This window comes from Odocoileus virginianus, chromosome 31 (assembly GCF_023699985.2).
Source record: "Odocoileus virginianus isolate 20LAN1187 ecotype Illinois chromosome 31, Ovbor_1.2, whole genome shotgun sequence".
NCBI classification, from domain to species: domain Eukaryota; kingdom Metazoa; phylum Chordata; class Mammalia; order Artiodactyla; family Cervidae; genus Odocoileus; species Odocoileus virginianus.
Window position 1 is genome coordinate 21009776 of NC_069704.1, and position 130100 is coordinate 21139875.

A 130100-nucleotide genomic window follows, 5' to 3' on the forward strand; every position below is an offset into this window, starting at 1 on the left:
CTTTGTCTTCAAATGGCAATGGAGACCACCCAGTTACCCCTACTTCTCAACTTGCACTATTTCAGGGTGTTCCTGGCTTTGATCTTTAATTTACAGTTGAGAGTTGGTTTTTTGCCCAGAAGACTCATGACTAATTTCATGATATCCATGTCCATTCTCCCCATTCCTATATCATATACCCCTGGGGTAGGAGGGGGGATGCAATGATCATTGCCTTTTCTGTACAAAATTTTGAATCAAGAAAATAACCCGCCATAAGCATATGGGGCCCCCATCAAACCATAGGAGTAAAGTCAGGCTCCTTTGGTATCTAACCAATTACTTTCTTTCCAGCTCCTTTTCCCTCACAGATGCTGTTACCCTGGAAAGGAAAGATGAGAGAGAGAGATTTAAGCAGATTATCACTGGAAGATGATTATTTAAGAATATAGCAGAGTAACTTGTAAATCTTAAGTGATTTAACTCTCCAGCACAGGTCTGCCTGTAATATTGCTGAATTTTTTATGTGAGAAAGATGTATTTCTGCTTCAGGCAGAAACCTTTTGGGTGCAGTCTCCCTCTGCATCTACAACCTATGGTCTGACTGAATGTTTTCTCTCTTAAAGAAAATTTACTTCTATTTCTTAACAACTGACAAGCGTATGAATGTTTCCCTCTGAAACTTCCTCCATTGCTCTGAACTACAACCAAGCACATTCCATGCCTAATTCTGCTAATTTATTTCTTCTCCTTACAGGAACTTTCCAAATAAATGTACTAATATAATTGAAAGGTACTAATATAATTAAAGTGAAAAACTCATTTCAATAGATTTTATTTTACCCTGCAACATACCTACATAACCAGTTTGAGAATTTATTCAGATAAAAGATGTAATGAGACCTTGATAATCTGTATTAGCCCATGAGATTATAAGGATAACTTGGCTGCTTTACAATATTCTGTTGTAGGCAAACTTTAGCAATTAAGTAATACCTTAACAGACGAACCGCAAGAAACTGAACCAAACCCTCGTACTGCAGTGCTCACCATAGTTCTAAACTTAAGCTAAGAACAATGCTTACTGTCTCTCTTATCTTAAAGTGAATTGTATTTCAGAGAGGTTTGGAAACCACTGTTTGAAAAGAGAATTCTTGCCCCTACAAAGATATTTAACTTATATGCAGAGTACATCATGAGAAATGCTGGGCTGGAGGAAGCACAAGCTGGAATCAAGATTGCCGGGAGAAATATCAATAACCGCAGATATGCAGATGACACCACCCTTATGGCAGAAAGTGAAGAGGAACTAAAAGCCTCTTGATGAAAGTGAAAGAAGACAGTGAAAAAGTTGGCTTAAAACTCAACACTCAGAAAACTAAGATCATGGCATCCGGTCCCATCACTTCATGGCAACTAGGTGGGGAAACAGTGGCTGACTTTATTTTTGGGGGCTTCAAAATCACTGCAGATGGTGATTGCAGCCATGAAATTAAAAGACGCTTGCTCCTTGGAAGAAAAGTCATGACCAACCTAGATAGCATATTAAAAAGCAGAGACATTACTTTGCCAACAAAGGTCCATCTAGTCAAAGCTTTGGTTTTTCTAGTGGTCATGTATGGATGTGAGCATTGGGACTATAAAGAAAGCTGAGCACTGATGAACTGATACTTTTGAACTGTGGTGTTGGAGAAGACTCTTGAGAGTCCCTTGGACTGCAAGGAAATCCAACCAGTCCATCCTAAATGAAATCAGTCCTTAATATTCATTGGAACGACTGATGCTGAAGCTGAAACGCCAATCCTTTGGCCACCTGATGCGAAGAACTGACTCATCTGAAAAGACCCTGATGCTGGGAAAAGATTGAAGGCGAGAGAAGGGAACGACAGAGGATGAGATAGTTGGATAGCATCACCGACTCAATGAACATAAGTTTGAGTAGACCCCAGGAGTTGGTGATGGACAGGGAGGCCTGGTATGCTGCAGTCCATGGGGTCGCAAAGAGTCAGACACGACTGAGTGAGTGAACTGAACTGAACTGACAAAGATATTAATAATAATAGAGTGATCAGGAGAAACTTTTTCTTGAAATGAGAACACATGAAGAGCTGTTTAGAAGAATGGCTTAACTTACATGTTAGGTAATTTCTGCACCCCTTCCTTTCTTCAATGATCTTTATCCACTGTTTCTTTCAAAGTCAAACTGCCAGAGTTTTCTCATGAAAACCCACAATTTCATTTACCTGTGCTTCATCTAAGTAAGTGTTTCTCTAGCCCTCTCCTCTGGGCTGGGATCTGTAATCTCCTACTTGCCTGGCCTCCGTGTGGTCTTTACTGAGCATCAGCCCTTCAGTTCAATGAGTCCAACATATGCCTTGGAAGCAGTAGCCACCTCCCCTGGGCTAGGTTTAACTCTGCACATTGGGCCTCAACAGCACAAACCAGGCTACAGCTTCAAAGTGGACCCTCTGTGCTGGTGTAGTGGGTTTTCTGGGCCAAAAGTCTCTCTGCCCCCCATCTCCTAACAACCTGCCCACCTGGTGAGTCAGGGTGGGGACCAAAGGCTCTCCAATCCTGCTCCCCTTGGCTGAGTACGTGAGGCTGGCCTGTGGACTTCACTGCCAGCTGATAAAACGGACCCTGCTTCTGCACACAAACCCTGCTCTCCTTACTGCCACACAGAGTATGCAGGTCCTCGGGGACACAGAAGGATCTCTCTCCTGTCTCAGGTCTAAGCCACGTTCTCCAACAGAGTTTATCAGATGCTCTACATTCGGGGGATGTATTGGCATCCACCCACCCAGCAACACGGTGACACCTTGCTCCATTTTGCTGGTGATCCTTATATGAACTTTTCCATGAGTCAGAACCTTGGAAGAGAAGAAAAATGGGTTGCATCAAAGCCCATCTTGAACCCCTAATACATTTGTGATGACATGACTCAGATCGAATGTGTCAGACACCAAGGGATGAGATATGAAACCAAAGCACACATGGTGAGATTGAGGCTTTTACTGCAAACCATGGCAGCCAAGTAGCTACATGAATCCGAGCAACTGGCCTTGACCAAGGTACCAGGTCCTAGCAGCTTTTACTTAACAATACCAAGCACAGCTTTAGCTAGAATTCTTGGGTGCCACAACAACTAAAATTAGAAAAAAGAGAAACAAACCAAAAACCACCATTCTAAGATCAAGGGTAGCTTTTCTTTGGACCACACAATGAGCAGGCAAAAATCTGGCCCTGATTAAAGATGCTGATGACAGAGAAGCTCTGACAATGGCCTCAGATCTGAAAGGCAATGTTGCTTCCCAAAGATTTTTCAGTCCTGGTGGAGAGGGCAAGCACTGGCAAGAATGACAAAAGGATCATTCCAAATCAGACCTTCTTCAAGCATGGGTGAGAGACACAATAGCTAGGCCAGGCAGACCTCCAGGGTGGGAGCTTCTGGATTATACACACAGCTCCTCTTTCTCAGGCTATGCCAGGGACGAGCAACAAAGGCTGTCAGAGCAGAGAGTAACAGGGGCACCAGGAGAGTGCCTATCTCAGAGCTCCCCAGATGGAATCAGTGTTTCCTACCTCGGGGAACAGCAGGACCACTCACCCAAGTCAAAACCCTGGCTCTAATTTGCTCCCCATCACAACCCACATCCAAGTGTTATCCCATTCAGAGCTCTGTTAATGCTTGAGGGCAGGTGCTACTCTCACCTGGAAAAATGCAAGGGTCCCAGTAATTGGTCTCTCTGCCCCTGGTGTGTTAACAGAATATCCTTCTACAAGCATCAGTCATGGCACTACCACGGCTTAAAATCTCAATGGCTTTCTATGGCCTCTGACATAAAACCCAAAACACCTTCATACCACCTCTCTAGCAGCATCTTGCCTTGAATTCTGTTATTTAGCTGAATCTCGACTGGTCTTCAAATGCCAAGTGATGCACCATTTTCTCCAGCTTTCCCTGACACGCCCTCCCCAGTCTGTGAGCTTCCTCGATGCTCCCACCATCCTTTCTTAAATCTGCGGCTCCAATCACACTGTGCAATGATGCTGGATTCCATGTCTATCTTCTTCACCAGGAAAAAACTCCTGAGGTACAGGGAGTCCATCTCTGGATTCATGATACCAAATGACTGCAGCCATGAAATTTTTAAAAAGATGCTTGTTCCTTGGGGGAAAAAATGCTATGACAAACTTCGACAGCGTATGAAAAAGCAGAGACATCACTTTGCCAACAAAAGTTCATACAGTCAAAGCTATGGTTTTTCCAGTAGTCATGTACAGATGAAGAAGTAGGACCATAAAGAAGGCTGAGCACTGGAGAACTGATGCTTTCAAACTGTGGTGTTAGAGAAGCATCTTAAAGAGTCCCTTGGACAGCAAGGAGACCAAACCGGTCAATCCTAAAGGAAATCAACCCTGAATATTCACTGGAAGGACTGATGCTGAAGCTGAAGTTCCAACACTGTGGCCACCTGATGTGAAGAGCCGAATCACTGGAAAATACCTTCATGCTGGAAAAGACTGAAGGCAGGAGGAGGGGATGACAGAGGATGAGACGGCTGGATGGCACCACTGACTCAATGGACATGCTGCTGCTGCTAAGTCGCTTCAGTTGTGTCCGACTCTGTGTGACCCCATGGACAGCAGCCCACCAGGCTCCTCCGTCCCTAGGATTCTCCAGGCAAGAATACTGAAGTGGGTTGCCATTTCCCTTTCCAACGCATGCATGCATGCTAAGTCACTTCAGTCATGTCTGACTCTCTGCGATCCCATAGACAGCAGCCCACCAGGATCCCCTGTCCATAGGATTCTCTAGGCAAGAATAGTGGAGTGGGTTGCCATTTCCTTCTCCACAATCGACATGAGTCTGAGCAAACTTAGGGAAATGGTGAAAGACAGGGGAGACTGGTGTGCTGCAGTCCTTGGGGTCGCAAAGAATTGGACACAACTTAGCAACTGAACAACAATGATGGATAGCACTTGGAAGGCTCCAGACAGGATATATGCTGTGGACCCAAAGAAGAGCAGAATAGAGCTCCTGCCCCTGAGAAGTACAGTCTAGACCAGGAGACAGTCACACAAATGAACTAAAATACAATGAGAAGTTGTATGACAGACATATCATCAAAATTCTATATCGACAGCTTCCAACTCTATAGTTTCATCGTTTTATACACAGCCCTAGTCACGTTGCTAAATTTTTGTTTGACAGTCTCCTAGAAACAGTGAGGCTGAGATAAGGGCTGAGAAGGAGGAGGGGTGGGGGAGCAGAGGGGCTAAGGACCGCGTTCTGTTCACCTTTGAATCCTCTGTGCCTCACACAGAATCTGGCAGATCAAAGGAGCTATGTATATTGGATATATGGAGTAAATAATCATGCCCTTCCTAAGGGGTGGGAGGTAACCATGGGAAGCTAAAAGTAGGACATGGATGGACATTATCACTGATCTTGAAACTCATCTCCCAGGCCGAAAGGGAAATGAACAGCATGAGCAAAGGCATCAAGTGGCAGGGCAGTCTGGGAGAGCCCTTGACGAGCAGTTAATCTGGGGAAGATGCCCAAAGTAAATTCAAAGCCTGAGGATATTCTGCCACTCTTCTGTCCTCTCGGGGATCCTCGGCCATCCTAAGAGACGCACCCAAAGAGCTAGTTAGCCTCCATCTCCTATCGACCCATGAAATTCACTGAAGGACTCGGACTTGCTAAGGACAGCTGCAAATCCTCAGAAATCACAACACTCAGAAGTGGTCACAAGAATGATACACAAAACTCAGTTGGGCTTCTTCATTTTCCTTCACTATAGACAAGATTAACTAGCATGCCCCCAATTCCAGCAGAACTCAGGAGGAGACCACAGTGGTCATTCCCCCTAGTCTTGACTCAGATAGGCCAGAGCAATTATCTGGGGATTGGAACTTATAATATTTTTAGTAGGGTTCAATAAAAGCGGTAGAAAACATGTCTCATAAGAAAAACAGCCCCAGTAATTTCATGCAAGGGGAATTACAAGTTCACAGTGATTCTGTGAAATATTTTACATAACAAGGCCTGGTCTTCAGCTAAATCGCAATGAATTTCGGACTGCTCTGAACCAAACCCTTTTATGTACATGGAAGGCAAAGAATAAAGTCAAAATGAAAATACTGTAGTTTAGTTTGTATTTTAAATTTATGAAAACTTGCTCAAGCGAGCTTACACACACCACAAACACATGCTCAGCAGGCTGAATTATCATGCTCCTCTTACCACTTTTTCTCACTGGGCCTTTTCTACTAAATTCTAAGCTAGACCCAGGCCATGCAGCCCCTAAGACAAAAAGTCTCTGGATCCATCTCATGCAGAAGACAGAGCTGCACGCCCCTCCTCTCTCCTGTCTGTTCTGTAGAAGAGCCTGAGAGAGGGCTCCAGGCCCCGAGTGTCTATGGATGATGCACTGTTCTCCCCCAAAGAAAGAAAAGGGGATACATCCTGCCAATGATTTTATTTCAATACACGGTTTAAAATCTAATGAAAATTTCAAAAACACAGAAGAGTACAATAAGCACAAAATCTGGTCTGTGTTGTCTGAAACTTTAAGAAGAGAAAATATTGACTACACTATTCCTTGCATTAAATGAAGATATATTATTTTGCAGTCTATATAATAAACAGACATTCTCTGTGTCAAGAGAACAGGGTAAAAGAAAAAATGATGAACATAGAATTGAGGAGTGCTCTAAACATGGGAGGACATGTTGAGAGACAGAAGGAACACAGAGGGGAAAATCCTAGTACCAAACAAGCACTGTCAAGTAGGATGAACCAGACTGCCCTGGTGATCCAGTGGTTAGGAATCTGCCTGCTGATGCAGGGGACATGGGTTTGATTCCTGGTCTGGGAAGATCACACATGCCATGAAGCAAGCCTGTGCGCCCCAACTACTGAGCCCACGTGCCTAAAGCTGGTCCCCCACAGCAGGAGAAGCCACCACAAGGAGACTAACACCCCATCTAGAGAGTGGTGGCCCCCACTTGCCACAACTAGAGAAAGCCCGTCGACCAAGGAAGACCTAGCACAGCCTAAAATAAAATTTTAAAAGTTACAATGAACCTCTGGGAACATGGAAATTGTTCAAAGTCCACCATGATGAAGAGTTGACCAGGCTACAATGTCTTCTACATCAAAATTTCAGATGTCCCTATGTGGGAAACATTCCATTAACATGTAAAGCCTGGTTCTATCATGAGTCACTAAGCAAAGGGACTTGGCAAAAATTACTTGACAGTGGTATCTGCAAAAAACAAAAAAAAGTTAGTTCAACTGATATTTACTCTGCATACTGTACTGATGTGCTCAGTCACGGCCGACTCTCTGCGACCCCATGGACTGCAGCCCACCAGGCTCCTCTGTCCATGGAATTTTCCAGGCACGAATACTGGAGTGGGTTGCCATTTCCTTCTCCATTACTCTGCACAGTGCCAGAAAAAATATAGCCTATAACTTCTTTACATTCTGCTTAACCTAGAAACATATCTATTGTAAGCAGGGTTACTATATCAAATTCATGCCATAATGTTTGCTTTCATCAGCAAAAATATTTACAAATAGGACAATGACATCAAACTTTGTATTAATATCTTTTTTAATTCAAATTTATTATGGCTTTAAGGAAATATTTGATTAGGCATCCAAGCTTTGGCTAAACCATAACATTTTAAAAATTATTCCTTTTGAAGTATTATTCAAAGCTGTATACACTTTATAAAAAGATAATGAGATGAACAATTCACGATTTTATGTATTCATGCACAGTGAAGAGGAAATGATACTGAATCAAACTCCCAAACCCAAATAACTGGGTAACTCAGTTAAATATTTTAAAGCTGATTTGTGTGTGTGCGTGTACAATTTTTAGTTACTACCAGACCATCTAAAACTGATCTGAAAGCTGTTGTCCAAAACTCTTCAAATTCCTCAAATTCCGTAATTCCATTTATTCTCTTTCTCAAATCAAAAGATTTAAACATACATAATTGAAGAACCAGTATGACCATTTTTCTCTTTAACAATAATATCTACTTCTGGATCAGCTAGTTAGCTGATCAGTCAGATTTACAGCTAACTGACAGGTAGAATCTGGCTTCCTCCCAAAGCAGCAGTGATGAACTCCCTGAACAGTGTTTTAGACAGGTGGGCCCTTGAGGTGTTCACTCCAGAAATCAGGAACATATGAGGTCCTTTCCAAACCCTGCACAAGGACCGACTTTAGAGAGGCCTCTTGAAGCTACAGCCACAGCTGCAGGGTTCATGATGCTCAAACATGCTGCCCGAGTCCAGCAGAGATCTGTGCAGGAAATAATCAGAGAAGAATTTTCCAGGAAATGTTTTAAGACCCAACTCAAACCCAAGATCTGGATTTAGTCTCTGACAAAAAAGACGTCTCCCAAACCTTTATTTTTCATTCCTGATTCTGTGAAAAGGAAAACCAACTTTAGTGTCTGTCCCACCTAGGTCCTCACTGATTGAAGCTCAGGGCTTTTTCAGAAGATGTAATGACTTCCATTCTGTTTTTTGAGGAACCAATGGGGTTTCTTTTCTCTGGAAATGGTTTTGGCTCCCCCCAGAATGTGTAACATTTCATTAATCTTCACAGCAGTCTTCTGGAGTGGGCAGGACAGGTGAACTCTCTTCATTTCACTGACCAGACGATTAGCAGATGACTTGCCAAGTGGCTCGCTATAAGCAAGGCTCTGATGCCAGAACCAAGTGATCGAGTCCAGCACTTCAATGTTTTTATGCAAAGGCACCAAAAAGGGGTGTGACTGCTAACTTACTAACAGATCTATTGATTTGAACAGATAGATAAAATCCACACATGAGTTATTCCCCTTGTATTAATCTAGACCAAAAGCAAGAGTTGACTTGCAAATAAATCATGGCCACAAATTTGCCCTTCATTTGTTGTAGACTAGCAAACACCTAATTGGCCCTCACTAGGAAGCTATTTTTTTTTGATGGGCAAGAGAAAGGAACTTAAAAATCCACAGCTGCCATGAGAGTGACCTAAGAGAGAAAGCTGATAGAATCAAATAAGCCCTGGGGGAGGAGAGATTTAAAAAAATGTTCTCCAGGGTAGGGGGAAAAAAAAAAGAATTCCCCAGGAAGTTACAAGGAAGTGTATATTAATAACTTATTATCTTGAAGATTTTAAACCTAAGAAATGAAGCAAGCATATCATTGATGTTTTCCTACATGGCATATACATGTAAGTGACTATACTAATTAAACTAAGATTGTGTGATTAAGGAGACTTACGATTATAATATACTGAATTCCTCTTTATAATTACTGCTTTAAATCCAGCAAAAGAGATTCATCATCCTCTACCTTCACCTGGGGTTTAAAAGTAACTTTTAGAGGCTCGGGGGTCGAGATCTCCCTGCCTTCTTGGGGAGGATGCGCGGCACTGGCCTCCTCAGGGTCTGTCTCACTGAGCGCCTCGGGGTAGAGCTCACCGATGCGGCCCGGAGCCTCGCCCCTGGCAATGATGTCCACCCCCATCTCCCTGACCTCTTCTGGACCCTCAGCCACTGCGCGGTCTTTGGTTTTCCGAAGGCCACGCATCTTAAAAGCTTCCCTTGAGGGAGCAGCGTTGGAAATAGATTTCTTAAACCTCTCCCCCGACTGCCTCAGTCTCTCCCCGGACTGCCTCAGTCTCTCCCCCGACTGCCTCAGCCGCTCTCTCCTCTCTGGGGTCACTATTCTAGTCCTAATTCTGTTTACCCTCTTGTCAAAATTCTGCCGTGTCTTCTGCATGTTTTCTTTGGAAAAGGCCTTTTTGATGTTATCAATGCGCTCCTTGCCTGACTTTCTAAGCCTGGCAGACCTGCTCTCTTCAACAAAATATTCTTCGTCCGAAGACAGATCAACTGGGGTATCGAAGACTTCGTCCTCCTCCCCTGGACTCTCAATCAAGCTTCTGTCTTTCACGACAGACAGGGACGTCGGACACTGAACCTCCTCCTGAAGGAGAGAAAGCAAGCTTGTTAGCCATGGGTTCTTGGACCTTCTGGTCACACCTTTTCAATCTCCTCCACAGGTTGTTTATCCTCCACCCGCTCCTTAAATGCTGGTGTTTCTCAAGGTTTCTTTTTCTTCATCTCCCAAGTTCACCCTGAGCAACGTTATGCACTGCTCTACCTTCAAATCCAATGGCAAGCAGACTCACAAATCTTCCCTTCACCTCTCCCCTTCCCCTAAGATGAAGACTCATTTCCAACTGGCAGGCAGACTTCTTCACCTAGATATAACGCAGGCACCTCTAACGTAACTTATCCAAAAATCAAGGCCTAACCATCACCCTTTCCTGGATCTCTCAGCACTAATACCTCCAGGTGTCACCCAGAGAGAAACCTCAGAATCACTGTCCCAAATATTCCCTGCTCTCATCCAACATCCAACTGGTCACCAAGTGCTGTCGGTAACACTGCTTAACAACTAATAATTCCTCTGTTCCCTCCTCCTTCCTCCTTGCCTCTACCAGTGTCTTAATTCAAGCTCTGTAATCTCAGGCCTGAATTTATGAAATAGCTTCACCACCATATCACCTAAGTATTTCCTGTGAAATGTTCCTAAAACATAATCTGATCACATCCTTCCTCTACTTTAAAACATTTGGGAGCTCATCAATACTCAAAGGACAAAGAGTTCAAATTCTTTAGTATAATTAGACGGCTCTTTGGTCTGAACTACACCTGCTTTCCCAGTCCTCCAGTCCAGCCACAGAAACACTCTTAGCCCCTTCAACACATGCTCTTCTCATCCCTCCACAGCTTCGTATACATGGTTTTTGCTACCTTAATTAAATACCTTTAAATGCTCTTTTCAACTTTGTAAACAAAATCTTTGAGTCAAACATGCCCAACCTCCCCAAGAGACCAATTCTGTCTCCAATTTATACCCAAACGACACAAAAGTACTTCTTGTTGTTCACTCAGTTAAGTCGTGTCCGACTCTCTGTGACCCCATGGAATGCAACACGCCAGGCTTCCCTGTACTTCAAGTTTGCTCAGGTTCATGTGCATTATGTCGGTGATGCCATCCAACCATCTTCTACTTAACAATATTTTTCACAATTTGAATTGAACTGGAGCTCTACTCATTTATGTATATCTCCCTAGGGCCTTCACTAAATAATAGGTTCCATGAAAGCCGAGGTGTATCTTATTTATGATTTATGCCCAGCATCTATCAGAGTGCCTTGCACATAGTAGGTATGCTCAACAAATGACTGCTGGAACAAAGAAACACACACCTTCATTCAACAAATTGTTACTAAGCACCCACAATGTACCATTCAATTTTCTAGGCACAGAGAACCTCCTGTGAGTAAAACAATAAAAGAAACTATATTCTCAGAAAGAGAAATAAACAAGTTATCTATATATATGTTCGATGGTATAAATGTTAAGATGAAAAATAAAATGGGGAGTGGGGATACACTGGGGAAGATGCTCAGAAAGGTCTCAGAAGGTGACATCCAAGCCTAGACCTGAAGGCAAAGCATATCCCAGGGAGGAAAAGAGAAAGCAAAGAAGGCATCGTGACTGAAGCAAAATGGTCAAGGGTCAACAGGAGAGAAGGTAAGAGAGGGAGCGAGAGGGCCAGCGCACCGAAGGCTCTGTAGCCAATAATGCTTGTGGCTCTTATTTCGAGTGTGATAGGAAGGCTTCTGAAATGTTTTGGGGAAAACAGTGACATGATTTGACTCATGCTGTGAAAGGGTCACCCTGTTGAAATGAGGCAGTCGAGGGTAGTGAGAAGCAGGGAGCGCAGGCAGAGACCGCTGAGATCAATCAGGTGAGAGACGTCAGGGTGTTGGCAGAGGTGGTGGTGAGAAGGGGTCTGATTCCAGATCCACTGTGAAGATAGGAGTCAATAGGATCCACTGCTAGACTGAGATGTGGAGACGTCAAGGGTGATGATTCTAAAGTCCAGGGCCTGAGCAAATGAAGGACAGATTTGCATTTCACTAAGACTGGGAAGACAGTGGGAGGCAGAGACTGACTAAGATGCTGAACATGCCGACTTTGATGCCCACTGTACATCCACGCAGAGACGACGAGTAGGCAGTTGAATTTGTAAGTCTGGAATTCAGGAGAGGTCTGGACTAGAGATTTATATCTAGTAAATCATTAATATAAAGTATATCATTAATATAAAGATGAAACTAAAAATCATGACCAGTTGAAAGAGACCACCAAGAGATTGAGTGAGTGGGTCTACACTCCATTACTCAAAACTCCTTGTAATCAACATACCTTTTAAAAATCAGAATATTTGAGATTTGGGAAAATAATATATAATATTCCCAGTGAGATCTTGGGAAGAAAAAAAAAATACAACATTCACTCCAGGGTGGCAAAAAGAGTACAAATAGCCCCATGCTACCTGAGGTTGGGTTTTGCCTTCAAATGAGTTCAGGTCAAGTTAGGTCTTGCTGCCAAATAAATTACAAAAAATTTATTTTTAGAAATTTTTGAATTTTGGTGTTATAGACAGATAAATGGATTTTGGACCTAAAGATAAGAAGGAAGAGATGAGAAAGAATCAAAATGGAAAAACATCAGCCAGTGAGGCAGGAGGAAACCCAAGAGAGAGGGACACCCCAAGAAGCCCAGGGGAATGAAGTTTTAAGAAGGGAGGACAAATGTGCAAAAGAGAGGAAGAGATGGAGGGAACAACTATGTCAATGTGTCAAAGGGTAAGGATGAGAACTCGACTGAACTGGCAGACACTAGTAACCTTGAGAATGAGCCCAAAAACACAGCTGCTAAAGGACCTCAATTCACTATTTACAGGCTACTTTTAAAGCTAAACCAGAAAAGCTTTAAAGATCATGAGATTTCTAACTGAACCCATGAATTTTTTTTAAAAGAAACCATGCTCCCAGGATTCCCTGGGGGTCCAATGGTTAAGAATCCGCCTTGTAATGCAGGAGACACACTGGTTCAACCTCCGGTCCACAACTAAGTCCATGCATCACAACTACTCAGCCCACACTCTAGAGCCCACAAGTTTCAAACACCTAGCCCAGTGTGTGACAACTACTGGAGCCCACACACACTAGAGCCTGTGCTCTGCAACAAGAAAAGCCACTTTGTAGCATAGTACAGCTATAGATTAGCCCCAGCTCGCCATAGCCCCCGCTGGCCACAACTAAAGAAAGCCCTGTGTGGCAATGAAGACCTACCAAAGAGAAAAAAATGAATAAATGAATCTAAAACAAAACAAAAAAAATGTAACCTTACTTTGAGATCCAGATTAAATCTATTCAATGAAAAAAATTTACTATGTAAGAAATATATTCATATACATTCCAAAACCTATCAGTCAGCCTGATAGTCAAGAAGGTTTCCCCAGAACTTTATTTCTTTGCATACTTATTTAGGATTTAATTATTTGGCTATAGGATTGGACAGTCTAGGAGCTTAAAAAAAAAAAAGGTGGGTATCTGATAGCTCTCTGATGAATCAGTTAGAAGCTGCAACTTTATTCCTCTCCTTTCCTGACCACCTGCTACGGGGAGCAGCTTCAGCAGCCCTGAGTGTGTGGGTGTGGACTGAGGAGGTATTAGGAACGGAGCTGAAGAATCATTACTGTTTGGTGAGAAAAACCTTCACAATCCTACTGTAAAGAAATCAGACCTGGCTAAACTCAGGAATCACAAACCCTTCTTCAACTGCACAACAAACTCTACAACATCAGGCTTAAAAACAAAACAGAGGTGAAGTCAGAGAAAGCATCTGTCTAGTGAATCTATTTGTTGTAACACCTATGCATCGGAGATATCATGAGTTAGTGGTGAATACACTATAATAATAATTGAAAACAACTAGGGTTGAATTATAGTTGATTTCCAAGTATAATTATTATGCACCTTTTCATGTAAAATTCTAGGTAAGAAGATGATTTTTGTAACAAAACAAGTACTATGAATTGGAGTATAGTAGCCATGATTATGAAAGTAATATAGCTAGGAGAATTCTGAATATTTACAAGTCCGGAACTTATCTTTAGAGAAAGGCCTAATACCTCATTTGGGAAGCAAAGGCATGTGGTTAGTAAGCAAAATTGTTAGAAGGTATGATAATCCTCCTTCCTGGCTTTCATGGTGACAAGGTCACCAAGGTGAAAGCATGTTCAAAAAGAAATCATAATGTATGATACAGAACAGATACTTTTTTCAAAGCCAATGTCCAGGATTAGGTAAAAGCTCCACTGTACACAACTGTGGGAAATAAAGTACCAATAGAGTCTGCCACCAAAAGATATATCCAGTGAAATCTTTTTGAGGAAAAACCCAAATGGAAAGGTAAGCATGTTACAGCTAAATTACTCAGCTTCAAGTTAATTTTAGTAGAAGCACAGTCTCAATAAAGACATGTGTGTGTGTGTGTGTGTGTGTGTGTGTACACACACACACACACACACATATAATTATGTATATATAGACATATATTAACTATGAGAATAAATTTTAAGAATTTTGGGGATTCTCTGGTGGTCTAGTGGTTAAGATTTGGCTCTTTCACTGCCGTGGCACAGATTCAGTGCCTGGTCAGAGAACGGAGATCCCACAAGCGGAGCAGCCAAAAAAAATTGTAAGAATTTTAACTGCTATGAAGAAGCATATGAATGCTGTATGCTGTGTTCCAACATCTAAGAATCCCCAAATCCATTGGTAGTTGCCTGTATCTTTTCTTCACAAGCACTTTCAATTACATGATAGCCACTGCTTATTGACAAAGGGCTGCTTACTCTGCTCAACTTAATTTCACAGACTCTTCGTAGCATTATGCCTCTCAGTTGCTTTTTCATACCATCTTTTATTCATTTTAGTAACTGCTAGGGCTCAAAGAAAAGAAAAAAAGAGCAAGTTTCAGGGAATAAACAGGTAAATATAGAAACAACTTTTAAAAAAAAGAATCGTATGTCAACAGACACACAAGAGACAATCAGGACTTTTCAAAAACTTGTTTTATTAAGTCACTGTAAACCTTGATTGTTACCGGGTCTACTCTTCACACAAAGGTTCTCAGGAGAAATGCTGGATACCACGAATGTTTCCTGGCATGCCCCATGCAAGTGGAGCATGAGATATACCCATGACTGTTAATGCCCTTGGAAAAGTGAATTTAAGAATGAAGACTATATTCTTGTACTAAATCTAGACCCATTACATACACTGCTAAAGGCTTCTGACAGTAAGATGACAGGTGTGTGTGTGTGTGTGTGTGTGTGTGTGTGTGTGTGTTCCCAAAAAAATTCTGGAGAAGAACTTTCAGGGACTTGCGGGGTGGGGAGGCAGGAAGAAATGGCAAAGCCCTTCAGATGGCATAGTCCAACCTGCCTACCTCTGAAATCAGCAACCTTCTCTTCTCATTCTTTCTCCTAAATAACCAACAGGCTCTTCACAACAAATCCAAAATACCACTTACCATGCCAGTGTAACCTTACCAGTCAACAGTGGGCTACAGAGAACTGACTAAAGTATAAAGAATCTCCTGGGGCATTAATGGCCCACATCCCTGGTATCTTACAAATACCCGCCCACATAATCCAACTGTGTTCCTATTTCAATTTGTTTTTATTCTTCTAGGCTTTTCCCCTATGCATATGGGCATCCATCCATTTAAAAAATACAGCATGGTAACACTACATGCACCAGTGAACATCCCTGCACACATTCCTGATTTTACGCATCCAGCAAGTTCTTTGATGTGAAATTTTCAGGCCAAAAGGTTTGTGAATTTTTAAGGTTCCTAACACATACTACCAAAACTACCCTCCAGAAATGTACCAATTAATATTCTACTAGCAGAAAATGAAAGTGCGTGTTATTTCCTATTCTTAAACTCAGAATATGTCTCAATAACTATAAATATTTAAATAAGTGAAAGTGGAATTTTGCTCATTTATTTGGTCTTCTGTGAATTGACTGATGATGACTTTCCAATTTTTCTACCATGAGAGTTCAAGCGTTTCCCTTTTGATTTGTAAGAGTTTTAAAACATATAGTAGGTTTTAGGCATTTGCCATGAATGCATTCCTATCTCAAAAAACATGAGGGTTAAGTGCAGGGTAAGACAGGAACTTACACAATGTCACATGGAAACTACCATATAAAAGCAGCTAAGAGACATTAGAATCAAATACAAGGAATTACTTATGTGACTCCTATGCTTGTACAACTATAAGAAAAAACATAACTGTCTGATTGCTCATTAAGAAATACTGTTTTGCTTATAACTGTGACTTACACATTATTATATACAAAAAATTCAATAGACAAATTAATTTCTGCGAAGTTTACATTTTACTGTTTAGGGCTTTCCAGGCTCTCCAGAGCAAGCGGAAGAACCACACTGAGGGGCTACAGGTCCTCAGTTTCTTTTTTTTTCCCATACAACTAAGAGGTGTTTTAAACTGGAGGCTTCTTAGCTATCTTCTAGTTCTAACTTTCTTAAAGGCTATGAGAGGGCACCAGGCTAATATGGCTAATATCCCCAAAGCGGATTACCAATATTAAGTTTCAAAGGCAAGAAATAGACTCAGCTATGATCCACAGTTCATATTACATGGAATGGCTGAGAAGCTCAAAACACTGACAAGATAGTACACCAGTTAACAGAGAAATGGCTTTATCCTGAGATCCCTGTTGATACAGAACTCCACCACACACATGTATACAACAGTAACCATGTGACACTGGAAACTCGGATAAGACATGCTGGCCATTAAAGGATGCAAAAGATTGCAGTCATCGAGTTAAACACACAGCTTACCTGGAATATGACCACACGGAATTTGTTCTTCTTCATTATTTCTTCTTGCTTAGCTTCAACTTTTTTAACGTGAGTTTGTTGCTTCTCCACCCGGGCCTTCACGTCTTTAATGTGAGCACTGACCTTCCGGGTTTTCTCAAACAACTTGTTAATGACATAGCCCGTGTTGCTGTGCGACTGTGAAAACTTGAGCAGGTCAATCTGGACGGACTTGATGGCATTCTCCATCACCCTGTGTCTCTCCTCTATCCGCTTCTGGCTGGCCTGCACGCTGTCCACAATGGCAGCGACTTTGTCCAGCACGGTCACAATGGTGAGAGCGGCATCTTGGTCTTCATCTTCCGTCACATTCGACAGGCGATTCTGGTGGATTTTATCAGCATTTGAAGCCGACCCATTATGCTCCATTTTAATTATTTCTCAGTGAAAGATGTCTTACCACAATCAATTCTGGCACCGAGAGCAAAAAGTTAGCTTGATAACGGGCAACAGGGTTGCTTAAAGGGTTGGAAGCCCCGCCCCTGGAGGCTGGTCAAGTATTTGTAACTACAAATACCCATACATGACTGTTCTGCAATATGAACCCTCCCAAAGCACTGGGTGCTGTTCCAAACATGCTTACTGACTGACTAAAGGGCTCAAATAAGACTGTGTGGGTAGAAGAGGGAAGCTTCTTAAAAAGAAAAGTTCCCTAAAGCCACCATGTTACTAATATTAAGCCTAGAAGCCAAATAACTAAATAAAGCAAACTTTAAGTGATGGGTGAAGCCTTTTGCCTTTAGACAATTTCAAGCATTATTTATAAAAAGCAGATGGGAATTCTGAACAAAAATCTGTTTTTTTCATTAATCTCACATATTAAATGTACTGATATATCAGTATCAAAGAATGCAGTAAATAAACACACCAGAACAGAGGCCATATAGTGAAAACATTATATTATAACATGCTTTTCCAAACCAAATATTAAAATTAATATTTTGAACATATTCTTAAATTCTACATGCATACTTCTGAATACCTAAACTACATGTTAAACAGCTGAACACATTCTATTCACACTTCAGATCTTTAAACATCAACAATCTATTAGTATAGCTATTACTACAGAACAAATTTGGAGAGAGGTCTGAGATGATTTTTAAGCTCACACAAAGAGCACCAATTGTTAACAATCATTTTTGCATTTTTTATTCACAAACACTGATACCATTGGTTTATTTATGTTAAAACAAATACTCTCTTTAAAAATGAATGTGTATTAAAGTAGTTTAAATGATAGAGTAGGCTTTATTCCAATCTGTTTGTTGAACAGACTATTTTCACAACATCTAAGTCTACTTTTCAGTGATCCATTTCATCATTGCTACCATATACTTTTAAAAATTAATTCAGAATTATTTTTTCAAAGAGAGAAATGATCAAATTCCAGTCCATACATCTTATAAATATTTTACATCTAACACACACAACTTTATAGTTCATGCGATAGGCAGTGTCTAAAAAATCAGTTAATAAATCTCAAAAACATTGAAATGTCTAAACACAGTGTCTTCTAGATTTTTTTTTTTTTTGTAAGAAAAGTAATCTGTAAACATCTTTACCTTTAGTTCATGCTTGGTCATTTGCTGTGGTCATTGTGGAAGAAGTGGGTATGACTTTGTAACCATTTGTGAAGTGGTCCATCTTTGCAAAAATATTACATTCCATGGGTAAAGAACAAGTCTTAGAATTACCATGTGGTACAAATTTGTGAAATCAATTTCTGTATTTAAAAACATAAAACAAAGACTACTACACAGTCCAAAACTGTTGTAGCTGAATATTCTAAATACGGGCCAACAGTACTACACTAAAAATGTCCAAAAATAAGGCCTCTGAAATAAATATTTCCATTCTTTAAAAAAAGACATAATAAATGTACATCACATGGTCAGTGTACATATAAAAGTCACCAGTTCAAACCATTCTGGATGACGTATCTGAAGTAAAATGACCTAGGTTTTGCTTCTGTCGTCGTCCTCTATTATTTTTAGGGCATTTTCTGTTAAGAAAAAAGGAAAATGTCATTTTGTTTAGGATACTTCAAATGTTTCCAGGTTAATACACACTCCACACATAAAGCCATATAGCATATGATCACATGAAAGGGAAACAGACGCTACTTGATGACAGACCATCATGTCAGACTGCCGTCTTTCCTACAAAGCTGGGAGGTGACAGGATTAGACATGCAATGCAGGTATAAACACAAATGAAACTCACTCCCAGGGTCTCCCACTGCGTGTGCATCCCCAAGAGAAACTGCCACCCTTCTTCTGGCCTGGCAATTACCAAACCACAGTGACTGGTAACATGTAAACGTGCGACAGTAGAAAGGATCCTAGCTCATGTACTTTCTCTAAGCACGACAACACCCTCAAAATGACAAGGACAGCTCAGGTGAAGGAGAAATCAGGGAGAAATGTGCTTATTAACCTCAAATCAGAAAATACAGGAAATGCCTAGTTATTTTAGATGGTAACTCAGAAGTCCTTCAACACCCTGCTGAGACAAACCACAAAAGCCAGGACAGAACCAGGGGGTAAGAGCTACTTCTCAGCCTGCTCATGCGGTTCTGGGCATGTTTCTCTGTGATGCGTTAAAGCCTGTCATGCCACGTGCCTGCCCACTGGAATGTAAACGTGACCAGCTCTCACTGTGGACAAAGTGCTACATACTACACAACGCGGAGTAAAGGAGGCTGGATGAGCTCCAGTAATTCTGAGTTTAGGCTCTGCTAGAAACTAGCTGTGCAACCCCCCTTTTTCTATAAGCAAAATATTAAGAGTTGGACTAACCTCTAAAATCTCCTCCAGCAAGAACTTTATAATCTAATGGTAAGAAATTCTTGAGACAATGAGAACTTCTACCCTAAAGTTCCAGGTTTTTACCCATTTTCCAAGAGCACGACTTTGTCTTGATGTAAAAGCCTTGATGGTAACACTTCCAGTTTACATACTGTTTTTCACAAATTTTACCTTACTTATCCTCATAAAAACACTTGGAGGTAGACAGGGCTGGAATCAACTCCATTTCTCACATGGGAATGCTGACTGGGAGGGATGGCAATCTTCAATTGCCACAAACTCACCGTAAAACCAGACAAGTTCCTGAGACCAGCGGTTTTTTTCATCTACACAATAAGGGGGTTTGGCCAAGGTGATATTCAACATGAAAGAAGATGCCAAGCGTAAGAGAAGAACATGTCACTCCTGCAGTCTTCATAAATGTGTCAGTGGGAACATCCCTTTAAAGGAAGATTCCTCACATGTAACAGTCACCACAGGATAAGTGAACAGCTGTCGCAATGGACTGTGTGGGAGAGGCACTCCTTAAAAATGCAGTGCAGGTCAGCCCATGTGCATAATTATAATATCCTCAAGCCAAGGGAGCAAGACATTCTAGGGGTGAAAATGCCATAATAAAAAGACCTCAGGAAGAGATCTATGATAAATTCAACGAGACGACCCTTCAGACATAGAGACAGAGGGTAGTGAGGACACTGTAACAGTTAAAAGTAAATATAAGGCAACGCCTATGTGTCTGTGAAGGCAGCAAATGGACTTGGGATATAAACTGCTGCTGCTGCTAAGTCACTTCAGTCGTGTCTGACTCTGTGTGACCCCACAAACGGCAGCCCACCAGGCTCCGCCGTCCCTGGGATTCTCCAGGCAAGAACACTGGAGTGGGCTGCCATTTCCTTCTCCAATGCATGAAAATGAAAGATGAAAGTGAAGTCGCTCAGTCGTGTCCGATTCTTAGCGACCCCGTGTACTGCAGCCTACCAGGCTCCTCAGTCTGTGGGATTTTCCAGGCAAGAATACTGGAGTGATGGGATATAAACTAGAGGTTACTAACTTGAATTCTCTGGCAGCTTAGCTGGTAAAGAATCTGCCTGCAAGGCAGGAAACCAGGTCTAACCCCTGGGTCAGGAAGATGCCCTGGAGAAGGAAATGCCGCACTCCAGTATTCTTGTCTGGAGAATCCCATGGACAGAGGAGCCTGGTGGGCTACAGTCCATGGGGTCACAAGAAACAGACACGACTTAGCAACTAAACCACAACCACCACTAATTTGAAAACTATCTGCAAGGTAATTTTAATTTAGTAGCTGAGGATTATGGCACAGTGAGAATTGAGGCAAAGAGCTAAACAAAAGGCTGGATAGGATTTACAAAAGGGCTTAACTATCTCTCTGCTCTTGGGTGAAGTTTTCCCAACCTAGGGCACCAATTTCCTCACTTCTCTAGAATGAAGGGGTTGAATACAAAGTAACTTCTTGCTGACTCTAATGTCCTTCAATCTTTAAGGAACTGAAAATCACTGGGCCTCAAAATCTTCCCTTGCCTTTATCTTATTACCTTATTTCTTTCATTCACCTTCCAAATCATCTTTTATTCCACTCCTGCTTTACTCTAATAACATCCTAAATGGCCTTCCAAAACCTCACATTTTCTCTCCAATAAATTTTTCAGATGACACACAGAACTAATGCTCTGGGAAAATGATTCACACCAAGTCCAGCCCCTGATGCAAAACCCCAAACTGCTACAAAATCAAGTCTGAATCGCACTCCCACAGGAGGATCATACTTAGCAAATGTATTTCCCAAGATGACTTAACATGGACCCCCCTCCTCTTGATGGTTCAGCGGCAAGAGGAATGGTTTAGCAATCAGGCAGCACCGAATCCAAATCCAGACCCTTTCACTTACTAGCTGGAGGACCACAGGCAAACTGCTTCACCTCTGAGCCCATGTTAAACAGCCACAGGCAGCCCTGCTGTTACATGGTGGGTCTATTTTTTCTATATTCTCTTTCTGCTGTCATTATTTTTTTATAACATTATGTCCCTACTTTAATCTACTGCCCAATTTCATATTCAGTAGTCTTGCCTAAGGGCAGATCATCTGTTCTATAGAATAAAGTCCACTGGCTTTTAGCACTTGTAATTTATGAAAAATATGTTATTCAGAAGAGTTTTTCATCATTTCTAGATTCATCATTTTAGCTCCAGATGGCTAAGAGCACAGAAGGTCTGGCTTCTCCCCAGACTTCAGATAGAAGAGCCACAAATCCATTATGGCCTGCCAATATCTGCACTTGATATAGTCCAACCCTCAGCCCAGAATAATGCAGAAATGTATAGAGATGTTGTTTATGGGAGTCTGAACCAAACTGAAAGGAGGTAGGAAGAGGTAAGTGAGAAGAAAAGACCTGAGACTCAGAAGCATAAAGATGAACAAGATGAAAACTTAATCTTCTTTGAGTTCTCCAAGGTCCAGTTCAGTTCTGACTTACATATTTCCACTCAGCCTGGAAAACACCTCTTTTTAGGCCAACTGCACTCCAAGTATGCCCTTTACTTTGGGGTTCAGTTATGATAAACTCCCAATGGTTTTAGTTAAGAGTATTTTAAAGTTTACTACTCATGACTGTATTCCAGAAAATGAAGTAATGCTAAGACAACACATTAAAAAAAAGCCGTTTTCTTTAACCTCTGATTTCTTCCCTTCTTGTATTTACTATGGATAAAGTATATTCTTAGGGCACAAGACCCAATCAGTTCTGCAGGACTTAGAAAGTTCCTGCCTGGCTCTTCAATGCATGTGCAGACCATCCTGCTACCATCATTGTCCCTGAAGGCAATGTTTAAGTGGACACATAGTTCTAAGATCTCAAAATTCCTTTATGCCACTAAATACCCTCAGGCTTCCTCTGCCTAAGCCTAGATGTGCCTGTAACCCTGGGAATGAGTTCTTGACCAAATTCTAAAGCAGCACGATGGGGAGAGGTCAGACCTACATGGATATCTTAGAGAACTAATTCTAGGATTTCTTCCTAGTATACTGATAGATGTCAAGTCCCCATTATCTTCAGTGCTTCAGGATTCTTTAGCAGCCACCCACCTCTAACTGGAAGTTGGTACTCTGTAGGCCATTACCTACCTGGTTATGCACATGACAATTGCTACTATAATGGCAATCTGTACCGCTCCAATAATCGCTGCAATAAGAACATGAGTGAGCTTTTGCCTACTTGGCACTACATAGAGAATACTAAAGTCTGTCTTTTCACAGTGCTGTCCAGTGTAACCAGATTCACATCTGAAAAGGGGGAAAAAGAAAAAAAAGGACTCCTATGAGATTTATAAATTTCAGAAATTCCAGGTTTTAAAATGAAAACACATAAAAGAAACAGCAAATCAGGCACTCTCCCACCATCTGAAAACACACTGTCATTATTGTATTTCCTTATACTCTTTTGGATACGACTATTTTACAAAGTGCTTCTTCCACTTATCATTATATCACTTTAATTTAAAAGCTGCTAAGTAGTCTTTGTTACTGCCATTTAAAAATGGATTCACAATATCCCAATCAGTGACTTAAAATACAGCAAACTTACCTATTCCTTGCTCTTAGACATATCAGTTATTTTCCATTTTCGGAATTATGAGTTAGGTGTGGTAGATATTATGATGACTGTGCATCCTACATTTAGTGTTATCCCTTAGGCTAGATACTTGAAGTGGGATTACTGAATAAGTAGTTTTATAGACATTTACAGTTCTCTGAACATAACACCAAATTATATTCAGGACACTTCTCAGTGTACATAATATAATCATTTAAAGCACAAGGGGAGAGATGAAAATAAGTTATTAATGACAGAAGCAGAGCTAAGCAGGCAAGTAAGTACAAATCTTAGAAATTATCTGAACTCCAATTAAGAGTAAATAGAAAGGCAACAACATCAGCTGATGATAATTTGACAGGGAGAAAATTTAAGATACTTAATAGAGAACTCACAGTTTTTAGTTGACACAAGGACAGAAGTGAAATGTGTAAATTCGCCAGCCTTTGGTTACAAATGATTAATAAAACATTAGAAGTCTAAGGACAGAGTACTTATTAATGTCACACATTTCATTACAGAAAAATAATTTTAAATAAAAAGACACATAGCAAGGGGCTTCCCTGGTGGCTCAGACAGTGAAAAAAAAAAGAATCCACCTGCTATGCAGGAAACCGGGTTCAATCCCTGGGCTGGGAAGATCCCCTGGAGAAGGAACGGCAACCTACTCCAGTGTTCTTGCCTGGAGAATCCCATGGACAGAAGAACCTGGTGGGCTATAGTCCATAGGACTGCAAATAGTCGGATCTGACTAAACAACTAACACACACATACGCATAACAAGATAGAAATCTGAAAGCACAGAAACAGAGGGATGTGAGTCCACAAATCCGACCCTTGGGGGTCCCAGACACCTGCCAGAGGTTTCATACTGGTTCTAAGCTTCCTACCAGACAAAAAATAGCAGTTTGGTAGATACATAGATCATAAACATAACTGAGAGCCCAGAAATACACCTTTACATCTATGGTCAACTGATATTTGGAAAAGGAGCTAAGATAACTTGATGGGAGAAGAACAACAGTCTTCTCAACAAATGGTGCTGGGACAACTGGACATCCACATACAAAAGAATAAGAGTTGGACCTCTTCCTCATAGCATACACAAAAATTAACTCAAATGGATCACAGGTCTAAATGCAAGAACTAAAACTATAAAACTCTTGGGCGGGGAGAAAAGTAAATATTCATGACCTTAGATGAGGTGTGATTTCTTCATATACCATCAAAAGCACAAACAATAACAAAGTTAAACTGGGTTAAATCAAAATTAAATCTTTTGTACATAAGGACACTATCAAGAAAGAAAGTGAAAAGATAACCCACAGGAGAAAATTTCTGCAAAGTATGTATCTGATAAGAAATTTTTATCTAAAATATATAAAAAACTATTACAACTCATTAACAAAAAGAGGGAAAAAGTACAAAATAGACAAATGATCTGAACAGACATTTCTCCAAAAAAGATATATAAATGACAAATAAGCACTAATATCATTAGTTGTCATGGAAATGCAAATCAAAACCACAATAAGATGAAATGTCTAGCATACCCACTAGGAATCAGAAAGTCAGAAAATGACAAGTGCTGGCAAGGATTCTGTAGGGAACATAAAAATGACACAGCCACTTTTAAAAACATTCTGGCAGTTCCTCAAAAAGTTAAATACAGAGTTAGCATTTGGCTGAGCAACTCCTAGGCATTTACCCAGTGGAAATGAAAACACATGTCCACACAAAAACTTGCGAACAATTATTCAAGGGAGCATGATCCATAATAGCCAAAAGTGGAAACAATCTAATTATTTTTCAACTAGTAAGTGGATTAAAGTGTGGTATTACCCATCTAATGAAATACTGTTCAGCCACAAAAAGGAACAAAATATTGATACACGCCACAACACGAATAAATTGTTTAACAGTATGCTAAGTCAAAGACAGACACAGAAGACCACATACTGTATGAATATAATCTACTGAAATGAAATGTCCAGAATAGATAAATCTATAGAGACAAAGAGTATTAGTGGCTGTCTAAGGCTCAGGAAGATGGGGAGATTTGGGAGTAAAGGGTATAGTTTCCTCAGGGTGATGAAATGTAAAACTGACTGTAGTGACTGCACAACTCCATGAATATACTAAAAGCCATTGAATAAAGGAAAAAAGTGGGACAGGAGATGAGAGGTGAGAGGAAAAGGAAAAGAGATAAAATCACTGATATAAAATACAATCTCCACAAAACGAAATCAAGCCAGTTGCTCAAAAGAATAACAGTAACTGGACAAACACATGCACCAGGATGAGACCAGAGTATTTCTTCACACCATACACAAAAATAAACTTAAAATGGACCAAAATTAAATGTAAGACTTGAAAACCATGAAACACCTAGAAGAGAACACAGGTAGAACACGCTTTGACATAAATAATACCAATTTTTTTTAATCTGTCTCCCAAGGCAAAAAATAAAAGCAGAACTAAACAAATGGGATCTAATTAAACTTAAAATCTTTTGCACAGCAAAGGAAACCATAGACCAAACAAAAAGACAACCTACTGAATGGAAGAAAATATTTGCAAATGATATTACCGATAAACAGTTAATATCCAAAATATGTAACAGTTCATATGTAACTCAATATGTAAAAAACCACCCAAACAAAAAATAGTCAGAAGACCTGAATAGACATTTCTTTTTCAAAGAATATATACAGAGATGGCTAATGAAAAGATGCTCAACATTTTACTAAGATATCACCTCATAGCTGTCAGAATGGTTATCATCAAAAAGTTCACAAATCACAAACGCTGGCAAGAATGTGGACAAAAGGGAACCCTTGTATACTACTACTGTTGGAATGTAAACTGGTGTAGTTGCTATGGAAATCAGTAAGATTCCTCAAAAAACTGAAAACAGATCTACCAAATGACCCAGAAATTCCACTCCTAGGCATATAGAAAAAACAAAAACACGAACTTGAAAAGATACATACATCCCAAAGTTCAGGGCAGCATCATTTACAATAGCCGAGTTACTGAAGAAACCCAAGTGTCCACTAACAGACAAATGGATAAACACACATATACACAGTGGAATATTCCTCAGCAATAAAAAATAATGAAATTCTGCCATCTGCAGCAACATAGATGGACCTAGAGAATATTACACGTAGCAAAATGTCAGACAAATACTGTATAATACCACTTTTTTGTGAAATCTAAAAATTAAAACAAAGAATGTATATAGCAAAAAAGAAACAAATTCACAGGTATAGGAAACAAACAGTGGTTACCAGTGGGGAGAGAGAAGGGAAGAAGAGCAAGATAGGGGTATAGGATTAAGAGAGAAAAGCTACTATATATAAAATAGACACGCAACAACTATACTGTAGAGCACAGAGAATTATAGCCATTATTTTGTAACAACTTTTAGTGGAGCATAATCTATAAAAACACTGAATCACTATGTTGTATACTTGAAACTAATACTGTAAATCAACTATATTTCACTTTTAAAAAACAAATCTGTTGCTATTTTATTAAATTTAAGGGAACTTTATCTCATAAGTCCTCATATAAAGAGGGTACTTTCCGGGAATTTCCTTGCAGTCCAGTAGTTAAGACTCGGGGCTTTCGCTGGCCTGAGTTCAACCCCTGGTCGGGAAACTAAGAATCCCACAAGTGACACAGCCTGGCCCCCCACCCCCAGAAAGGGTACTTTCTCATCCAGAGAGCATCATCCTCAACAATACAGCTGTAATAAAATTCAACAATATAATGAAGTCTCATAGGATTTTTTAAAAGAATATACTTCATGGCAGGCTAACAGCCCAAAGTCAAAGCTCAGTGAAATAAAAATAGTTCCACAGGGAGCTATAACAATGTCCTAGATACACAGTTGACAATTAAGCTTAATTCAAAAATTAAAGATCCGAGTATCAAAAAGAATGTATAGACCATGTTTCACTCATGCAGTTCCCCCTGGACATCATTCCTGCACCTGACTATTGGGTTATACTCTCCAAATACCTGCAGTATTAAATTCCAGGTTAGCACTACTTCCTTTGTGGCTGATTAAAGGCACATCCAGGCATCTGGTTCTCTCTTGCCTGTTCTTTCATGTCCACACCCTCCATGGTAATCTCATCATGCCCACAGCCTCATGGGCTGACTCATTCACTCATACATTCAACCTACTTACTGAGTACATGTGCCAAGTACTGAGGTGGGCATTAGGAATACATCAGGAACAAAGACCCCTGGCTTGTTTATCCTCTAGTAGGGAAGGGAGGGTCAATAAACACGATAAGCAAATTAAACGGTTATGTTAGAAGGCAGAATTAAAAGAGAACAAAGAGAAAGAATTAAGGGGTATTATTAGTGCCAGATATGGGCCAGGAAGGGAGCCCTGCAACTTTAAGGAAGATGGTCAAGGCAAGCTTCAGGAAGAGACAAGTGAGTAAAGATGTGAAGGGGGCCAGGGAGTCTGCTGTGTGGACAAGTGCGAGGAGAGCATAACAGGCAAAAGAAGAGCCAGTGCAAAGGCCCTGAGGTGTGCGCATGAGTGCACGCTGTGTCCAAGCCAGTGTGGCTGGAACGGGCCAGCCAAAGGGAAGGACAGGACTGACACAGAGACGTGAAGGGGCCCGCCTGCCAAGGGCTCCTCACTCAGGAGACGGAGGAGCCGCCGGAAGGGCATCAGCGAAGGGAAGACAAGAGCTGACCTTTATTTTAAAGTCTTCCTCTGGCTGCTGTGCTGAATATGGACTATTTAGGATACAATCAGGAAGGCTAATGCATAATGCCAGAGGGGAAAATGGTGCCTGGACTAGGAGTAGCAGTGACAATGCGAAGTAATCAGATGCTGGATATATTCTGAAATGGAGCTAACAGGACACCTGAAATGACTAAATGTGGAGTATGACAGAGAGACAAGTCAAAGTCATATCAGAGGTGTTTTGTCTAAACCAAAGAGAAGATGGCGTCAGCATCAACTGAGATGGAGAAGGTAGAGGCAGAACAGGTTTAGGAGAGGGAGGGCAGATCCGGAGATCAGCTTAGGTTCTATTGAGCTTAAGGTGCCAGATACTCGTGTGAAAGAGGGCAGTGAGGGAGAATCCCAAATTGAGAGAGTGGCCTGGGGGTCATCAGCATACATCAGGCGAAGCCCTGATGCTGGCCGGAGTCGCTGAGGAAGAGGACCAGGGCGGACTCTGGCAGCACGCCAACACTGAGAGACTGGGACGCAAAAGAGGGGCCAGGCAAGAGGGCTGACAGAGAAGCAGCCAGTGAGGAAGGGGAAAACGAGGAGAGTGTAATCCCTTAACCAAGTGAAGAATGTCACGCAGGAGGCTGGACGCCACTGATCATTCAAAAGTCATTTGAGACTGAGAAACTGACTGATGAATTTAGCAACAAGAACAGTCTCAGTGAAGTGCTGGGGCGCAAAAGCTCACTGGGGTGACTTCATGAGACAGGAAGTGAGAAACTGCAGACAGACTACAGACAACTATTTCCAGTTCTTCTACAAAGGAAAGGACAGAAATAGGACCGTAGCTGATAGACGTGACAATGAGAAATACCTTTCAAGATAAAAGAAATAAAAAGTAACTTATAAATGTATAAAAATATATGAATAAAACATATATGGTTAGAAGAAAACTGGGGAGCATTGCTGGCAGTGATAGTAAAAAGCCTGTGAATGTTCTCTTCATACTCCTTCAGTTTTCTCATTGAACTTAAAAACAAGATCATTGACAGACTGATGATGAGAGGAGGTGTTGACAGTCTGAAGAGAGGGTGGATGGATGGTAAAAGCAGTCATTTTATCTAGGAGAGGAGGATGAAGGACCGCAGTTATAGAGTGACTGCCGGCAGCATGCAGGGCCCACTTTGTATAAAGGTGCAAACGACCAGTTAAAGCCTGGTGGGTGTAGGTATGCAGCAGGCGGGAGGCTGGAACGAACCAGGATTATAGTGTGAAGTGCATGTATGATGAAGCAAGGGAGGGACTACAAGGATTGACCATGGAATTAAGCTGAGTAAGGAGGCAATGAGAATATGCACTGAAAAGGTGAGAGATTAATCAACCCAGTGGGTGGAAGGACTGCTGTAAGAATTAGATGGGATACGCTAAAGACCTCTGCCAACAAAGGCCCATATAGTCAAAGCTATGGTTTCTTCCAGCAGTCATGTACGGATGAGAGTTGGACCATAAAGAAGGCTGAGCGCCAAAGAATTGATGCTCCTGAACTCTGGTGTTGAGGAAGGCTCTTGAGATTCCCTTGGACTGCAAGGAGATCAAACCAGTCAGTCCTAAAGGAAATCAATCCTGAATATTCACTGGAGGGACTGATGCTGAAGCTGATGCTCCAATATGCCGGCCACCTGATGAGAAGAGTTGACTCACTAGAAAAGACCCTGATGCTGGGAAAGACTGAAGGCAGGAGAAGGGGATGACAGAGGATGAGACAGTTGGATGGCATCACCAACTCAATGGACACGAGAGTTTGAGCAAGCTCTGGGAGATGGTGAAGGACAGGGAAGCCTGGCATGCTGCAGTCCATGGGGTCGCAAAGAGTCGGACACGACTAAGCGACTGAACAACAATGCTAAAGATGGAATGATTCCCAAACACATCTTCAACGTGCACCTGTCTCATGAGTTCCAAAACCACAGATACCCAGGAGCCTACTAGATAAGTGGATGCCCCACAGACACTTGAGATCAAGCATTATTAAGCTGAGTACATCATGACCCCTCAACCTCCATCCCCCTCCCCCTATTTCCTTTCCCTCCTCAATTCTGCATCAGCTAGAAACCCAGCAGACTCTCTTGACTCTTCCTTCCCATGACCCTCCACCAACTCCCCGCATTCCCATCCTCATACCCAACCAGTCACCAAAACCTCTGGAGTCAACACCTATTCCCTCTACAACTCAGTCCTCATCTCAGTCCCACTGTAAGACCTTCACCTGGTTCAGGCTCTCGCTCCTCACTAACAGGCCCCTAACCTTCAGTCTTCTAATCCGTTTTTCACCTAGCTACCTGGATGGCTTTCAGATCTGCCCATATCTTTCTCATTTAATTCCTTAAATGGTTTCTGTCTTTAAAATAAAGGACATGGGGATTCCCTGGAGGTCCAGTGGTTAGGACTCTGCGCCTTCTGTATGGGCCTGGGTCCCATCTCTGGTTGGGGAACTAAGATCTCACAGGCCATGCAGTGTGGCCAAATTAATTAATTAGTTAGTTAAAGGACAATCTCTTGGTATGGCACAAATGTCCCCATAAGACCTGCCCCTCCTCCCACTTAAGGTTGAAGAGCTTTCTTGAAGTCTCAAATCATCTCATGTATGTCAATGTATGATAGCATTTTTCATATAGTATTACATTTAAATTATTATTTGTCAGTTGCTGCCACCAGACTGTAGGTTTTTTTGAAGGCTGGATCTCTGTCATATTTGAACTTGAGACCCCAGGGCCATGTAGGATTTGGTACAAAGTAGGCAGGGTCAGACACGGAGTAGTGACTGAACAACAACAAACGCAATAAACAAACAAAGTAATGGTGATATAATGATAAAAGGTTTTAACCTAATAACAGGACTGTGGCTAAAGGGTGTTCATCCCTGCCTGTTGACTGCTACTAAACAAATACACCTACCAGTAGAAATCCATGTGATGCCAAGGCCTGGTTCTTGTGGACACTGTAGATGCTTAGACAAAAGACAAAGATCAACTGCTCTTTGGAGTTACAATATGCAGAAAAGAGATTCTTTAGCATTTAAGAAACACTTCTGGTCTGAAGAAGAGGGAAAAGCTGGCCACCATCACATGTCATTCAAAAAATATTCACTGAGTAGCTACTGGGAGAGGCCCTATGCCAGGCACTGGGGAGACAATGGTTAGCAAAACAGAGTCCCTAACCTAACAGTGTGTATAGCCTAGTAATATCAATATTGTCAATTTCAATATCCATTGCTATTTATTAAATACACATTGTGTAACAAGCACTGTGGTAAGTACTTTGCATATATTAACAACACCAGGAAATAAGTACCATTATCATTTTTTTAGTTGGAGGATAACTGCTTTACAATACCGTGTTGGCCTCTGCCATACACCAACATGCATCAGCCACAGGTATCCATACGTCCCCTCCCTCCTGAACCCCTCTACCCCTCCTCCCGTCTCCCTTTCCATCCCACCCCTCTAGGCTGTCACAGAGCACTGGGCTGAGCTCCCTGTGTCACCCAGCAAACTTCCCGTGCTATCTATTTCACACATGGTAATGTGTATGTTTCCATGCTATTCTCTCAATGCATCCCATCCTCACCTTCCCCCACTGTGTCCACAGGTCTGTTCTCTATGTCCACAACTCCATTGCTGCCCTGCAAATAGGTTCATGAGGCTTAGACATCAACCTCTCTCATCCCTCCCTTTTAGGTATCTTAAAAGACACCCCACACTCAGAGGACAACATGATCTGAACTTCTATTGAGGTATGTATGTCACTATGAGACAAGCATAAGGAATCCACTGTACGATTTTATTTTCTTCTCCCTTGCATGGCTGTATTATTATTATTATTATATTTAATGTACAGGCAAAGGGGTAGGGTGGGGAGTGAGGCTGGTATTAGCTCCTTCAAAGACAAGGAAACCATTCAAACAGAAGGAAGCTGAAAGCTTAACAAAGAACTGTTAATAACCATTAAAAACAGTTTACAGTGTTTTATTCTCTCAGGAGAATGAGAGGGAATGGGGCTGGGGAGAAGTCAGGGGAATGGAGTTAAAGAAACAGAGAAACCAGGAGACTTGATTTCACAAGCTTTCTTTTACTTCTTGAGAGAAAGATTCACTGGTCAAACTGCAGGGGGCAGGAGTGAGAAGAATAAGAGCAATCGCCCTGTGTTTTCAAACACTCCCCTGACATCTAGACCAACCTGAGCTGGGAGACGAGCTCCCAGAAGCAGCAGCAAGAAGTGTTATCAGCACAGACACAGAATAGCAGAAGCACTAAGGCCACGAGGGTGAAGGAAATGAGTGAAGAAAATTTATCAGCTAGGAGGCTGGACAAGAACCAAGGTCTCATTATGCCATAAACACAGGGTATCAGGAAATTCGAGATCTAGTTTTGTCTCAGCTCTATTTACACCACCTCTCTGGAATCACACAGTTGACGTTGAATCACAACCTTTCTGTCTCCATCCCTCATATTACACCTGATTCTAGTCCCCATCCCCTTATTTTGAGAAATGTATTATAAACTTCATTTGAAACTTGACCATAAAGTTTATTTTAAGAACGTTCTCAGTTCTTAACACTCTCTAGTCCGTCAAACCACTCTGTGACAGACTGCCTAAATATCAAAATAATGTTGGTCTATGGTACAGTTCTATATTAAAAAATACATAGCATAATATTAAAAAGGTTAAGCCTATCTCAAAACCCTAATAAACATCTGTGGGGTTTTTTTGCATATTACTTGCCAGCTTTTTCCAAATGATGCTGCTATGTAATTTCTTTTAACTCAACTGCAAATAAATACTACCTTTTAGTGATATTTTTAGTCCACATTTCATTGCCTGCTACAAAGCAGTGACCAAAGATGGAAAAAAGGTCTCACCTCTGATCTGGAGGTACTCTGACTTACCTACAAGAAGCCTTCTGAGTAGAATAAATGAATTCACATTTTCCATGGATGCAGTAACCATTGAGGTTTTCAGGGCAAGGCATGTGGTTTCCAATATAAACATCTTCCCTTTGATCACTAGCATCTTAAAAGAACATAAACCAGGTCAATAAATAATGAAAAGCAAATTGAAAAACATGGACTTTTCAAGGCTCTAAGACAACAAATAAATTCACCCCTTGCTGGGTAATTTGGGAAGGAAATTTACCAGATAGGAGGCTGGACAAGAACCAAGGTCTCATTATGCCACAAACACAGCAGGTAGACTGTTTAGATTCGAAGCATTTAAAAATATTTGCAGGATGTGACCACTGTGAGCGACTGCTGTGTAAAAACAATCAGGAAAAAAAAACCCAAAAAATTCAACACCTTTGCTATAAAAATAAATATTACTTCCAGAAGAAATCACGCCTCTGTGACAAAGAGGTGGGGTATGTAGCACTGGCTTTGGGGGAACTGACTTACTCTAGCCATTCACCTTGAGGCTATGAAACTGAGGCCAAAGGAGACTGGTAAGGCAGAGAACAAGTGTGAGATTCTGAAATTTCAGGGTGAAAGGTTTACTTTGGCATGAAAACTATCAAGCATATTGATTTTTTCCCAAGTGAAAACAGTTTTCTGTTCTTTTTAAATTGCTTTTCTTAGTATATGTTTCTGTAAAAAAAAAAAAAAAAATTCAAATGATATAGAGGACAAATAAAAAAGAAATTTAAAACCACCCCAAATCTCTCTATCCAAAGAAAATCATTGTAAACATGTTAATGAGTATCTGTTTGGACTTAGGTATACTGACTTGAACTGAACTGAGTTGGGCTGAAGAAAACAGAAGGGTGGTAAGTAATTCCACTACCAAAAACGGGAAGAGTCAGGAAGCAAATTTAGAAAAGGGCAGGAAAGAAGAAGGCATGGGGATCTAGTCTTCAAAAGCAACGATATTCTTTCATTAATTCATTCTCTAATCCTATGTCTCTTTTTCCCATATACTTGTCGTTTAGTCGCTAAGTCGTGTTAGACTCTTTGTGACCCCACGAACTGCAGCATGCCAGGCTTCCCTGTCCTTCATTACCTCCATACACTTACATATGCACATACTCATGTACATATTTGCACAAGCTAGAATGAATTTTTTTTTTTTTTACTTTTTTTATGGCATTTACCTAATACATTAGTCCTCAGCTCTATGAATCCAGAGTTCCCCAATGTTTACAGGCCTGTCCATGTATAGGAAAAACTCTCAAGCTTCCTGCCATTTTATAAAATTCCAGCTTACAGATTCTGTGTATTATTCTATGAATTACAGATTCTTACTAATAACAATCTCATGTGACCTTGAGCATACACCCTCTCTAAGCCTGAGTTTTCACAACTGTATTATGTGAGATAATTAATGCATGTACAGGCCACTAAACCCACCAGCTCTCTATGTAACACATCATGCATCAGCCAAGACTTATCTCCCCCAAATACACACACAGTGTTAATATAATCTGAATAATTATTAATAGAAACAAACTAAGAAGAAATGCAATAAAAGACTATGTGTATATATAGATACCAATAAGGAAGGGAGAACTGGGAACAGGTGTACCAAGTGTGAAAAAACTGAGAACTGAAAATGCAGGTTTTTCTGGAGATCAAAATTTACACATGAAAGGAGAATCTTTTTGACTATTAATCTTAATGATTATTAAGTTCAAAGATAGTTTAACTACAGCCAAGAGGGTCTGTCATCCTTAACAAGACCAAATTCATGCCACTTTACCTCAAATTTTATGTATTTACAATGTGCAAATTTATGCATAGAAAGAGAACTAAACTAAGGAGAAATCCAACAGAGAAGATCTCAGTTTTAAGGGTATCTCTGCTATTTTGTGTAACCTTAAATCAAATAATTTCTTCTAAGAGAGCTGAATGAGACCAGCAAAGTCTATCAGTAGTATAATACACTGGTCTTCCCTGGTGGTCCAGTGTTAAGAATCCACTTGCCAATGCATATGTTCGATCCCTGGTTCAGGAATATTCCACATGCAGAGGTGAGCACCACAACTACTGATGCCTGCGCACCCCAGAGCCAGTGCTCCGAAACGAGAGAAGCCACTGCAGTGAGCAGCCAGCCCACCACAACCAGAGAAAGCCCATGAGGAGCAATGAAGACCAGCGTAGCCAAAACAAATAAATAATTTTTTAATAAACCAAACAAAATGCTGATAATAAAAAGGATGTATAACACAAGACATAATCTCTTATTTTCTAGTAGTCATATTTTCAAAAAGTAGACAAGATAATTTTGATCATATATTTTATTTAACCTAATATATCAAATAAATAGCATTTCAACATATATTCAGATAAATTATGATAGTTTATATTCCTTTTTCTTAAATAGGTCTACAAAATCTGGAGAGCACTTCACACAGGACACCTCAATTTCAACTGGTCACATTCCAAATACTCAACAGTCACATGTGGCTGGTAGCCACCATGCTAGATAGCACAGAATAGGTGGCTTACTCATTTATCATTTATTCATCACCATCCATATGCCAGGGGCTCTGCTAGGTGCTTGGATAAAAAAACAGCTAAGATACATCCTGTCCTCAAAGGGCTTACAGGGGCTCCTCCAGCTCCCAAACCATAATTACGCTGTGGCAAAGAAATCAAGCCGCCTTCTGGGCTGCTACAATCCTGAGCACCCACTTCTGAGCTATAATACAACACTGTCATAACTATTTAGGTATTTAAGTTGGCCTCTGCCATGAGACCATGAACTCCCTGAGGATCCAGATGCCTGTACTGTCCATTTCTGTATAACTCCTGACACTTAGAACATATTAATGTTCTTGCTATGGTTTCAAACCAAGAGTAGTATTCGACCTTTGCAATCAAGCCATGAGGTGACTTGAGGAATGCAACTGTCTCCCATAGTGCTTATCATCCTGCAACTTCTCAAAACATGATATTTTCAGGCTGTGACATACCATGAAATATATAATAATGGGACTATAGAGACTGAGGTTAGGTACCAACCTACAGAAATAAAGTTGAATAAAGTATATAACAGACCACACTGGTCCACAAAAGCTGTGGTAATGTACTAACCTACCATAAGAAAGTCCTAAATGCAGAGCTGAAAGTGATCAGAGAATTCAGATGCATGATAGCAATAAGAAAATTAAGAATGGGTTATGAGAAATGAATAAAGAGTACAACACCAATAGAATTCACTGAATGATTAATGAAAGAATGTGGTATCAAGCTCTAGACAAAGCAAAACCATATAAAAGTGGATGTGTCTATTAAGACTTTGAAATCTCTATCTGTCACAGAGTCCAAATTCAGCATTTTGCTCAATGCCAACACTATTCACTCCATTACACTTACATACTGTTTCTGTGCTCATCCATATGCTCAGCTAAGCTACAGAGGGGGTAAGGGAAAAGTGGTCACAGTCCCTGCCCTCAAGAAGTTTATCATCAACATACACACACAAAAAGCTGAACAACACAAGAGAAGAGGTCCCACGTGATAGCATACAATAAAACACCAAAAGAAGGTTTTATAATACTAGGTGCTACGGAAGTTCACGTTCAAATGAGAACTTCATTTTAGGAAGAATAACCCAGGGAAGGACTCATAGAGAAGGGAGCACTCAAGTTAGGTCTCAAAGCATGGACAGATTCAGATAGTTGAATGCTGGAAACCAAAAAACAGGTATAAGGCACCTGTTCTCACTCTCAAGAACAAAAGGTAAGTGGACCTAGCAATAACTGTACATTCAGACTGTGCAAGCGTTTAAGTCAAAGTTGGAAAAACAAGTTGAAGTCAGAGCATGGAAAAATTTAAACCTCGGGTGAGAAACATTTTCTTAATCATATGGACAAGGAGGACCCAGTTGGAAAGCAACACAAGCAAAGCCATGTTTTACATAAGAAGGTAACTGAGAGTGGTTACCTAGGGGTAGGGCTGATGGTTAGGGGGGAATGGGGAGTGACATGGGTGTGAGGTTTATTTTCAGGGTAATGAAAATGATCTAAAATTAGACTATGATGTGATGCTAGTACAATCCTGTAAATATACTAAAAGGAAAAAAAAACCCACTGAATTACATTATTTAAACAGGTGAACTTAATAGTATGTAAATTATAGCTCAAAAAGTTATTGAAATTAATTAGAAGACAAAAGGAAGATAGGATGACCAATTAAGAGGTTACTACACAATCCAAACTGTGGCACTGGTTAAGTCTGAGCTCAGCAGTAGGAACAGATAATAGAAACACAGAAAGAAAAAAAAAAAATACAGTGTCAACATGCTTTGGAAAGTAAATGAAACCAGAAACTGAGATGTGTGAGGGTCTTTGGAGGTCATTTGGTCTAACGAAGGAATTTCTTTAGTTACAACCCCATGATCCTGTTTCTACTTAAACACATTCAGAGATAAGGAACTCAATATAGTATCAGTTCAGTTCAGTCACTCAGTCGTGTCTGACTCTTTGCAGCCCCATAGACTGGAGCACGTCAGGCCTCCCTGTCCATTACCAACTCCCGGAGTTTACTCAAACTCATGTCCATTAAGTCAGTGATGCCATCCAACCATCTCATCCTCTGTCGTCCCCTTCTCCTCCCACCTTCAATCTTTCCCAGCATCACGGTCTTTTCCAGTGAGTCAGCTCTTCGCATCAGGTGGCCAAAGGATTGGAGTTTCAGCTTCAGCATCGGTCCTTCCAATGAATATTCAGGACTGGTTTCCTTTAGGATAGACTAGTTGGATCTCCTTGCAGTCCAACGGACTCTCAAGAGCCTTTCCAACACCACAGTTCAAAAACATCAATTCTTCGGCATTCAGCTATCTTTATAGTGCAACTCTCACATCCATACATAACTACTGGAAAGCCATAGCTTTGACTAGATGGATCTCTGTTGGCAAAGTAACATCTCTGCTTTTTAATATGCTATCTAGATTGATCAAAACTTCTCTTCCAAGGAGCAAGCGTCTTTTAATTTCATGGCTGCAGTCACCATCTGGAATGATTGTGGAGCCAAAAAAAAATAAAGTCTGACACTGTTTCCATTGTTTCCCCATTTATTTACCATGAAGTGATGGGACCAGATGCCATGATCTTAGTTTTCTGAATGTTGGGTTTTAAGCCAACTTTTTCACTTTCCTCTTTCACTTTCATCAAGAGGCTCTTTAGTTCCTCTTCACTTTCTGCCAAAAGACTGGTGTCATCTGCATATCTGAGGTTATTGATATTTCTCCCAGCAATCTTGAATCCAGCTTGTGCTTCATCCAGCCCAGCATTTCTCATGATGTAGTCTGCATAGAAGTTAAATAAGCAGGGTGACAATATAGAGCCCTGACGTACTCCTTTTCCTATTTGGAACCAGTCTGTTGTTCCATGTCCAGTTCTAACTGTTGCTTCCTGTCCTGCATACAGATTTCTCAAGAGGCAGGTCAGGTGGTCTGGTATTCCCATCTCTTGAAGAATTTTCCACAGTTTGTTGTGGCCCGCACAGTCACAGGCTTTGGCATAGTCAATAAAGCAGAAATAGATGTTTTACTGGAACTCTCTTGCTTTTTCAATGATCCAGCGGATGTTGGCAATTTGATCTCTGGTTCCTCTGCCTTTTCTAAAATCAGCTTGAACATCTGCAAGTTCATGGTTCATGTACTGTTGAAGCCTGGCTTGGAAAATTTTGAGCATTACTTTACTAGCGTGTGAGATGAGTGCAATTGTGCAGGAGTTTGAGCATTCCTTGGTCTTGCCTTTTTTTGGGATTGGAATGAAAACTGACCTTTTCCAGTCCTGCACCCACTGCTGAGTTTCCCAAATTTGCTGGCATATTGAGTGCAGCACTTTCACAGAATCATCTTTCAAGATTTGAAATAGCTCAACTGGAATTCCATGACCTCCACTAGCTTTGTTCGTAGTGATGCTTCCTAAGGCCCACTTGACTTCACATTCCAGGATATCTGGTTCTAGGTGAGTGATCACACCATCGTGATTATCTGGGTCATGAAAATCTTTTTTGTATAGTTCTGTGTATTCTCGCCACTTCCTCTTAGTGTCTTCTGCTTCTGTTAGGTCATACCATTTCTGTCCTTTATTGTGCCTATCTTGGCATGAAATGTTCCCTTGGTGTCTAATTTTCTTGAAGAGATCTCTGGTCTTTCCCATTCTATTGTTTCCTCTATTTCTTTGCACTGATCGCTGGGGCAGGCTTTCTTATCTCTCCTTGCTATTCTTTATATTCCTCAATATAATATAGTTAATTCCAATATTATCAAGTTTTCTTTATGTTGAATGAAATCTCTCTTTCATTATCTTTGTATGGATTTCCCCATGTCTGTTCACTACCTACCTCACTGCCCACTGATTTCTTCCTTAATGTCAAACTTCCCTAGTTTTACCGTTTATATGGTTTGCAACAACCAACCCACTAACCTTTAAGTGTTTAATAGAACAGAACTGTCCTCTTTCCTAAAAAGATGGCTCAATACAGAATTGTGTAAAACAATTTTACTTCAAAAAGAATCAACAAAACGTCAATAAACACATGAAAATATGTTCAACATCATTAATCATTGCATCATGCATCTATACTCAGCCGTGTCGGACTCTTTGCAACTCCATCGACTGTAGCCTGCCAGGACCCTCTGTCTATGGGATTTTGCAGGCAAGAATACTGGAGTGGGTTGCCATTTCCTTCTCCAGGGGATCTTCCCAACCCAGGGATCTAACTCACATCTCTTGCGTCTCCTGCATTGGTAGGCAGATTCTTTACCACTGTGCCACCTGGGAAGCCATTCATCACTCAGGAAATACAAATCAAAACAAGATAGCACCTTACACCCAAAAGGATGACTACTATCCCCACACCAGAAAATAACAAGTACTGGCAATGGTAAGAGGAAATGGTAACCTCTGGGCATGGTTGGTGAGAACGTGTAACAGTATGGCCACTAGGGAAAACTGTATGGAGCTTCCTCAAAAAATTAAAAGTAGATATACCATATGATCCATCTGGATATATACTCCTCCCAAAAAAATGGAAAGCAAGGTCTCCAAGAGATAGCTATATACCTTTATTCATGGCAGCATTACTCACAATAGCTAAAACATGGAAGCAACCCAAGCGTCCATTAATGCATAAACAAAATGGATGAGTTGTAGGGAATATTCTACACACTAGGAAATGTTCAGCCTTAAAAAGGAAGGAAATTAATTCCGACATATGCTATGAGACAAACAAACCCTGAGGACATTATGTTAACTGAAGCCAGTGACAAAAAGACAAATACTGTATAATTCCTACTTATAAGAGCTATGTAGAATAGTCAAAGTTACAGCAACAATCAGCAGAATGGTGGTTATAAGGGCAGAGGGGAGGGGGATGAAGCGTTATTGCTTAACGGCTATAGTTCCAGTTTCACAGGATGGAATGATTTCGAGAGATGGATGCTGTGATGGTGGCATAACATCATGAATTTATCGAACACCACCAGACCCATACACTTAAAAATGTTATATATGTGTCACAACTTTAAAAACTAAAAGAAAAGCTCTTTATAAGCCTAATGACAGGAGGCTCAGAAGAGAGAATGTAGTAAACTGAGTTCAAATTGAGACCTCCAGTCCTCCAAAGGGTATTTATTAAGCACCTATCGTGTCCCAGGCAAGACAGTAGTTCCTGGAAGTTCAGGCAAAGGCAATACAGCTAAATGTAGGTGTAAAGACACACAGGTGCTGAATATATGAAACTAGTTCTCAGAGAAAGAGTAAAGCTAGAGTGTAAGTGTTCACCAAGGTGGTAGCTGAGAGTAGATTAAATATTCTGAAGAAAATAGAAGACAGCAAGCACGAGAACAGAATTCTGGAATAGTTGTCATGAAAAAGAAAGAGCACCAGGGCTTAGGGTCAGGAAGTCTGAATTCTGGTCGCTGCTCTGCCATTCCACATGAGCCAGAAACTCTCACAGTTTCAGCTTCTTCATTTGCAAAATGATGGTAACATGACTGTGATAAGGATTAAATATCTGAAAGCAACTGGCACACAGTAGCATACTTGATTAAAAACTGTTGAAAGGATGAACAGCCTACTGTCACTCATGAGCTGGACAGGAAGGCCAATGGTAAGAACCTTTAGCACAGCCAGGCTACTAACAATGAAATTAGGGAAAAACACCGATAATAATAACATTGATAATGAATTTAGTGACAGCATTTAATGCTCAAAGTAATCCTAGGCAGTAGGTATTACTGCCCCTGCTTCACAGATGTGATCACTGAGGCTCAGAGAAATCAGGCCACACTGCCTTTTAGCATGGACCAAGTCTGACTTCAGAGCACAAACTCTTAACCATCACATGACTTCACCAAGCTACCCTGGGAAGTGGGTGGGGAACAGACAAGAGTGGAATGTACAAGCACTTGCTCTCCAGGCCACGTAAATTAGATAACTTCAAAAAGGAAACATTAAAAGGCTTTACAGATATAATGAAGCACAGTTTTGGAAACCACAGCAGAGATGTAGCCTTGCGCAGCAAGAATTGGGCACCGTCCTGTACAAACAATGCCGTCAGGCAAGTGGTGACAGGCTCCATGAATAACAGCTGCAACTGCGAGGCTCTGAACAATGCGTGCGTGTGTGTGCACAAAGCTCAGACACCCAGCAGTGCCTTCCGCCCTACAGAGGCATTCAGAAGCCAATTTGCCACCAGCGGCAGTATTTTCAAATACAAAGGAGAGTATGGTTCTAAGTGATGATGTGGTAAGACTCCAGATGGCTTATCTGCAAAGGCAAGCTTCACTGACTGTGTCTTGGTCCATCCATGTTCCACCCAAATAAAGCACCAGGAATCGCTGTTAACAACCAGGACATGCACCTAGAAGGGGCTACAGAGGCCACAACAACATCAATACTGCATCAGTAACTCGAGGGCTCTTTATTTTAACACAGCCAATATACTGAATCCAAAAATTCAATATACTCTTTCCTGCTTCCCCTATACCAACCTTCACTCCAAGCTTCATCACTAACACATCCTTCTTTAACCCAAGTCTCCTCAGACCCCAACAGAGAATCATTTACTTAGGCAGAAACTCCCGCCTACTCCCCAACACCCCTACCCTCTCTCATGTCTAGGCAGTAGATATGACCAACCCTAACCCGGCTTCTCTCCTTCCTAGTCTTTCCACTCTGCCCAGTGAAACACCTTTTCTAATGCACGTAAACTCATCCGCCTCTTCAGCGGTTCCCTTAGGAAGCACTCCCTTCGTCTCCCTGATGGAACAAAATCACATTACTCCTACACCCTTCCCTCCTCCCTTCCCCTGCTGTGCTCACCACCTGTCACCTCTAGATCAGCACCCCACTCTCATCCCTCAGCGACCTTCCTTCCGCGGGGTTCTCTGCCACCCACCTACACCTCACCATCTCCACTGTGACTCTCCACACTCCGCAGCAGAGGCTCTCCCCTCCTTCAGTGACTGCAGCGACTGGCTCAGGCTTACCTTTTGATAAGGCGAATTTATCAAGACCATTTTTAAAAGGGCATATCAAATGAGCTGTATTAAAATATATAAACATTAATCACCAAATAATGGAACCAACAATATTGATATCGTGGTGTCTCTGGTATCCTTGATCAGCAGGAGGAGAGACCGAGAGGATGAAATTGAAGGTGGGGTGACGGTTGGGGTGAGGTGATGCTCAGGAATGGAGTGAGAATGTGTTGGCAATTAAAAGGTTTGACGGTGGATTTCAGGCTGTATGAAAATATCCTTGGATAAAAAATGGCCACATTAAAACATCATTTGCCACAAAGGAACTTTCTGGGTAGATGGGAATGTTACAAAGACTGTGATAAGGTATAGTACAGACGGGGTCTATCCATTTGTCAAAACTGACGGCTAACATTTGTGCATTTCCATGCATATAAATTACAGTTCAAAAAATCTGTAAAATAAGAATAATGATAATCCACTGGGTAGAGGTATACAGACAAAACAAGGACGACAGAACGCTGCTCACTGTTGATACTGGTTGAGTATATAAGGGTTCATTATACTATCCTGTTCGTTCATGTTTGAAATTTTCTGCAATCAAGTTTTTAAAATGTCACATACCCAGCTCCCACACACCTCGTGTGTGTGTGTGTGTTTGCACGCACGCATGCATGCACATGCACACGCTTAGTCACTCAGTCATGTCTGACTCTTTGCTACCCCATGGACTGCAGCCTGCCAGGCTCCCCTGTCCATGGAGATTCTCCAGGCAAGAATACTAGAGTGGGTTGCCATGCCCTCCTCCGAGGGATCTTGCTAACCCAGGGATCAAACCCAGGTCTCCCGCATTGCAGATGGATTCTATACCATCTGAGTCACCAGGTAAGCCAAAGACTAGAGTAGGTAGCCTATCCCTTCTCCAGGGGATCTTCCCGATCCAGGAATTGAACCGGCACCTCCTGCATTGCAGGTGGATTCTTTACCAGCTACGCTACCAGGGAAGCCCATACACCTCATGCTCAGCCACTATATCCTTTATATCCTCTAACACTGCAATTTCAATATTTACCACAGGTCTTCCAAGAGCCCAAGAAAAGCACTAACTCACCACCATACTGGACATTCAAATGCTCCATCTTGAAAGCACATTTTTCCAAGAGTTCAACTTTACATTTCTGACATCTTCAAATTCGAGGCTTGTCCTCTAATTTCTTTATGCAGCATTTTAAACTAGCAGTCTTTCTATTTCAACTTCTGTGCCACTGTACTCTTTGTAATGCTTTTCCTCTGGATCTTTTTTCTACTTCATCCTAGCCTCCTCTCCTTTATAAATAAGAGTGCTATCCAACAGAACTTTCTGCAGCTCTTGATATGTTCTATATCTGTGCTGTCCAATATGGTAACCATGGGTCACATGGGACTACCAAAGATTTAAAATACGGCTAGTATGACTGAGAAACAAAAACCTTCAATTTTATTTCATTTTAATCAATTTAAATTTAAATAGCCACATGCGGCCAGTGGCTACTCTACTAGACAATGCAGTTCTATAATCTCTCTCACTCATTCTCATGACTTCAGTTACCACCTAGATATCCAAGGACTAACTCGTAAATTTATGCTAAAAACAAAGTCGCCCGGGTGAGTTCCACAAGCAACTCAAACCCCAAAGTAAAATTAATCATGTCCACCATCAACTCCCTTCTTACTTACCCCAAATACCTCTCCCTTCCCAATATTCTTAGTTCAATAAACAGAATCCATCATCTAAGTCATTCTAGTTTTAACTCTTTTATCTTCCATATCTTAAGTAAGAATCTATTCCTTTTGAGCCTAATTAACTGATCTCTCTATCTCTAGCCCAAAGTACATAATAAGCACAAGTCCTGCCTGGTATAATGCATTCAGCCGGTTAATACTGTAGACTTTCCTTTTCAAATATATTATGATTTCCCCACTGCCTACAAGTGAAGTTTCAATGCCCTAGGATAACAGAGCATTCAAGATTGTACACATGGGAATTCTCTGGCAGTCCAGTGGTGAAGACTCAGACAAAAAAAAGGTCTGTACACAATCTGGCCCCAAGCTACCTTCCCACACTTGCCTTCCATTTCTGCCTTTTAAACCCCTTCTCTCCAGCCAAAAATGAATCCTCATTGTTCTCCAATACATTCTATCACAATGTTTGCATTCACCCTTCTGCTGATGCTCTTCTATCCTCCTTAAATATCCGTTGACCTCTGTTCAAATCCTAACCACCCTTCAAGGTTCAGCTCAAATAAGACCTCTTCTATGTGTTTCTTAGATCTTCACCATTCTCCCCATTCTCCTGCATGCATGCTCAGTCATGTCTGATTCTTTGCAACTCCATGGACTGCAGCCTGTCAGGCTCCTCTGTCCATGGAATTTTCCAGGCAAGAATACTGGAGTGGGTTACTATTTCCTACTCAAGGGGATCTTACTGACCCAGGGATCAAACCTGCGCATCCACCTGCATCACCATTCCCCACCAAATAGTAATTTTTATAGTAATTTTTTTCTGAGTTCTCATCCTAACTTTTTCAAAGCACTACATTTATGACAATAACCAACTTTTACTTTGTTAGAAGTAGGTTATGTTCATTTCTTATTGTGTCACAAGCTCTTTAAAGATGGATGTCACGTATTACATATCTTTCTATCCACCAACAGTTTCTAGTAAAATAGCCAGCATAAAATAGGCACTTAATAAATTACATCTACTGATTATGATAATTTCATTTGCATTATAGACAAATTCTTATGTGTAAAGAATGTTCAGTATCTCAAAAATGGCTTAGGCACTAAATTATCCCTGTAAAATTATCGAAGACAGACAAGTATTTTGGGTATACACAATTCCCCAAATTGCCTTAAGCAGGAGCTTCTACCTACTGAAAAAGAACGCTCCTATTCTGGTCATGTACTATCAGTTTAAAGAATAAAACTAGCATTGATCTAATTTATCTCCTACGGGAATACAAAGAGTTCCTATTTTAAACACAGCACTTTGTATCAACACAGGAAACTGATATTTCAGGGGCTCATGGGATATAACTGATTCAGGTTTAATATGATTCAAGTGACAGAAATAACAAATTATTCAATGATAATAACAGCTACCACTTCTTACACACTTATGTCAGATACTATTCAAAGCACTGACATGCATTATCTCATCTAACCTTTATGATACTCTATGAGATATGGCCTGTTATTCTCATTTTACGTATTTTTTAGAAACTAGGCCTAAAAGGTAGATTACACATCTTTTTAAAAAAACTGCCCATTAGTCTAACCAAACAAATGGCATAGAAGATACATGTACGTAAAAGCAAATATACAGAAACCCTGGTCTAGGATCCTAAGATCGAGACCTGCTTCGGTTCACGAGCTATAACCTCAGTGAGCCTCAATGTTCTCACTGGTCCTTACCCTCAGAGTAGTTGCAACAACCAAATGAAATAATGAATATGAAAATAAGCAATGAAAGTGCACTAGACTTGCAGCCAAGGGAACCAGAATCCAATCTCTGATCTGACCTCAAAATAAAGGACTTTGTACAAATAAATCCTACAGTTTCTTTGAACTATATGCATTTTTCTGACAGGCATGGAGCCCCTATGTAAGTGCCAGACATTCTGCTAAGTGTTAGCAATCTCAAAGTGAACATGGCAGAACTCACAGTCCCGAGAGGGAGGCAGATGAATAGAACAGACAAATTATACTTAGAGCAGGTTAAGGGCTTGGTCATCAGAGTATGTAAGAGAGGCAGCCAATCTAGGTTTAAGAGTTAAGGGATAGTTCCCAAAAGGAAATAACTTCTAAGGTGACTGAAAGGATGACTCCTAGGCAAAGAAGAATTCCAGGCAAAGGGAACTAGGTTCAAAGACCCATGCACAGAGGTTAAGTGTTAACAGTAGATTCTAGAGAGGTAAAGAGGATTTTAAAAGCAAAGGTGAGAGATCTTTCTACATAGTTTGTTACAAATGCATGTGAATCTACAATTCTCACAATAAAAATTTCAATTAAAAAAACACAGACATGACAGTACTCTGCAAACTGAGAAGCACCTTAACTATTTCAGTCAGTATTATTACTAAAATTCAATTGCATAATGTATATTGCTACAGAGCAAAGCTGGAAAGGCCATTATAATGGAAATAGAACTACTAAGGACAGTGAGAAACCATATTTCAACAGTTGGCCAAAATTTAGGAAATTGTGATTCAGTACCTTTCACATCTGGTCGATACTGTAGTCCATCATCTTTCTTTCCCAACAAACTAGTGTCATCTGTATCTGTAAGAGAAAATGACTTGAAAATTAAGATATATATGATGTTTAAGTCATACCATGAAACCCCTAAATATTCCAAATGCTCCAGGTCCTGTCCAACTCTCTGTCCACTTTTCCTGCTCCACCACTCTCTTGAGCTATCTCAGGCCTCAGATATAAATGCGTTCTGCATGATGAACAGTCTAACTTCACTGAAACTTCAACTAAAATATCACCTCCTTAAAAAGTCTTCCCTGTGAAACCAAAATCTCATAGACCCTGAATAGAAAGGATTAGCCTGTTCTCCAAGGGACAATGGTTGCAAGATTTCCCTTCTCCCACCACTGTTTCCTTGGAAATATATCAGATTAATATAAATGTGGGATATCAACTGTGTTATCAGACAAAATTTATTATAAAAATGACACCTTACTGGTAAATTCTATCAGGACAGGAGGACTACATGAACATAAACACCTGCTCAGATGACATGATCCTCTACATAGAAAACCCTGAAGACTCTACCAGAAAATTACTAGAGCTAATCAACGAATACAGTAAAGTTGCAGGATATAAAATTAACACACAGAAATCTCTTGCATTCCTATACACTAACAATGAGAAAACAGAAAGAGAAATTAAGGAAACAATACCATTCACCATTGCAACAAAAAGAATAAAATACTTAGGAGTATATCTACCTAAAGAAACAAAAGACCTATACATAGAAAACTATAAATCACTGATGAAAGAAATCAAAGAGGACAGAAACAGATGGAGAAATACACCGTGTTCATGGATTGGAAGAATCAATATTGTCAAAATGGCTATACTACCCAAAGTAATCTATAGATTCAATGCAATCCCTATCAAACTACCAACGGTATTTTTCACAGAACTAGAACAAATAATTTCACAATTTGTATGGAAATACAAAAAACCTCGAATAGCCAAAGTAATCTTGAGAAAGAAGAATGGAACTGGAGGAATCAACCTGCCTGACTTCAGACTATACTACAAAGCCATAGTCATCAAGACAGTATGGTACTGGCACAAAGACAGAAATATAGATCAATGGAACAGAATAGAAAGCCCAGAGATAAATCCACGAACCTATGGTCACCTTATCTTCGACAAAGGAGGCAAGGATATACAATGGAAAAAAGACAACCTCTTTAACAAGTGGTGCTGGGAAAACTGGTCAACCACCTGTAACAGAATAAAACTAGAACACTTTCTAACACCATACACAAAAATAAACTCAAAATGGATTAAAGATCTAAATGTAAGACCAGAAACTATAAAACTCCTAGAGGAGAACATAGGCAAAACACTCTCCAACATAAATCACAGCAGGATCCTCTATGACCCACATCCCAGAATTTTAGAAACAAAAGCAAAAATAAACAAATGGGACCTAATGAAACTTAAAAGCTTTTGCACAACAAAGGAAACTATAAGCAAGGTGAAAAGACAGCCCTCAGATTGGGAGAAAATAATAGCAAACGAAACAACAGACAAAGGATTAATCTCAAAAATATACAAGCAACTCCTCCAGCTCAACTCCAGAAAAATAAATGACCCAATCAAAAAATGGGCCAAAGAACTAAACAGACATTTCTCCAAGGAAGACATACAGATGGCAAAAAAACACATGAAAAGATGCTCAACATCACTCATTATCAGAGAAATGCAAATCAAAACCACAATGAGGTACCATTATACACCAGTCAGGATGGCTGCTATCCAAAAGTCTACAAGCAATAAATGCTGGAGAGGGTGTGGAGAAAAGGGAACCCTCTTACACTGTTGGTGGGAATGCAAACTAGTACAGCCGCTATGGAAAACAGTGTGGAGATTTCTTAAAAAGCTGGAAATAGAACTGCCATATGACCCAGCAATCCCACTTCTGGGCATACACACCAAGGAAACCAGATCTGAAAGAGACACGTGCACCCCAATGTTCATCGCAGCACTGTTTATAATAGCCAGGACATGGAAGCAACCTAGATGCCCATCAGCAGACGAATGGATGAGGAAGCTGTGGTGCATATACACCATGGAATATTACTCAGCCATTAAAAAGAATTCATTTGAATCAGTTCTAATGAGATGGATGAAACTGGAGCCGATTATACAGAGCGAAGTAAGCCAGAAAGATAAAGACCATTACAGTATACTAACACATATATATGGAATTTAGAAAGATGGTAACGATAACCCTATATGCAAAACAGAAAAAGAGACTCAGATGTATAGAACAGACTTGTGGACTCTGGGAGGAGGCGAGGGTGGGATGTTTCAAGAGAACAGCATCGAAACATGTATATTATCTAGGGTGAAACAGATCACCAGCCCAGGTTGGGTGCATGACACAAGTGCTTGGGCCTGGTGCACTGGGAAGACCCAGAGGGATCGGGTGGAGAGGGAGGTGGGAGGGGGGACCGGGATGGGGAATACAGGTAAATCCATGGCTAATTCATTTCAATGTATGACAAAAACCACTGCAATGATGTAAAGTAATTAGCCTCCAACTAATAAAAATAAATGGAAAAAAATAAAATAAAATAAAATTCAAAAAAATTAAAAAATTAAAAAAAAATAAACACCTGCTCAGAAGCACAAGCTTCAGTTTCCCAGTGCACAGTGGGGAAAAGTACAGTCAGGTGTAAATGGGGACCAAGATAAACAACTCCACAGGACTCTAAAAGCATGAATTTCAATTAACAAAAGCCTCAAGCTTAACCAACTCTCCTGAATTTGAAATTCCAGGTAGTACCATTCAACCATATAACCAGTTCCTCAGAAAAGATATTCTTTCTCAGGAATACTCTTTAACCTACGCTAGAAATGCCACCCCAAGAAAGAAAAGCAAACCATGCTACTTCTTCCACCTATAAGGGGTCTCTGTCAGTAAACAGTTTCCTCTGCCATGCACACACCTGACCCTCACTTAGATATCCTCTGAATAGTTTCTTGGGCATTCTTCAGTAGCTTAGGCCACAGACATTGCAATCAGTAGTTCAGTATTTCACAAATAGCTTATCAGTTTAAGGCAGCAAACTCTGGCTTTTAACTTTTCCCCCTTAGCTATGTTTTCCCTAAGCTCATGAAAACATAGCCCTTTAATAAACGCAAAAAAGGGGAGGGGGAGTGGTCAGAACAGAGGGCAGTTAGACATAGTAGCAGCAAAGATGCATAATCCTAGGCCATCAGGAAGTGCCTGGCCCTTGTTTGCCGCTGGGAAATCACACATTATGCTAGTCTATATGTGTCTTACTAGGACAAAAGATTGAAAACCTCTGCCTCTAGTGACCAGGTATTTCTAGTAGGAACAGAAGACAAAATCTCATTCTTAGTTGATATCCTGGCTCCTAAACTATGGCAAAAAGCAAGAAGGGGAAAAGAATTTCAAACCGAAAATAATACTTTTTCCTTATATTCTATAACTTCACGCCAAAATCTCTAACAGTATAAAATATGTAGGGGCAAAAACTACAGAGAAAACATGAAAACAAAATAAACTATTATGCTCTAGAAAAAAAGATGAAAACATGGTAATATCTATAGTTTTACTATAACTAAAATAAACTCGTTTCTAAACAACTATAATCATTTCAAATTTGAGACAATTTTTAAGAACTATAAATATAGCTAAAAGTTCATCTTAGGATCAGCTTAGTAACTAAATAAACAATGAAGAAGCATTGTTTTGTGTCTTGATACAGTGAAAACAAATTTTTAAAAAGCTAAGTTAGTAACAGAATAAAGAAGTTCTAAAATATATAGTAATAAAAACTAAAGCATCAGAGATTTTTCATTTTACAAATTCAGAACACTACCAAAATATACAAGTAAGATTGCAGACATGTGATATTAAAGACAGGTCTCTAGAATGAATTATACCTGTGCAATGACCAAGATGCCTTATATCAATTTGTTCTTGTTTTATACAAGATGCTTCTCGAACAAAACAGGGATTATTATAGGAACTCCCATCAGAAGCACACACAGGATTAAAACTGTATCCACTGCAATCTATATTACACACACACCTGTTGGAAGAAACAAAAATTATTTATATTTTACAACAAAAGTATTTCACAATGCTGCAACAGCAAAACTGAGCAATTTTTTTAGCTTTTTAACATTTTTATTGAGGTATAGTTGATTTACAAGACTATATTAGTTTCAGGTGTACGATGCAGTGATTCAATACTTTCATTACGCTTCATTCCAAGCTATTATATAATATTGGCTGTATTCTCTGTGCTGTACAACATATCCTTGCAGCTTGTTTATCTTATATAGTAGTTTGTAAGCAGTTCTCTTTTTTTTGCTTTCTGTAACAGAAGTCAATACATTGTTTTAAGTCACTGATAAAAGTTTAATAAGCAAAGTGAATGTCCAGCCAACAATTTCTTTCAGGTGAGAATCAAGAGATCAGTTCACTCAGTCGTGTCTGACTCTTTGCGACCCACAAACCGCAGCACGCCAGGCCTCCCTGTCCATCACCAACTCCCGGAGTCCACCTAAACCCATGTCCATTGAGTCGGTGATGCCATCCAACTGTCTCATCCTCTGTCATCCCCTTCTCCTCCTGCCCTCAATCCAGAGATAATTTCATCCATTATTACTAATGCAGTCGCTTCTTTAGAATTTTCATATCTAGAGATAATAATCAAGAAATGTCAAATGTCAACAATATTAGTTAAAAAGCAACATGATATAGCAGAAAGGACAGAGAACTATGAGTCAAAAGTCATGAATCTAAATTTTAGACCACCGAATAACCAGATCTGTGTCCATATCCTCCCACTAAGTCTCAGTTTACTGATCCATAAAACGGAAGTAGTAATAATATACCTAACCATATGACCCAGCAATCCCACTTCTGGGCATACACACCGAGGAGACCAGATCTGAAAGAGACACGTGCACCCCAATGTTCATCGCAGCACTGTTTATAATAGCCAGGACATGGAAGCAACCTAGATGCCCATCAGCAGACGAATGGATGAGGAAGCTGTGGTGCATATACACCATGGAATATTACTCAGCCATTAAAAAGAATTCATTTGAATCAGTTCTAATGAGATGGATGAAACTGGAGCCGATTATACAGAGTGAAGTAAGCCAGAAAGATAAAGAACATTACAGCATACTAACACATATATATGGAATTTAGAAAGATGGTAATGATAACCCTATATGCAAAACAGAAAAAGAGACACAGATGTACAGAACAGACTTTTGGACTCTGTGGGAGAAGGCAAGGGTGGGATGTTTCAAGAGAACAGCATCGAAACATGAATATTATCAAGGATGAAACAGATAACCAGCCCAGGTTGGATACATGAGACAAGTGCTCGGGCCTGGTGCACTGGGAAGATCCAGAGGGATCGGGTGGAGAGGGAGGTGGGAGGGGGGATCGGGATGGGGAATACATGTAAATCCATGGCTGATTCATGTCAATGTATGGCAAAAACCACTACACTACTGTAAAGTAATTAGCCTCCAACTAATAAAAATAAATTGAAAAAAAAAAAATATATATATATACCTAACCTTACCAAATAATGGGGAAGATTAAAAAAATAGATACAAAACATGTAAAATAGAAGTCCTTCAAAAGTGTTTCTGAGTTACACATCCACCTGTATAACTGAGTGTCCACTGAACACTCACTGCCTTCTACAGAAGGCCAAAAAAGTACAAGGCATGGTCACTCCTCTCAAGGACAGTAAAATCTAACTGGGAATATAAAACTGAAAACCATAGAGGGACTCTGTTTTCCACCAATATGGTGGACTCGGAACCTGTACTAATCCTTCTAATGAAAATGACGAATATTTTAAAGCATTCTCAAATGCACCTGTAAGATGTCAAGAAACAAGGAATATTCAAGACAAAAGTTAAATGAAGACAAGAATAGAAAAAGATCAATTAAGTTTGCCACAGCTGATTTTCACCTTGAAGGTATGTGCCAAACTAGGTAAATTCAACTATTAACTTTTTGACTTTGCAGGCCTCTGAGAACAGAAGACAAAGAATACTGACCTACCTAAGGTGGAGAGTCTGAAGACCCTGGAAAAAAGGCATGAGGGCAGAGGAGAAATGAGTTGCCACATTCCAAGGGGACTGTTTAAAGCGGGAAAAAAATCTTCCCCTGAGCCACAGTACTGAAGAGAGGGTAAAAAAACATCTCCCTGAGAACTACAAGCCAGTCCTCACATGAGTAATTACAACTTAAAATATTACTTGGATGTTCTGAAAAAAATCAAGCCCAGAATTTATTTTAAGAGTCAATGACTGGAAAGGGCCCTAAGCAACTAACAAAAGTAAAAGCAATCCTCTCTGGAGAAACCCAACTATATTATCTTAGACCTCTAACATTTTCCAAGATACAGTTCTGAGAAAAACAAACAGATCACACACATGTTCACTCACTCCCACACCCACAACAGACAAGAAAATAAAACACCATGGGCAGAGCAAGCTGATGTGGAAATGAACCAAAAAAAGCTTCTAACAAATAAAGAATGTATTATTAGAAATAAAAAACTCACTGGGCAGATTTAAAAGGAGATTAGATAAACTAAAGGTGAATCCATGAACTGGAAGACAGGTCAGGAGAAAATGCCCAGACCACAGCAGAATTGAAAAGACAGAACATATTAAAAAAAAAAAAAAGATTAAGAGACATGGAAGACAGTCACAAGATCTAATAAAAATCTGATTAGTTTCAGATGAGTTAAAAGAATAAGGCAGGGATAATATTCTCAGTTTCTCACACTTTCTAAAACTAAAGAAATATACTAATCTAAATATCCAAGAAGCCTAATAAATTCTAAACAGGATTATTAAAATATAATCTAGATAGTGAAATATCACTGTGGAATTTCTGTAACAAAGCAACAAAACAATATTTTAAAAAGCAGCCAAAAAGAAAAGATTACCTTCAAAGAATCAAGAAGAGAGACAGGTGTCTTCAAAAGCAGTACTGAAGCCAAAGTGTTTACTTATAACCAAAAGACAGTGAAATAATACCTGCAATGTGCTGAGATAAAATAAGAGTTTATATAAAAAGAACTATCTTTCATGATTAAATGTAAAATAAAAGTAATCTGGAAGAAATAAAAATTTAGAGAGTTTGTCACCTGTTGACTGTCAGTAAAGCAATTATAAAGGCAGTAGAAAAATGATCCTACAAGAAAGACCTGATATGAAAACAGAAATGAAGAACAAAAGTATAAATACAAAAGCAATATTAACAAAATACTGACAATATAAAAACAATGACATCAAAGCTCTGTGCTGCTAATTTTTTAAAAAAAAACAGTAAATTAAAATATTAATGATAGCATACAAATTGGAAGGGACTGAGATTACAGTGTTTTAAGAAGAACAGAAATACTGATGAACTTCAGACTGTGATAAACTGAATATACATGTTAAACTTATATGCAAAATATATATAAAAATTAACTTGAAAAAAGACATAGGACTTGGAAGCATATAAGAATATATGTAAAAAAGTGTTCAAACTGTTCAATAACCAAGAAAATGTAAATGAAAACCACGACACACCATCACATTCACTAAACAGCAAAAATTAAGAGACCAATACAAAATGTTGACAAGGATGAGAAGCAAAGGGAATTCTTACCTTCTGCTGGAGGGAGAACTTACTGGTACAACCACTTTGGAAAACAAGCATTACCAGGAAAGCTAGACTTGCACGTGTCCAATAATCCCACTACTGAGTGAGGCTCTTGAAAGTCTCTTACACGTGTGCACCAGAAGACATGCATAAGAATGGTCACAGAGCATTACTCATGAGGACAGAAGACTGGAAACAATCCAAATGTCCATTAACATTAAAATGGACGATAAAGGGATGTGGAACAGTCAAGCAACTGAATTCAATGAAGCAGCTATGAGCATCAACACAAACAAACCTCAGAAACATAATTCTGAGCAAAAGAAGGTACACATAGTATGATTCCACTTATGCAAAATTCAAAATCAAACAAAAGCCAAATAATACTGGGTTGACCAAAAAGTTCATTCGCGTTTTTCTATAACATCTTACAGAAACTTTTTGGCCAATCCAATTTACTGTTAGGAGGGTTATCATGTGATAGAACTATAAAGGGAAAAAAAGGAATCATTTTCACAAAATGCAACTGAGCAGGCAGAACAAAGAAACATGCAATGGGGGAGGATCATGGGAAGCAGTTCTAAAGTACCCTGGATCTCCTGGCTTGGAATGTAGGAATCACAATTTATTTCATTTTTTTATGTTAAACTAAATGTATATGTTTTCATAAGCTTTTCAATATATGCTCTGTTTCATAATTTAAAAGTTAAAAAAAAAAACTTTGAATATTTACTAACAAGTCAAAAATGGCTCTCACAATTTTTAAAGGGATGGGGTACAAATAATATGTGACAGAGACAGTATGTGGCCCTCAAAATATAAAATATTTACCATCTAGTCCCTTACAGAAAAACACTGCCAACTCCAGGTTTAAGGGATAAAAGTAGGCAAAATTGGGATGGCAATTAAACAGAAATAGTGGCCAACAAAACAAAGAATAATAGAGAAAAGGCTCAGCCACAAAGGCAGGGTACCATACCAATCGAGTGAGGAGAAAGGGCCTCAGCTGAGCCCAGTCACTAAGCTGTGTCTGACCCTTCGCAGCCCCGTGGACCACAGCCCGTTCAGGATCCTCTGTCCATGGGATTTCCCAGGCAAGAACACTGGAGTGGGCTGCCACTTCCTTCTCCAGGGGATCTTCCCAACCCAGGGCTCACACTCACAGCTCTGCGCTGCAAGCGGGTTCTTCACCACACAGCCACCCGGGAGCCCGTCAAGAACTGGCCTGCTCACATGCGGGCAAGGTCCACTCCACAGTGGATGCTAACACTGCATGTAAGACCAAGAGCTGTGAGTACAACCACCGCTACTGTTTTCAACAGCACGTGAAAATGAAATGCCCATCTTAAGGAATGTCCGCTCAGTGACACAGTGAGCAGGGGAGAACAGCATTAGCCCCTAGAGGCCACTAACACTATTGATTAGAGTGGTCCCTGGGGTCTGCAGGCTGGTGACGGCGGCAGAGGGCGGGATGCCCAAGCCCAGGAGTGCACTAACATGGAAAGAAATTGCTTCAGCAAACATGCCAAATTCAAGACACTTAACAACCATTCATTCTGCACCTACTGTGTGGGAATAGTCATATTTACCTCTTTAATCGGGACAGCAAATTATGAACAGGGAAGTTGAATATGAAAGAAGTTGAAAAGCCTAAGATCACAAACCTAATGAGTGACTGAGAGGGTGTTCTCTCCACTCATCACAGCTGTCACATAAAACAGACATCTCAGCAGGCAAAGTGACAGATGAAAGGAGGTAAGTAGTTATTTTCCACATTTATATCATGAAAAACCTTTTCACTAAATTGGTCCTGCTTTTCTCTAAAACTCACCAGGGACACTCCTGCCTCAGGGCTTCCCCTCTTCCTGAAACATTTTTTCCCTCAAACAACCACTTAGTTTAAATCCTCACCATTGTCAAGTTTTGTCTCAGATCTTGAAGGAACAGTAGAAAGCTAAATTACTAAACATCCATTTAAGAAATTAGAAAAAGAGCAATGAATAAACCCAGTGAAAACAAAAAAAGGGGGGGGGAACATATGGAGGACATGGATATTAATATTAGATTTATAGATACATCTCAGCAGAAATAGAAAACAAAATTACAACAGAGAAGATCAATAAAACTAAAAGGTGGTCCTCTGAAAAGACCTTCAGGGAATTTCTTGGTGGTCCAGAGGTTAGAATTCCATGCCTTCACTGCCGAGGGCCTGAGTTTAATTTCTGACCCCACAAGCTATGTGGTGTGACCAAAAAAACAAAGACAAAAAGAAGAAAAAAGAAAGAATCAACAATTAACTTTCAAATCAACAAGGCAGGATGAGAAAAAGAAAAAAAAAAATAAACTGAAAAAGACTACAGATTGTGATTTAAAAGATAATAAAATTTTATTGTGAACAACTTTATGTCAGCAAATTTGAAAACTTAAGTGAAATGAATAACAAAAAATTAACTATCAAAATTTGATGAAACAAGAAACAGAAGCTGAATGGTACTACATTCATTGAAGAAACAAAATCAGTTTTAAAAATATCCATCCAAGACAGTATCAGATCCAGGTGATTTTTTAAAAAAGAATTCATGAACACGTTCATTCCAGATAATTCTATTCTTACACAAAACCATCCAGAAACCAGAAAGAAATTCTCTAATTCATTTTATAAGGCCATATAACTGCAAAAAATAAGATTAAAACTCGCTGAATAAAAATGACTAAAAGAAAATCTCATCCTTACAGCAGACAGAATCCCAATAATAAACAGGCACAAAAAGGTATTACAGTCATAAAACAAAAACAGAAAGCTATAAATTTTCTTTTAAAGGAGCACCATAAAAAGTATACGAGAAATGATAAACTCAAAAAAGGACTGGAAAATAAAAGTTCAAGAACTCTCTCAGACAGAACAGCAAAAAAAAAAATTTTAATAGAAACTAAGAGAGACAAGAAAATTAAAGGACTAGTCCAGAATGCCCAACATCTAAATGGCAGAGCTACCAAAATTAGAAAAGAGAGGAAAGGCAGTCATCAAGGAAGTAACTGAAGAAAACTTCTCAAATCGGGAGTCAGCAAGTTTCTGGGAACTGTGGAATTTCATTATACCGAGGACCAAAAGGAGGCTCTACAGGCTTCGAGAGAGAAAACAAACAGTATACAAAGGACCAGAAATCAGAGTGGCTTCAGACTTCAACTGGAAGCCAGAAGACAATACAGCAATGCTTTCACAATTCTGAGGGAACATTCTCTCACTCTTAGAAGTATGCACTCACCCAAGTTATAAGTCAAGTATTAGGTGTAGGATAAATACACCTTAAACCTAAGGTCTCAGATTTCGCTGGTGGTACAGTGGGTAAGAATCCGCCTGCCAATGGAGGGGACAGAGGCTGATTCCTGGTCTGGGAAGATTCTGCATGCCGCGGAGCAACTAAGCCAGTACACGATAAACTATTGAGACTGCCTGTGCAGCTGCTGGAGCCCGTGCTCCACAAGAGAAGCTACTGCAGAGAGAAGCCCATGCACTGCAAGCGGAGTAGACCACGCTCATCACCACAGCTAGAGAAAGTCTGCGCAGAGCAACAAAGACCCAGTGCAACCAAAAGTGAATAAAACAAATTATCAGAAATAAAAAATAAGGTCTCACCTTGTACCCTTTCTCAAGAAGCTACTGGAAGATATACTAAAATGGGAGGTTAAAAAAAAAAAAAAGAAAACAAAAAACAATATGCTATGGAGGAGAGAGGTAAAGGAATTTCTAGGATGATGAGTAAACAAAAAACATTATTTAGTCTGTTTCTGGCAGAGCTCCTAAAACCCTTCTAACTTTGAGAGACAATAGTCTTTTGTGTGCTAATGAGATACTCCACTCCTTCCTTAATTCTAAGTCATTTTAGCAAGCTATGGAACCTTAAAGGAGGTCTTAGGAACCTCCAGATTAGTAGTATCCTGGGCAGAAGTACAAGGAACCTACCTCATCTGCAGCTGGTGTCCTAAAGCAGGAGGGCAATTTGCAGGTCTCAGACCTGTGGGGTCTGTGCTGACTCCAAGCAAAGAATAAGAGAACTGAACTGTAGGACACTCAGCTAGGGCAGGAAAACTGGAGAACTGACTGTGGTGGGAAAAGACACAGCACTGGAGGGAGACTGCAAGATGACAGCTCTATGAAGAGGGCAACCAGTTCGCACTGAAACAGATTCCCTCTGTGGACAGTCATACTGCTGGCTGCCATTACCAGGATGCCTACTGCCCTCTTTTCAGCCAGAGGACAGAATGCCCAGTAAGCGTGGCTCAGATTCTTATCTGTACTTGCCGTGATGAAGTTCCTGCAATGGCCTGAACCAAAGGATCGCGCTCATTTAACTGACATAGTCCTGAGAACTGTACGTCAGCTACAGTGAGACTGGAAGTACAAAATACAGAGCAGTCTGCTCTCAGATGACACGTCTGCCAATCATCCGTACTTGGTGACACTAGAATCCTACCAGACATCTCAACTACAACTCCTATGACATTCCTGATAACTTACTCAGGGTCTTGCCCACCGACTGCCCCAGAAGGGAATCTTATCAACCAGGAAGCCAAAAGCCAGACTCTGACAGAGACTGTTCAACATGTCTTTTTCTGTAAGCCTTCATCTAATAGTGCCAGCTAGGTCGATGCCCGGTATTATGAATTTGGCAATACTCTATCTTGTACCCTAGGTTTTAGGTACTTACGTGAAGTATTCTCTAAACTGCAAGTTTCTATTTTAAACACATCTGTATGCAAAATGTACTTTTCACCAAAAAAAAAAGTCTTAAATAAAGAGTAGAGCAGTATGTTTCATTATAGGGGACTGGAATGCAAAAGTACGAAGTCAAGAAACATCTGGAGTAACAGGCAAAACTGGCCTTGGAGTACAGAATGAAGCAGGGCAAAAGGCTAATAGAGTTTTGCCAAGAGAACGCACTGATCATACCAAACACCCTCTTCCAACAATACAAGAAAAGACTCTGCACACGGACATCACCAGATGGTCAACAATGAAATCAGATAGATTATATTCTTTGCAGCCAAAGACAGAGAAGCTCTATACAGTCAGCAAAACAAGACCAGGAGGAGCCGACTAGGGCTCAGATCATGAATTCCTTATTGCCAAATTCAGACATATATTGAAGAAAGTAGGGAAAACCACTAGACCATTCAGGTATGACCTAAATCAAATCCCTTACGATTATACAGTAGAACTGAGAAATAGATTTAAGGGATTAGATCTGATAGACTGAGTGCCTGATGAACTATGGATGGAGGTTTGTGACACGGTACAGGAGACAGGGAACAAGACCATCCCCAAGAAAAAGAAATGCAGAAAAGCAAAATGGCTGTCTGAGGAGGCCTTACAAATAGCTGTGAAAAGAAGAGAAGTGAAAAACAAAGGAGAAAAGGAAAGATATACCCGTTTGAATGCAGAGTTCCAAAAATAGCAAGGAGAGATAAGAAAGCCTTCCTCAAAGGAAAACAATAGAATGGGAAAGACTAGAGATGTCTTCAAGAAAATCAGAGGTACGAAGGGAACATTTCATGCAAAGATGGGCTCAATAAAGGACAGAAATGGTATGGACCTAGCAGAAGCAGAAGATATTAACAAGAGGTGGCAAGAATGCACAGAAGAACTATACAAAAAGGATTTTCATGACCCAGATAATCACAATGGTGTGATCACTCACCTAGAGCCAAAGTGGGCCTTAGGAAGCATCACTACGAACAAAGCTACTGGAGGTGATGGAATTCCAGTTGAGCTATTTCAAATCCTAAAAGATGACGCTGTGAAAGTGCTGCACTCAATATGCCAACAAATTTGGAAAACTCAGCAGTGGCTGCAGGACTGAAAAAGATCAGTTTTCATTCTAATCCCAAAGGCAATGCCAAAGAATGTTCAAACTACTGCACAACTGCACTCATCTCACACGCTAGTAAAGTAACGCACAAAATTCTCCAAGTCAGGCTTCAACAGTACGTGAACTGTGAACTTCCAGAAGTTCAAGCTGGTGGCTTTAGAAAAGGCAGAGGAACCAGAGATTAAATTGCCAACATCTGCTGGATCACTGAGAAAGCAAGAGAGTCCCAGAAAATCATCTACTTCTGCTTTATTGTCTATGCCAAAGCCTGTGACTGTGTGGGCCACAACAAACTATGGAAAATTCTTCAAGAGATGGGAATACCAGACCACCTGATCTGCCTCTTGAGAAATCCGTACGCATGTCAGGAAGCAACAGTTAGAACTGGACATGGAACAAAAGACTGGTTCCAAATAGGAAAAGGAGTATGTCAAGGCTGTGTATTGTCACCCGGCTTATTTAACTTCTATGCAGAGTACATCATGAGAAATGCTGGGCTGGAAGATGCACAAGCTGGAATCAAGACTGCTGGGAGAAATATCAATAACCTCAGATATGCAGACGACACCACCCTTATGGCAGAAAGTGAAGAGGAACTAAAGAACCTCTTGATGAAAGTGAAAGAGGAAAGTGAAAAAGTTGACTTAAAGCTCAACATTCAGAAAACTAAGATCATGGCATCCGGTCCCATCACTTCATGGCAAATAGATGGAGAAACAGTGGAAACAGTGGCAGACTTTATTTTGGGGGGCTCCAAAATCACTCCAGATGGTGACTGCAGCCATGAAATTAAAAGACACTTGCTCCTTGGAAGAAAAGTTATGACCAACCTAGACAGCAAATTAAAAAGCAGAGACATTACTTTGTCAACTATGGTCCATCTAGTCAAACCTTTGGTTTTTCTAGTAGTCATGTATGGATGTGAGAGTTAAGACTATAAAGAAAGATGAGCACCAAAGAACTGATGTTTTTGAACTGTGGTGTTAGAGAAGACTCTTAAGAGTCCCTTGGACTGCAAGGAGATCCAATCAGTCCATCCCAAAGGAAATCAGTCCTGAATATTCATTGGAAGGACAGATGCTAAAGTTGAAACTCCAATACTTTGGCCACCTGATGTGAAGAACTGACTGATTCATTTGAAAATACCCTGATGCTGGGAAAGATTGAAGGCAAGAGGAGAAGGGGATGACAGAGGATGAGACAGTAGGATGGCATCACCGACTCAATGGACATGAGTCTGAGTAAACTTCGGAAGTTGGTGATAGACAGGGAGGCCTGGCGTGTTGCGGTCCACGGGGTTGCAAAGGATCGGACAAGACTAAACGGCTGAACTAAACTGAAGATCAGTATATGTAGTGGGCTGCCTTTACTTTATAAAAAGGAAAGAAAGAATATGTATGCATACTTGTTTGTACATAGGAAAAATACCTCTGGGAGATTAAGAAACAGATCACAGTGACTGCCTCTAGTGAAGATAACTGGGTAGCTGAGGACTGGGGTGGGAAACAGACCTTTACCTGTAAAGCCTTTTAAAGCTTTTGAATTTCTAACACTGAATTTTAAAGGCATGAATGCAGACATACATACATAAATATAAATGAATGCATTCAATGACTTCTCTGATTTAGTTTGAGGATTTTGGCAAATCACAACTCAGTCTTTAATAATAGGGATAATACCTCAAACGCTGGTGACAGAATCAAATAAGCTTTAAAAAAAAAAGCCCTTTGAAATCATCAAATACTATGTACATCTGAAAGAAATTATTGAAAAATATCTATCCTGTCTCTTTCTTCCTACTTACTGTACATATAAAGTGTCATTCCTTCGAGATATGGTTAAGTTTTATGATCACTGGCATTTTAAACTAAATCACGTGAAGTTATGTAGATTTCACAAACACCTAGCAAAGCCTGCAACAAATTCACCTGCTCCAAGTTCCTCACAGTATTACTAGTCCTTCTCACACACGTTAAACCATTACTATGACCCCTTGTGCAGCTCCAAGTGAATAAGAAAGCCCTGTGTGAACTGCCAGGAGTCCAACAAGACCTACAGAGGGAACTTAAGATACCCAACCTCATGGCAAGTTCATCCATTGTAGAAACCAGCAAGACAAAGTCCCTGTCCTCAGGGAACCCACAATCTGTCAGCAGCCCCAACAATGTAAGGTCTATGTGGAGGTTGTCTGAACACAAGCGTTAGTCATCTATCTCATAGGGATTGCATAAAGAGCGAAGCATGCTGCTAGGAAGAGGTGCTGAAGTCGTGCTTATATCCAAGCTGAAAGGAAGAGTAGGCATTAAACAAACAGACATACAGGGGTGGGACTCTAGGCAGAGAGAACAACAGAGGCAAATTATCAAAGAGCAACAGAGCGTTCAGAAAACTGCAGGAGGCCACGGAGAATACTGTGTTCTACATTTTAAAATCTAACCCCTCAAAAGAAACCATTACTGGCAGCTGTACAGAAATACAGGAAGATATTTCTGGATAAAGGAGCCTGTCATTGCTAACATCTGGGTTATACTCAGTACAGAATAATGTTTAATAGTGTTTATTTCCCATTATCAGAGGAAAACAGACAACATACAATTATTTTTCCATTATAGTCTAAGGGGCCATGGTAGAAATTTATTAAACCTAAATTGCTTTAAAAGTCTACCATTCTAAATATCCATAGTTAGGCCATGTTAAATGACAAAAATTACTGTCATCCCTGATTAGAAGGAAATCAGAGGTGAGGAGAAGATAGCAGTAGGAAAATACTTTGGTTGTTTTTTTTTTTTTTTTTTAAAAAAAAAAAAAACCAACTATATGCAGTTTCCAGAAAGGACATGATGGAGAACAGAGATACAGAGCATTATTCTTTCTGTTTAAATGAGGGGAAAGATGTCATTGCACATTCTGAGGTAGACACTCATCAGCTTGTGACAGTGGCCAACAACTCTCCAAACAGAAAATGGTGGCATAACGACAAAGATGTCTATCAGGTGAATTACCAATTCCTGCTTCTCAAATTGTCTGTCACACTGCACACCTACATGATTCTTTCTCTGAGCAACTCTGAGAGCTTATGTCCCTTAGGGGAAAAGGGAAATACCATCTCCAAAGTGACTGACATCAAACAGGCAGAAGAGCAGGGACAATTTCCATAAAGCACATGGCAGACAAAGTTCAAAGGAATAACTGCAGGGTTCTTATAACTTGCCTGTATTGATGTTATGCCAGATGATTCTACAAACTCCTCAAATCGTTCATGGCAGGGATTTAAGTCAGGTATATAAAAGGTCTACCTGGCTGAAGGAGTTCTATGATTATTTGGTCCCACTGTACAAACAGTGGAGAACTATCTTAGAGCAATAAGCTCAGCCTTGGACAGATGAGAGATATTGGGTTGGTTTTTTTTTTTTTTAAGAGATACTATTTAGATGAAGAGGGAGTGCAGTTGCTAAGAATATGGAGAAATATAATTTTCTATAAAGCAGGTACTGTTCCCAAGTTTTAAGACTAAGAAAATCTAGCCACTATATTTCAAAAGTCACAATGGAATACTGAAACCTCTCCATGTGGGCATCAAATTTCTTGGAACCTCAACTATCTAGCTCTAGGTATAAATTCAAAGGGCAGGCATCAGTGAAGACAGACATCACAAGCCCACGCAAAAGCCCCCAATGCCATCAGAGTCACACTGTGCTTCAGGAAGAAAGAAGAAAAAAGCCTCTCACAAGCAAAACTAATTTCAATTATAATTATAATTAAAATAGCCACTGAGCAGATAAGAGAGAAAACAGTCATACAATGTATGAAGTTCATGCACTTCACTAAGAACCTATTTACTCTGATTTTACATTTAGAATTTATTCCTACATTAGATACAGTTCCTGTAAGCACATGGTTTCCTATTTTGGGGAAGCAGAGAAGCAATTAATAAGTTGGAGTCATCTACAGTCAGAATCACTGACTAGGCATACTGACAGCACCCAGAGGCAAGGGAACAATCTGACGTGGGAGAAGAAAAATCGTTTTTATCAACAGATGTAGAGCCCCAAACACAAGGCAGAACGGACCTTTAAGTAGGGGTGGGACAACCAGCATTAAGAACATCAGGGGCCTCTGAAAACACCATGGTGTTACACACAAGCATACAAAACATGACAGACAAATCCCCTGTCATGAGACCTGGGTTCTGGGTCTGTTCTTAATCACAAGCTACTCAGCCTCTTCTGAGCTCACCTCCACCTGTAGAATCAGAGTAATAAATCCTCACCTTACCAACCAGACATACTGCCATAAAGAGCTGAACAAAATAATTTAGGTAACAATGTTTGAAACCTGTAACACACTACAATATATGACTTTAAGAATATGTTAGAATATGTTCTGTATAGTCTGTTTAAGAAGACAATCTATTTAAATCAATTTCCATTTAAATGGCCAAATAAAATGCTAGCACCTCTCCTAACAGAGAATAAACTTACATGGTATCATTTATCCCCTCCTACAAATGGTCAAGTTTCTTTCCCTACTAGCAAAGGAAAAAAGAGCTTTTAAAGCAAGAGAAAGGTTTTAGCATCTGAAAAGGAATATATATATATGTATAACTGACTCACTTTGCTATACACCTGAAACTAACACAACACTGTAAATCAACCATACTTCAATAAAAAAAGAAATTTTAAAAATAAGAATAAATTAGCCAAGTACAAAAGGGGTAAAAAAAAAAGATTAGCTGCCCCTCTGGAAACCAGATAGATTATATTGATATACAGCATTTCATCTGACAGGAAAGACATTTCAAAATGACAGAAGACAAAAAATACTTGTTCTATTTATTTTAAAGATAATTTAATTTATTTTTTATTTTTGGCTGTGCTGGGTCTTCACTGCTGCGTGGGCTTTTCTCCAATTGCGGAGAGCAGGGGCAGCTCTCCAGCTGTGGGGCGCAGGCTTCTCTAGCTTCAGAGCACGGGCTCGGGGGCTTCAGGGGTTTTGGCTCCCAGGCTCAAGAGTACAGGCTCAATAGTTGGGGTGAACGGGCTTAGTTTCTCCCAAGCATGTAGGGGATCGAACCCACGTCTTCTGCATTGGCAGGCAGACTCCTTACCACTGAGTCACCAAGGAAGCCCCCAAAATATTTTTTAAATGAATACCCATAACTAAAAATGTAACATGAAATAAAATATCTATTATAGTTATATTATAGAGCAATATTTTTTAAACTGTAAGTCATAATCACCGTAGGAAATATTAGAGAACATTATTTTTAGCAAAAGTTAAGTATTATAGGATTTTGTTTTACTCAATATCTGTTATTACTATGTATATACGCACTTGCTTTCTAGGTAAAGGCACAAATTACTTCCTTAATGTTCTTCTATTATTGCATCAATTTCCTGGCCTGGTCTTGGCTGCCTGTCCCAATCTACCCACGGGCTCCCGAGGGGGCCCCCCAGCCTGCCTGCTCCTTTTGCTGGTAAGCCCTTCCCTTGTCTATATTCCCTTTCTTTTGCTTAGATCATGTACCTGCAAGGATAGCAGTTACAAGTTCTCAAGTAGACACACACAAAACGAATTTAGTGTGTTTCTATACAACAGACATGCTGACTGAGGAGAGACTACACATCATATCAAGAGAAGGTGTACACAGAATAATGTGCATTTTATACCGATGTCATACTTAAGGCTACCTCTGAGATGTCACAGAATCCGTTCCACTTCCAAGCAAAATTCAAAGAGCATCCCTCTCTTTCAATTAAGGGATGAAAAATGATAGCAAAGAAATGTGTAAAAGAGGACTGAAGAGAGGTGCTGTCAACGGAGTAACAAAAGATCAACAGACCAAGCCGATCAATCACTGACAGCTATCTGACTCCGAACACGATTTCAGAACAGTACTGGGGAAAAACACAGAAAAGCACTAAAGACCTACAAAAATACGCACACGTGCACGCATATATACACACAGGTGTTTCATCATACCATTAGTACAAAAAGAGAGAAAAAGAACACTGCATCTATTACCTGTCCTCTCTGCAAGTCCACATTGCTATCATTTCTCTCATGTTCTACAGGCCAAAATCTACTTTGGGAAACATCTTCTCACAAATCAATCCACTCTGATTGAAACAGATGGACATGTCAACACGCGACTCGTATGCACAAACAGAGCAAACACAGGGTTTGCTGAGCTGTTCAACTTTTTATTGAACTTGTCTTTTGCCAGTTCTCACCTACTTTGAAATACATATCAAGTAAATTATCAGACATTTAATTTTACCAAGTGCCAGACAAATAGCTGATTCTGTATCAAAATTCTGTATCAAACACAGGGACCCTGATTTGTAAAAGTCACTCCAGGCATAAATGCTAATTAAACCATATTACCATTGATCAGTAAAAGGCTCAAATATGCATTTAAGGACTGAATAAAACATAGAAATGCACAGTGAAAATACATATGAGTAAGAAAGAAAGTGCAAATCTCTATAACGTAAGTGTTTCCAAATACACACTAAGGGGAAACTGAGGAAGTGAAGAGGGTCCATTTGTGCGACATAAGGCCCTAAAGACGGCATTAACGTTTTTAGGACCAACTGTGCAAAAAGCAAGCACCACAGGGAAATGAAGGAAGGTTGAGCCTGGGGATAAACAAACGGGAACCTGCTGAAAGGAACAAACATGACCGTGTTGATGAGGACTGTATTGTTACTACTCTGCACCCTTTTCAGGGGGAGTGCACGGGAAATTGGATGGGCAATACAGTTCAGCCACAAAACCGACCTTGGTGAAAGCAGAACATGAGTGAGAAAACAAAACAAAATGTCAGTCTGTCCAGCTGAGTTTTCCAGAAATAATTTTTACTTATTGTATTTACTTACTATCTTTAAAATTTTTTCTTAATACATTGAAATACATTAAAAGTCTGTGTATGCTGGGCATACACACTGAGGAACCAGAATTGAAAGAGACACATGTACCCCAAAGTTCATCGCTGCACTGTTTATAATAGCCAAGACACGGAAGCAACCTAGATGTCTATTAGCAGACGAATGGATAAGAAAGCTGTGGTACATATACACAATGGAGTATTACTCAGCCATTAAAAAGAATACATTTGAACCAGTTCTAATGAGGTGGATGAAACTGGAGCCTATTATACAGAGTGAAGTAAGCCAGAAAGAAAAACACCAATACAGTACACTAACGCATATATATGGAATTTAAAAAGATGGTAACGATAACCCTGTATGCGAGACAGCAAAACAGACACAGATGTACAGAACAGTCTTTTGGACTCTGTGGGAGAAGGCGAGGGTGGGATGGTTTGGGAGAATGGCATTGAAACATGTATATTATCATATGTGAAACAGATCGCCAGTCTAGGTTTGATGCATGAGAGAGGGTGCTCGGGGCTGGTGCACTGGGATGACCCAGAGGGATGGGATGGGGAGGGAGGTGGGAGGGGGGTTCAGGATAGAGAACACATGTACACCCGGGGCGGATTCACATCAGTGTATGGCAAAACCACTTCAATATTGTAAAGTAATTAGCCTCCAATTAAAATAAATAAATTTATACTAAAAAAAAGCTTGTGTATAAAAATGCAAGAAAAACTTTATCATGATTCTAGTTGAAAATATAAAAGTAAGGTAATTCAAATAAGAGTAATTCTGATGAATAAAATTAGCACTTGGTATAAAAGTATATAGCACTTGGTATATCAGTTTTATAACAGTATAAAACTATCAGTGAAGAAAGGGAGTGGTAAAATGAAAACAAAAAGTTACAAATGGATTTCCATTCTAAAACACTTAAACTGACTTAAACAGCTATAGTATCATATCAACCTAAAAGTCAATAGATTAACATTAAACAAAAAATAAAGAAGGCACACACAATATACACCAAAGCAGGTTAAAAGATAGCTTTCTATAACATAATAATGCTGACAATTAACCTCCAAATAAGTTTATCCCTTTCCCTCAATCAACTCACCCAACATTTTCTGCATCTTCATCACACTCAGCTTTATATTTGCAGGGTCCACACTTGGAGTGTTTTCTGTGAACTTCTGCCCCTGATCCTTCCTCTTCTGTTTAAAAAGAAAAATTAAATTTTCAACCAAAAGCTGGGATCCTTTCCAGACCTGCTTCATATTTTCAGCAGCCATTATCCTATTTCTGGGGAAAATGTATGCAAGGCTCTTGAAAACAATCAGTTCCAAAAAGCTACTGATGCTTGAGTCCAAAAATGCTGTCAATACAGAGTATAACATATACTCTGGAAAAAAACAAGTATTGGGGCCAGAAAAATAATCCCTTAGCCTAAGTACCATGGAACAATAAGCCAGGTCTCATTAATTCTTAAAAAGAATTACCATAACATGAAATAAGAGAGGGGAAATAAACATGAGCAATAAATTCAGTCCAGTGATTACCCTACTGAAACAGCCTGTGCAATCCTATTAGCAGTAAGTGATTCAACAAATAAGTTATTCAACACAGCAGAGTCTAACCACTACCTTGTCCTCACATCAGTTTCACACCTGCCTTAAAAACTGTCTCCAAATTTTAAAAAGGAAAGGAGTCTATTTACAAAGTACTTACCCTTTTCTACTTTGCCACCTACCCCTGCCAATAATACCAAGAACGCTGATGTGTATGGGTCTCCTATGATCCAGCACAAGATCAGTGCATACCACCAGCCCCCAAATCAGCTCATATTTCAGTTAGGGAACCTCGTATCTGTGGGTCTCAGCTACAGTGGATCTGATCATGGTAATCTCAAACTGGGCAGGGAGATGAGTTCTGAAGCCAATTTAGGGATAATGGTTTACTCAGAGAATGTCCCAGTCTGGTTTGGAACAGAGAAGGTGTTAGAAGGAAAGCACACAGACCTAAGTGCCTGTTTGGTACTATTTCTACACTTGCCATTTTGGATATCTACCTACACTTTACCCAAACTCTCATGCATACTCCCAAACAATTCCAGGGAGCATAATCTTAAGTATTTCTAAGCCTCAGAAATACCATGAGATCTAAAATTCACACGGCCACTATGAGCTCACTAGAATTTGTGTATTAATCTGAGCAAACCACTAAGCCTAACTCATACTCCCTAAAAAAAAAAAAAAAAAAGATTACCAACAACCAACATTCTCAGGGCAAGACATCCAATACTTGTACCATAAAAGCAAATATGCAGACCAACTTCCATTTCTTTCATATAGTAACAATGAGTTTCCTAACTGAATATCTGACCACAAGGGACAGACCAGATGGGCCTTTAAAGTCCTTTCCAGTTCTAAGATCTAGAATTAACGATCTCATCCTTCACACATGATCACGAAGTTTCTGCCTGAACATGTCCACTTAAATTCTATTGTTAGACAGCTTCTAATCTTTTTTTTTTTTTTTAAAGCTAAAACTATCATCCCTGAACATCTTCCTCAGGACAGTTCTACTCTCTTAGGTGACCTTTAAAGTCCCTTCCAACTCTACAATTTTAGGGTTCTATGAAACATAGGGAGATGGAGTAAAGTTTCAGATTGTGCTGGAAGGATCATAACTGTGATTTTCATTTGCATACATGTGAATTTTACCAGAGATTTTTTTTTCTTTGAGTGCATCCACAGAGCACCTGAAACATTATTTTGCATTCAGTGGATACTCATTAAGAATTAGTCTCATTAGACTATGAAATAGTTTAGTCATTCTCAATTCTAATAATTCATCATTTCTCAGGTTTGTGCTGAGATCAAGTAGAGTATCTGTTCTAAACCAATGCTAATAATTCAGAGTAAACTCTGTTACATGCTACTACCAAATATTAGTTTTTTTAATTTTGTGCCTTGAAAATTCCTTATGAGCAAACATGTGTAAGCAAAGGACAGAAAAGAGTCACAAATACTCTGATCCGAGCTAAAATCACCTGGGGATGATCCTATGGAGAGGGCCCTTTGGTGTAACTTCAATCGTTTCCCCTTTGCCTGACAACAAATCTAAAGTGAAAAATAAATGCAGGGGAAAAAAAGGGGAACTGAGGGGTTGGGATGATGGCTGAGGGGTACAGGGTTTCTTTCTGGGGTAATGAAAATGTTCTAAAGTTGGCTGTGGTGACTAATGTACAACTCTGTGAATACACTAAAAGCCACTGAATTATACACTTTCAATGGGCAAATTGTATGGTATGTGAATTTTACCTCAGTAAAGCCATTTTTAAAATGCAAAAGAAGAAAAGGCCTTTTAAAGCGTATTTGAAACTTACCTCCTTCTCCAGATCCAGAGCCATTATCTAAGAAGAAAAATAATGAGTATGAACACTTTTCCCAGAATCTCATCTTACCAAATAGTAAAATTTCTTATCAAAAATCAAACTGTGATATCCATTCTCAGTCCCTTTTCTCATTTTTTTCGAAATCCAACAATTTATTCTTATATACTTATTGTGTACCTTTCTCCAAATATAAATTCCTTGGATACATAATCTATACCTCATAATCTTTGTAGCCCATTCAGAAAATACCCAGGGGCTTTGTACAGAGTGAAAATCAATAAATATTATAAAGTAAATGGCTAAATAAAAATAATTACAATGAACTCACTTAAAAGGTATTAGAAATCTTTAATTTTGCTAAAGCTTTAAAGGAATAATAAATAAACTGCTTTTAATAAAAAGGAAGGAAAAGCTTTGGGTCTTGCTCCAAAAATCTTAATTAAATTTGTGGATAAAGGCCAAAAGATATGAATAAACCTAAGGTTTAGAAGGAAAGAACCTCAAGGTTGAGGTTTTCTTAATACTGATGAAATTAACTTCCTCCAGGAAACCTTACCAAAAGGAAATCTCACCAAGGTGTCAGTGAAAAACTTGTTACTAATCAAATTAAAGAACCTCCCTCAAAGTTACCAGCAAGAAACCAGTGTAAAATGTAATTAATTTAAAATATGTATTTTATAATCCTGAAAGAACCAACATATGGCACATAGCATGTTGAAAAGAGGGCAAGACTGTAGCATCATCATCCTGGAGCCGAGATGTCAAGTGATGAACTTATCCAGCACTTTCTAGGGAGAATTTACCAGAAAATGCATTCCAGTCTGTCAGATAGCTCTTGAGAATAGGGGACATCCTTCACAATATCACTCCCATCCTCCCTCACCCTCAATCTCACAAAGACAATAATCAAAGTCCCAATCATGGTAGAAACAAGAGGGACTGGAAAAAATACACATTTTAGATATCACCCACTTCACTATTTCTGCTTTATTGACTATGCCAAAGTCTTTGACTGTGTGGATCACAGTAAACTGTGGAAAATTCTGAAAGAGATGGGAATACCAGACCACCTGACCTGCCTCTTGAGAAATCTGTATGCAGGTCAAGAAGCAAGAGTTAGAACTGGACATGGAACAACAGACTGGAAAAGGAGTACGTCAAGGCTGTATATTGTTACCCTGCTTATTTAACTTATAAGCAGAGTACATCATGAGAAACACTGGGCTGGATGAAGCACAAGCTGGAATCAAGATTTCCGGGAGAAATATCAATAATCTCAGATAGCAAATGACACCACCCATATGGCAGAAAGTGAAGAACTAAAAAGCCTCCTGATGAAAGTGAAAGAGGAGAGTGAAAAAGTTGGCTTAAAGCTCAACATTCAGAAAACTAAGATCATGGTATCTGGTCCCATCACTTCATGGCAAATAGATGGGGAAACAGTGGCTGACTTTATTTTGAGGGGCTCCAAGATCAATGCAGATGGTGATTGCAGCCATGAAATTAAAAGACGCTTACTCCTTGGAAGGAAAGTTATGACCAACCTAGACAGCATATTAAAAAGCAGAGACGTTCCTTTGTCAACAAAGGTCTGTCTAGTCAAGGCTATGGCTTTTCCAAGTAGTCATGTATGGATATGAGAGTTGGACTGTAAAGAAGGCTGAGCACCAAAGAATTGATGCTTTTGAACTGTGGTGTTGGAGAAGACTCTTGAGAGTCTTGGACTGCAAGGAGATCCAACCACTCCATCCTAAGAGAGATCAGTACTGAGTGTTCATTGGAAGGACTGATGTTAAAGCTGAAACTCCAATACTTTGGCCACCTGATGCAAAGAGCTGACTCATTTAAAAGACCCTGATGCTGGGAAAGATTGAGGGCAGGAGGAGAAGGGGACAACAGAAGATGAGATGGCTGGACGGCATCACAGACTCAATGGACATGAGTTTGGGTAAACTCCAGGAGTTGGTGATGGACAGGGAGGCCAGGCGTGCTGCGGTCCATGGGGTCACAAAGAGTTGGACACGACTGAGTAACTGAACTGAACTGAACTTGAACACTTCATGGGATTTTATACAAAGTCTTACAGTGTATTCATGGACCGATCAACCATGAAAAATATCTTCTCTAAGTAGAGGAAAAGAAAAGATGAAAGAGCAGGAAAAAAGACAAGAAGGGAACTTGACTTATTTTTATTAGCAAATTTTTCTCAGGAAAACTCTCTTTTTCCCTTCTATTTCATATACATTGACTAGGTACATATTATGTGTTAGACAACAAAGTAAAAGGAATAGGTACAAACTGATAAATAAGACACACCCAGTGCAGGAGATACTCACTACCAACCTTTTTTTCAACCAATGTCCAATTTTAATAAATATAATATCTCACTGACTTCCATTAGGGTCATTTAAAATTTTGAAATAAATATATTGTGACTACTCTGATAATGAGGTTGAGCTCTTTCTGTAGATTAGATTTTCACTAGACACAAGCCTTCCCCGACTCCAACCCTGGAATTATGACATCCTCCCTAGGCAAGACATACTACTTTCCTGTTCAGAAACAGATCTGGCTAAAGGATAAACACATTTATCTGTGTTGGATAAATGAAATGAAGTATGATATGTACACAGACATATGCACAAAGCATGAACAAATTCTGCCAGGCGATGCCAAAGAAAGATTTCAAAGGGGAGAAAAGACTTAAGCTCAATATTAAAGCATTTAAAAAAAAAGGAGTTCTCAAATAAGCAAAGGAGAATGTTATTTCTAGCACAGCAAACAGGACCTACACCGGACTAGATAACAGAACACAAACCCCACCCAGCAGATAACAAGATCAATGCAGCATCTTATAGCTCAGCTCACCGGACCCTCACTTAACCGCAGGAGGCGATAACCATCTAACCATGTAGGTATGTAACTGGGCCTCAGAGCAGCTAAGTGATTTGTGCAAGGTCATTCAGCAAACCAGAGCTGGAGTTAATTTAAGTTAGACTTTTTAAGCCTAGTGCAGTGCTCTTTCCAGCCTAACACTCTGCCTCCCCATGTTTAACATTCATTGTTTATCAAAGCACTTGGCATCTTAAACTCCTCATAAATGATGCATAATTAATTTGGGATTATAAAGAACTCCATATTCCTTTTTAGTTTCTAAATCAAGTCTGAAATATAATGCACCTAGAAAAGTATGTGAGAACCATATCAAATGACAATCTACTAGCCTAAGGGAACCTAATTATTTAGTGTATGGAAAAGAATTTGGCCTTTCCCAAAGAGAGATCTGACCTTGGCCCGCAGCTTCTAGAAGGCAACTAACTGATGTTTAGGAAGGAGGCTGACCACATCAGATCTTAGGGTGGAGCTGGCCACGCTCCGTGTTCTTATGGTGAGGGCTGGCTCACACCAGAAAGACCAACCACACAGTTCAGAGCGGAGGCTTTGAGTCATGTGGTGTTAGTGGACCAAGTTTGAGATCAACCACATGGACAATCAATCAGTCATGCTTATGTAATGGAGCCCCAATAAAAACTCTGAACACGGGCACTGTTGTACACAGGAAAAAAAAGGAAATGGGGTAATCATATAAAGAACAGCCTCCACATTTACTGCTAACCTTCATACAATAATTCTATTATAATATCTCACCAGCATCCCTGCTCCCACATACAAACACAAGTAAGAAACCAAGGCATTACCGTTGGTTTCTTACAGTAATGCCCTCCAAAACTGACCACTACCAATTTAGGAAGACATAAAGAAGGCTGAGCATTGAAGAATTCATGCCTTTGAATTGTGATGCTGTAGAAGACTCTTGAGAATCCCTTGACAGAAAGGAGATCTAACCAGTCAATCCTAAAGGAAATCAACCCTGAATATTTATAGGAAGGACTGATGCTGAAGCTGAAGCTCCAATACTTTGGCCACCTGATGCAAAGAGCTGACTCATGAGAAAAGACCCTGATGCTGGAAAGATTGAAGACAGGAGGAGAAGGGGACGACAGAGGATGAAATGGTTAGATAGCACTACTGACTCAATGAACATGAATTTGAGCAAATTCTGGGAGACAGTGAAGCACAGGGAAGCCTGGCATGCAGCAGTTCTTGGTGTCACAGAGTCAGACACAACTTAGTAACAACAACAAATAATTCAGTAAGGAAAAGAGAAGTAAATACAAAAACTGGGAGGAGGTTGGTAACAAAGGCTGACAAACAGAAAAGATACAAAGAGAAGAGCTTGGACAAACACTTCCTGGGATGCCACTAATGAGTTTCTACCATATTCCCCACTCCACCTCCCACCAAAATAAAAATTAACAAAACAGATCTCACAGCATTTGCCCTCCCAAATCTTATTCTGCCTAATGTTCAAACTATAAGGCAAAATTGCTAAGCAAAGTCTCCACCAAAAATAGTATTAAACATTAAAAACATCCTGAGAAGTAACACAGAAGAAGTAATGAGAGAGACCACCTGGGGTTAAAAAGCAACATGAAATGGGGGCAAAAAGAAGCCCTGCCCACTTCCCACAGAATCATCCCAATCCACCCAGCAGTCTTGGGAATAAATCTCTGACTGGAAACTTCATCTTAGTATGGCGGAACCATTTCTAATATTTCTTCAGAAGAGTATCACACATACCGGAGTAGCATGGGCCTCTTGCTACTACTGTTATCTCTTTCTGATGCTTACAAGCAGCCCTTCTGAGGAAGCATTCGTTTTGGTACGTGTCCCCATTTGATCCACAGACAGGAATGTAATTCGTATGGCACTGCAAAAGAAACAAAAATAAATTCTCAGAACGAGGCATGAATACTAACAGTTCATTTCATATTCATGAATGCAATGCCATAGTATTGTAACACACTTCCACTACAGAAGTTTGTTCTTTTATTTGGTTTTTAAAAAGAAGAGTTGTGCTACTTTCTCATACCTTTTTCCACATTTATAATGAAAATATTTTAACTATCAACTATCCATAAAAATGAGAATGAAAATCTCTATCCTATCTACATCATTTGCTAGCGATCCAAGGAGATAGTATAAGAGGAGATTCTTCCCAATGTTTGGAATAAGCACTAATGATGTAAACTATCAAAATTCACTTATTCAACACCTCTAGTATAAAAGGTTTCAAGGTAAATGCTATGGAAGACACATGAGCTCTGTTCTCTGAGCCTTTACCATCTTATTAGAGAGCCAAATAAATATGAAATATATGTATGTGTGTATATATATGATCGTGTACTAAATCAAAAGTACAGATAAGTATAATATCTAACACCTATTACTGTAAGACATAAGGTATTTAAGAAAGCCTCCTCAGAGAAAGTGAAACGTGAACTGGACCTTGAAGAATAAGTAGATGAAAAGAAAAAAAATGATACAGGTTTGAGAAATGACACTGAATTAGTATGTTTAAAAAACTTTAAAACTTCTATATTTCAAAAATATAAAGGATTAAAGTTTTAAAATCTGGGAGATAATAGTATAACATGATACAAGTTATCATCACTGAAACAGAGACAGCACCAATTAATACAAAATGGACGAAAGACAAATTTACAGAAAGATAACAAATGGTCCAATTAGTATATTAAAAATGCTGACCTTTACTAACAATCAGAGTTGTACATGAAAATAAGATGCTACTTTAACCTTATAAAACTGGCTACTAGACAAACAAAAAATTCAATTTAGTCGCAAACCAACAGCCCTGCTATAATTTAAGCTGGCTCAATATTTTAAGAATACAATTTAACAACACATTTTAAGAGTTCTAAAAAAGCAATGAGGCTTTTGATCTAGAATTACACATTTAAGTATCTATCTGAAGGCAACTACAATAGATAAAAATTTATTACAGTCATTTCAAATAGAAATGTATTCATATCAAAAACATACAAGAAAAAATCTAAGTGTCCAATAAGGTAATGTTTATTTTAAAGCACACTACATAGTTCAAAGAGTCATTGAGCATTGCCCTTTATAAGAATACTGTGTGACATAAAAAGATGATGTTAGGTGAAAAGCAGGTGATAATACCAAGTATATAACTTCTGAGAATTTTGTGCCATTTTTAAATGCAGTATCTAGTCCACAAAACTAAATGCAAATTTCTTAAATAATATGATAATATAAAATAAAAATGTAGCAAGAAGATAAATTATATATATATATATATATATATATATATATATATATGAATTATTTAGAAAAATAAATATTCAGAGAGTAAATCCTGGAAGAAAATATCAATAAATTTTTCACATTACTTGTCACCATATTTTTTTATTTCCAAGTTTATGATTTTCTGTTTTTCTCAATTTTTCTGCAATGAGCAAGGCTTACTTTCATCATTCATTTACTTTTTAAAAAGTGGTCAACTTACTTAATGAAACATAAATTTGGCATGCTACCTCAGGTAAAGCACTGGTAAAAACAATTTTTAATAAAATATTTTATAACCAAGTTGACTTGCTATACACTATCACCAGACTCCTACATGAACTTTAGTTAAAACTCAAATTTTACTTTAGGATGCCTTCCTATATTCCTCCAATTCTTCCAAGGATCACATTCCTTTATTCTCTTCCCCTAACATGTACACAATAAAACTTACATGATGTCTGCAGGAGTCAATGTTACTCTGTAATTCTACAATGTATAATTAGCAACAGCACAACAAAAAAGACCATAAGCTCCAAGATGTCAATACAAGTCTATGGATTTTTCAAGCCAACTAACTCTTCCCTCAGCAATGCTTAACAACTTTCTAATACAGTGTTCACAAAGGTGCTCATGCTCCCTAGGGGTGGGTGCCCCATGGAGACATTTTTGGTTGTCACCATGACAAATGAAAGAGGAGAGTGAAAAAGTTGGCTTAAAACTCAACATTCAGAAAGCTAAGATGATGGCATCTGGTCCCATCAGTTCATGGCAAATAAATGGGGAAACAATGGAAACAGTGAGAAACTTTATTTTGGGGGGTTCCAAAATCACTCCAGATGGTGACTGCAGCCATGAAATTAAGATATTTGCTCCTTGGAAGAAAAGTTATGACCAACCTAGACAGCATTATTAAAAAGCAGAGACATTACTTTGCCAACAAAGGTCCGTCTAGTCAAAGCTTTGGTTCTTCCAATGGTCATGTTTGGATGTGAGAGTTGGACTGGAAAGAAAGCAGAGCACAGAAGAATTGATGCTTTTGAACTGTGGTGTTGGAGAAGACTCTTGAGAGTCCCTTGGACTGCAAGGAGATCCAACCAGTCCATCCTAAAGGAGATCAGTCCTAAATATTCACTGGAAGGACTGATGCTGAAGCTGAAACTCCAATACTTTGGCCACCTGATGCGAAGAACTGACTCATTGGAAAAGACCGTGATGCTGGGAAAGATTGAAGGCAGAAGGAGAAGAGGACAACAGAGGATGAGATGGCTGAGTGGCATCACCGACTCAATGGACATGAGTTTGAGTAAACTCCGGGAGTTGGTGATGGACAGGGAGGCCTGGCGTGCTGCAGTCCATGGGGTCGCAAAGAATTGGACACGATGAGCGACTGAACTGAACTGATGACAAGAGGTCATTACTGTCATTTAGCAGATGGATTCTAAGGATGCTCAAAGTAACACAAAGGAAAGGGCAGTTCCATACAACATACACACCAGAAAATTTCTTTTTTTTATACACCATACAATATCTGAATGCATCTCCAGCCATTCACGTAGGAACTATGGTAATATCATAAACAAATAAGACTGCTCTAGCTTCTCCTAATAGTTTTTATTCTAGCACTCACCATAGTTCTACTTTTCATTTTCAAGTACTAGTGGTATGAAAGTGCTGATGATGATCTTTTTAAAAACCCAAATATTCATTTAAGTAGATATAAGCAATGGACTCCTACATTGTCTTCTAGTATAATCATGTCCCAGCATTTACATTTTGAAATACTTATTTTATTATAAATTACTTTTATTTCTCCTTTACATTTCAATTATACATTATATTGATTTCTTTAATTATGTGTTTATGTAAGCTACATTATCTACAAATTTCATTTTAGGAAAGAAATGGAATACAAATTATTGGTTATAAAAAAGGGTTATTAAATCTGATAGGGCTGAGAATCTATATGGTAATAGCTAACATTTAACGAAGAGTTTCTATCTAGTAAATATTGGCTGAAACTTTAAGTGTCCTAAACTAACTTAAATATAACAGTCCTGCAAAGCACATGTGGAGAAGGAACTGGCAACCCACTCCAGTACCCTACTGAGTGCTTAGAGCCAGAGCTCTGAAGTCAGATGCTAAGTTCAAATCTTGGGTCAACCATTCATGTGACTACAGGTTAGCACCAGTGCCATTTTTTTCCCCTATCTGTAAAATGGTAATTCTAATAGTATCTACCTAACAAAACTGTCATGAGGATTAAATAAGAGAAATCCATCTTTAGCATTTATATCTGGCCATAGTAAATTTTCAACAAACATTTGCTGGTTCTGCTATAGATATTAGCATTTCTGAGTTTTAAGTAACTGTCTAGGGTCACAGCTAATTTCTAATTTCTAACCACTACACGCTCCAGTTTTTCAGCAGGATCTCACTATATGTCACTTGGTGGTAGTGAGCAGGGAGCTTGAAACAGACAGGCGATGTCCTTGAAATGCAACCTAACAAGCACATACCAAGGAGTGAGCATGATGGGAAAAGCAAACCTGCAGTTCCTTGGTCAGTCAGTTTCCAGGAGTTGCTTTTAGGAGCTTCTTCTTATGCTATAGAAAAATTAAATGATGTGGGCAATTTTAACAACATGCATCTTCTGACTCGGGCATGACTCTAACTTAAGGTGTGCCTCCTCTTTACTGTCACTCTTGCTGGGGGAAAGAACTCTCCCCCAAACCTACTCTTTACCTGGAAGAGTGATTTGAAGCAGTTTACAAAGATGCAGCAGTGTACAACTCTGCAGCCACATCCATTCAAGCATTTATTGTGAACCTACTGTGTGTCAAGAACTGTGCTGAATACAATAATATTAACAAGGCTGTGATGCTTAATTTTAAGTATCAACTTGACTGGGCTCCAGGGTGCCTAGATTAAATATTATTTCTGGATGTATCTGTCAAGGGTATTTCTCAATGACATTGGCATTTAACTTGGTGAACCAATAAACACCCTCTCCAATGTGGGTGGGATCATCCAACCCACTGAGGGCCTGAATAGAAAAAGGCAAATGAAGGGAGAATGAGCTCCTGACCTTGGTTGAGTGGGGACCTTGGTTTTCTCCTGGTTCTCAGGCCTATGGACTCAGACTGAGACTTACATATCAGTTCCTCTGACCCTCCAGCCTTCAGATCCACATTGGAACCACATTACTAGCCTTTCTGGGCCCCCAACCTGCAGATTGCAGATCATGTGACTTCGTGTCGGTAACTCAGTAAGCCCAATCCTGGTAATTTCCTTCTCTCTTCTCTCTAAATATACCTTGTTGGCTGTTTCTCAGGAGAATCCTGACTAATACAAAAGTCTAATAAGAGAACAGAGTACTTAGCTAGAGCAAATACTATGAAACTCAGGAAAAACAATATCAGCCTGAGAACTCCAGTCAGAAGAACAAAGGGGAAGAAAAAAAACAGGAAAAGCCACGGGCATTCCTCTTTACATATTATCCAGGTTTCAATGAAAAGATGTAATACTGATCATTTTTCTTTGTTCAAAATTAATAAAAGCAATCTTGTCTATGTATGTGGCAAGATGTAATAGCTCCTATTAGCAGGCTAAACAAAATAATTTTACAATTTAAAATCCTATTATTATCTGTTAAAATGTGTTTCAATTATGCCCCCCAAAAGCTTGACACTGAAAGAATGATGAATCATGAGCAAGGTTTTTAAATGAATTGAAAGATAGTGTTAAAGCATCCACAGAAGAGTGTTAAATGGGCACATGAGGTCATTGTTCTTAAACCAGCAAGAACGGAAGTCTAAGTTGAAGAGACTTAAAAGCTTATAAAGAAGGCAGAGGAGTCAAAGAAAGTTTCGCTCAGCAGCAGGATCAAGTAACGCTGTAAACCCTTAGGCATTTGCTCCTACTAAGTAAGTCATTTGTCTTTAAACATCTTTATATCCCCAGCACCTACCACAAAGTAAGCTCTGGGTAAATGTCTACTGATCTAAACCCCTAACTTTTCTTTTTCTTTCTTGCTTTGCCACAAGGTAAGAATACAAGGGATTCAGATAGATCATGAGAAGGTTCTCTAGCTATTCAAGTACGTTAAAAAGGTCAAAAGGCTTTATAACCTTAGAGTTGCAAGGAAAGACTTTGAGAATGAAAAGCAGAATCATGAAGACAAAGATAAATATAAAATGAAAATGTAGAACTTTATATAAAAAACATAAAATGAAAATAACACTAGGATAACGTCTTTAAAATATATAGAGATTTCTTTATAATCCATATAAACTAAAAAGTAACCATCTCTAAGGTACTTTAGTTTATATGGATTACATATATCCCAGGTGGCGCTAGTGGTAAAGAACCCGCCTGCCAATGCAGGAGACATAAGAGATGTGGGTTTGAGCCCTGGATTGGGAAGATCCCCTGGAGGAGGGCATGGCATCCCACTCCAGTACTCTTGCCTGGAGAATCCCATAGACAGAGGAGCCTGGTGGGATACAGTCCATAGGGTCTCAAAGAGAAAAGACTGAAGTGATTTAGCATGCATGCATAAGTGACTTAGTACTTAAAAGAAATTAAAACATTTATGTATTAGTAAAATACAGAATATTTTTAAAAGGAAATGTAAGAATTAACAGGATGTTGCCTCTGAGAAGAGCAACTGGTAGTCTGGAGCGGAAGGAAGACATTTTTTCCTTATATAATGTTCAAGTTGTTTACTATGGCAAATACCACACTTTAAAAAAATGTATCAAAATGATACCTACATCATAGGTTTTCATAAGAGCTTAAGTTATGTTAACTTTTATATATAAATATATATAAAATATTTAGAAGTTAATGGATATAAAATGCTCAGCACAGTAAGCAATATTATAAGAACAACACAGTGTATTATATTTTATTAATACAATATACACACATATCTTTACAGATCAACACAGGGAAAAAGAAAATACTCCCCAAAACAGAAAGAATATGAAATATTAATTCACAAAAAATGGTAAATAAATCTATGGCACATTTCCAATTTCTCCAAGTAATCAAATGCAAAAAGTTTCTTTGCCTTTCAGATTTATATAATTTAAAAGGACTGACAAAATTCACTACCAAGAGGCTGAAAGAAAACAAGCAGCCTGGTAACACTGCTCTTGGTGAGAATGCTAATCTGGACATGAACATTCCATCGGCCCGACAACTCCACATCAAGGACTTTAACCTAAGGAAATAAAAAACCGTTGGAAGAGGGGAACAGCCCCAGTTTTCCCCACTCAGGATGGCTAAAATACCCACAAAAAACCTGCAATCTTTGTTGCATGAAGACCCAGAGGATAGAATTAAGAGCAACCAAAGCCACTGGAAAGTGAGCGAGGAAGTCCCAGAAAGGAGAGAGGGAGCAGGGAGCCCCAGATTCCGTGGCTGACTTCTGAACCAAGCACTCATGGTGCACACTCCAAGTAGACCAGCTAAGACTGAAATAAACGATACTTGTGTTGCTCCCCAAACAGGAAGGACAAAGTCTGCTGTTCTTCAGTCAATTCAACTGTTTCAAAAATGACAATACTCAGAGGAACGTAATTCAAACACTAAAAAACATTCACAATGGGTGGGATACAGTCAGAATAAACAGGAAAAAAAAGAAAACACAATCCATTCTCAAATGAAAAGGCAATCAATAGAAATGATCTCTGAGATGTCCCAGATGTTGAAACTGGCAAAGATTCTTAAAGCATCAATATCTATGCTCAAGGAAAATAAGCTCATAAGGAATAAAAAGACAAGAAATCTCAAACAGAAACTATAAATTCTAAAAATAAAGTATCAGAAAGTAAAGACTCACTGAATGGCAGAATGGTGATGACAGAAAAAAGGATCAGTGAACCTTGATGTAAGTAAGTAAAATTTACCTAACATGAAGAACAAGAAGAAGTAAAAGTACATGAGGGCTTGGTACATACCATGGACATCAACACCTTCTTTTAAGCAAAGAAGCCCACTTTAGTTACTGTCCTTCTTAAGAAGGTTTAGGGAGCAAGAGGGCAGGCAGACATAACACTGCCTATTTTTTTAATTTAATTTTTATTTTATATTACAGTTGAATTACAATGCTGTGTTAATTCAGGTGTACAACAAAGTGATTCAGTTACACATGCATATACCCATTCTTTTTAAGATTCTTTTCCCATGTAAGTTATTACAGAATATTGAGTAGGATTCCCTCTGCTATACAGTGGGTCCATGTTGATTATTTTATATACAGTAGGCACACTGGCCTGACTACTGTTACATGAGGAACCATGGAGGGGTGGGCACAAGGTTAGCCAAGCCACTTCAAAGGTGGCTATTGTCAATAAACAGTGGACTGAAAAGTCCCTTTTGACCAAGGGGAACATTTTTGGCTGGTCATCAGCATACTCCCCACCCCTTCCTCCTTTACTTAAACTTTCTACTTCTTTTAATGAAAATAATCTTGATAGTTAAGTTTTCAAAAAGGCTTCATATTCAAGGTCTCTTTCTGATTCTGATTCTCATTACAATATCCTAAGAAAGGGTGGGAAATATGCTATCTATTTTCAGATGGATCAAAAAGAATTATGCCTGAGGCTGTATAGGGTTTCTAGAAATACTGACTATCCTATGCTTTTATTCCTAACCTGTTCCCTTTCTTTCCTTTAAAATCCAAACTGGTAGGTACAGTTAGAATAAGATCATGAATTTTAAAATTTCTAGTTCCTTTTTTGTTTCATCACAAATTCTGAATAAGGGACCACTCTGTGAACAATGGTCCCTGGTCGGGGGAACTAAGATCCTGCAAGCTGTGCAACACAATCAAAAGAAAAAAAATGTAGCACATTTCACTTCCATTCTTTTTGCTTTTTAAGACAACAAACTCACAACTAAAACAGCATCTGAAAAATAGAGATATTCGCATTCTTCGTTTGAGATTCCCCCTTTCTAGTCCATCTGTAACTCGCATCTAACCTGAGGCAGTCATGTTCTTTGGCCTAAAAAAGACGGGACAGCAGCAAATAAGGGAAAAATAAGGGAAATAAGCAAATAAGGGAAAGAGAAAGACCAGAAAGAGAAGGAAAGGGGAAAAAAAAACCAACATTTTAAATAACTGACTCTACTGCAATCTGAGAGTCTCTTGGACTGCAAGGAGATCCAACCAGTCCATCCTAAAGGAGATCAGTCCTGGGTGTTCATTGGTAGGACTGATGCTGAAGCTGAAACTCCAATACTCTGGACACCTGATGCGAAGAGCTGACTCAATGGAAAAGACCCTGATGCTGGGAAAGATTGAGGGCAGGAGGAGAAGGGGACAACAAAGGATAAGATGGTTGGATGGCATCACTGACTCAATGGACATGGGTTTGGGTAAACTCTGGGAGTTGGCGATGGACAAGGAGGCCTTTCTAGTATTTTTTTCAAGGCATTTTCACATCCTATGAGAGCCAGTCTGTCCTCATAATTCAAGAAAAAAATGGAAGGTACAAACAGTAGCGTTTCATTTGACAAGAAAGAATCAGTGGGCTGTGAACCCAAATTTCTTGTAGGGTTCACGGTGTTTTAATAAGCTTTTTAATTTTAAAAAATGTAGAATTACAAAACATGACAAATGTTAAAATTCTTGAAAAGAGGTTTGATTTCCTTACCTGAAACTGACATGCACATTTCAAACCATCTCCATCTTCTTTACAGACTCCTCCATATTTACATGATGATTCATCACAAACTCTTAGATCAGATTCCCTCACATTTAATTCTGTAAAAGAGGAAAAATTGTTTCATATACATATGTGTGTGTCCTTTTTATCGAAATGTGCATATATAAATAAGAAAAAAATCCTTATACCTTATCGACAAGTATAAGTCACAACATACAAAAATTAAGTTCTACAGGACACAAACTGTTCGAGATTCCCCAAAGAAAGCTGTGCACAGTAATGTGCCTAAAATCACATAAAGCAAAGCAAAATAAAGCTCAGAATTTCAGGATTTCACATAATTCTCAAAAGGGAAATCCACAGAATTTTTTTATTTTGCCTGCCAAGAGCTTAAGACAGTCTTTTACTATTATTATCTTAATAATTTAGATTATTTTTCTAGTGACTGAGTTACTTTTAAGGGCAGCCAATAAGAATAACTGAAAAAAAAATCTTGACTTTTTTGGTACCCAGAATAAGTTTTGGATAATCATTAATCACTCTAGACAGATAAACAGTTTCAATTACAAAAGAATGATAGAAGTAAGCTTGAATATACGGTATTTCACACCATAGGTATATATGGGGCATTTACATGAAAAGAAAGAGGTTCAAAACCTTCATAGATTTAAGATTTTTAAATGATTGATGTAATTTTACTACCACAGGAAGCAGAGCCTATCAACAATACTAGTATTCTGCAGTCATTCTGTGCTTGTTCCAAGACTGTCAGTCTTATTCTGGAACGATCAAAATAATCTCTCTAGGAAACCTAATAAATTGCTTCCAGGTTAGAGAAAAGCTGCCAATCACATGAAACTGGGTGAAAACCACTACAAAGCCAATTTTCATATCCTTTATGAGAGCTACAACAACAAATGCACTTCCATAAACAATTAACAAATGGTTGTTTAAAAACTCATCCCAGGGCCTCCCTGACGGCTCAGTGGTGAAGAATCCGCCTGCCAATGCAGGAGACACAGGTTCGATCCCTGATCCAGGAAGATCCCACGTGCAGCAGAGCAAGTAAGCCCGTGTGCCACAACTACCGAGCCTATGCGCTCCAGAGCCCGGGAACCACAACAGAGTCTGTGCGCTGCAGCCGCTGAAGCTTGCACCCCCTAGAGCCTGCGCTCCCCAACAGGAGAAGCCACGCAATGAGATGCCTACATACCACACCTAGACAGCAGCCCCAGCTCACGACCGTTAGAGGAAAGTCCACACAGCAACAAAGATCCAACAAAGCCACAAACAAATAAACATTATTTAAAAAAAAAAAAAAAAGACAACTCATCCCAGTGAGGAGGTGAATTCATGAGTCTGGAAGCAGAGAAGCCCAAGTCAGCTCCTGACTCTGTGGCTCAATAGCTGAGACGCTCTGGGAAGAGCACAAGACCTCCCGCAGCTCTAGATGGAGATGAGGTCTTGGCAAGCATCTCTCCACAAGCATTTCTCCTGCAGTCCGTCATCTCTGGTTGTTTTCTACTTCTAGATTTCAAAGCAGGCCTCAGTGGACTGACTGGAGGAGGTCCTATTTGTCTGTCTAGTGCCGCGCGTCCTAGCTGACCAAAATCGCCGCTCTGTGCCCCAACTGTCCTCAGTGCTCTGAAATATGTCTCTGCCATTTGTCTCAGGTCTCTCACTCCCAGCTGACCCTCTGAGGAACTGGTAGTCTAGTACCTAAACACCCAAGGAGTGGACAGTCAGGGTACTTATTTGACTAACCACCCTGAACTAAGCATTGCACTAAAGTAAGCATGTCTATGTAACTATAGGTTACAAAAAAAATTTTTTTTTTCTTTTCCTTAAATGGATCTCGGGTGGTGCACAGAATTGGATTGCTCTAAAGTTCAAGCATATGTGTAAAAAAAATTTTTTTAGAAGATGAGCAGAAACAAAAACTACAGGAAACTAATGCAGTTGTTTTGTCGCTCTCAATGTTTCACATAGCATTCAAGGCAGAGGAGACCATCCTTCGATTCCTTTCACCTTGGCTCTGGACGCTTTATGTTCTTGGTTTTCTTCATCTTCCAATTTTTACTCATTCTTCCCTGTCCGCCCTTAAACACTCACACTAGCTCCTGAGCCTCAACACTAATTGGGGGGAGGGGTGCTTTTCTCTGTCTACCTATATTCCTGCAGGGAACTCGCACAAGGTCTCCAGGCTCCAGTTACTGTCTTATGCACACATTAAAACCCAAGGAACATAACTAAATATTCATAAAGAACTGCTCTAGAAAAGAAGATAAGAAAGCATGACATCTCTGCTCAACCACAGGCTTAATCAATTTTAGGGACCACAGAAATAAAAAGAATTGCATGATTTGAGAAATAAATTTTAGTGTGTTTCTCTTCTTTTCTTTGTAGCTTTAAAGTTCACACTGGGTTCCAATGAAATCAGATATATCAAATGATAAAAGTTTTATTTTGTCCATGGGTCAAGATCATGCCTTAAGACTTGCTATCTTGGCTTCAGATTCTTTTGAGTTGTAATATTTCACCTGTTGTATTTTAAAAGCACAATGGAACTGCAATCAAGAGCCTAAACCCTCCCCGCCACAAAGATTTTCACACGCATCTGTTTGCATGATGGACCAAAGAACACCTTGGGAGAATAATCATTCATATTAAGGTGAAGCTTCCCTGGTAGCTCAGTTGGTAAAGAATCTACCTACAGTGCAGGAGATCTGGGTTCAATTCCTGGGTGGGGAAGATCCCCTGGAGAAGGAAATGGCAACCCACTCCGGTATTCTTGTCAATGGAGAATCCCATTGACAGAGCAGCCTGGCAGGCTACAGTCCATGGGGTCACAAAAGTCGGACACAACTTAGCAACTAAACCACAAGGTAAAACAGAAAAGCTCAGCCTGATAAACAACATCTTGGTTGGACAGGAGAAGTCCAGGCAAAGTCTTAAATAATTGGGTGCTACATCATAGTTTGATAAAAATTAGTTTATCAAGAGTATCATGACTTTCCAATGCCCCGACTCCTCACAAATTTGAGAACTACTGTCCTAGTGCAAAATCAGTACAGGAGGAACTCTGAATTGGGGTCATCTTCTCAATGTTATTTCAAGTATTCTGTTCAGCACCAGGCATCAGGAGCGCACTCTACTACCTATCAATAATAACGATAACACACCTGCCTTTCTGAGCCCGAAGTGGGAATTCAGCAGAAAGGATGAGTCATTTCTAAGGCCAAAAATCAATTCTCCAAACAGAAATATTTTACACATAGAATCACTCAGAAGAGTGGATTTCAACAGAAATATTTAGTTCTAGTTGCAAATGTGCCCATCATATAATTCTCTAAATGTAAAACTTGTCTAGATTTTCATCAACACTCCAAGGCTGGGGAACAATATACCATAAGGGAAGAAATCCGACTTAACATCAATGTGAACTGCCAGAACCCCCAACTTTTGGCACCACTAACTAGGTTCAGGCTGCAGTTCAAAATGAGATCCATTAGCATTCCAGAATGATTCGACTTTCCTACCACCATTCCAATTAAACAGAAGGTAACTGGGGGATCTTTTGAGTTAGCTAGTAATTATGGGAGCCAAAAAGTGAATTAACTTTGCAAGATGTTATGACAGAATTGAGGGTTTCTCCATCTCAGCACTACTGACATTTTGGGTTAGATAGTTCTTTGTTGCAGGGGGTTACCCTGTTCACTGCAGGATGCTCAGCAACATCCCTGACCTCCACCCACTAGAAGCCAGGAGGACCAGCTGTAACAACCAAAAATGTCTCAACACTACAAAACACCCCCTAGGGAACAAATTCACCACCAAGCAAGATCCACTGTAAAAGATGAAATAAAAGGCTTCATGTTTAATTCTCCAACACAATCATTATAAGGAAAATGAGTCAAACAGCAGCAATCTGCAAAATCTCTGCACATAACTACAGTTATTTTTCACTCCAACAGGAGGCTCAGAGTGGGTGTCCTCCTTTAAGAATGTCTTAACCTCTCAGCAGCCTGGCTTCTTTCCCCTTTCATATCAAAGGTCAAAATCACTCTATTCTAAAGATCCCACATCTTTCTTCTTAAGTCATCCAGCTCTCTTCTTGACCTCTCTACTGGAGCTGACATACCCGGCCTCCCCCATTCCAACCTGGTAATCTTAATTATTCCTCCAACTAACTCTCTGACCACTTCTCAGTCACTCCTTTTTCCTTCTCCTACTGCTCAATCCACGTCACTCTTAGAATTTATCCCCAACTTAATCAACGCTCCAGATTAACCAAAGTGTGCTTTTGTCTGTGAAGCATGCCAACCAATGCCCATGGCTCAGTGAATCCCCAAGGCTACGAGGTGTGAACCCCCAAGGCTATGAGGTCACTCCCTAGAACATTCATGAGTACTTGAGCTCCAACCAGGAGAGTTGCTCTTGTGCTTCCAGAGTCAGTTATGTATGTTGCCCAGCCTGTGTATACCAACTGTATTCATTACTGTAATTATGTGGTTTCAACTCTTCATAAGAAAGAAAATAAATTTTCTATGAAAACAAAATTGGATGCTACAGAAAGACTCAGGATGAGTTCCTTTTTAAAAATAGCTGTTGCCTTAGGTGGAGGCAAGATAAAAATCTAGGTTTTTGTATCTGCAAGTCTTTCAATTCCTTTTTAAAGACATTAAAACTGGAATGTGTACTCAATGCATTATGAATGTGGTTTATTAAAGAAAGGGGAAACTCCAGGTATTCTCAAAGAAAAACTCTGGGCTCTCTTTCAAAATATTGTTTAATAAATATATATTTTTAAGTTAAAATGCTACATACATTTACAAATCATTTTGTGACTGCTCACTTTAAAAACTTTCTTGATTACCCAACTACCAGAATCTTACGGCCCTCAGACAAGAGGGCTCCTATGTGTATAAAAATATTCTGTCCTCAGCCATCCCAGTGTAATATCTCATCTTCTTCTCTCAGCACTCTCTTCCACTCCCACGACTCAAGTCTTCAGAGTTGGTTTTCCCCAACCTTATTAAAGCCATCTCATCTGCTTTTGCCAGTGCTATTTCCAGTCTTCAGAGCACTGCTGAGCAAAGTCCTATAAATTAATACTTAAACAGGATTTAATGATAAGTATTCTTTAAGTACTTTACAACATGTGGAAATATTCAGTTTATCTCTAGGTGATTCCTTATTGACTGTCTTTCAGGACATGTTCAAAACTTGTACCATGTTCTTAAGAAAATTTCAGTAGGTTTATTCTCACTGCCTAGATGCTAATAGTATTTGGGAAAACCTACACCCCAATCCAACCTGACATGACCCCTGCTGGATGGTTTCACTCCCAAAAGATGCCCTGTTTGTTCATGACACTGTCCAACTGCCTACATGACAGTTCCACAATCTCTACGCTGAAAACAGTGGAAATATTAAGAATATTTAAATATTTAAAATGTCCCACATCAGGAAATAGTGTGACACAGCCATGGAATATTACACAGCTATTTAAAAGGTTGTGTGTATTACATAACAATATGGAAATATGCTGATGAATGTTAAGTAAGGTAGAAGACAAAGCTATACATATACCAATATAACGTATAAAAAAACATATATAGGAATATCCAACTGTGTTTGCACCAGTGGAATATGGATTTTTTTTTCTCTCTTTTCAAGTTTTTATACCAGTTATATTTAAAGAAGGGGGGCTTCCCTGGTGGCTCATTTAGTAAAGAATCTGCCTGCCAATGCAGGAGACGCAAGAGATGTAGGTTCAATCCCTGGGTCAGGAGGATTCCCTGGAAAAGGAAATGGCAACCCACTCTGGTATTCTGGCCTGGAAAGTTCCAAGCACAAAGGAGCCTGGCTGGCTACAGTCCATGTGGTCGCAAAGAGCTGGACACAATTGAGCATGGGAGAAAAGTCAATGTGACACCCCCAGACACAGTTTGCCATACAATGGACAAAGCATGATTTTGAGGGCGAATACAGGCCAGGTTCACAGGCTAGTTCTTCACAGTTTAGAGTAACATCACCTTCCCTAGATGTTGTAATAATTAGATGAGATAATGCATTAAAAAGCAACAGTGCCTAGAACGAGAAGGTATACAACAAAGATTCACTTCCTTTTCTTTCCCAGACCAACCTTAGAGATACCTATAATGACACAAGTCATTGAAAACTGAAACAACAGATCTATCTAGTAAATGTTGACTTCAGTCTCAGCATGTGAGATGAGCTAGGAATTAAATTCTCTTCAACTTGTTTACTAAATTAACGATATTACATTAGTTATCTTCTGCTATAAAGATATTGGGGGAAAATAAACTGTGCTCAATATTTCATGATATAAAACCAAAAGCAGTTTACATTAATATTAAACAGCATTCACAGAAGAGATGACTAAAAGATCTCTATGCTATATAAAATGAAAGAAATTCACATGTGCCACACAATTTATCTGACTCCGATGTTTTTCATCAGATTCTGCACACAACTGCCAAACCACCCTTTGTTAAATGCCATTCTGATCATGTTAGTCCTCCAATCAAACACCTACAGTCATTCTCTGCTGCCTATTTCAGTTCTAAAGGCCTTTATGTAAGGATGCTGCAGGCAAGGTGATGGAGAGGACAACCTATTCCAGGATAAGAAAGAAATACCTAGATCTCAAGCTGGGTGTTAATGGTACCCAGGGTCTTTCTAGCCCTACCAAAGATCTCAAATTTGGACACTCTCTCCCTTAATCCTGTTTTTGACTAGCTTGGCAAACCTGGGTGCTTCCCTCTCACAGATCCACAAACTGAAGCCTCTATACAGCTGCCAGGGGACAAGGACAGAGGAGTATTGGGGCTGTTAACAGGTACGGAAATTCTTTTGGGAGCGATGGAAATGCTTTGCAATTATATTATAAGTAGTAGTGATGGTTGCATAACACACTAAATATATTAAAAACCACTAAGTCGTATACTTTAAAATGCTGACCTTTATGTTATGTGGATTATATCTCAATAAAGAATAAAAAAAACTTCAAAAATCAGAGAAAATAATCATGTCACCTAAATTTTTAAAAAGATGAACAAGCAATATAATTTGCTGTTTAACAGGCAGACCCTGGAATCAGACCTCCTAGATCAGCATCTCACCTCTGTCACTTATCAAGTACATCACACCTTAGTAATTTACCACTCTGAGCCTCCATTCCCTCATCTGTAAAATGGGGACAATAACAGCACCCAACTCATAAAGCTGATGAAGGATTAAATAAAGACGGGAAAAGCACTCAGCAGTGCATGACACATCAGAAGTGCTATGTTAAGTGTTTGCTGGTTTCTTTATTAATACCAGCTCTGAAGAAGATGGGGGAAATGAGCATTCAAACCAGCTTTAAGAGTATAAACTGGCAGAACCTCTCATAGGAAAATGTGGCAGTATATATGGAAATTTAAACTGTCTCTATGTCTTAACCCCACAACTCTATTACTAGGAAATTATGATAGGGACAGAAGACAAAACATACAAAAGTGTACCTGCAAGACTGATAACGTCAGCTTTTTTATATAATAGCAAAGTGGAAAACAACCTAAGTGTCCACCCGTTGGGAATTAATTATATAAATTATTGATGAAATACTATGCAGTCATGAAAATATGTGACAGAAATACATATACTGATATGGAAGTACCGAGATCCATTGTGTAGTGCAAAAAAGCAGGTTATAAAACTATATAACTAATAGAACTACATGTAACCTTGTTCTGTATTTTCCATATAGTAAAACCATATAGTTATAATGTATATTTTGCAATATATACATGTTTATGTAAGTATTTTTAACTTTTGAAAGTATATTCAGTATATTTCCTACATCAAAAATTCTGAAATATCAACAAATAAATCTAAACACAAGAAAACACCCTTCTATTTCTATTTCCCTTTTGTTGGTGTTGTTACTCCACATAGCTTCTGGGATTTTAGTGTCGCTATGAGAGATCAAACCTGGGCCCAAAGCAGTGAAAGCACTGAGTCTTAACTATTGGACCACCAGGTAATTCCCATTTCTAGTTCTATTTCTAACCACTATTCCTTAGTGTCTGCAATACCAAATGGAATGGGAGGTAGCCAGGACCCAGATGTCACCCACAAAGACAAAAACCTACAAAACAAACTGCAAGTTATCACTGAAGAGCCTGATATTAACTATTTTAAAAGGACTTCACAAACTCTGGACATTATTATTAACAGAAAGAGTTCCAGATTTGGAGTTTTAACTATTCGATTAAGTAACTACATGAAATTGGCCAGGCACTAAAACTGAGAAACCCCAGTTCCCTAGAGTAAAAATGGGTATAATAATCCTTCGCAGGATAAAAAAGATTAAAACACACCTTTACACAAGACCACTGGAAACTATCAAGGATACTTTTCCCCACTGGGTGAAACCATCAAAACCAAAACTTTGACACCCACCCCAACCTTAAACCCCATTTTATAAAATAGTGAATAATCTTTTTTAAAAAACTAAGTTTAATTAAATGGTAATTAGGAAGCACTTGCTTCCCTCATAGCTCAGTTGGTAGAGAATCCATCTGCAATGCAGGAGACCCCGGTTCAATTCCTGGGTCAGGAAGATCCGCTGGAGAAGGGATAGGCTACCCACTCCCGTATTCTTGGGCTTCCCTTGTGGCTCAGCTGGTAAAGAATCCACCTGCTATGTGGGAGGCCTGGGTTCAACCCCTGGGTTGGGAAGATCCCCTGGAGAAGGGAAACACTACCCACCCCAGTATTCAGGCCTGGAGAATTCCATGGACTGTATAGTCCATGGGGTCGCAAAGAGTGGGACACGACTGAGCGACTTTCACTCTCTCAGGAAGCACTTATGCTCTGAACTTGAAGGAAACAATAGTAAATATAATCGCACAACCTAAGAAACATCTCAAACCACTTTATAGAGAAAAAAAAACTATGAAAAAAAATAATAAAGACTGAGCTGACATGTGAACAATAGAGAAGCTAAATATACAACAAGGTCATGAACAACAGAACTGAAATAGAAATATCATCAGTTTAGATTCCCTTGTAAAATAATATTATACAAAAGCTGACAAAAAAATAAGCTGAATTTAAAATTCCAAAAGATCTGATCTGGGAACAGTAGTGGCTCCCGGTTAAACAGAATATGCCAAAGCAAACATTAACATCAAGAAAAAAGTTCAGGGAATTCCCTGGTGGTCCAGTGGCTAAGACTGCACTCCCAATACAGGGGGCCTGAGTTCGATCCCTGGTCAGGGAACTAGACCCCACATGCCACAACTAAGAGCCTATGCAGCCAAATAAAAACAAATATTTTTTAAAAAAAGAAAAAAGTTCAAACATTTTTGGTATAAATGAAATAATCTCAGCACAAACATTAACAAGATACACTAAGAGGAGAATGGCAATCATCACAGATGTCTCTGTACATTTTTTCATATTCCTCAAATTTCTTACATCAAACAAATACTACTTTTAAAATAAAGAAAAAAAGGTCTGGGTTTTTTTCCTTTTCCTTTTTTTAATCATGGAAAAGACTCAGAGAATATTTGCACAAAAAAATGGGAGGAATGGTGCCATGGTTGAAAACGTAATACCTGCCAAAGTTTCTGAAGGCAGAAGAATAAGTTAAGAACTTTAGAACCTGAAATGACTTACCAAAAAATGATGAAACTACTGAGCCATGAAAAATACATGATACATGTAAAAAAGGAATAGATTCAAAGAGTAACAAAAGATTAACAGTAAATCATCTAATAAAGTAAAAGCAAATAGTGGGAGAGTTTTAAGAATTAAACATAGAATTTCACAGTGTGCAAGAAGAGTAGTATGCCAACTGCTAAATGTTTCAGTTCTCCCATGAGAGAAGCTAATAACAGAACTAATAGTAGGAATAATGAAAACAGTTCTGTTAAAACAATGTTTCTAACAATGCAAAAAAAAAGGGGGAGGGTGAGCAGGGGAAGGTAAACGGGTTGGCTTTATCTCCCAAACTTGCTTTTATAAAAACTGAAATTTACATGCTACTAAAGAAAGTCTAGAGATCTCTTCAAGAAAATTAGAGATACCAAGGGAACATTTCATGCAAAGATGGGCTCAATAAAGGACAGAAATGGTATGGACCTAACAGAAGCCGAAGATATTAAGAAGAGCTGGCAAGAATACACAGAAGAACTATACAAAAAAGATCTTCACAACCCAGATAATCACAATGGTGTGATCACTCACCTAGAGCCAGGTATCCTGGAACGTGAAGTTAAGTGGTCCTTAGGAAGCATCACTATGAACAAAGCTACTGGAGGTGATGGAATTCCAGTTGAGCTATTTCAAATCCTAAAAGATGAGGCTGTGAAAGTGCTGAACTCAATATGTCAGCAAATTTGGAAAACTCAGCAGTGGCTGCAGGACTGGAAAAGGTCAGTTTTCATTCCAATCCCAAAGAAAGGCAATGCCAAAGAATGTTCAAACTACTGCACAACTGCACTCATCTCACAGGCTAGTAAAGTAATGCTCAAAATTCTCCAAGCCAGGCTTCAACAGTATGTGAACCATGAACTTCCAGATGTTCAAGCTGGTTTTAGAAAAGGCAGAGGAGCCAGAGATCAAATTGCCAACATCCCTTGGATCATCGCTAAAGTAAGAGAGTTCCAGAAAAATATCTACTTCTGCTTTATTGACTATGCCAAAGCCTTTGACTGTGTGGATTACAACAAACTCTGGAAAATTCTGAAAGAGATGGGAATACCAGACCACCTGACCCACCTCCTGAGAAATCTGTATGCAGATCAAGAAGCAAGTCAGAACTGGACATGGAACAACAGACTGGTTCCAAATAGGGAAAGGAGTACGTCAAGGCTGTATATTGTCACCCTGGTTATTTAACTTATATGCAGGGTACATCATGAGAAACGCTGGGCTGGATAAAGCACAAGCTGGAATCAAGATTGCTGGGAGAAATATCAATAACCTCAGATATGCAGATGATACCACCCTTATGGCAGAAAGCAAAGAACTAAAGAGCCTCTTGATGAAAGTGAAAAAGGAGAGTGAAAAAGTTGGCTTAAAACTCAACATTCAGAAAACTAAGATCATGGCATCTGGTCCCATCACTTCATGGGAAATAGATGGGGAAACAGTGGAAACAGTGGCAGACTTTATTTTGGGGGGTGGGGGGGCTCCAAAATCACTGCAGATGGTGATTGCAGCCATGAAATTAAAAGACACTTACTCCTTGGAAGAAAAGTTATGACCAACCTAGACAGCATATTAAAAAGCAGAGACACTACTTTGCCATCAAAGGTCTGTCTAGTCAAAGCTATGGTTTTTCCAGTAGTCATGTATGGATGTGAGAGTTGGACTATAAAGAAAGCTGAATGCCAAAGAATTGATGCTTTTGAACTGTGTGTTGGAGAAGACTCTTGAGAGTCCCTTGGACTGCAAGGAGATCCAACTAGTCCATCCTGAAGGTAATAAGTCCTGAATATTTTTTGGAAGGACTGAGGCTGAGGCCGAAACTCCAATACTTTGGCCACCTGATGCAAAGAGCTGACTCATTTGAAAAGACCCTGATGCTCGGAAATATTGAAGGCAGGAGGAGAAGGGGACGACAGACGATGAGATTGTTGGATGGCATCACTGACTCAACGGACATGAGTTTGAGTAAATTCCAGAAGTTGGCAATGGACATGGAGGCCTGGCATGCTGCAGTCCATGGGGTCACAAAGAGTCAGACACAACTGAGCAACTGAACTAAACTGAAGGAAATCACATGCATAAGGAAATGAGGGATAATACATATGAACTTAAAAGATGGTTAGTTATAATAAAGACAATGACAAGTGTTGGTCAGAATGTGGAGAAATTGGAATCCTCAGACATTGCTGCTGAAAATGTAAAATGATGCAGCACTTTGGAAAACAGCTTGGCAGTTCCTCAAAATATTAAACATAGACTTACCATGTGACCCAGTAATTCTATTAATACTCCTAGGTATATACCCAAGAAAATTGAAAACATCTGTCCACAGGAAAGCTTGTACATGAATGTTTATAGCAGCATTATTCGTAATAGGTAGAAAGTGGAAACAAGTCAAATGTCCATCAGCTGATGAATGGATAAACAAAACATGGTATTATCCATACAATGGAATAGTATTTGGTCCTAAAAATCAGTGACATTCTGATCCATGCTACAACATGGATGAATCTTGAAAACAGTATGCTAAGTGAAAGAAGCCAATCACAAAACACCACATATTGTATGACTCCACTTATGTGCAATGTCCAAAACTGTTACATCTACAGCAAAAGACAGATTCGTGGCCTTCTCTGGTGGCTCAGACGGTAAAGTGTCTGTCTACAATGTGAGAGACCCGGGTTCGATCCCTATGTCGGGAAGATCTTCTGGAGAAGGAAATGGCAACCCACTCCAGTACTCTTGCCTGAAAAATCCCATGGATGGAGGAGCCTGGTAGGCTACAATCCATGGGGTCGCAAAGAGTCGGACACGACTGAGCGACTACACTTAAACTTAGGGCTGTGGGAGAGGTGTGTGGGGAGTGACTGCTAAAGAATATGAGGTTTCTTTGGAAAGGACAAAAATGTTCCAAAACTGACCATGGTGACGGCTGCACAACTTTGCAACTATACTAAAAACAACTGGATTTTACATCTTAAAAGATAATCACAATACTAAAGGGCATCACAAATATCATAATTACTTCACTTAATGTAAATGGGCTATGAAAGCAGAATGGTCTATATCTACACTGTGAAGTGAATCCCAACACTTAAAAGACAAACACAATAATAAAAATAAATGGAAAAATAAATAAATAAATAAAATCTATTTATCTGTCTGCAAAAAAAAAAAAGACAAACACAAATCCAAAACCAAATAGGCAATATTATGAGCTCAGGAGATTCTTTAAATCTACCTTACACAAAAATAAAAATTACAACAAAAAAATTAAACAAAAGCTATTCAGTGTATATGTCCCAAATAGCATAACAAAAATATACAAAAATGATACAAAAATAAACTTTTATTATAATTGGAGGCTTCAATGTTTCATTCACAATAGATGACAACATAAAGTATTAAAAGAATAAAACTGATATAAAGCATAAATTAAACCATTTCCTTTGGTAGGGGCCAACTTGGCAGAGTCAGGTTCAGAAAAGAAAGATTTAGATAGATATAGATAAAATATCAGGCTTCCCTTGTGGCTCAGATGGTAAAGAATCCGCTAGAAATGAGGAAGACCTGGGTTCGATCCCTGGGTTGAGAAGATCCCCTGGAGGAAGGCATGATAACCCACTTCAGTATTCTTGTCTGGAGAACCCTCTTGGACAGAGAAGCCTGGTGGGCTACAGTCCATGGGGTTGCAAAGAGTCGGACATGACCGAGCGTCTAGGCACGGCACACACAGCGCAGATAAAATATAGATACAGATGTGAGTAGATAGAAATATACACATATAGACAGATTTATATAGAGAAAGAGACTATGATACATCTAATGTGGTGAAACCTTAATTGGAATATCTGGGTATACTACTATAATTTATTTCTAAGTTTGAAATTCAGAAAATGTTTTAAACTTTAACTAAAATTAATAGCTACATAATAGGGGACTAAGAAGCTAAGGAAATAACACTTTCTTTTCTGAAGTATAAGTATCGTTCACAAAACGTGTTCTCACACTAGAATGCAGAGACACACCTAATTTCCAGTTTGGTTGGTTGGTTGTTTTGGCCTTGCTGTGCTGGTTGTGAGACCCTGCTCTCAGACCTTGCTCTCGGGGACTGACGCCATGCGCTCAGCACTGAAAGCATGGACTCCTACCACTGGACCACCAGGGAATTCCCCACCTAGTTCTTATAGGAAAACCTAAAGCTACATAACACATTCCTAGGCTACAATGCAAAACCACAAAACAATCTATCAGTAACATCTAAATTCCTAAGCTATACAAGGATGAGAGGATGTTTATCATAAAGGCCTGTGGTCTTAAGAAAATAGAAACAAAGTTCTGTTTCTTCCTCAAGAATTTAGAAGAGAAAAAAAGGGAAAGCTAAAATAGAGGAAGTGCTAAAACTAAGATATAAAATTAATAAAGGAAAACTAAATATGATAAAAATATCATTAGAGAACACTTCAAGGAAACTGGTATACAGTCAGAGATCATAGCAGGGTAGCTTTCAAATAGAAGAGGTAGGAGGCAGATTCAAGGCAAGACTTGAGAAGGGAAAGAAAGAATAAGGCAGAAGTTGCAAGGAGTTACGGGCAGGAGAGGGGATCAGATTGGAAAGGCTGGAAGCTGCAGAAAAAAGGATTTACATTCAACTTGGTGGTTGTGAGCAACAGCAATGAAGGAAGGATTACACACCAATTTGACCCTCCTCCAAACAGGTTCTACACCCCATATCAAGAGCATCACAATTCATCCTGCCTCCTATAGGAGGTGATCTAGAAGCTAAGGGAGAAAAAGATCAGTGAAAGGATGACTGGGTCGGGTCTAACAAGCTGAGGAGCTGATGCCCCATTAGACAACTCTGGAGAATTTTTGCCACGTGGAAAAAGCCTAATGGTATCAATACCTCCAAGTTCAAAAAGTGAAAGTGAAAGTCACTCAGTTGTGTCAGGACTCTTTGTGACCCCAAGGACTATACAGTCCATGAACTCTCCAGGCCAGAACACTGGAGTGGGTAGCCTTTCCCTTCTCCAGGGGATCTTCCCAACCCAGGGTTGAACCCAGGTCTCCTGCATTGCACACGGATTCTTTACCAGTTGAGCCACAAAGGAAGCCCAAGAATACTGGAGAGGGTAGCCTATCCCTTCTCCAGCGGAGCTTCCCGACGCAGGAATCGAACCAGGATCTCCTGCATTGCAGGTTGATTCTTTACCAACTGAGGCACTAGGGAAGCCCCGATAAGTTTAGAAAAGGCAGACCAAAATCCAGATTTTCAAGTGACACCTCAAGATCTTCAATGGCTAACAACCAACTCAATTTCTAAAAATAAAGTGCAGCCAAACAAAGCCTGAGTTCTCCCCATTTCCACTGTCATCTTTCACCACACCCCCTGACTCTTCTCCTCTTTCAATTCCAGACTTTGTTTTCTAAAACCACAATGTCACTCAAATCCTTTAAAAGCTTTCCTTTCTCTTCAGAGCAAGTGTCAAACCTTCAGTTCAGCCTTCAAGGCCTTCCTCTAATACAGTGGCAATTGTGTCAGACTCATCTCCTGCCTTCATCCCCACAGCCTAGTATCCCCAAATAGTCCCCTCGCTTCCCCATCTTTGTAGCTGGATTCCAGTGCCATTCCAAAGGCCTAGCGAACACTCTTTCCAACTCTCCTCAGGTTCTACGTTCATTCAGTCATTAACTCCACAAATAGGATGGGCACCTAATTTTGTGTCAGACATAGTTCGAGGCACAGGTGATGCAGTGGTGAACCAAAAAAAATACACAAAAATCCCTGCCCTCATGGATCTACACAGAGTCGTCAGAGAATAACACGTATAATAGGTCACAGGCTTCCCTGGTGGCTCAGAGAGTAAAGAATCCACCTGCAATGCAGGAGACCTGGGTTCTATCCCCGGATTGGGAAGATCCCGTAGAGAAGGGAATGGCTACCCAAGCCAGTATTCTTGCCTGGAGAATTCCATGAACAGAGGAGCCTAGTGGGCTACAATCCACGGGAGTCACACAAAGAGTGGGACATAACAGAGCGATTGACACAATTTTTCATATTAGGTCTCAGAGAAAAAGGTGCTTAGGAGACAAGAAAAAAAACACAAAGGAGGATTCGGGTATGAGAAGGCGAAGAAGGGGTGGGAGGTAGAAAAGGTTGCAATTTTAAGGCATCATTTTGAAAGTGAGGTTGAAGATGAGAAGGAGCTAAGGGATAAATAACTGGGACAAGAAGGTTCCAAGTAAAAGGAATGTCAACAACAAAGGCCTCAGGCAAAAGTATGACTGGTGTTTCAGGCTAACATTCTACTCTGCCCCTAAAGCCCAGTTCAAGAGCCACTTATTCGGGAAAACAGGAATTATTTTTTGATTCCCAGAAACAGGAATTATTCATTCCCTTAACACTGTATCAGTATCTTCCTTAGGGCACACCTTGTATAGTGGAAACCTTCACTGATCAATTAACCATAAAAGTCAGGTAGAGCAAGGAATCATTTTCTAAATGACATATACATATACAACCATTTTAAACTTCAAGCATATAAACAGACATTCATTTCCCCATGTATCATAGTATCAAGACCTTTTCTTTGAGTATGGGCCTGCCAAATGCAACTCCCCACTTCCTTGGAAAAACCACAATCATAATCCCTTACCTACAATGTCCATTTTCCTCCCTTTCACAGCAGAACAAGGCTTAAAAAATATCTGCAAAGTTTTCTAGGAGTAGAATCCTCCCAGATTTTTAAGGTTTCCCCAATCTGTTTTGGTTGAACTGACCACAGTTTAATTCACCGAAAGGCAATTATTTCAGCTTCATGCCTTTATCAAGTCTTTCCAAAGCAATTCATAAAAACAGCTGCTTTTTGCATTCACATTTCATCTATTTGAATAATATTTATTAATATTTATTTGTCTGTTTTGTTCACTGGTGTATCGTCTGTGCCTGTTAATTGAGTGATATTTATTATACCACTGGTATAAATAAATTTGACAACAAACACAACTGATTCTTGGTAAGCAGAGAAATCAAACGATACACAGATAAACCAGAGCAAAACGACCACTGGAGCATCTGTATGCTGTATGATTTGGATAATATGGTTCACTAAGGGAATGTTTAATACAGAAGGTTAAAATCAAGCCCAACAAAGGATCTGAAGAGACATTCCTCCAAACAAAATACCTAAATGGCCAATAAGCACATAAAAATGTGCCCAATGTCATCAGGGAAACAGAAATCAAAACCTCACTGATCCACTTCAACTAGGACTCCAACTAGAACAACTATAATCAAAAAGATAGTAACAAGTATTGGAGAGGATGTGGAGAAATTGGAACCCCTGTATGTTGTTGATGAAAATCTACAATGGTTGCAGCTGCTTTGGGAAACAGTTTGCCAGTTTCTCAAAACGTTAAACGAGAATTGAAAACATAGGTCCACACAAAAAAAACTTGTATGTGTATGTTCACAGCAGCATTATTCGTAACAGCCAAAATGTGGAAAACAGCCCACTGTCCATTAGCTAACGGAAAAGCAAAAAGGTGCCACATATATCCATACTACGGAGTATTACTCAGCCATAAAAAGGAATAAAGTTCTGATACATGGATGACTCCTGAAAAAATCATGCTAAGTGAAAGAAGTCTATCACAAAAGGCCACATACTATATGATTCCCTTTATGTGCAATGTTCAAAACAGGCAGATCCATAAGGTCAGAAAGATTAGTAGTTGTTAAGGACTGGGGGAGGGCGGGTGAAGAAGAATATGGAATCACTGTTAATAAGTACAGGATTTGGGGGGAGTGAAATGTTCTGGAATTAGATAGTGGTGATGGTTGTATGACTGTGTAACTATACTTAAAATCACTTTAACTGTACACCTTTAAAAAACTCCATTGCTGTCAGTGTTCAATAAATGCTTATTATTGAGGGAGTGGGGGAAAGGGGGAGAAAGCCCAGATGTACTAAACATTTCCTGCATATATTTTTAAGAGGTTAACCAACCACTTCTGTTGGAATATAAGGCCTTTGAAGGGAGGGATGACCTCTAATATATTTCCCTTAATATCTAGTATATTAGATCATACTAAGCAGGTATTCAATCAAGGTTCAACACTCACATATCACATACCAGGGATTTAGAAGTGTCCTGATCAAAATATTATACCAATTACAAAAAAACTCATTTTATTCCCCAAAATCCTGAATTGCCACTAACAAAGCACTTAGTTCCTATTTGTTTATTTTTGCTTTTATTTCCATTACTCTAGGAGATGGATCCAAAAAAACACTGCTGCAATTTATGTCAAAAGAGTGTTCTGCCGATGTTTTCCTCTATAAGTATCAAAGTATCTGCTCTTACATTTAGGTCTTTAATCCATTTTTAATTTGTATATGGTTATTAGAGAATGTTCTAGTTTCATTCTTTTATTTATTTTTTCACAGCGCTGCAGATCATCTTGCAGGATCTTAGTTCCCTGACTAGGGATCAAACCCAGGACCTGGCAGTTAAAGTGCCAAGTCCTAACCACTGGACAAACCAGGATGTTCCCTCTAGTTTCATTCTTTTCCATGTGGCTGTCCAGTCTTCCCAGCACCACTTACTGAAGATGACTGTTTCTTCTCCACTGCATATTCTCGCCTCCTTTGTCCTAGATTATTTGACCGCAAGTGTGTGGGTTTATTTCAGGGCTTTCTATCCTATTCCATGCATCTCTATGTCTGTTTTTGCGCCAGTAGCATACAGTTTTGATGACTGTAGCTTTGTAGTACAGTCTGAAGTCAGGGAGCTGGTTTTCTCCACCCCCGCAGTTTCTCAACATTGTTTTGGCTATTGGGGGTTTTTTATGTTTCCATACAGATTTTTTTAAACACCTATTTACTTATGTATTTACTTATTTATTTATTTTTGGCTGTGCCTGGTTGTCCTTATAACCTCCATGCTCTTCACCGCTGTGCTCAGGCTTGCTCTAGTTGGGGTGAGCACAAGCTACTCACTGCAGTGGCTCCTCCTGTTGTGGAGCACAGGGTCTAAGGTGCAAGGGGCTCAGCTGCCCCGAGGCATCTGGGATTTCAGTTCGCAGACCAGGGATCAAACATGTGTCCCATGCACTGGCAAGCAGATTCCCAACCACTGGACCACGAGAGAAGTCCTTCCGCATAGACTTTTTAAATTTTTGTTCCATTTTTGTGAAAAATACCATCGGTAATTTGACAGCAGATTGCCTTGGGTAGTATGGTCATTTTAACAACATTGATTCTTCCAATCCAAGAACACTGTCTATCTTTCCCTCTGTTTGTGCCATGTTCAATTTCTTTCATTAGCATCTTAGAGTTTTGGAATACAGGTCTTTTGTCTCCTTAGGTAGATTTATTCCTAGGTATTTTTATTATTTTTGATGTGATGGTAAATGGGATTGTTTCCTTAATTTCTCAATGAGAAACTTCTCTTAATATGAAGTTTATATCATCCATTTATATCATTCTTAACCACACCACAATCCAGAGAATCCACTTCCAATTTCTGCGACATTTTAAAAACCTACTTCAAATTCTCCACCTTACATCTCTCGCCAATGCAGCTTGCTGGTCTCTTTAAACGTTTTTCTCTTTAACCCCATTCCCTAAAATAGCAATGTCTCACATGTTTAGCCTCATTTGTTCTTCTCTAACACCCTAGAGCCAAAAAGGACTGTTATCATTATCTTCACATTACAAATAAAAAAAAAGCAGCAAGGCTAAGGTCACCTGGTCTCCTGGGCTCAAGGTTAATTTTTCTTCACATAAATCATGTATTTCCAAACATTTTTCTCTTTGAATAAACATGAAACCTCTCTGGTAAGGTAGATTTTTTTAAAATAAGAAGTACAGGGCTTCCCTGGTGGCTCAGTGGTAAAGAATCTGCCTGCTAACACAGGAAACACAGGTTCAATTCCTGATCCGGGAAGATCCCACACACTGTGGAGCAAGTAAGCCCATGCGCCACAACTATTGACTCGGTGCTAGAGCCAGGGAGCTGCAACTACTGAACCCACATGCTGCAACTACTGAAGCCTGCACACCTCAGCGCCTGCGCTCTGCAACAAGAGAAGTCAGCACAGTCAGAGGCCACGACCAGAGAGGAGCCACAGCTCACCGCAACGAGAGAAAAGCCTGCGCAGCAAGCAAGACCCAGTGCGGCCAAAAATAAAAATAAGTAAAAATTATCAAAAATAGCAAGCACAAACAAGATAACAATCGCTAAGTATAAAGTCTAGAATGAGTAGAAAGCTTAGACAAGAGAACAACTTTAAAAAAAGGGGGGGGGGGTTGTTCTGAACAAGAAGCAATAAACAAAGGGCTCACTGCTTAGGAAAGATGTAACATCAAGAGGCGACAGGGACAAGCAGACCCTTTCAGTTTCTTCTCTGCTTCAGTAATCTTCACCAAAGAACATGACCTTCAAAAAATGGGAAGGCAGACCCTGATAAAATGGAGCTAACATCTAAGGGAAGTGGCAAAGAAAGCGGACAGTAATGGAATAGAGAGCTAGTTCAAAGGAATCTGCTTCTGATCCAAACAAATCACATTCCATAATGCTGAAAAAAAAACTTTTAAGATCTGACTACTGATTATCTAAGCTATCTTGACAAGATGCCAGAAGACCAGAAAGGAAAGAATGCATTCTCAGTTTTCAAAAAAGAAAAACCAAACCCAGAAAAAACATCCATAGGTAAAGGATATGCCACATATCCACTGAAAAACTCTAGAATGGGTCAATAAGTTTTTTAACACAATGAAAAGAAAAACCCACCATGGGCTCTCAATTAAGGCAGACTATTGGACATTTGCTTTTTGATACAACTACTAAAAATGGAAAAGGGATGGTACAGATATATATATACTGATTCTAACAAGACAATCTGACAGAATCTTTTAATGATACACTGGTGAACAAATTGGGAAAATGTTGAACAGCAGAAGCTCAAAAATCTGTCATATACAACTAGGAAGATACATAGCTGGTTGAACATCCGGCTGATTAATGTATCAACATCAACCAATCTGGAAAGAAGTCTACAGTAAAATATCAGAGATTTCGATACTTTTCCATGATCTAAACAACTGTGATTAATTTAATGAATCCACAGACTTTCTCCTTACATTTACAAGGGCCACAGGACTGTGAGTGAGCCAACTCACATAGCCTGACAGTATCAGTTTTCAGAAAGGTCAGAATAGGTTGAAACAATGGTCGAAAACCCAAAATGAAAATTAACAGGCAGTCAAGGCCAGTATTTAGATTTTAAAACTCAAACATGTAAAGGAGTAAACCAGTTTATGTGGGAAATGCCTAGGTAATAAAAGCTACTAAAAAAAAAAAATCAATGCACAATCTCACGCTGCATTAATAGATGCATACATCATAAGAAATGCTGCACTGGATGAAGCACATGCTGGCATCAAGATTGCTGGGAAAAATATCAATAACCTCAGATATGCAAATGACCCTTATGCAGATGATACCACCCTTATGGCAGAAAGCAAAGAAGAACCAAAGAGCCTCTTGATGAAAGCGGAAAAGGAGAGTTAAAAGGTTGGCTTAAAACTCAACATTCAGAAAACTAAGATCATGGCATCTGGTCCCATCACTTCATGGCAAATAGATGGGGAAACAGTGCAAACAGTTCAGTTCAGTTCAGCCGCTCAGTCGTGTCTTGACTCTTTGCAATCCCATGGACTGCAGCATGAGAGCCTCCCTGTCCATCACCAACGCCGGGAGTTTACTCAAACTCATGTCCCTTGAATAAGTGATGCCATACAACCATCTCATGCTGTGTTGCCCCGTTCTCCTCCCACCTTCAATCTCTGCCAGCATCAGGGTCTTTTCAAATGAGCCCCTTCTTCGCATCAGGTGGCCAAAGTATTGGAGTTTCAGCTTCAGCATCAGACCTCCCAATGAATATTCAGGATAGATTTCCTTTAGGATGGACTGATTGGATCTCCTTGCTGTCCAAGGCACTCTCAAGAGTCTTCTCCAACACCACAGTTCAAAAGCATCAATTCTTCAGCACTCAGCTTTCCTTATAGTCCAGCTCTCACATCATACATAACTACTGGAAAAACCATAGCTTTGACTAGATGGACCTTTGTTGGCAAAGTAATGTCTCTGCTTTTTAGCATGCTGTCTAGGTTGGTCATAACTTTTCTTCTAAGGAACAAGCATCTTTTAGTTTCATGGCCCCCCAAAAAATAAAGTCTGCAACTGTTTCCACTGTTTCCCCATCTATTTCCCATGAAGTGATGGGACTGAATACCATTATCTTAGTTTTCTGAATGTTGAGCTTTAAACCAACATTTTCACTTTCCTCTTTCACTTTCATCAAGAAGCTCTTTAGTTCCTCTTCACTTTCTGCCATAAGGGTGGTGTCATCTGCATATCTGAGGTTATTGCTGTTTCTCCCGGCATTCTTGATTCCAACTTGTGCTTCATCCAGCCCAGCGTTTCTCATGATGTAGTCTGCATAGAAGTTAAATAAGCAGGGTGACAATATACAGCCTTGACGTATTCCTTTCCCCATTTGGAACCAGTCTTTTGTTCCATGTCCAGTTATAACTGTTGCTTCTTAATCTGCATACACATTTCTCAGGAGGCAGGTCAGGTGGTCTGGTATTCACATCTCTTTAAGAATTTTCCAGTTTGTTGTAATCCACACAGTCAAAGGCTTTGGCATAGTCAATAAAGCAGAAATAGATGTTTTTCTGGAACTCTCTTGCTTTTTCGATGATCCAACGGATATCAGCAATTTGATCTCCGATTCCTCTGCCTTTTCTAAATCCAGCTTGAACATCTGGAAGTTCACAGTTCACGTACTATTGAAGCCTGGCTTGAAAAATTTTGAGCATTACTTTGCTAGCGTGTGAGATGAGTGCAATTGTGCCGTAGTTTGACTGGAAACAGTGACAGACTATTTTCGGGGGCTCCAAAAACACTGCAGATGGTGACTGCAGCCATGAAATTAAAAAATACTTACTCCTTGGAAGAAAAGCTATGATCAACCTAGAGAGCATATTAAAAGGCAGAGACATTACTTTGCCAACAAAGGTCCATCTAGTCAAAGCTCTGGTTTTTTTCAGTAGTCATGTATGGATGTGAGAGTTGGACTATAAAGAAAGCCGAGTGCCAAAGAACTGATGCTTTAGAATTGTGGTGTTGGAGAAGAGTCTTGAGAGTCCCTTGGACTGCAAAGAGATCCAACCAGTCCATTCTAAAGGAAATCAGTCCTGAATATTGGAAGGACTGATGCTGAAGCTGCAACTCCAACACTCTGGCCACCTCATGCGAAGTGTTGACATCAGGAAAAGACCCTGATGCTGGCAAAGATTGAAGACTGGAGGAGAAGGGGACAACAGAGGATGAGATGGTTGTATGGCATCACCAACTCAATGGACATGAGTTTGCGTAAACTCTGGGAGTTAGTGATGGACAGGGATGTCTGGCGTGCTGCAGTCCATAGGGTTGCAAAGAGTCAAGACACGACTGAGTGACTGAACTGAACTGAATGTCCAAACTGGACTTCCCTAGCGGATCAGTGGTAAAAAAAAAAATCCACTGGCCAATGAAGGAGACACGGGTTTGATCCCTGGGTCAGGAAGATCCCATAGAGAAGGAAATGGTAACCCACTCCAGTATTCCTGCCTGGGAGATCCCATGGACTGAGAAGCCTGGCAGGCTACAGTCCATGGGGTCGCAAAAGAGTCAGACAAGACCTAGGAACTAAATGGCGGCAACAACACATGTCCAAACTGCAGTACTATAGCTCTCTAATTAATCAACTCTAAAAAATTCATTTTCCATGTGAATTACTCCCAGATCTTCATCCTAGGAACAATTACAACAAGAATCTACAAACACCATTTAGTTAAAACTCTTAGTTTTAGATCCAGAGTTATTCAAGTATATCTTAGCATTAGAAACGTTTTCTTTAATAGGCTTCATTTATTTGTATACATATCGAAATATCAATATACCCTTGAAATAAGGCTCAGATATTATTAAATCCAAATCCCTTTAATAAAAGAGGAAATTAAGAAAATTAAGTAACTTGCTCCAAATCATACAGTTGCCTAGCAAGGGCCACAATCCCCAAATTGTTCCTTTTTCTCTACACCATCTGGGTTTTCAGCCCTCTGTGTCTTTTTTTTTAAACTTCTACTATCCACCAGAGTTAGCAAGCATACCCAAAAAACATCTATCAATACACACTTTATAGTGCTAAGGACAAATTAGCTCAGCAAGAACAAATAACCACAGCACATTATCCCATAAAATATTTTGACATGGTGTGATCACTTACAAGTTTGATAGCCAATATTTGTTACAAAAGGGCATGCTAACATACTAATGACTTTTATTCTTAACCATTAAAGTGTGATTATGTATTAAAGCATTATCCCATATTCCACTCAACATTAGAAAAATAAAGTAAAAGTTATTACACGGATGGAAAAGCTTTTAATGGACATGCTATTGTTTACTGTGCTCATAACCCCTCCCCCATCATAAAATATGCCATTATGAAAATTACTAAAAGACTTTAGACCTTCAAACCTAAACAGCAGGCCAAAGGTTTTCTTGATTTAGGGTAGTATAAACATCAGTGCTGAGGCCCACTTGCTCCCTCACTCCCCCAGAAACAATGCCCCTTCAAGAGCTCTTTGGGTACAAAGGTTGTCTGGCAGGCTAACCAAAGGATTCTCGGCGACCTGAAGTCCAATCTCTCTTCAGCCCCACCCCCGACCTCCATGCCTCTTCTCCCACCCTTCATTTAAAGAACACAAGTGGAAAATAAGAACTGATAGAAGGGCAAGTTAGCCAGGCTGTGGCTTATGATCACCAGCATCTGCCAGGCCAGCTCCAGGAGGACCTACGCACCCCTAAATGAGACCTGGAAGCCTCTCTTTGCTCCAGGGCTCCTCTGGGACCCGTCGTGAAAGGAAGAGGGAACTTTGCTGCCAGGATCCCCTCCTCCCCAGTCTCGTCCATACGGCCCCAGCAAGCTCTTTGTTTGCAACAGCTGTGGGGGGGCAGGCGGCCTTGGAGAGAGGGGAGAGGTCACTCCCTCGCTCCCGCGGCTGCCAATCTCCAAGCCCTCCTGCAAAACAGCCCAACGCACGCACAGGACTATTCCCTCGGAACCGGTTCCCTCTTCACACACCTTAAGCCCGGGCACACCTTTCTGCACAGAGGCACTCTCGGAGACCCAATTACCTCTTTCTCTTACCCACATCCTACACTGGATGATGATTCCCTAGCTAACCTCCCTCTGAATCCACACACACGGGGTTTACGCCAGGACCCCCTTCCTTCCTCCTCAATGTATACGCCGGCACATCCCCGAGCCGCGGGCTTCACCCAGCACGTCGCACACAACAGAGGGTCACTTCCACGGCCCCAGGACTTGCCCGGCTCATATCCACAGACGCGGGGTCACTCCGAGCCCGGAGCGCCCACCTCTCAACCCAAAAGACACACACAGAGTCACGCTCCATGGCCGATCTGCGACCTCTGGGCCAGCCGCTCCCCTTCCCCACACGACCCCTCAGAGACCCCAGTGCCCCCCAAGAAGGAACCTCTCCAGCGCACGGTCACTCCCCCGGCCCCTCATCGTCACACAAGCAACAGAAAAGCCCTGCCTCGGGCCGCCCCTTCCCTCCCCTGAGCCTTCACAACACAAACATGCGCTCCCGCGTGCACACCCACGACCACACCGGGAGCCCCGGCCGGCTGCCTCCCACTTGCCGGCCCGGCCTCCTCCCCTCCGCACAAGCCCGGCCGCCCGCGCCCAGCCACTTGGCACACACGGACGCACGCACGGCCACTCCCCGGCCCCACGCGGGTCCCCAAGCCCGCATCGCGCGCTCGCGCCCCGCCCGGAGCCCTCGCTCACCCTCGGCCCGGCTCCCGGGACGCCCCACGCCCCGGCCTGGCCGGGCCGCGTCGCGGGGACCAGGCGGGAGGAGGCGCGGGGGCGGAAGGAAGGAGGGGCCGCAGAGGCGCGCTCCGGCCGGTCTTACCTGAACAGTTGATGCTCTTGCCTTTGCCGCCGGGACAGTCCCCGCCGCCGCCGCCACCCGGGGGCTGGTTGGACGCGCGGCTCCCGGGCAGAGAGAAGGCGAAGAGCAGAAGCACCGACGTGTAGCAGCAGAAGGCGAGCGGGGGCGCGGCCGGCAGCCGGAGAGGCGCCTCAGCGGCCACGACGCCCATGGCTGGCGCCCCTGGACGGCGGGAAGCGCAGCGAGCCGCAGGCCCGGGGCATCCAGCCGCGCGCCGGGAGCCCCGCCGCTGCCTCGGCGCCTCCTAGCAGCCGCGCCGCTGCGCCGGGGAGCGGCCCCTCAGCATCCCCGCCCCACCCGCAGCGCCCGCAGGCCCGGGCCAGCCGCGCTCGGGACGGAGTCGGAGGGTCGGGGCGAGTGCGCGCGAGCGTGCGAGCCCGCGCGGGGAGACCGATGCCGGGGCACGAGCGGGCGCGCGGGCGCGCGCGGCGGGCGGGGGTCGCGGGGCAGGGTCAGGCCCAGCCCCTCGCTCGACTCCTCGCCTTCCCTTTGTGTCCGCGGCCGTCGCCGCCGCGTCACAAAGACCCCGGCCCGCCCGGTGCGGGGCGCGTGACAGAGCCGCCGGCGGGAGGGGTGGCTGCGACCCCGCCCCGCGCACACCCCCAGCGCCCGCGCCCGCAGCTCCGCCCCCGCCCGCGGCCGGCGCCGCCTCCGGGGGAGCTATTGTTCCTGCGGTGGGGCGGGAGCCCTGGCGGGGGTTCGGGGGCGCGGCCGCCCTTCGGTCCTGCCACCCGGGGCCCGCGGGCGCCGAGCGGGCTCCGAAGGCGTTACCCTGACAGACGTTTTTGCCGCCCTTTTGTGAGCGTTTTTGAAGCGTTTCCTTGGCCCAGCAGTTTGGCCGGGAAAAGGGCAGGTGGGCTATTAGATAGCTATTTCCTAGGTGAAGAACAGCCGCGGGAAGTGAAGGTGACTTGTCCAAGGTCACCTACGAGGAAGACGGGCAGGACCCCAGAATTAGAACTCACGTTCTGACTCCAGCTTTGTCGTTCTTAGAGATGGGGGTAAATGGCTGAATTAGCGGGATCCTCACCCTTACCCTATTCCCACAAACACCAACTGAATTTAAAATAGTTTTTAAAATTCTGTATTGCCCTCTCTCACTAAGAATAGCTAATATTTGGATAGAATTTTCATACGTACAAGACCTGACAAATTCCCTCCAGTTCTTTCTGACGGCCCTACAAAGGAGTTTTCACTCTCATCCCTCTTCTACAGAGGAGGAAGTTGAGAGCCAGAGGAGAAAAGTGATCCGACTCCCAACCCAGGGCTCTTCCTGCCATACTGCGGAATGAGTGAGACCCAGCCACAGCAATAAAATGATGGACGGAACTGTTTGAAATTCCTCTACTTTTTTCATTCTATTATGCTGCCTGTCACCTCAGAAGGAATTTATAAATCTCGTTGAAAAACTGATGAATTTGACAAAATTTTTTAATGTGTGGAAAGCTGCCACGGGCAAAACCACCCTAGGGATAATTTCTTCAATGTAAATAGGAGACAACACAATATAAATTAGAAATAAAAGGTTGATAGAGTAAAAAAAAAAAAAAATGGGGTGCTAACGTCTTATTCACATTACTTAAATACAGACAATAAATATATAAAAAGATATTTAAACCCAGCAGTAGTAAAAGGCAGATTAAACCGACAAGCTTTCTTTTCCTGTTGATGACTAAAAGAGATAAAAGAAATGACAAAGTGAAAGCTGCTCAGTCGTGTCCAACTCTTTGCTACCCCATGGACTATACAATACAGTCCATGGAATTCTCCAGGCCAGAATACTGGAGTGGATCGCCCTTCCCTTCTCTAGGGGATCTTCCCAACCCAGGGATTGAATTCTGGCCTCCGGAATTGCAGGCGGATTCTTTACCCAGCTGAGCCACAGGGGAAGCCCCAAAGAAATGACAAAACCTTGCTTTATTAATTTATGTTTGAGGTGAGCAATTCAACTATATATCAGAAACCTTTAAAACATTTATCCTTTAACCTAGCAATTCCAAGAATTGAAATTTATCCTGAAGAAATAATTGGACAAGAGCACAAAATGTCTATATGAATATCCATCACAGCCTTTTTGTAATAGTTAATATCATCTAAATGTCCATCTGTGGGAACTAAAGTATGGTACCTGTTTTTGCAATGGAGTATTATGCAGCTTTAGCAATGATGACTAGGTTAGTGTTTACTGAAATGGAAAAAAGAATACCAGTGAGTATGTGTAAGAAAATCTTATTTCTATGAAATAGACATGTGTGTGTACATATCCATAGGAAAAAAGTTCAGAAGAATATACAGTGATATATTAGCAGTGGTTATTTCTAAAAAGTAAGCTTATGAATAAGACCCCTGTCCTTTATACTTTTCTGTGTTTTTTGAGTTTTTTTCAATGAAAATTTTTGTTAAAACTTCAAAAAGCTATTTTCTTTTAAATTATATTGTCACCATGCTTTTGATATAAATTCACATTTGAAACATTTTAATAAAATTGCCTCAAACCTAAACCGGGCTGTGGCATGGCAGTTATTACAGCTGAAATTCAACTAGCTTCTGCATTAGGTGTGATCTCGGGTTCCCGACTGCCAAGCCACAGCTAAAGGCTCCTTCTCAGACCATTCCTTCAACAGCTTCTCCATTAAACATGACCTCCCAAGTGATTTTTTCCTGCCATGTGTTTTGGCTCTCCAAACCCCAGTCTTCTGCTTTTAATTTTCATTTGACTGCTAACCATAGTCCAGGAAGAAATACTACAAGGAGACAACCCTTAAATAAAACCAAAAACCCTATGGCCAGAAATCACAGATCATTTATTTCTGCATCTTTCTCCAAATCAGGTAAGAAAAATTTAACACAGATTTCTCAGAAGTTTTCAAATTGAAAAGGACTGTACTTCAGAAACAGGAGTCCTCTGACTTCAATCATTCAGTCTCAGAGAGGAAAAAAGATCTTAAGAGGTACAAACTTCCATGTATAAAATAAATAAGTTACAAGGATATATTGAACAGCACAGGGAATATAGCCAACATTTCATAATAACTTTAAATGAAATATAATCTATAAAAATTCTGAATCTGTTATATACTTGAAACTAACGTAAATCAACTATACCCCAGTAAATTTTTAAAGTTAAAAAAAAATCTTAGTGGTCATCTAATAGAATCCCTATCACATCCTTTAACTTTGGTGACCCATGCAGACAGCAAAAGAGTGGGGAACTCACTACATAAAAAGCACCCAGAGGAAACTTCCCTGGTGGTTCAGTGGTTAGAAATCCACCTTCCAGCGAAAGGCGGCTGGGGGGGAGTGGGGAGCGGGGAACGTGCAGATTCAATCCCTGGTCTTGGAACTGGGATCCCATATACTGCAGAGCAGCTCAGCCTGCTTACTGCATGCCGCAACTAAGACCCAAAGCAGTCAAATATATATGTGTATATTTTTAAATCACCCAGTAAGTTTTAAAAGAATATAGATTTCTGAATGTGACTCCAGGAATTCTGGGGGAAGCTCAAGTATCCCTTATTTACTTTAAAGTTGTCTAAGTAATTCCCATACACTGCCAGTTTGGAAACCCCTGGCCTATCAGTCAGTGATTGCTCCATAACAAACAACTACAAAATGGCAGCAACCTGCCATAGGAAACACTCATTTCTCATAGGTCTGGGGGATGACCGTAAGCTTGGCTGGGTGGCTGGGCTCCAAACTGCAGGTTCAACTGGGCTTGGCTCCTGTGTGCAGGTTGAGTTCTGATCTTCTCCAGGCATATGCACTTTGGGGCCCCAGCTGAAGGGGCAGAACCTGAGGGAACCTGTTTTTATGGAGGTGGCGGAGGTACAAGGGGCATAACCAACTGTGCAAACACTTTTCACACCCCTCTTTGTACATGTCTGCTATGATGCCACTGGCTAAAACAAGTCTCATAGCTGAGCCCAGAGACAAAGAGGTAGAGAAGTCTGTTCTTCTTAGAGAGGTAAGAAGGAGTTACTATGGAATAAACATTTTTTAACAAGGATCTGTCAGAGATTCTATACCTGAACACCATGGATTATGCTCTATCAGAATGTTTTCAGTTCCAAGTCACAGAAAACAGAACCCAAATTAAACAAAAAGAGACTTATTGACTCAGGTTTTTAGGAAAAAAAGGAAACAGAGGTAATGCCCTCTCCTTTTAGTTGATTTTTGTCCTCAATAAAACTTCATTCATGGAAAACGTTGCATTCCTTAAAGAAATCTCATTGCATTCTTTCAAGCCTCTGGAAGCGAGAGATAGTCCTGCCTTGCTAGGGGATAAGGGGGTGATATATCTAAAAAATTAATCATTACAACTCAGTATGATAAACACTAGATAGAAATGAGGGGGGTGGGGAAAGAGGAATAAATGGCAAATCCTACTTCATGCTCCCAACCCAGCCAAAATTCTGACTTTTCTAGCCCCCCTGCTAGAGGGTGTAGCAGCATAATAAAGCCCCGATAAGCGGTAATGAGAACTCTGGGACTGACAAATTGGCCTTGGTAAGAAAGAATCACAGTACTTGAGTTCAGTTCAAAAACGCTGGAATGACTTATGGCACAGCACCAATGCAAGCCTGGGATTGACCTCTGACCCAACTCTAGAAATTAGACACCACTTCCTGGACAGAGGAGTATTTTTAAAAAATGAAAAGAGTAGGGAGTTCCCTAGTGGCCTAGTGGTTAGAATTTCAGGCTATCACTGCCGTGGACCAGGTTCAATCTCTGGTGGGGGGAATGAGAACCCACAAACTGCACAGTACAGTCAAAAACAAAACCAACAACAATGGAAGTCATTCATTCATTCAGCAAATTTATACTGAAGATCTACTCCTGGTCCCTGAAAATGTACAGTGATGAGCACAACTGATAAGGTCCCTCTCCTTATGAAATTTACAATCAAATATTAAACAGTTATACAAATAAAAGTAAAATTGCAACAGTATTGACAGAGGCTATGGAAAGGAAAGTCAGAGGTTTCTCTGAAAGAATTGTACTCATACTTAGATCAGGAGGATAAGTTAACTAGGTGAAGAGGGGAGTGTTCCAGGCAGAAGAAAAATCAGAACAAGGGCCTGTGAATTCATCTGAATGCCAGCCAGCATAGTGGGGACAGAGAACAAGATGAATTGGTTGTAAACTTCAACAAATATTTACTGAGCACCTACTATAAATTACACACTGTTCTAGATGCTGAGAAACAGTAGTGAATGAAACAAAGTCGCTGCTTCTCATGGAACTTATAGTCTAGTGCAGAGACCTATATGATATAATATCATTGGTGGAAGAGAATAATTGTTGGATTGAGCCATAACAATAGTAACTATAATTCTCTGAAGACCTGCTACATCCCAGACACTTCCTATTACTTGTCACTAATTTTCCCATCTACCCTGTTGGTAGGTATTAGTTCCATTTTATAGATGAGGAAACTGAGGCTCGTGAGGTTAAGTAACCTACCTAAACCACAAAGCTAGGACATTGGAGTCACCTGGCCCCTCTGACTCCAAAGCCCCATCACATCACAAGCATGAGCAGGTGGAGAAGCATCATCACCTGATAAAAGTTGGCACAAAGATTGGCACCACTGATACTGCAGGGTGTACAAAGGTATGCAGAAGCCACCCTGGGCCCCCTGCCAGGCATCAGGAGACTTTCGTTAGGGCTTCTTGTCATCATAAGCAGTGATTATTGTGATTACATTGCTCATAATTACAACTCCAGTTGAAGGTACCATTCTTGTTACCCACATGGCCTTAATGGCCCTCAGTTCTGTAGATGGGCAGAAGCCAAGGAGGCCAGGGTTACAGATATTTGAACAAAAAGTGCTGTGGGAACCCACAGATGTAGCATCACTCTGCCTTGAGAACAGGCTTCACCACTGTAACTGTGTATATTTGAAAGGCTCCTCACCCAAACAGTCCCTCTGAGTGGGTAAAGAGACTGAGGAACCACCTCTGGGTATGTCCTGAAGGTCTTCTTGTCATTCAGTTGCTCAGGATTGCTCTGAATACAGAATGCAGATTTTCTTCATCTTTCGGCAAATGGAAATTTTCAGCTGCAATTCAAAAATTTCTCCAAAGGTTTAACTCATAAAAGGATTGTACCAAAAAAAATAGCTTCTCAGACAGTCACCCATAAACTGTAGTAATAGTTATAGCATAGTAAGAGTGTAAGCTCTGAAACCAAACCGTCTGGTTTTGCATCTTAACTCTGCCACTTGGAAGCTTAATGACCTTGGGCAAGTTACTTCAATTCTCTGGGCCTCAGTTTCATAATCTGTAACATGGAAATAAATTTTTTAGTTACTTCATAGGGTTGTGGTAAGGATAAAATGGGTTTGCATAGATAAAGTGCTTAGAACAATGTTTAGTACATTGTAAATATTTAATAAATAATTGGGTAGAGGTAGTAATGGCATAATAAGCAAATAAATGTTAGCTATTATCAGTGGCAGTAGCCATTAACTGCATTTACATTCTAGGCTAAGAGCTCCACATGTATTATCTAATGTAACACTCCCAAAAACCTAATGGGGAAGGTGCTTTTATTATTCTCATTCTGTAGATGAAAAAACTGAGGTTTGGAGAAATTAATTATTTGCCCAAGGTCACACAGCTAGTGGGCAGTAGGACTTGGGACTCAAACTGAGGTCTGACTCCAAAGCCTATGGTCACCCTTAAAGTTGGCAGTCTAAAGAGCTCATCTGATCTGGCTGGCTGCTAAAGAGCCCTGCAAGAGGGCAGCCGGGTGACTGGCAGGGGCAGCCCAGCTACTAGAAGGGAGAGTTGTGATAATTAGCCATGTGGGTCAAAGGGAAGGGACAAGAGCCTGGAAACTTGAGAAGAGCATCCACTGGGCTTAAGACTCATGAAAGAGAAGTAAGGCAAGGAGTTAAGTACAGGGAGGAATTAGAGTGAGTCAAATGGAGCTAAATAATTCTCTTTTACCACTGTGTATGTTTAAGTATGTCAGCTTGATTCTGTATGTACACATATGTACTGAGCATATGTCATTTGCTATGTGTATATATGTAATGAGTGTATATCAGCTTGCCTCTGTATATATGCATAAGTGCCAAGCATATGTCCTTTCACTCTCTGTGTGCATATGTAGGGAATGAGTATATATAAGGTTGCCTCTGGGAACGTGTATGCTTGCATATTTGAGTGTGACAGCTGGACCTTGTGTTTGTACATGCACATTTACATGTGTGTATCCATGCACACATCACTGTATACAGCAACTCAGCAGTACATGTACATGTGAGCTTGAATGAAGTCAGTGATTTTCCTTCTCTTTCTCCCTTGGCAACCAGTTGAAAATTATTCCCTACAGTCTGATGGCCTTGGAACTCATCGTTGGGATCAACATAGATTCGGCTCTTAGTCTAGGCTTCTACTGAAGGGAGTTGTAAAGGCAAAACAGCAAGACCACACACTAAAGCTGTTTCTCTCAAAGCAGAACAAGAGTGGTAAGACCTTGGGCAGCTCTGATAGTGGTGATTTCAATAACAATGGGAGCAGGGGTCAGAGTAGGGCATGGAGAGCAAGGACACGTAATGCCATTCATCCAACATCCATCCAACAATATGGAGAGATTGCCCGTTACATGCCAGGCAACCATGGTAGGCAGTGAGGAGGCAGAGGTAAACCAGATAGACAGTCCTTGTCTTACTGTCTAACAGGAAGTCAGATTTTAGATGGCAGATTTCAATAATGAAGGATGTTGTGAAGGATGTGTGAAAGCATCAGTCAGGGACCCTAACTCCAAGGGGCTGGGTACTAGTATAAGGAAAGCTTCCCCTAAGAAGTGATATTTAAGCCAATCCTGGAAGACTGATGAAGAGCTAAAAGAGAGTAGAGAGGGGACGGTATTCTATGAAGGACGTTCAACCTGTAAATGATAAGAAAATGGCAAGTTTAAGAAACAGAGAAAAGGCAGCTGTGGTTGAAGCCTGAAGACTGAGGAGGCAAATGACACAAAGGATGAAGTTAGAGACCAGACCACATAGGGTCTTTTAAGCCAGAGTAAGGATTCATATTTGATCCTATGATTATCAGTGGAGAATATCCTGCTCAGATTTATGTCTTTAAAAGATTACTTGGTTATGAAACATTGTAAATCAACTATACTTCGGTTTCAAAAAACGAGTACTTGGTTATCTGCATGAACTGTAAGGTATGTTAATTATATCTCAATGACACTGTTGAAAAATAGCTTGGGCTGTAGTGTGCATAATGGATTGGAAAGGCAAAATGTACCCAAGAAAACCACAGGAGAAAAATTGCAGTAGCCTAGGTAAAGGATCATGGTGGCTTGAAACTAGGGAAGATGAGGATAAGTAAAGGAATTAGCTTAAGGGGGTAAAATCAACAGAATTTGGTGACTGACTAGACGTGGGAGTGAAGGAGAGAAAGTGTCAAGCCATGGTTATCCCTAGGTTCAAAGATATTTACTAAAATGGCCAACTCTGAAGAAGAAGCAGGTTTGGAGAGAGGATGATGGGCTCAGTTGTAGGCACAGTGAGTTTGAGGGGCCAGTAAGGTATCTATCACTAGGACATCCAATACCAGTTGGATTTATAAGTCTGTTGCTCCTGAGAGATTTACACAGAACACATAAGTATGGAAGACATCAAATAAAAATTTGTTGAAGTCATGGAAGTCGGTGTAACATCTTAAAAGTGTATAAGATACAGTTGACCCTTGAAAAACATGGGTTTGAACTACAAGAGTCCACTCAGTTGTTGTTTTTTTTAATAAAAAGGTACTATGGTGAAAGTGAAGTCGCTCAGTCATGTCCGACTCTTTGCGACCCCGTGGACTGTAGCCTACCAGGCTCCTCCGTCCATGGGATTCTCCAGCTAAGAATACTGGAGTGGGTTACCATTTCCTTCTCCAGGGGATCTTCCCTACCCAGGGATCAAACCCAGGTCTCCTGCATTGGAGGCAGGCGCTTTAACCTCTGAGCCACCAGGTACTACACCGTAAAAGGTCGGTTGACTCCTTAAACGTAGAGCTGTGGATACGGAGGGCCAACTGTAAAGTTATATTCAGATTTTCAACTGTGAGGGGGGTTAGTCCCCCTAGCCCCCATGTTGTTCAAAGGTAAACTTACTATAAAATTAGAAGAGGGCCCAGGCTAGGGAAATCTACTCAATGTTCTATGGTGACTGAAAAAGGAAGGAAATCCAAAAATCAGGGGATTTATGTATACATATAGCTGATTCACTTTGCTCTATAACAGAAACTAACACAACATTGTAAAGCAACTATATACTCCAATAAAAATTAATTAAAAAAAAAAAAAAGAGGGCTTCTCTGATAGCTCAGTTGGTAAAGAATCCGCCTGTAATGCAGGAGACCCCGGTTTGATTCTTGGGTCGGGAAGGTCCACTGGAGAAGGGACAGGCTACCCATTCCAGTATTACTGGGCTTCCCTGGTAGCTCAGTTGGTAAAGAACACGTCTGCAGTGCCAGAGACCTGGGTTCCATCCCTGGGTTGGGAAGATCCCCTGGAGAAAGGAAAGGCTACAAGTCTTCCCTGGTGGCTCAGAAAGTAAACAGACTGCCTGCAGCACGGGAAACCCAGGTTCGAACCCTGGGTCGGGAAGATCCCCTGGAGAAATGAAATGGCAACCCACTCCAATATTCTTGCCTGGAAAATCCCATGGGCAGAGGAGCCCGGCAGGCTACAGTCCATGCGGTCACAAAGCAACTACAGACTCCATTAAAAATTAATTTAAAAAAAAGAAAGAAAGAAGAGGGTCTAGGCTGAATCCCTGAGGATCTCCAATGATGGGAACTGTGAAAGAACTGCCAGAAAATTAGAAGGAAACCAGGAAATAACAGGGTCACAGTGACCAAGGAACAAAATGTTTCAAGATGGAGGACATGCCCACCTAATCAAATGCTGCTGAAAGGTCAAGCAAAATGAGTTCTGAATAGTGTCCGATGGATATAGTCACTTGAAGTCATCAGTGATCTAAGCAAGAGCCATTTGGTGAAATTGTAGGGGCAGGATCCAGATTGGAGCCTTCTGAGAAATGAGTAGGAAGTAGGAAGTAGAAACAGAACGTTTGGACAGCTTGACTGTGAAGAGAAGAAGAGAAACAGAGCTAGAGGTGACTGGGTGGAGGAGAGACTTTTTGAGATGAGACTGTAAAATATTTAAAACGATGATAAAGATCCTGGGGTGGGGGAGTTGACTGTACAACACAGGAAAAAGGATAATCAGGAGTGTAAGGTTCTTGAGAAGACAAGGAGGTGTGGAATTCAAAGCGCAGATGGAGAGACTGACTTTTGAGGAAGACATTTTCTTCTCTGAAACAAGATAGAAGAGTGGAGGGTGACATGGGGGTTGTAGATATGGTATTGAGACACTGAGGAACATCCTGAATCTTGGCTTCAGTGTCTCTCTGAAAAGAAAGGGGGCAGAGCAACCTGGGATTTGGGGGGCGGGGGGGGCAGTGCTGCATCCAAAGGTAGCTGAAGGCACCTTTGGCCCCACTGTAATCTCCATCAGCTCCCTCTAGGCTGTTCCACTCCAGTCTGCATCACCATCTTTACTGTGATCTGTTGCATTCTCTCAGTCTTATATAAAAAGTTACTTTTTCTTTAAACTGACTTATGAGAGTTCTAAGGGAAATGGTCTCTTAAGAAAGTTTGGGCCAAGTGGACCCTCGAGTCAGTGTGACTCAAGGTAACCTAAATTCAGATTCTCTCCAATCTAGCATGCCTTCTATTCTGTAGAAGTGAAAGTTGATAGTCACTCGGTTGTAGCTGACTCTTCCACCCCACGGACTGTAGCCTGCCAGGCTCCTCTGTCCCTGGGATTCTCCAGGCAAGAATACTGGAGTGGGTTGCCATTTCAAATGCTGGCAAATGGTCAAGAGTAACTCAATCACCATTTTGCAATCACCATGAAATAACTGATTTGAGTAATGATCACCAACAGATGCTAAAACTGTGATGAAAGGTTGTAGGGGACAGGATATTCACGTAGTCTTAAAATATCACCCCACAGATAACTTATTAACTATAAACAAAAGGAGATAACTTTATAATGGAAAAATATAGTAGATGCTGCCTTTGCCAGGTGATAAAATTTAGCCTCACCAACGGTGGGGCAGCTTTTGACCACACAGCTCTGGAAAGGGTGTTACGAGAGATAGGTGACATTATCTATATGATAGTCTTGCCAAAGAAGTTTAACCTGAATCTAATCACGAGGAAGTAATCAAATAAATCCAGAACATGGGGCACATTGATGAGGCCTGGACTTTAAAAGGAATTTAATGTCAGGAGAAATAATAAAGGAAAGAGGTTTCTTCTAAATTAAATTAGGCTAAAGACACAAAACAACCAAATGCAATAAACCTTGATTGGATCTGAGAAAATAAACAGCAATAAAAGACATTCTTAAGACAACTAGAGAAATGTGAATATAGATATTACGTGGTAACTCAGAAGATATTACTAAGTTAATATTAATTTTCTTCCATGTAATAATGGAATTGTGGATGTAGGAGCACGCTGAAGAATTAAATGGTGAAGTGTCAAAGTCTGCAACTTTCAAGTGGTTCAAAGTGTGAGAAAAGCAAAGTGTTAACAATTGGTGAATCTAGGTGAGGGATTAAAAAAAGGATTTTTTAAAAATTCAATGCAATTTATTTCATTACTTCAAACATATTTTTTTTGCCATGACCTTGGATAGCTTTTTGTGCTTCTTAGTATGCTAAATTAGATAGAAATCTTGAAAAGCATCATAGCAAGAAAAATGCTCTGCAAAGCTTTTTAGACATAAAAGAATTTCTAATTTGTGTAGGAGTATAAGTGAATATATGGTAAAATGGGAGAGAGGGCCACAAAATAATAAAAAGAAAACTCTCTGGGAGTTGAAGACCTTTGTGTCTGGCACTCAACCTGTGGAGGTGTCTGTTTCCTCATCTGCAAAGCAGGGGTAATAATATTGCCTTTGTCATCCTGCGGTCCAGGAATAGGAGAAACAGGATAGGAAAAGACTTTATAAACTGGAAATAGGAATGGAAGTCATACTATTGTGATGTTCTGTTAGCAATGGTTCTTGAGCTTTATTACACCTACCAAGCAACAGGGAAGTTTGTTAAAAGCATAGATTCCCAGTCTTGCCCTCAGATATTCTGATTTCAGTAGGTCTGGGTACTGGTCCAGAGCTTGCTTTGGGAAAGCACACCAGATTCTCTGATGCAAGAGATCTAACACTTAGGAAGCCACCGAGGACGTAGTTGTTGTTGAGTCGCTCAGTCATGTCCAACTCTTTGTGACCGCATGGTCGATAGCCCGACAGGCTCCTCTGTCCATGGGATTTCCCAGGCAAGAAAACTGGAGGGGGTTGCCATTTCCCCAGGGGATCTTCCCAACCCAGGGATAGAACCTGTGTCTCCTGTATTGGCAGGCGGATTCTTTACCACTGAGCCACCAGGGAAGCCTGCCATGGAAATTACTGTGATCTAAAATCCTTGCTACTCAATGTTTGGCCCATAGATTGGCAACATCACTAGCCCCTGGAAGCTTGTTGGGAATGCAAAATCTGGCTCTACTCCAGACTTACTGAATCAGAATCTACATTTTCAACAAGATGCCCAGGTGATTCTAATGCACGTTAACATTTGAGAAGCACCACAAGACAGATGTATGACCTCTCTTTCGCCTTGGTCACTGATTCTCAGCTTGCTGTCAGAAGAACTGGGTACCACCTTTGCCACCGCTGTTCCCTTTAATCTCGTGTAGCTCTTCTCTCTGCTTCATTTTGTTTCTGGCTAACAGATTCCTAACAGATGTTGATAAACATAACCAGCCATAAACAGACTAATCAAATCATACTAACTCGGGATCTAAATCTAGTTGAGCTAAATATGCAATTTTTTTTATTGCAGTGAAATACCATAAAAGTTACCATCTTTGCCATTTTTAAGTGTAAAGTTCAGTGATGTAAAGTACATTCACATTGTTGTGTAACCATCTGTAAAACTTTTGGTATCTGACTTTGAATGACACTTAACCTCTCTAAGCTTCATTTCATTATCTTTAAAATATGGATAATATTCCTACTCCTACAGAGTATTTTAAGAATAAAATAATAAATTAACATGCTTAGGGACCATAAAAGATATTCAACAAATGCTAACTTCCATCCTTTGAAGTAGGTTTCCAGGTAGCCCTGAATGTTCACAACAGATATCATCTACTGAAAGCAACTGATGAAGTGTTAAAAGCATATACAAAAATCAACACATTCTGGGTATATTACTGCCTTAGAACAGGGCAATTTGTAAAATAGAAGGATTCTATAATCTATAGAAGTGGCAGTTTAAAAGAGCTAAAGTAAACAGCAGCTAATTACATCTTATTGGGAAAATTACATTTTGGGAACCAACAACCTTTATGTACACCTTATATAGAAATTCTTGTATTGCTTGTATTTGGTTTATTTTAGAAACAGTTTAAGTATAATCATTATGCTAATTCAATAACTTTCACAAATAGCACTTTCAACTTTGAAGTTGACCCACTTGGATGGATTATTTGAATTCCATTTACGTACACATTGGGCATCCCAAGTGGCACTAGTGGTAAAGAACCTATCTCCCAGTGCAGGAGACATAAGAGACACGGGTTCGATTCCTGGCTGGGGAAGATCCCCTGGAGGAGGGCATGGCAATCCACTTCAGTATTCTTGCCTGGAGAATCCCATGGACAGAGAAGCCTACCAGGCTACGGTCCATAGGGTCGCAAAGAGTTGGACACGACTGAAGCAATTCACACACACACACATATACACATTATCTTTTAAGGAGAATGGTAAATTGAAAACTTGTGTTACATGCAGTAACTTGAAAAGATCAGTTTAACTTCAGGATCAGATGAATTAGAACAAGGGAAGGGGGTTTAGAGATCCTCTCCTCCAACACCCTTATTTTACACACAAGGGAATTATATTAATCCAGAGAGTGATGAGTGGGTCCAGAGCCCAGGTTGCAGGAGTGTGTCCTGGTGTCACTTGACCTTGAAGGATGGGTAATACTTCAGCAAGTGATGGGGAGAGGTGGTAGAAAGGCTGACAGCATTCCAGGTAGAGGGATCAATTTCTCAGAGCCTGGCTCTGAAACCGAGAGGTGATGAGTGTGTTCGGGGATTGTCACAGAGTGGGAAGGCTGGAGGGAGAAATTAAGATGAAGTTTCGTGATGGAAGAAGAGAGTCTTGGATTGTCCTATGACACAGAATATCAGAAGAAAGGTGCAGGGTTTGCGGGGTGGGGTGGGGCGTTGTGTAGTTTGTGTGGCCCTTTCATTTTTATATTCTCATGTAATCATTTTGGCAATCTTGAGAAGTAGGTATTTTACAGATGATGGTCTCATATTCAGGAGGCCATGTTCTTTGTAAAGCAAAGACTTGAATGCAGGCTCTGAATAGAAAGACTGTATTCTGATTCTTATAAGCATGAGCTCCAGAGCCAGGCCACTTGGGTTCAAATGTCTCTGGCCCAATTTAGAAGCCATCTGACCTTAAGAGGAAAAAAATAATAATAATAATAACAACTAAAACTTAGAGTGTCTGTGTGCCAAGCTTGTTCTAAATACATACAAGTGCTCATTTAATCCAACATCCCTAGGATATGTATTCTATTATTAATTAAGTAAAGTTGCTCAGTCGTGTCCAACTCTTTGCGACCCCAAGGACTGTAGCCTACCAGGCTCCTCAGTCCATGGAATTTTCCAGGCAAGAGTACTGGAGTGGGTTGCCATTTCCTTCTCCACGGGATCTTCCCAACCCAGAGGTCGAACCTGGGTCTCCCGCATTCCAGGCAGACGCTTTACCATCTGAGCCACCCTATTTTAAAGCCTCTCCCTCCAAAAAAAAGAAGGAACTGGGATGCATTTCCCCCCTAAATTCTCTGTTCTCAGTTCATCATCTTATCTCAACTCCTTGGCATTCCACTCATAGCCTCCCCACTGGTGTCATTGCATATTGTGTCACCAGTATTCTTGCCTGGAGAATCCCAGGGACGGGGAAGCCTGGTGGGCTGCCGTCTATGGGGTCTCACAGACTTGGACACGACTGAAGCGACTTAGCAGCAGCAGCAGCCCCTCACCAGCTTCATGCTTAGTTGCTCAGTCATGTCTGAGTCTCTGCAACCCTGTGGGCTTTAGCCCACCAGGCTCCTCTGTCCATGGAATTCTCCAGGCAAGAATATGGAGTGGGTTGTCATTCTCTTCTCCAGGGGATCTTCTTGACCCAGGGATCGAACCTGGGTCGCCTGCATTGCAGGTATATTCCTTACCATCTCAGCCACCAGGGAATCCTCCCCTCACCTGCTTAAGAGGCGTCTGCTTCCCTCCCCCTGTCTTTTGGCTCAATCACATGACTTGCCTTGGCCAAGGAGATATTAGGAGCTATCACACTGACACTTGAAATGTGCTTTCCCAGGTGGGCTTGCCCTCTCATCCTTCTGCCGTCACCATGAGAAGGGCTTCCCCTGGACAGTCCTACCCCTGCAGCTTGGGGCTCCAAGCAACCCCAGCAGTGCCCCCAGACTTCTGAGTGACTAGAGTGACCACCTTCCATTCCTGCAGAAAGTGTAACACCAGCCCACCCCAAAAACTCTCTGAGCCTCAAGGATAGAAATCTAGAACCACACGCACCTCACCAGCAGAGCACCAGTCTGAGTTTCCTTCTCGGCTGCTCTAGAAGCTAAACCAGATGATGAGGAAAAAAAGAACTGGAGCCTTAACTTTTTTTTTTTTTTCTGCACTGCACAGCCTATGGGATCTTAGTTCCTTCACTAGGGATCAAGCCTAGGCGCCAGGCAGTGGAAGTGTAGAATCCTAACCACTGAACCACCAGGGATTTCCCTTGGACCCTAACTTCTGCTGCTTACAGTAGTTCCATTATAACAGGTCCTTTTGATTAAAGTCAGCCAATTTCTTAAACAGCGGGGTTTGTAATTTTTTTCTCCCAACAAACCCATAAAAGAGAAAACTCAGACCAGAACCTAATTAAATCTCTTGACAGTTACAGGAGTTATGACAGGGAACTCAAATTTATGGCTAGAGAACCCCCCACTCTGATGAGCATACATGGTGAGTCTTCCCCTCCACACTGGCAGTGCTGTGAAAATATTTTTCAAGTGGAACTGGAGCTGTTGTTCCCCTCACTCGGGAGTAGCAGGAGCCCCATTCTGTCTACCCTAATCAGTGGCAACAGTCAAAAACCTTCACGCACAAAATCTGGGCATCTGGAAAATGTAGAAATAGAAGTTTTCCACCTAATGATGATAAACTGCACTGTTAGGTTAATAATCAGCTTGCAAACCCTACTATTATATTGGGTAATAGAGGTTCAATAGATACGTTCTTTAAAAATCTTACATAAATCACTCTTCTATAATCAAATCTCATTTTAAATGAACCAAAGCGCTGTTTAAAGAAATGCTACGGTGAAATTTTTCACATACCCCCCAAAATCACTCTGGTATCTGTTATGGAACTTTTCTATAGTGGGTGTTCCTAAAGCATGCTATCCTTGGGATTCTTCCTCTACAGAGTAGCATCTCTACAGTGTTGAATCCATGTCACAATGACAACAATAATGTTAAAACGCTTTACATCACTCTTTATTTCAAAAGTGCTTTACTAACAGAGACTAATCTTTACAACATTCAAGGGAGGTAGATAAGTATTACACCACTGTCACAGATGGAGAAACTGAGGCAGAGATTAGTAAGTTGTGTTGAAGGGCATAACATATGGCACAATTAGGAAAAGAATTTGTTGCAGTCATGAATCACTGGTGACCTTTCCCTTGACATCTGAGTTCCACCAACACAGAAGGAGCGGATGCCGCAAGGAAGCAGATGGTCGATATTACGACTAGTCTAAGGCTACACACTTCACCCTGTTGATACCACATGTTCAATATGCTGGGAGTTGGCAAGTATCTCCCTCACACACATTCTCAGGTGACTCCAATTCTAAAACAGGGGTCAGTGGAAACTGTCGTGGGTGCAGAAGGAGGGGCTGCAGAAGTAGGGCTGGGAAGGCAGAAGATAGAAAAGGGCAAGGAAGAACAAGAGGATCAGCTGGGAAACAGCTCAACAGAAAGTAAGCGGCAGCAGAAAAGAAGTGCTATTCCATTTGAACAGCTCAGACATCTAGAGATGCTATTAAAAGAGTAATTCTTTGCAATGACATTACAGAGTCACTCTTCATGGCTTTGCCAAATATAATTATCAGGTCCTTCTGACATTCCCGGGAGGTAGAACCGTTCCTCTCCCCTGGCCCAGACCAAGTGCTGATGTAATTGACCTGACACTGCAGAAGCTGTCGACAACTCAAATACACTGCCCCACCATGCCTCTTTCCTTCTGTTGGCTCTTGTCTTAAAAACAAATAAATAAATAAAAACAATGCATTTTAAGATTCTCCCTGAAGAGCTCCTAAAATATTTCCTAATTTTTAATGCCTAAGGTAGGATTCTATGTTTGATTATTGTAAAGGGGCTGTAATGGGCATACGTGGGAATTAGCCTCTCAGCCAGCACATCTTTACACAAGGGACACTTAAAAAATACCCAGAAATTTGTGGGTGCCAACTAGGAGAGAACTGAAGCCCAAGATCAAAGAAATCAGTTGACCCTTGAACAACACAGGTTTGAACTGCGCAGGTTCACTCACACTCAACTTGTTTTCAATAGCTGGGTACCATAGTACACCACCATCTGCAGTTGGTTGAATCCCCAGATGCAGAATTGCAGATACAGAGAGCTGACTGTAAAGTTATAGGTGGATTTTCCACAGATAGGGTGTGTGGGGCCCTTAGTCCCCCAGTCGTTAAGGGTCAACGATAGTCTTTCCTGACCTTTCAAGTGTGAAGCCTTTATAAGAGATGCACTGGCTGCCGGGGAGGCGCTGATGGCAGAGACAGCATCAGATGAGTCGGAGGATGAGGACCCAGCGGGGAGGGGTTACAATGTCAGCTGAACAGGTGCTAGAGGCAGCACGGGCAACTGAAGTGGCAGAAGTCAGAGCAAAGAGGTGACCGCAAAGAGGAGATGGGAGGAGGAGCTGGTGTTCCAGGCTGAGTGGCAGCAACTGCACCTCTTTGTGTCCAGGCTTCTCCTAGGACACTGTCAGCCAGATGCATCTTTTCTTTATTTCAATCAGCATCATTCTTTCAGGCATCAACTTCAAAACCTTAGTCATCTGCTTCAACAAAAGAAATCTGCTGCCAAGCCTGAGTGACCCTACTCCTGCCCCTCACATGGGTCTCCCTCATTTTGCACTGGAGGTGCACTCTAGGTCCTCCTATCATCTCATCCTAACTAGAGCCAAACAATCCTCCCTTGTCTTCTGGACTTGTCTTCTCTAAGCTCAGTTCCTTCTTCTAATCTTCCTCCTGGAGCACCATTTTGATCATGTTACTGCCGAATTTGGAAATTACCCCATGTCCTCCCAATTACATGTCTCATTGCACGAATCTTCAATAGGATCTTACATCTAGTGAATTTCCTCTCCTTTCTGAATCTCCACCTACCAAACTACCAACTCTAAAGATTTAGCTCAAATGCTACCTCCTCCAGGCAGCCTCCCTTCAAGCTTCTTCACTCTCTGCTGAGCTACAAATGCTCTAGAAGACGTGCACTGATCAAATCATGACAGCTGTGTACCAGCTCTCCTACTGGGCTATGTCCACGATTTGGCAGGGCAGGGGATGCATTAGTATTAACCCGTCAAATCTCTACAGCACCTGCCAAGAGATGTTTATTGCATCTCCACCTCAGGTAAAGAACTGCTCAAAAGTGGAATGCGTCGGGATATACCTGTTCATAAGTGGAGGCATTACGAGTAAGCTGTAGATGTCATCTGGCTCTCAGAATAAAGCAAATCCATGACAGAGCTTTTGAGGGATGGGCTGGGAGCAGGCAGGTGGGGCTTTGTTTTCAAGTCAAGACACCTAGCACTGAGGTCCTGTTTTGCCATACACTAGCTTTCAGCCTGGTGCAAGTGTTTCTTCTGAGCATCATTTCCTCACTCCTGCTGGACTTCACAGGACTAAGAACCAAATGATACACGTTTCTGAACTCTTTGTAGACCAGTGGGTCTCAGTCTCAATCGGGCATCATCATCCTTTGCAAAGCTTCCCAAAATACAGAAGACCAGGCCTCAAACCAGATAAACTGAATCTCCTGGGAATGGAACCCATTGAGACAAATTTTTTATAAAACACTGTTTCTAATGCAACTCAAGGTTGAAAACTGTTATAAACTCATAAATACCATTAACAGTAGAACATGTGCTTTAGCCTGCTGGTTTAATTATCCTTTATTTGTTCAGTTAGGAATTAGTTCAATGCTTTTATAGTTCCATTATATGTGTGAGCTCTTTTTGTGTTGTTCCACATTGTTATTTGTGTGATTAGGTGGCAAATTCTGAGAGAATAATAATATATGGCACAATGCTGTATACTAAAAGGGACCTCAGCCAATGGTGGTGCTTTTTTTTTTTAAAGACCAGGGTTCTCTAAAACCTTGCTGCACAGAATCATGGTTACCAGACAAGCAGAACTGGCATAACCTGGGAGCTTGTAAGAAATGCACAGTCTCAAGCCCCATGCCAGAATCGGCATATTAAGGAGATTTCCAAGTGGACCAATAAATGAAGCAAATCAAACTTTTGTCAGTTCACATCTGTGTTGAGGACCTGCCATTCCCTGGCCTAATTTGTCTCCCATAAATCCATGAAGCTTGAGACTTTTTCCAGATGCTGATTCTCTAAAGGGTCCATTTGGTAAAAAACTAAGATCACAAATCCT

General features: G+C 40.5%; 3 protein-coding genes across 5 annotated transcripts; 1 reads left to right on the forward strand and 2 right to left on the reverse strand.

Moving 5' to 3' along the window:
* Window positions 1-8312: 8312 nt before the first annotated feature.
* On the reverse strand, window positions 8313-18506 carry CAVIN4 (caveolae associated protein 4). Of its 2 annotated transcripts, none has more exons than XM_020908124.2 (3): window positions 18414-18506; window positions 16810-17172; window positions 8313-9985 (listed from the first exon to the last, which is right to left on the reverse strand). In XM_020908124.2, exons 1-3 carry the CDS (start codon window positions 18432-18434, stop codon window positions 9308-9310), a joined length of 1062 nt encoding a protein of 353 aa, XP_020763783.2. In that variant the 5' UTR covers window positions 18435-18506; the 3' UTR covers window positions 8313-9307. The 2 variants fall into 2 exon arrangements, with proteins under 2 accessions (XP_020763783.2, XP_020763782.2); XM_020908123.2 differs by having other exon boundaries at window positions 16810-17259; window positions 18414-18504.
* TMEFF1 (transmembrane protein with EGF like and two follistatin like domains 1) lies at window positions 17731-110756 on the reverse strand. Of its 2 annotated transcripts, XM_070459369.1 has the most exons (10): window positions 110206-110749; window positions 84404-84513; window positions 75213-75342; window positions 70563-70589; window positions 68292-68388; window positions 50667-50815; window positions 46719-46784; window positions 32921-33044; window positions 22798-22956; window positions 17731-18853 (listed from the first exon to the last, which is right to left on the reverse strand). In XM_070459369.1, the coding sequence occupies exons 1-10, from the start codon at window positions 110393-110395 to the stop codon at window positions 18769-18771; spliced, it is 1137 nt and encodes a 378-aa protein (XP_070315470.1). In that variant the 5' UTR covers window positions 110396-110749; the 3' UTR covers window positions 17731-18768. The 2 variants fall into 2 exon arrangements, with proteins under 2 accessions (XP_070315470.1, XP_070315471.1); XM_070459370.1 differs by lacking the exon at window positions 22798-22956 and having other exon boundaries at window positions 110206-110756.
* Window positions 110638-111573, forward strand: LOC110140966 (proline-rich protein HaeIII subfamily 1-like). Its single transcript, XM_070459372.1, has 2 exons — window positions 110638-111097; window positions 111460-111573. Exons 1-2 carry the CDS (start codon window positions 110638-110640, stop codon window positions 111534-111536), a joined length of 537 nt encoding a protein of 178 aa, XP_070315473.1. The 3' UTR covers window positions 111537-111573.
* Window positions 111574-130100: the final 18527 nt, after the last annotated feature.

Coding starts and splice junctions, on each gene's coding strand:
- CAVIN4 (XM_020908123.2), bottom strand. CDS start 17,217: ATGGAGCATAATGGGTCGGCTTCAAATGCTGATAAAATCCACCAGAAT. Junction 9,986..16,809: donor TCCGTGTGGTCATATTCCAG/GTAAGCTGTGTG, acceptor TCTCTCCTTCAG/GAGGAGGTTCAGTGTCCGAC.
- TMEFF1 (XM_070459369.1), bottom strand. CDS start 110,395: ATGGGCGTCGTGGCCGCTGAGGCGCCTCTCCGGCTGCCGGCCGCGCCC. Junction 84,514..110,205: donor CAAGAGCATCAACTGTTCAG/GTAAGACCGGCC, acceptor CCTCTTTTACAG/AATTAAATGTGAGGGAATCT. Junction 70,590..75,212: donor AAGAGGCCCATGCTACTCCG/GTATGTGTGATA, acceptor TTTTCTTCTTAG/ATAATGGCTCTGGATCTGGA.
- LOC110140966 (XM_070459372.1), top strand. CDS start 110,638: ATGCCGGGGCACGAGCGGGCGCGCGGGCGCGCGCGGCGGGCGGGGGTC. Junction 111,098..111,459: donor TTTGGCCGGGAAAAGGGCAG/GTGGGCTATTAG, acceptor CCTCTTCTACAG/AGGAGGAAGTTGAGAGCCAG.